Source organism: Aricia agestis, chromosome 5, assembly GCF_905147365.1.
Source record: "Aricia agestis chromosome 5, ilAriAges1.1, whole genome shotgun sequence".
NCBI classification, from domain to species: domain Eukaryota; kingdom Metazoa; phylum Arthropoda; class Insecta; order Lepidoptera; family Lycaenidae; genus Aricia; species Aricia agestis.
This window is the reverse complement of record NC_056410.1, coordinates 12,347,208-12,491,386: the sequence shown is the minus strand read 5'-3', so window position 1 is coordinate 12,491,386 and position 144,179 is coordinate 12,347,208. Positions and strand designations below refer to the sequence as shown.

General features: G+C 36.8%; 5 protein-coding genes and 2 long non-coding RNA genes across 11 annotated transcripts in view; 5 read left to right on the top strand and 2 right to left on the bottom strand.

Moving 5' to 3' along the window:
* Positions 1 to 18,012, top strand: part of LOC121727022 — an 18,153-nt gene extending 141 nt beyond the window's left edge. Inside the window, exons 1-3 of the long non-coding RNA XR_006035612.1 lie at positions 1 to 28; positions 7,686 to 7,689; positions 18,000 to 18,012. The exon at positions 1 to 28 is cut by the window's left edge and continues 141 nt beyond it. This is a non-coding gene — a long non-coding RNA (uncharacterized LOC121727022). The remainder of the gene's footprint in view (positions 29 to 7,685; positions 7,690 to 17,999) is intronic.
* A 20,755-nt stretch (positions 18,013 to 38,767) lies between these two features.
* On the bottom strand, positions 38,768 to 49,520 carry LOC121727001. The gene is made up of 9 exons (XM_042114668.1): positions 49,330 to 49,520; positions 49,101 to 49,250; positions 48,763 to 48,886; positions 48,351 to 48,523; positions 47,948 to 48,150; positions 47,619 to 47,772; positions 46,580 to 46,631; positions 43,658 to 44,013; positions 38,768 to 43,566 (listed from the first exon to the last, which is right to left on the bottom strand). The coding sequence occupies exons 1-9, from the start codon at positions 49,376 to 49,378 to the stop codon at positions 40,535 to 40,537; spliced, it is 4,293 nt and encodes a 1,430-aa protein (XP_041970602.1). The 5' UTR covers positions 49,379 to 49,520; the 3' UTR covers positions 38,768 to 40,534.
* Positions 49,521 to 51,190: 1,670 nt separating this feature from the next.
* On the top strand, positions 51,191 to 63,855 carry LOC121726999 (protein FAM76A). Of its 3 annotated transcripts, none has more exons than XM_042114667.1 (8): positions 51,191 to 51,432; positions 51,558 to 51,622; positions 55,369 to 55,472; positions 56,430 to 56,536; positions 56,695 to 56,804; positions 56,894 to 56,997; positions 61,485 to 61,609; positions 62,986 to 63,855. In XM_042114667.1, exons 1-8 carry the CDS (start codon positions 51,337 to 51,339, stop codon positions 63,220 to 63,222), a joined length of 948 nt encoding a protein of 315 aa, XP_041970601.1. In that variant the 5' UTR covers positions 51,191 to 51,336; the 3' UTR covers positions 63,223 to 63,855. The 3 variants fall into 3 exon arrangements, with proteins under 3 accessions (XP_041970601.1, XP_041970600.1, XP_041970599.1); XM_042114666.1 differs by having other exon boundaries at positions 56,891 to 56,997; XM_042114665.1 differs by having other exon boundaries at positions 51,195 to 51,432; positions 56,882 to 56,997.
* A 2,743-nt stretch (positions 63,856 to 66,598) lies between these two features.
* LOC121727245 (venom allergen 5-like) lies at positions 66,599 to 76,101 on the top strand. Its single transcript, XM_042114964.1, has 6 exons — positions 66,599 to 66,751; positions 67,032 to 67,150; positions 67,524 to 67,605; positions 74,587 to 74,768; positions 75,028 to 75,128; positions 75,826 to 76,101. The coding sequence occupies exons 1-6, from the start codon at positions 66,697 to 66,699 to the stop codon at positions 75,938 to 75,940; spliced, it is 654 nt and encodes a 217-aa protein (XP_041970898.1). The 5' UTR covers positions 66,599 to 66,696; the 3' UTR covers positions 75,941 to 76,101.
* On the top strand, positions 68,579 to 69,640 carry LOC121727246. The gene is made up of 3 exons (XR_006035636.1): positions 68,579 to 68,607; positions 69,282 to 69,374; positions 69,616 to 69,640. It is a non-coding gene; the product is annotated as an uncharacterized LOC121727246 (long non-coding RNA).
* A 186-nt stretch (positions 76,102 to 76,287) lies between the features above and the next one.
* LOC121726791 (putative serine protease K12H4.7) lies at positions 76,288 to 94,972 on the top strand. Its single transcript, XM_042114306.1, has 10 exons — positions 76,288 to 76,353; positions 77,520 to 77,705; positions 80,622 to 80,806; positions 81,653 to 81,885; positions 86,269 to 86,407; positions 88,552 to 88,697; positions 90,386 to 90,505; positions 91,231 to 91,369; positions 92,379 to 92,552; positions 94,793 to 94,972. The coding sequence occupies exons 1-10, from the start codon at positions 76,348 to 76,350 to the stop codon at positions 94,896 to 94,898; spliced, it is 1,434 nt and encodes a 477-aa protein (XP_041970240.1). The 5' UTR covers positions 76,288 to 76,347; the 3' UTR covers positions 94,899 to 94,972.
* Positions 94,973 to 96,224: 1,252 nt separating this feature from the next.
* Positions 96,225 to 121,875, bottom strand: LOC121726792 (S-adenosylmethionine synthase). 3 transcript variants are annotated; one of them, XM_042114309.1, is made up of 11 exons: positions 121,749 to 121,875; positions 116,024 to 116,159; positions 115,638 to 115,715; positions 115,402 to 115,524; positions 114,883 to 114,995; positions 113,064 to 113,207; positions 111,998 to 112,084; positions 107,017 to 107,148; positions 105,050 to 105,232; positions 97,734 to 97,867; positions 96,225 to 97,270 (listed from the first exon to the last, which is right to left on the bottom strand). In XM_042114309.1, the coding sequence occupies exons 2-11, from the start codon at positions 116,136 to 116,138 to the stop codon at positions 97,165 to 97,167; spliced, it is 1,215 nt and encodes a 404-aa protein (XP_041970243.1). In that variant the 5' UTR covers positions 116,139 to 116,159; positions 121,749 to 121,875; the 3' UTR covers positions 96,225 to 97,164. The 3 variants fall into 3 exon arrangements, with proteins under 3 accessions (XP_041970243.1, XP_041970242.1, XP_041970241.1); XM_042114308.1 differs by lacking the exon at positions 114,883 to 114,995 and adding an exon at positions 115,129 to 115,241 and having other exon boundaries at positions 116,024 to 116,349; positions 121,749 to 121,872; XM_042114307.1 differs by having other exon boundaries at positions 116,024 to 116,349; positions 121,749 to 121,870.
* Between the last annotated feature and the right edge of the window lie 22,304 nt (positions 121,876 to 144,179).

Here is a 144,179-nt window from a genome sequence, read left to right as displayed (position 1 = left end):
CACGCCGCATGCAAACGTTTCGAATCGTGTGACTTACCCGCGAAACAGCAGTAAATAAGCGTTACGGAAACTTCCGAAACCATGATCGGCGCAGCCGACTAATCGGCTAGTCGGCTAGTCGGCCAAAGTCATGATCGGCACATCTCTATAATCAAGGTTTTTCTTTAATGTAATTTCAATAATAGAAAAAAAGTAAAAAGCCGATTAGTCGGCGCTTTTTGCCGACTATTCGCCGACTAGTCGCCGACTACAAAACTGGCCGGATAGTTGGTTTTACCGACTAGTCGGCACATCTCTAATTGTTATGAATTTTGGATTAAGATAGCAGATAGAGGTTACAGAATAAGACCGCGTAGCGGCCGGCAGACGGCGAGCGCCGTCGCGTCGGGTGTCTTTTCCGTGTTCATTCAAAAATTTTAACATTTACAAAAAGTGGATAATCAAAGTAACGGTATATAAAAGGTTACACGTTATTACGGTACACGATTTATTATTAAGTATGATAAAATTATTTTTATAATTAAAATATTATTTTAAGTAAATATATCAACACTTAATTTCTTTAAGTCAATTATTTTAAAGTTCCGATGTTGATTAGCTATAATTGGACTACTATTTTTTATTGAAGTATTTTTGTGTTGATATTCAAGCTTATTTAATTAGAAAAGAATAAGACTTTACAGTTTACTTTTTAAAGTGGCGTGTCAAAAAAACATTTAAAATGAACAAATGAAGCTTACACATTACAGATTAGAGTAATCCTATAGGTTATGACTTCCGTGATCTTGATTACCTACAATAAAAATAAAATTTATAAGTAAATAATTTAGTATCTTGTATAATATCTAAGTACTTATTTCCACATGGATAAAAACTTAAAATAAGATCTCATATATACAATTTTATTTTGAAATCTTTACTTATTTTATGTTTTTATTTAATATAAGCTAACAATAAGTAATAATATTGTAGATTTCCTCAAGCCTAGGTAATATTGTAATAGTAATTTAAATACTGGATACGTGCGTCATCGCATAAATTATTCCTTATTTTAGATATGCTAACATTTTTTATAATATTATGTCGAACTAATTTTGGCGCAGACGGCCGAAAAGAATGGTTTCTTCCGTTGAAGAGGTTAAATAATTAAAAGCTAACTCCTAAAGTATAGTGTATATATCGCAGTCGACTTGTTAAAATAGCCGTTCAATCAAACGGCTAGTCCTTTGACTGAACAACGCCATTCAATCTCACGTCGTTTAGCCGACTTGTTGACTGCAACGTTCAACACTACAGCTAGACGACGCTTAGCTAACTGGTTAAACGGCAATTTAACTAAGAAGACCTAATGATCTCCTTAGTTAAATTGTTTAGTGTTATTATTACAGAGGCGTACTAATAATACTAAGCAGAATAAATTATATTCTAACTCATTTTGAACACAATTGCAATAATATAGATACCTTGGCGATGCATTTCATAATCCCGTAATTTCTCCTCGAATATTTGTTCCAATTTGGATTCACTCGTATATGCTATAATCTGTCAATTTACTAACACTTTATATTGTATATTTACATATCTTAATACAACTACAAAACACTGGCTACGTGACGCATATTGTAAACAAAACGCACCTAGCGCCGCAGTGGTGAGCGCTGAACTAATTCAATCAAACAGCTGCTTTTGAATCAGCTGTAGTGTTAAACCTTTTGAGCGACGCAAATATTCAATTAAAAAGCTAAACGTGTGTTTGAGTGGCGTTGTTCAGTAAATGGGCTAGCTGTTTGATTGAACGGCTATTTTAACCAGTTGGCTGCGACATATATACAATGCACACATATAGCAGTTTAGTTTTAATAAACCGACTATCGTTACAGTATTTTTGTAACTTTATCCTACAAAAGAAGAGTTTTTGAATCAGAATCGTTCAAAATAGAGACAGACTAATGCTTTGTTCAAACCTACGCGACCAGGCGACTGCGAAGCGGGAGCGTCAAGTTGCGTCAAGTTGTCAAATGTGTGTTTTGATTCAAAACACATTTGACAACTTGACGCTACCGCTTCGCAGTTGCCTGGTCGCGTAGGTTTGAACTTTGAACAAAGCATTAATATTGCACTATAATGCTCTTTGTGTTGCTTGCTATCTGATGTCTGTTATCTGATGTCACGCTTATGAGTGCGTGCTTTTAATTCGGATGTTTAGTTAAAAGATGATAATTTAAAAATAATAATTATGATCATGTAAAGTTTAAGAAAACTATTACATAATTGCTAGTGATGGGCCGAATGTGGTTTGAAACGAATACGAACTTCGGCTGAACATTCGGTAAAAATGAAAAATTCGGCCGAACTTCGGCTCAATTTCGCCGCGCCTTTTCGAGTTGTGACTTGTTTACGCACTTCCTGCAAATATTGCTAGATGTGCCCCGCCCGCACTCTGCGCTTCCCCGCGGAGCCGTTAGCCAGCTAGTCATTTGTAAAGTAAAAGTAAAGTCAATTTTTTTGTTTTAGATTAAGTAAGAGAGATTTCGTAGACTTGGTGAGAAGAGCATGAAAATTTGTTTTTTGATTAAGAAAGATTTCGACTGGTTTGGTAAGTAAGAAGAGCGGTTTAATTTTGTGTTTAGTTTGTTTTAATTAACCAAAGATTTTTGAGACTGGTCGTTAAAAAGACCAATTTAAGTTGTTTGTTTATCACGTATGATTACTTTTTCTAATTCAAAAAAGTAAATGACTATGAATGAGTATAGTTCTTGTAGTATCTTGTTTTTTTTTTCAATTATATCTATTATGATGGTACAAGTATATTTAGTGCCGAATGTTCGGCATTTTAACCGAAATTCGGCCGAATGACGAAGTTCGGTTCAAGCTGCCAAGTTGGGTTTAACCGAATGTAAAACGAATTTCGGCCCACCCCTAAATTAATTACTTACATAAATGCTGTTTGAAAGAAAACTTATCGGATCCAAACAGAAACGAAAGCTCAATATTGTTGCATTAAAAATTTAAAATGAATGCTTAGATTTTTAAAACTCCGTAACGAGTTTTGATGCAATTTTTAATAGATAGACTGATTCAAGATATATAATAAAAGGTTAATAGGTTTACTATTATTATTGTAAGTAATATTATAATGTATCGTTCAAATCGTATCATAATATAATGACGTATCGTTCGATCGGTCGATCGTTTGCCTCGTTAGCTAATATTATTTATCTGTATAAAAGAGGTCCATGACTTATTAGAGTGTATTTCGCTAACCAAACCGATGGGCTATATATCAGACCAAAGGGGTCATTATGGGATGATCACCATACACTCTCGTGCTCGGCCCACGCGATTTTCACATGTTCTATTGTCTTCTTGCAATTAAACTGTGTAATTTATTTACACCATCTCAATTATTTGTGTTATATTATGTCTTTGTGTTTTATTGGTATTATAAAATACGATACCGGAATAAGGACTTAAGCTATTTTAATAGACAATAATAATATTAGTATTGCAAAAGGTAGAGTTCGTCTTACTTAAAAATGAGGCGTCTCTCTCTTGCATTTATCTATCTATAAATATAAAACTCAAAGGTGACTGACTGATTGACATAGTGATCTATCAACGCACAGCCCAAACCACTGGACGGATCGGGCTAAAATTTGGCATGCAGGTAGATGTTATGACGTAGGCACCCGCTAAGAAAGGATTTTGATAAATTCCAACCCCAAGGGGTTTAAATAGGGGATGAAAGTTTGTATATAATAATACTTCTTAACGCGAGCGAAGCCGCGGGCAAAAGCTCGTATTATATAAAATTTCTTATTTATGTCAACTAGTGAAGTAGTTGGCTGTAGATTCGCCCGAAGGTCATGTAGCAGTGACGTGAGCTTCCTATAACCCCAAGTAGAAAGATTCTGCTTTTACTTAACTTGTTCCTATATTTTGAATATCGTCGTCCAAATCCTTCGACGACCTTTGTGGCTCAGTGGTTGGGCGTGTTGTCAGCGCTCATGCCGGGGGTCGTGGGTTCGAATCGACGGAACAAAAAGTTTTCGATATTCCTGGTAGTGCAGCACGAGTCGGCGCATGAGTACCGGAAACTATTCCACCTCAATTTTTTTATGGGATCCTCTTCAAATTGTCCTGATGATATAAAATCATGTTGCCAGGGCGCAACCCGGTGCCATATTGTTTAAACAAACATTGTTTAAACAATTGCAAGGAATTGTTATTTTTCAAACGGACAATTTTTTTTAATATTCTTTATTGAAATACCAAAAAAAAAGGTCCTATGACTTTTCACGATAAAGTTAATATTTTTAAAGATATGAATTTTTAAAGGTTCGAAAATCTCAAATTTGGGTACCCATGAAAAATATAATATTTAAAAAAATAATAATATCTAAGTAATATATTTTTTAAAATTATCTATACAATATTAATTAATAATATTGATAATAGAGATTTAAGAAAAATTCATTGTTTATATCTTGTTTATTTAAGCAAAAGTAGACAAAAAATTGTTTTTTTTTTTTAATTTACTTAAACATTTACTTTATTTAATTTTATTATTAATTATTAAAGTACAAATATAATAAAGGATTTTGTGAAAATTTCAAGTGCTAACTGTTACTATTATTGATTACGAGCAAAAAAGGCCAAAAAAATCACGTTTCTTGTATGGGAGCCCCTTTAGAAGGAAACCCTAGCAGCTAGCCGGCTAGTTGCTAGGGTTTCCTTCTAAAGAAGTACCCACGTTGTACGTGTAGGTACATCAATTTACCTACCCGTACACATGTAGTAATTACACTTAATTAAGTTATCAAAATTACACAAGCCGATAAACATCGCAACATTCAGCTCGACTCAGACCGCAGCGCGGCGCGTAGATGTTTTTCTAAATTTGTATGCATTTGACAGATTTGCAAGACGTCTCGCGGCTCGCGCATTTGAAATCTGTCAATTCAGTACTTTAGAAATGCATCTACGCGTTACGTTGCGGTTTGAATTGACCCGGGTTGATTCAGACCGCAACGTGACGCGTGCATTTCTAAATTTATATGGATTTGACAGATTCCCAAGACGTCTCACGCAGTTGAAATCTGTCAAATCCATACAAATTTATGCCGCACCGCGCCTCGCCTCGCCCCGCCTCGTCGCGTTACGGTCTGAATTGACCCAAACGACAAACCTGCCCATTAGGACGTATAATTCGTATACTCTCTGCTTCGGCCATTTTGTGCCAATTAACCGTGTCCGCCATTAACTACCACTTGAAGTCCGTACCACATATGAATCCAGTTAGCTTAAAGTTCCAAACGTTCAGAGTATTTTATTTCTATACCTCAAAGTGATCCTTATGTCCTGGGTATTAAAGTTTTGTCAGAGATAATATTAATGTGAACAGGTATTAGGTAGAAACTAGACATGAGGAGGATGATCATGTGTGTAATTGTATTACCAATAATTAGCAATCTATTATTATTTATTATATTTTATGTATGCCCTTAGATTTTGCCTGAAATAAATGTTATTATTTGCTTGTTAAATTAAGAAAACATTTAAATGTATCATACTTATAAATTATGACGAGGAATCTATAGAATATCCATATCCATAATAGTACTTATAAAATATAAATGGCAAAGTGTGTTTATCTATATGTTACTTCTTTACGCCCAAACCTCTAAACCGATTTTGCTGAAATTCGGTAAGGAGATACTGTGAGTCCCGGGAAAGGACATTTGATACTTTTTATGCCGAAACGTACGGTTTCCGCGCGACAAACGAATTTTGGCGCAACGTAGTTGCGGGTGTCAGTGAGTCATCTAATTATAATATTATATGGTTTCGATCACCAGCTGCTGACAAAGCGACCACATATAAAATCTTATTGTGATATTCATAAAATTGAAAAACTTTTGGCAGCTATACTGTGCTGCAGACAGTTTACTATACTTACTTCAGTGCGTAACACGCAGCTGAAATAAGGAAAATAACATTAGAAAATTATTCTCATCGAACGGAACATTCCTTGTTTTTACAAAGCTGCAGACATTATAGTAAGTCTCAATCAAAGTGGATCTTAAGTTTTTGCTGCAGACTTTTTGTAAGTAGATAATAGTTTCGTCGTATTTTTATTCAGTAATGTTACATTGTAAAAAAAAGTAATATAAGTACTAAAGATAACATTGAAATCGCATCCAACTAACAAAACTACTCCCTTTACAGATTAATATCTGTAAAGATATCAATTTTATAATTTAATGTAATAAGTAGCAGATTTTTTTTAAATTATCACAATATTTAAACGCGAACTTGAAATTATCATAAGTAATAATAATATAATAATAGCTCCCACACCGGTTTCGGTGACGGTGGCCGGTTTCATTGAAACCAGGCCAGCTACGCAGGAGTAATTTTTATAGTGCCCAAGTGTGTGCGCAGTACACAAGAGCACTCTCTATTCCTTTACTCTCATAACCCAGTGGGACGGCAGACCGACACGACCGGCGAGAGATCAGGCGCAGGGCCGACTTTTTACATGCCCATCCGACGCATGGATCATCTTACTTGTCAGACAATCAGGTGATCAGCCTGCATTGTCCTAACCAAACTTGGAAATAACATGTTTCCAACGCGGGAATCGAACCCACGACCTCCGAGTCAAGAGCCGCGCTCTGTACCACTAGACCACGGAGGCGTTCAAAATCATAATTAATCAAGTTATTAATAGACAAAGTGTTATTACAAATTTGAAAAAAATATATATATCTTGATAAAAAATACGCCTTTAATTTAAACGTTTTATCGTGTGAATCTCCTGGCCGGTTATAACAGGGTGCATGTGCTCGAATAATCATAAATTAACCGTTAAAAGTTATTATATAAAAATGAAAAATAATTCAAATAGCATAGAGCGGTAGCTATTATAAAAATTATATTAATAATATTTTATGCTACACACTACCCACTACAGAAGCTAGAACTTATTAGTTGTTTTCTTTATTATGGTACAGAACTTTAGACGCAGAAACCAATAATAGGCTTCACATGATCATTTTTAACTAATACTTTGAAAAATGCTATCTTTTATACTCCTTGCCTTCCAAAGAAAAAACTAGAACTTTGTCCTTTACATTGTGATCTTCATTTTACATTCAAAACCTTATATCTATCAAAAAGGTTTTACGGTAATCCATCATAGGATAATGATCGGCGAACTTGTAGAATGCTTCCATAACGCGATAATTAAGAACGTCACAAAAAGTAACGAAATAAAAACTACCACATAGAGTAGTTACAAATAGATAGGTCATATTTTTTATTTATTTATTATTGTTTTTTTTTTCCATCCCCCTCAGAGTCAGGTCTGTATTATTATGTTGTCAAATTGCAACGAAATCAGCCAAACACTCAAAGTATTTTGATATAGAGTGAAGATAAGTAACCACTTAATACTTGACATTTACCAAAGTTATGGATGACAGTTATCCAAACATGCAATAAAATTTATAAGGACGTCCTCAACACGTTACTTATATTATAAGTTATTACATTTTATTCTATAGACTAGTGCATAACTTAAATGTACTTATAATTTTAATTTATTCAATTTAATTCTTACATTTAAATTATATCACTTCCGTGACTCAAAGTTCATCTCGGCCGAATTTTATCAAAATTAGGTTAGTCCCGATTTTGGCGGGACGTCCCGATTTTTATATCAAAATGAAATGTCCCGCGCGGGACTGGCTCGGTCCTGCTTTTCGGGGATAACCCGAACGTACGTGCAGGGTGCTGAGAAAGAAAGGTACGTAATTAAGATATATTTTGCTATATTATGTTGATACTTGTCACGTAAACGTAATTTTAAAGAAAGATAAAATTTCCAAAACAAAACGTTTGATTGTACTACTTTACTATGTCCTGCTTTTGACTGAAAAATCCCGCCATCTTCACTCAAAAAGTATTAAAGTCCCGAATTTGCACCAAAAAAATCTGGCAACGCTGGATAAGAGAAAACAAGCAGACAGACCTTTGCATTTATAACATCAAGGTGGCCCACAATTTGTATATACTTGTAACGTATATTATTACGAAAAATATTTTAATACAACCACAAAAGACCGGTTAGTTGACGCCATATTGTAAACAAAACGCACCTAGCGCTGCAGTGGTAAGCGTTGAACTAATTCAATCAAACGGCGGCTTTTGAATCAGCTGTAGTGTTGAACGTTTTGAGCGACTTAAAGATTCAATTAAAAAGCTAAACGTGTGATCGAATGGCGTTGTTCAATCAAAGGGCTAGCTGTTTGATTGAACGGCTATTTCAACCAGTTGGCTGCAACATATACATCTTTAATAATCAACGAAAATGCTAGAAGCAAATTATATTAATTTTTAAAATTATTATATACTAGCTGACCCGGCGAACTTCGTATCGCCCAACAGTCGATTCTTTAACTTTTGTATGGGAGTATAGAAAAGTGTTGTTTTTAGACTTTTTCAGGATTTTTTTTTTAGAATTTTTCTCTCTGTAAGAACCATCCTCGTACTTCAAGGAATATTTAAAAAAAAGAATTAGCGAAATCGGTCCAACCGTTCTCGAGTTTTGCGCTTAGCAACACATTCAGCGACTCATTTTTATATTATAGATAAAGGCTAAAGTCCCTCTATGGATCACATGATCACACACTCGATATAAAGTAACCAATGTTAAGATTGCGATCGGCGGTACGCGTAGAGGGTAATTGTTTAACTAATTAAAATGTCACAATAACGTATGCTCCATATTTTAATCCGTACGTCGAGTTACTAATAAAGCCGCAGGTGAAGTTCACCTGCTTAGTGCATATAGTGCTAGCTCAAACATTCCGCTAGCTAGTCACTCGATGTATGCGGAGATAAGAATATGTTATTATTAACGAATTAATGACTAATTTATTTACGGCTTAAACTGATAATATGCCAGCACTAATTCTAGTTAGTTGTTTTAAAATATTCTAGAGTATAATGAATGTTAAATTACATGTTGTTTAGTGTAAAAGTGTTCTAGACCTGTGATGCCAGTCCATCGAGTGCCAAGGTGTGACTTCCCATTATTGACGGTTAGCATCGATGATGTCTGAGACAAGTGTCCAGTTTTCAACCTAGTTTTATCGTAAACCTGCTAGAATGGATAATCCGTATGGTTTTCATACTACTAAAGCTACACATTAACTAACGCGATTGAAACAACAGAAAAAATCTAAAACATAATCTTAACAGCATTAAAGATAGCTTTAATAGTATGTGTTTTTGTGCACAAATGAAATTAAATCAGTTAGTGGCGGAGTAGAATCGCCTCTTAGCACGAATCGCTAACACCGGGTACCATTAAAAGGAATGATGATAAAGAACATATAATTTGTCCGTAATAAAGAGTGTGACGGGCGCGAGGAAAGCTCTCATTCGCATGCGGGGGCTGTATTTACAGATACAGCTTTAAACAGATGGAGACGATAACGGGTAATTATCGTGCGCCTTTTAATCGCCATTAAAACACTTTATTCGGAAATTCGAATATGACATGTGCAGCTCGAATAAGGGCGAAGCCACATTGCATTGCGAACCACAATATCCTTGGATTATACAAAACAACGACAGCGTAGTGAGTTCATAATTTTGCATGCGGCCAAAATCAGACATATTAGAGGTGTGTGGACCTTTAGTTCTATGATTTCTCGATATATATATTCAAAAAATGGTTCATGTATCTGATCCATAGGACTTTTATACGGCCGGCTCTCCCACTTGTGTCGTTTCGACAGTCGTCACACACATCACCCGACGACACAACACGTCAATTTGGCATAAAATACGTAAAACATCGTATCCGCACCGCAGCGGCACACCGCACATCGCAACGCGACGTAGCGAAGCAATATGTGACCTCGTTGTGAGTAACGAGGAAATCGAAAAAAGGTCCGAGAAAGTCCATTTGGAGTGCGGTCACAGGTTGACATGTAAATTGAATTGCATTGTCAGTTGTCGTGCTTTTGGATGTCCTGTGTCGTGTGGTAGAAGATTTTTTGTACAGGGATAATATTATGTCGGATTGCTCCTGGCAGTTTTGCACGTACAGCCTAAAGTATTTGGTAGCGTCCGACCGAAACTGGTTTTTCAGCCGAAACCGAAACCGAACTTTCAGCCTTACTCTCAGTTTCGGCCGAAACCGAAACCGAAACCGAAACTTGGTAAGACATTTAAGATTACGATTATTGACTGAAATTTATTGATTTTTGACATAAATTTACAACTTTTTAAAGTAAAGAAAAAGTACCGCATTGAATTTTTTACTTTTTGCGACATTTCTTAAATATTATTATCTACTTAATCTTAGACTCTAATATTATGTTCCCAATCTTAGACTCTAATATGTTCCCTAGAAATTTTTTTGTACTATATTCCGTTTTTATACGATTCCAAGTAGGTGCGATTTCATCAAAGAAATGGAACGCGCTTAGCGCACACAGTCACCAACCACGTTCACAGCAAACCGAGTTTTATCTTCAGAATGTCCAATGTTGTACAGTTAAACTTCATAAAGCCGTTGAAGTGCTATTAAGGTGTAGTGTCATGGCAAATCGAAAATCATAGACGAAAAAATGTCAAGATGACAGGTTTGATAGATGCGTTTGGGTAGCTTATGTATCGTTTCTTGCTTTTTTGTTCATAAAATAACTTAACTAGACTCCAAAATGATAAAACCATGTAAAATCATCGCGTGACGTCACATAACCTTTGATTTATTAATCGTGATTAAGATTATGAAATCCATTTGAAACAAAACGAGATTTACATCCCCGTAGGTACGCGTTTAATGAGAACTAAGTTTTATAAAACAAAGTTGTGTGATTAGTGAAACTCCCTTAGACATTAACGACATTACTTACAAAAAAATCAATTGCAGTATATTATTTTTGTGGGAAACATGGGCACGACCGCGGTTGAAGTTCAAAATGAAATTACTAAGCAAACTTGGAGTAGGCGTCACTAAATCTCGCAAGATATATCCTAATATATCATACCGTCTCACAGTCAAACAAAATTCTTAAGTAAATAAAGTTCATACACAATATTATAATCAATTTATCATAGCATTTACTAAATTGTTTGTTTGGGAAACATTGTTAAAATAGCACGTAATTTGCCAACAGTTATGTGTATTAAAAAAACCTGCGTTTGTCGTAGATATAAAATTCAATAATATAATTTCGATAACAATAAGTTTAGACAATTTAATAAAAATAAAACGAAGTGCTAATTTTTGATTTAGGACTAATCTCGAAAACAATATAATCTCAAATCACGATTAAATAGATGTGGCGAACTGAGCCAGGGCCTTGCTGGCAAGCAAGCAGTGCGAAGTGCGAAGCAGTGCGAGTTAACTGCGAAGTTTACCAAACGACGCATGAGTTTCGGCGGGGCCGAAAGTTTCGGCTATATTTTGGCCGAAACCGAAACTATGGCCCAAACTAGATTTTTTGGCCGAAACTGGCCGAAACCGAAACCGAAACCGAAAGTTCGGTCGGTCACTAGTATTTGGGTTTGATGTATTCGTAATTTACTAACTCATTGCTATATCTTGTTATGTACTCTATTAACTGTCCTTCCAATCAACTGTAAGCCTTCTCATACGTGGGAGAGCCATGCTTCGGCACGAATAGGCTGGCTCGACCGGAGAAATACCACGTTCTCACAGAAAACCGGCGTGAAACATGCTTGCGCTGTGTTTCGCCAAGTGAGTGAGTTCACCGGAGGCCCAATTCCCTTCCCTATCCTCCCCTATTCCCTATCCTCCCCTATTCCCTTCCCTTCCCATCCCTACCCTCCCCTATTACCCTATTCCCTCTTAAGAGGCCGGCAACGCACCTCTTCTGATGCTGCGAGCGTCCATGGGCGACGGAAGTTGCTTTCCATCAGGTGACCCGTTTGCTCGTTTGCCCCTTATTTCATTAAAAAAACGTATAACGATTTTTATTATTACAATATTTTCAAAACCCATGTTAATATTATTGAAAATGCGTAAATATTTAAATATTTATATTATGTTTTCTCTTCGCAACTAAACCGCAACTAAGCCGCTGTACAAATTTTCATGATACTTCTGGGTGGCAAAGTTGCGAGCAACATCTAGTTTCTAGTGTCACATGATTCTATACATTAACCCCCTTACTAATAAACGCTGTATGAGCTTTGAATAGTTATACAGTGTTTTGTCTTCTTCAATCCAATTAAAAATGTCACTTGTGTGACAGGAACAAAACACTGTATAACTATTCAAAGCTTATACAACGTTTATTAGTAAGGTGGTATGTGAATATTACGGGCGAATGAGATAAACTTTGGACATCATTACGCACAATCCTCACATGTCATTAGTTAGCCACAGCCTCGAATGACGTTCCAATACCGTTTGAGGGCGCCGCTGATGTTGTCTCGCTATCTCCCATCGCCTATGAATGGACGGTAGTTATTGAAAAAACCTTCACACACCAATGATATCTGATGATTGTGAGAGGTCTCTCCCGTGAATCCAATCCAGTTTAATGATATTTGAGATTTATTCGGACAACATTTTATTGCGAAAGCATTGGTGGTGGACCTACGTTATTTGGTCGGGTTGTGTTAAGTCAATCAATCTTGTCGATTTGATCGCGTTATGTCAAGTACAGCCTTAACATAACCCGATCAAATTGCGTAGGCTGGTAGGATCGTCAACTGCTTGCGAATCATTTTTTTGATAGTACTAACTTGTTATTACTTTTGTACCAGTAAGTATTTATTTTCGGTATTTACGCAAACAAATACTTTAATGACGTAAGTTGATATTAAATAGTACTATACTATTACTATAAGTTACGTCATATTAAAGTATTTGATGTGTCAGCAATATAACACGCAGAGCATCGTAGTGTGAAACTCTACATTTTACGTTTATTTCAGAGGTATAGAGTTCAATGACATTTAGCATTATTATTATCAAATAACTGAATTTGTATGTTATGCGGCCGTACATTGTAGTAGGATAATCATATTCTTTCTCGGCACTCAAAATGTCTTCATAATATCAGTTGTTTATGCGTGTAGAATATAACGTAACAAACAGAGAGACATACTTCGGCATATAATATTATTATATATGCAAAACATAACAAACAATCCCGTAAAACAGAAATCAGTGACAAGCTTCAAGCTTTTCATAATGTTATGTGATATGTTTCGTAACAAAAACACGGCTCAAATGTTGAATAAGTTTGCATACAATCACGAGAAGACTTCGCACGTACAGAGTACGATTCAGAATTATTTTACACCTAGCATGGCCTTTATATCAACGATGTAAACATCACTTTACAGAAGCTGGAAGTTGAAATAACTGAGAAGTGAGCACAGCTCGGGCAGCGTCCTGATTTAATAAAATGGAAGCGCATAGATATTAGGACGCAGTTGCCGCGGCCGCCTGCCGGCCAATTCCTTCGCCATCCCCAGTTTGCTTTACATCGCTGAATTGTTTTTGAACTACCTTTTTTTCAAGTGAGAACTTCTTAAAAGGCTTTATACACTATTTGTGAGGGGTCAAAAATTTTGAACTAATATACCACTTTTTTCGACCATGCGGCGAAAATGTATGTACGCCCCTGTTGTTTCGTTTTTCACTTACACCAGCTCTCCCGTTGTTTTATTCTGAATTAAGACGACGTGACAAATAAACTTCTGTTAAATCCTAGTAGCAAGGGCTGGATCGCCGGACCATCCCTCCATACATCCGAAACTATTAATATTCATTTGATGTCATATCCATTCTAATATTATAAATGCGAAAGTGTGTCTGTCCGTCTGTCTGTCTGTCTGTTACCTCTTCACGCCCAAACCGCTGAACCAATTTTGCTGAAAGGCATGAAGATACTTTGAGTCCCGGGAAAGGACATAGGATACTTTTTGTCCCGGAAAAATGTACGGTTACCGCGCGATAAACGAGTTTTGGCGCAACGGAGTTGCGGGCGTCATCTAGTTAAGTATATGGGTGTTCGGCACCGTATCGCCTCGAGCCGTTCATTATTGTTTGTATGAAACTCCCTACCGCAACGCACACTAAGCGGAAACGTAACGTAATCGCCTCGCCTCGGAACAGGCTTCGAACTGGGATGCGAAGCTTGGTCAACTAGCTTACGGCTCGTCGTCCCCGTGCTTACGTCTCTCCGTCACCCTTACTTCAAACTGATCTGGGGCCAGCGGTCGGCGAGCCGTAAGCGCGGCGTCACCTAGCCGTAGCCGAGTTGACGTACAGGAGCTACTGATACGCCTTGGTTACGTGCATACGAAATAGGTTGACGCCTGGTTGACGGCGAGGCGAAAGGCGATACGGTGACGATCCCTTTCCGAGTTGATATATGTGCTGTGACCCTAACACTACCGTTTCCCGTTTGTCAGAATATAATTCTGATCAAAATAAGCAATGTACGGCGTATTGGGTTGCATCTTCTTATACATACCTTCGCTATTCTCTAGCGGGCCCACGTGTGCGGGGCGGTGCGCGGTCGTGCGGTGCTGTGGTCGTTTTGCGTCGTCGTGACTGGGGACCGTGCGCGCGCGCGTCACGGCGCGCTCCGACCGCACTATTTTATCGCATTAATTATTTGGAAAACGATTCCCCTAGACCTAGCATTCCTGGGACTCGTTTGTTGAGAAAAATGTTGCCCGGAGATTCATTGGTAATTAAGTCAGGAGCGCTATTTTGAGCATCACAGAGACTCTACCTACTTAATTGGAGTTTATTAGTTAGGAATATGCTTACTTTCTAACTTTTTCTCGCTCTTCAATTATGTACTTATTAATGATACAGTAACAGCATTACAAGCCGAGCACCCTCAAACTCAATCCTCATATCAAATAAAGAAGATTCTGCATGCTTACTTTCTTTTTGACGACAGAACGGAAAGATATCGAATGTTGAATACAAAATCTTATATATACAGTAACAAAGATAAATGATAATAATACTTTAGAGTGAGTCCGTGTAGAGAGTTCACTGTGAAAGTGGCAGCGCTGAAAGACGATTTTTTTTTTACTTTTGTATGGGCAAGGGCCCGAACGTCACGAGTTTCCCCATACAAAAGTGAAAAAAATGTTGGTATTTCAGCACTGCTACTTTCACAGTGAACTCTCTACAAGGAACACGTACACACCCTAAAGTATTATCACTTATTTTTGTTACACCCTGTATACCTTATAAAAGATTATGTAACAGCATTCGATATTCAAATAAAACAAATTATAATGGCAATAAGCATTACTTATTATTAAAGTAAACGCCGCCCGTTAGTACCTACAAGGTGTAGTACCGCGGGTCTACCGCCGCGTGCAGATGTTATCAACTCCCACGTTAAGTAAGAGATGCCTTTTACTATCGCTACCACATCATTAATTAATTTTACAAAAAAATTATTAGTTCTGAGGCGAAAAGTTATGTCATGTACACATGTCTGTTTTGAATATAACTATCGCTGTATTTTAAACTTTTTACTTGTAAAATACTGGATAATTAGGGTTCCGTAGCCAAATGGCAAAAACGGAACCCTTATAAATTCGTCATGTCTGTCTGTCTGTCTGTCTGTCTGTCTGTCTGTCTGTCTGTCTGTCTGTCCGTCTGTCTGTCAGTCTGTCTGTCCGTCCGTATGTCACAGCCATTTTTCTCCTAAACTATAAGGAATATACTATTTTTTTAAACGGGCAAAAGGCCCACCACACATTCCCACCACTGTCACTCCTGTGTCGCCAGGATCAACGGTGGTAACCAACCACGAAAACCCTTTGATATGATCTCAGGGATGCCCGAGGGACAAGCTAAATCTGTCTTGGGACCCGCAACGAAATTAATCAGAAGAAATAAGGGCTATACTATTGAAACTTGGTACGTAGATGTAGTCTATGAACCGCATTCAGATTTTGATACAAAAATGGAAAAAATATTAAAAATTTTATTGGTCCCCACAGGTACAACTGAAACAAAAAAAAAATTTTCATCTAACCTATGCGTGTGGGGTATTTACGGATAGGTCTTCAAAAATTATATTGAGGTTTCTAATATAATTTTTTTCTAACCTGCGACAGAGACTCTTCCAAAGTGGAAAAACTTTAGAAGTTAGAGGGGGGGGGACCCTCTAACTTCTAAAGTAGGGGCATGATAATTCTTAAAAAAATATATGATGTACATAACTATAAAAACTACCAACGAAAATTGGTTTGAACGAGTCTATTTATATATAGTCTATTATAATATTATTATCTGAAACATTTTGCGTAATTTATTTTTAAATTGCGACACTGTAGCCTTGGGTGGTCTGTTTTGCGCCTGACAGTTTGGATCCACAGAATATCAGGTGGTTATCCATAGTCGTTTTACCTGAGTGGACTCCATTTCAATGGCTTGAGCATTACACCTCCTGCCTTCCCATAACACTCTTGCTTGCTAAGTTATAATTGAAATATTTGTTACTTGCTACTTTTCTTTTTTTTATTTTTTGTTCATTCTTAGTTAGGCTAGTTACAGTTCATATTAGACTACTGTTTTGTATTGCCATGTCAACATCATTTTAACTGATCTGTGTTTTTTTTTTGTTTTTTTTTTTCTGGTAATGTAGTGTGGTGTAATGTCCATAGTTCATGAATAAATGTTTTATTATTATTATTATCTAGCAAATACTTTTTTTTGTACTTCATAAATGGTAAACCTTAATTTAACTTTCATTAAATCAACTGAAATAATATAAAAATAAATCAAAAACCTTTGAATTTCATAGAAATAAACCTTATTGCTGCTGCGGAACCCTTCATGGGCGAGTCCAACTCGCACTTGGCCGGTTTTTTTTAATTAGATAAAATCGGTTCAGCGATTGAACATAAGAAACACATGCTATGATGGAATTACGGAAAGGGATAGAATGGATTTGTACATAACTATAATATAATATGTATATTCTATAGGTAATAACTAATAACTAAAAAAAAGTCCAACAATGTGTTTATATTTTTCTGATACGTTGGAGAAGTCACAAGTCGAACAAAGACTGTACTTTGTGTAGTCGTCTGTTGTATAGTCATTCGAGGGACATAATAAATAATAATATTTTACCCAACGTACTTATAAACTGGCTTCATTATCAACGAAAGCTTAACTTTGTAAACAAGTAAAATCGTACTAATATTATAAAGGCCAAAGTTTGTTTGGATGTATAGATGTATGGATGTGTGGATGTATGGATGTTTGTTACTCTTTCACGCAAAAACTACTGAACGGATTTTAATGAAACTTTACAATAATATAGCTTATACATCAGAATAACACATAGGCTACAATTTTAACCGACTTTCAAAATTGGGGAGGTGTTATGCTCGTTTTCTTATGTTCAACGATTACTCCGCCGATTGTTAACCGATTTTCAAAAATTTTCTTTTGGTATGGGATTGGATGGGATTCATATTACCAAATTGGGATGATACCCTATATCATCCCAATTTGCTATTATATTCACAAAAGTGGTGATCTGATGAAGGATCCATAAGTAATCGAGGGAACTCCTCAAAATTTATAGGGAAACATGTGGTGACTTCGGTTTCGTGAGAAGTATTCTAAGCAAATGCTACAAACAAGTAAGACTTTGCACTGAGGTATATGGTATACCGGAGGTGACATACCTGGTATACCGTGGTTCGGAAGGTGCTGAGAGAACTCCTGATTCTTTATAGATACAAGTTTGGGAGTTTCGGGGTTTTTTTAAGAACGGAAAGCATATGCTACTATGCAAATTACATGCATCATCATCATCATCACTACCATAATATTATACCATGCATCGTCCCATGATTATGAGCCTTTTCATTGTCTTTTAGATCGAGGCTCGAGTTTGTCAAGCGATGATTTAAAAAAATCTATACTTAATATTATAAACCTGAAGAGTATGTTTGCTTGAATGCGCTAATCTCAGGAACTACAGGTCCGATTTAAAAACTTATTTCAGTGTTAGATATCTCATTTATCGAGTAAGGCTATAGGCTATATTATATTATATTATCACGCTAAGACTAATATGACCGAAGAAACTTAGGAAAATGTGGTAAAAACGGGGAAAATATTAGAAGGGAAATCTCACGAACTACTGGAGCAATTTTTATAGCAATAAAATAGAGCAATAGCAATATTTGGTACTTATATAGAGTAGACCACGTGAAAGGAGTATTTATAGCTATTTTTATTCGAAAATGTACGGTTTCTGTAAAATTCCTAATTTACGCGGGCGAAGCCGCGCGGGACATCTAGTTTATCATAATAAAGAAACTTATTTGAATGCAAGCAAAGTGGTGGAAAAGTGCTATAAGTAGTATCGGGAATATATAATGACAAATTATTATAATTAGGTAACACAGTATAGTCTCATTTTCATAATTTTCAAATACCTATAATATTATCTACTTTGTCAAAAGTACTACTACTATCATTATTTTCATTTATTTCATTGCATTTGGAATGTAAAAATAACTTATCAACATTACTTTGTATAAATATTCTTTGCATAAACGTGGATAATAATAAATTATAATTTTATATTTCCACAAATTGACGGCAACATGTCTGTGGTCATCAAAAATTTAACATGATGTAAATAATCATAAATTCCCGGTACTAAATAGTACAGCTAAACATTAAAAACAAATAACTGTTGAGCGTGCGTGCTATACCTTTGTTGCTCATTGCAAGAAAACTAAAGGCGACTGCATAGTGAATTGTTGATAAACAGCCAGCTTGTTCACATAGTCGCAATAATTCGCTGCACTTTTGTTAATAAAAAAAAATATTTATAGGATTAACATCCAATCATACTATAATATACTATTAATAGGTATATTATTTTTCAATATCTAGTATTAGCGTGAAAGAGAAAGAAACACTAGCTACTAGCTTCACAAACATTAAATATTGTAGGATTTTCAATTAACAAAATATGATCTGGAACAGCAAACATAATATCACTAGAAGACTAGTTCATATAAGGCCAAAGTAACAAAAATAATTATTGTTGAATGTGTTGAATCGGAGAAACCGATTCATAGGCAGTTGAGTGTTGACGGACCTACGTAATTTGGTTGGTTTATGTCATTTCAATAAATTAGTTGCGATCTGTTGGCTGGGTTTAACACGCGACCAAATTACGCAAGTCCGCAATCTATCTATGATCAACTTCTCTGATAGTACAAAATTTACGAACAATAATATCATAATATCTTTTTTAACGTGCTCAATACAATAATTATTATTAATTACATAACTGTTAAAAACTTGTAAATGGCTAGTTGTTTTTACTTTGTCATTATTGAGTTTTATTTAGCTGTAAGTTTTTCTGTACAAATAAAATAAATTAAAAAATATCATCGCCTCTTTATGTCGCTGCCAAACTTACTAAAACACGGCCAACAAAACGCGTATTCTCTCTTGTGAACACAGCGTTACGTATGATTACTCGAGGCGCATGCAAAAACGAGGAACTTTGTACACTCGCGCTATAACCCAAGAGCCAGCGACAGCCAGACTTTCATCATTTTATAGAAGCTAAAAGTCTTATACTTTAAGGTAGTGTTAGTGTATCTGGCAGTGAGAAGCAACTGTCAAAATGTTCAGCAGTGGAAGACGAGATTCCTACAGTTATCCAGAAGCAAATAAGAAAAAAAAGCTAACTCTTTCTCAAAGATCTGGTAGGCCTTCAGATTCAGAACCGGATACCTCCTAAAGCAACCGCGACCGAAACTCCATAGTCGCTGATTGTTCTCACCTCTATAGGGGTCTTATACCGGAAAACTTCAGCTTTTATAAAATGACGAGTCTGGGTGTCGCTGGCTCTTGGGCTAGTAGTAAAATGGCCACAAAGTGGAAGCTCACACAAAATACAAATAGCTCAGAGCTGTTCTGCACTAGCACTGTATTTATATGGAATATCTTGAGCCTTCCCATGACGATCGACCGAAGTTACGAGCAGTGCCGCTAACCTGTCGTGATTCTAAACCCGCCATAAATGCTTTAGCTTATAGACGAGACGCGTTAAGACAGTAAAATATGTGCAAATATTACGCGTACATAACTCAGTCGAAACTATCAAGGGGCCATCCACATATTACGTCACAGTTACGGGGAAAGGACTAGGTGCGCAAATGCGACAATACGTCATGATTGTTAAAGGGATTTCAACTTAGAGTGAGGGTTCAACAAGTTAAAATTTTGTGTGAATTGTGATGTGAAATGTGGAATGCCCCCTGAAGAGGAAATAATATAGCAAAATCATAAGGGTAGTTTTAGTTACTACGGGCCCCTAAAAAGTATCTATGGAATTATATTTTTAATGACTTATGAGATACGAGCATCCACAGTTGACTAAAAATCGGCCAAGTGCGAGTCGGACTCGCGCACGAAGGGTTCCGTACCGTCATAGATATAGATAGTAGGGAAAAAGGACCACCACAACACCTCGCTCGGTCGGAAGATCTTCCTTTAGGGTCACCACGCATATTCCACATTGGTGAGTGGGTACCCACGACAGAACACGCCTCCTTCATCATCATCACTCCCCGCCCCTCCCATATTCCCACTTTAGTATTTGTTGTTATAGCGGCAACAGACATACACAATCTGTGAAAATTTCAGAAATCTAGCTATAGCGGTTCTTGAGGTACAGCCTGGAGACAGACAGACAGACATAGTTTTTGACCTTTGGGTACAGAACCCTAAAAATTAAACCCGCATTAAAGTAAGACTGTTCCCATTGCTCACAGAGCTATCCCGTTACTGAGGAGACTGGATATTGGATAAGCCACCCCCTCCCTGTCCCCCCCCCCCCCCGTCAGTCCCCAGTCCGGTCACAAAATTAAACCTGCTAAAGAAGATAATGTGTGCAATTAAATCGCAATTAAAAAGTTCTAGAGAACAGAAGCGCTGTGCATATCTATTTAATTTGATATATAGACATGCGATGAAGTAGTACTAGCTAGACATGTATATTATAAGTAGTTTAAATGTAACATTAAAGTAAAAATTTTAGGTGTAAACCGTTTGTTTTCGGCAATTCTTAACACAATCTGTATCTATTAATATTCGACTGTAAAAACAATTTATATTGATTATGTAAGCTAAAACGAGGTAAGTTTTTGGTAGACTTCTACCAAATTTTCAAAACACGTCTTATCAGTCACATCTACTAGAAACAACCAGAAACAAAAGATTTATAAATAGGTAAAGATAAGCATAGTAAAAGTGTATATTGCAGAGGCTAACAGCGTGAAGCCCGAAGCAATATGAGATAGACGCGGGTTCGCCGTTATCTAACCTGGCAAGAGAGGTTGGCACTTCTTTTATCTGCCCTACCCAATTGGATGTTAAATTGAGGAATTTATGTTGCCGCAAACTGGGAATGCTGACTAACAATATTTATTATAGACTCCACTAGTAACATTTTAATTAAAACGTATAAAAATACATTATAAACGTACAAAAATACAAGATAGCCTCATTGTGCAATGTAAAACGTATTACTCAAACTAACCTTGCATGTTAAATGAATTCAACTATTTTCATAAGATTATTCAACATTAATCTTATGTACAATTTTCACGAAATTATTCGAGAAATTTATTGCGATAAAATAAAATAACTTCAGCACTGAAAATCACGATTACAAAATAATCAAGATGGCTCCGTTTTCATGAATAACTGCCAGCGTATCTCACGAACGTCGCCAACTTATAATATAAATGTCGATGCACTTTATTTATTAAATTATTCGTATTCATAAAAGTTTCTAGACTTGTAAATATACATTATTTATGTCTGCGTAATACAAATTCTCGTTATATTATGTCAGGATAATAGAAGTTCGTTGAACTCTTTTATATATAAAAACAAAAACACGGACAATAGGCATGATGACTAATTTTTTTTCTTATTGGTAATTGAAAGACCCTTAAAAATAGAAACATTGGTGAAAGAATTACTCTGATAGCTTAAAAGTTCACCAAGATATGACAATTCAAACATCTCATAAAATAGACTCGCCCGAAACGCTCCAAACAAAGTGCTACGAAATTATGACGTCACTCTTTCGTAGTTTGTACGCATCGGGAGAGAACTTTGTTAGATAGGTATATTAAATATTGCGTTTATGAAAGTGGTTTCATAACAAAAGTTGCTTTTAATTGCATAAGTTATCGAATGGTATACAAATATTAAGCAATTTAATTGAAAAAAAAATTGACTTGAATATCCAACTTTGAAGGCGCATAACAAAAAAAATACAAATGCTATCAAGCTGAAATTTTGGAAACACTTATTTTTTACCGTGATTTATTTATTTTATTAACAAAATTTGCTAATCTTTGACCTTGTCATCATCCCTATTCAACCTGTAATAATAAAGAAAGCATAATACAATGACGTATGATTTTGTGTATGCATATTAGCAATCAAAATATATTCAATAATATGCATTCTATTATTGAATATGGAGTACTAGTCTAGTGCACTTCCAAAGTGAACGACATGACAGGAGACGTTGCCCTACGGCGTAGCTGCGTAGCGCGTGCTACGGCCGGCTGTTGAACCCGGCCGCGCCGAATTTGCACCCCCCGCACACCCGTACCGCACACCCCCGCACACCGCCGCCAGTCTGTAAACCCTGACAGTTCGGAACCCAGACCTAATGCGTGTAAACAACGTTAATTAAAACCAAACTTCCAACACTCGTCGTTTAAGTACACATTAAACGTGCATTCCTTGTTTTTTTTAGCAGTTCATGATATATTTTAATTATTTACGAGGTGTACTACCTATGTTTCGGTTTCTAGAGCCGGACAGGATAAGAGTACAGTACATACAAAAAGTATAATAAGCCTTTTAACTTTTAAGCTACTTGATATCAGTAATAAATAAACAATACATGCTTATAGCAGCAGTATTTTTCAACTATAAAACTAAATTGAATGTGGTACGACCTTTTGCTGAATAAGTGGCTTGAACAATCTATTCTCATAATCCAGTAATCAATTAGTCGCTATCCAAATGAGACGCCTTTGTTCGGAATTAAGCGTTACGTAACAGGTAAATTGTGAGACTGCACTAAGTGACTAATTTAAGTGTTTGAATTACGAACCTGCTTCGCTTCCTTTGAAAGCCTGGGTCCCAATTTTCGTGCCTCGAATCTCGTTTCTCACAACATTTAGGTACAATATTTCTATGTGTCGAATGTCGATGTTTCCTCCCATAAGGTTCGTAATATAACGTTATGCTAAGGACACAACAAGGACACTACACTACAATATTTCATGACATTAGAAACACACTGAAAAACTAAATCGTCATCTATCACTCAATGTGCCAATCTTAAACAACATTATATAACGTTTTGAAACAGCTTTATACCTCCTAAAATATTATGAAAAAAATCTAGCTACAATATCCGTTATATAAATCCGTTCTGGCTTTCAGCTAGAGATTTAGCTTAGTATAAGTCGAATCATCGTGTGATAGATTATCGCATTTCTTCCCCAGGCTGGGATCGTCGACCGGCGGGGGCGGCGTCATTGCCCTGTCAACTGAACAATACTCAGACGTTGCACCGATACGAAATGGCTCTGAATTAGAGAGTTCGCCGAACCTACCGAGTACCAAGTCCAAATTCCTGTTAGACTACGTTTACACGGTCAATCTGGCATCCATCACTCCATCAGCCTGATCCTGACTGACGAAAGAATGATCGTGTAACGGACTGATCATTATTTTATGATGTATACATACTTTCCAACCATCATTCTGGCGTCAGTCTGAAACTGACGCCACAATGATGGTTTATGGACTTTTTTATATTAGTTATTAATTATTATTATATTAAACGAGCTTATGCCCGCGGCTTCGCTCGCGTTAAGAAGTGTTATTATATACAAACTTTCATCCTCTATTTTAACCCCTTGGGCTTGAAATTTATCAAAATGCCTACCTGCATGCCAAATTTCAGCCCATTCCGTCCAGTGGTTTAGGCTGTGCGTTGATAGATCACCATGTCAATCAGTCAGTCAGTCACCTTTGAGTTATATATATAAAGATTAGTAACAGTGACAAAGACTTTTCGAAGCAAAAGATCTCCTTTAGAGGGAAGACCTAGCCAGTATTAGCGATTTGGACTTTAGTCTTTCTTTAGTCTTCAATACAATTAAAACAAATTTTATGTAAAGCAAACAAAATTTAAGTCCAGCGCGATCTCCTATGAAATCAAAAGGGGAAAAAAGCAACTTTGTTTTAAGTATAATATGTAAGTATAGCAAACAAAATTTAAGTCCAGTGCGATCTCCTATGAAATCAAAAGGGGAAAAAAAGCGACTTTGTTTTATAATATGTAAGTATAGATATTGTTTTCTAAGTAGACCTTTTCTTATTTTTCGAATAAAAACTTCATTAAAAAAAATTAACGAGACCCAAAACGAGACTCTCGGGTTACCCTGTATGTGGTCTCAGTATTGCCGATAATATTTTCCAAAACGTCTCGTTCTCTCGTTAACGTTCCACGAGACGAGACGAGAAAAATCTCGCTCTCGCGTGAAGCCCTAAACGATACGTTTTCAAAGTTATCAAGATGAATGAAGTTAAGTCTTATGATATAAATAAAAGTCTACAATAACACTTTTAATGTTGAAAATTAAAACCATAAACCACTTTACTCGTATATCGTTAATCCATCGAAGTGTAACTAAACTATAATAGTTTTTCAGCTCAACCAGCCCACTCTAAAGATATAATTACTAGTTATTAGCGCATTACAATTAAACTTCATTAATATTTAATTCTGGATTATAAATGATTATTATTTTATTTCATTTCAACTAAATGCACATGAATATGGAACCTGTGATAAGATTCAATATATCAATTTAAACTTATTTAGGAAAAAAGTAGAAACTTTTAATATTAAGTATCTAAATTTACAGCTAGCAATTAGAACGCAATCTTCAAATATCTTACCAGTTCAGTGTTCACCCGTATAACTTGCACAAAGGAGCAATCATTGTCCTGTACCTATCTTGCAGCAATATTATCATGCACCCTGTAGATACATAGCTTGATAACTTAAAGTATAGTATAATATTATTATTACTTACTGATAAATTTTGTCGACGCAAACTGCTAAAATTCCTACAGAAAACACTCTGATAGGCAAGATAATTACTACTATTTACTGTACAGCATTGAATATAAATTGTACAGTCGACAAAAGATACATAGATAAAACATTTTAGTTAGCCGTTCATCCATTATCTAAGGATAAAAATAGGTGGTTAAAAAGGCAAAAACTGTACAACACTTGTATCTGTTGTAATGGCCTTTCGAACTCATAAAACATGTCCTCGTAAACTCGAACGAGGCGGGTGAAAAAAACGGCAACCTTTACTTGTAATACGAAAATAATCAGTGGAAGATCACTAATTCAAACCGACAAACAATTACGGAGCGCAATTAATGAAGGCTTTATGTTAATGTGGTTACTGAGTAACAGCTGCGGCGAACGGCGGCACCCTCACGCAATCCTCACCGCTAGACGTCTCTACAGACAAACGTGCGAAGTGCTACCACCCGGTTAAATGCTTTTTACTCGTAATGTTCCTAACTCCGAAATAGTCTTAAATTACCGCGTAATATGGATTTCCTCCTTTATGATATAGAATCTTATTGGTAAGCTTAAAAGTAGTACGTAAATATGTGGTAAGGTACCTACCTAATATTTGTGCAGTGGTGTCATGTGAGAAGTGAAGTGACCAGTTGATTCCCAAAAAATTGCGTTCGATCATTTATTTATGTATAAACATCTGAAAGTAATTTACGGTAACTTGTTTTGTATGAAATTGTCGGTTACCATCTTTCCCTCTATCAATTTGATCGTAGAGAAGCAATATCCTAATTGCAATTACCTTTTACAATCAGATATTTTATGGTTTGTAATTGTCACGTAATCGTGGCGATATGTGCGGCCATCGACGGGCTCCATTATAGTCGGCATTTACTAATTACTGGCCGTCTGACATTTCCAGCCAAGTGCGCGCCGCGCCCCGTGCTGCGAGTTCCGTAGTAAATTCCCCGGAAACGCTAATGAGACACTTATACTTTAAATTCCTTTAATATTTTTTAAGCTTGGGTATTTTACATGCGTTAGCACATATACCTTACAAAAATGTATGTTGTACTCGTTGTGTAGCATATTATCGGAAAGAATTTCATGCGTTTGGAACCCTAAAAATGTTTGCGTTAAGTAATTAATGGTACCGTAAAGCAAATAAATAGCGCAGGTTCGCCGATGACACTAGGTTTATAATGTCGCTTGAATTACACTTATTAAATTTATATTAATACTCTGTGGGGCATGTGTTGTTTGGATAGAAAAAACATCCACCATAGCAATTACTATATCCGTGCCATCAGCTTTGCAAGAAACTAGGTACTATTAGATACAATTATTATGTTTGAACCAAGAGTATTTACTAATTGACTAAGTTTTAATGCTAAAAATCTAAAAATTAAATCGTCGTTATTACGGTATCCCATAGCTACAATGTACATTTTAAAGAAATCTTTTAACACTGCAGGCAACTCTCCCCTTTAACCAAAGTCTACTAAAAATACATTATACAACCAATGCATTAACCATACCAAAGACTGTTCAGCCGTTCTTGCATTAAGAAATAATAATAATAATAATAAAACACTTTATTGCTCACAAATACCAATACCAAAAATAATTATACTAAACACACGCTTTTAGATGATATTAATATATCATCTAAAAGCGTGTGTTTTATTAAAACTAGGTATGTGGGCGATATATATATGTAGTTACAGTCTATGCCTTTTCTAAAAGATGTTTGTGCAATTTTGATTTAAAAATTCCAATCGAGTCGGAGTGTCGTATTTCAGATGGTAGTGAGTTCCAGAGAGTTGTGCGTAAAGGAATTGTAGTAGTAACCAGATCGAGCAAGAGGTGTTTCCAAAATATTATCCCTATCAGAGCGTAGGCAAAAGTTATGACTAGCACCTAGAAATTTAAATCGTTCCTTAAGATAAATTGGTGCACGAGGGTCATACAGAACTTTGTAAAGGAGAGTGAGTATATGCTCCTCGCGCCGTGATTTGATGGGTAACCACTTCAGTTTTCGTCTGTATTCGGTAACATGATCAAACGTAATCGCAAGCCGTAAATGAATCTTATGCAGAAATTTTGGATCCGTTCAGCAGAAATAAGAAACTAATATGTATAATATAAGTATGACATATTAAAATTTACAATAAGTATAATAATATTATAGTCTACTTAACCCTACCGATGCAGGCAAAGGGTGCGTTCGCAGGTTTCACCGTCGCTGATTGTAGGGTTTTTCTTCAGAAGCTTTGAATATGAATATGTAAAGCGCATTTTGATGAGCTTCTGTTGACAACACGACGATCGCATACTAATCCAGCTTTTAATTTAAGCTAAAAACTAACATTATATAAGTACTAAGGAATTCTATAATTAATAAAAACACAGAGAAAAAAAGACACCTCAAAAACGAAAGCAAAACTCGAGCTTGGACCAAATCGCACCAATGCTTTTAAAAACTTAGTTTTGTAATAATCCTTTTGGTCCTTATGAATGTGAATTTACTTTTCTATCTTTATTGAAATATTTTACTTTACAGAACAAAGAAAAAATTAAAACATAAAATATTATTACCTAGTTTAACTAAACAATTTCAGAGTATTGCATTTTACAGAAACATTTTCTTATATTTAGCAAATGACAGCTTAAGAGTGGCCATTGTGTTTGCACGAAACTGCAGACAAAACCCAGTGCGTCATAACAAATTTCTGAAGCCCGAGCCACCCTAGGGGGCGCCCACGGCCCACCACCCCCTGTTCCCACGCAACGACCTTTGTGCCTTGGCGATGCACTCTGACAGACTTTACTAATTCAATAGATGGACGCTGCGCTTAGCCTCGCCTTTGTTTAATATGTTTTAATTAAAACACGCTCCTCGAGTAACTAATTATAAGCCAGGAGACGTTGCACAAAGATACGTAATTAATTATTTATAATTTTAAATTAACTGCAGTTACTTCTTGCAATTTTTATTCCTGAAATTTACTCGTAAGAGAGTTTTTACTTCGTCATAAGAATACTGTTCGGTGACTTTTACAATAGCTATAGGTACTGATGTCGTCAACGATAAACTTTAAAACTGCTTAGTCTCAAGAAAGTCTAAACATCATTAAATATTTCAGCATTAAAACGTTCGGTCCAGGTACATTAAACGAACTTCTATTCAGAACCTAGAATGCCGCTGCAAACCTGAAAAGGAAATACAAAAATCGCCCATTTGTATCACGTAGGTAGACGCAAGTAAAATAGGAATTTCGTCACCGCAGTGCAAAATTTGAAAGCATCGGGGCACTAAACCATAAATGAAGGCTTGAACGACAGGCGCGGGCGGTCGGGGCGGAGGGGTGCGGGGGTTAGGCGGGGTGGCGGCTTGTTTTGGTCTGTTTGGCCCTACGACGGCTTCACAAAGACGTCGACCGATCCGCACACTAATTCAACGGAGATCGATAGTGCACCCGACCAGCGCGCCCTTTCACGCCCACCTTATAATCGGGACATAATTAAATTGCTTTGTTATGTTTTGCTAATAATATAAAGTCTTGAAGTCTGAGTGCTACGTCGTAGAGCTTTTCAAACTATACGTGGGTTGGTCGAGGTATAATAATCGAGTAAGTAGAATTATGCTATTTTCAACGCTGAGTCATGATTTTGCTCATTTAGAGCAGTCTGTCACATCGACAATAGTGTTTTACAACTTCTTTTTTAAAACAATACACTCCATTAAGGCGACGCCTTGATAATTTGGGTGTAGCGATATCGATCTTTCTCAGCAATGACTAAAGCTAAGAAATTTAAGTTCATTGTCAGTATTCATCATGTCTTTGTCTTTGAATTACCCGTAGCATAACACGATTGGTCAACTTTTATAACACAGAATAATCAATCAAAAAGACCTCTGTAAAAAAAGGGATTCCTATTTTGCCAACAGAGGAGAGTGATTTAAGCTTCCAAAATTTGTACATAAATTGTTTCAAGCATACACGTTAATTTGCCCATAGCTTATATGAAATGTATTTATGGTTTTTAAATTACGTGACCAAAACCATTTTGTCGCTTACGCCATTTCCGTTTTTTGTTGTTCTACTGCTTGTTTTCTATGAGAGGCCGGTTATCTAAAACATATCCAACACGGTTTTTAGGGTTCCGTAGCCAAATGGCACAAAACGGAACCCTTATAGATTCGTCATGTCTGTCTGTCTGTCTGTCTGTCTGTCCGTCCGTATGTCACAGCCGCTTTTCTCCGAAACTATAAGAGCTATACTATTGAAACTTGGTAAGTAGATGTAGTCTGAAAAAATTTTAGGGGTCCCCATAGATACAACTGAAACAATAAAAAAATTTTTTTCATCTAACCTATGCGTGTGGGGTATCTATGGATAGGTCTTAAAAATAATATTGAGGTTTCTAATATCATTTTTTTCTAACCTGAATAGTTTGCGAGAGAAACTCTTCCAAAGTGGTAAAATGTGTGTCCCCCCCCCCTCTAAAGTAGGGGCATGATAAGTCTAAAAAATATATGATGTACATTACTACAAAAACTACCAACGAAAATTGGTTTGAACGAGATCTAGCCAGTAGTTTTTTTATACGTCATAAATGGTAAACCTTACTTCAACTTTCATTAAATCAACTGAAATATGAAAATAAATCAAAAACCTCTTAATTTCATAAAATTTAACCTTATTGCTGCTGCGGAACCCTTCATGGGCGAGTCAAACTCGCACTTGGCCGGTTTTTTTTATTTACTTTAACGCGGCGTCACCTTAAATGCAATAAAAGATTACAAAGATATTTATGCAGTTTAGCGCATTGTGAATAGCATCAAGTTGGAGAGTGCAACAAACATAAAATGCTAATGAAAGTGTTTTAACTACAGGATTCACTTCAGCGAGAAACTTTAACGCGACCTTCGACAGTTATAAGTTTCAATTACCCACTCCTCGCTCGCGCTCAACAAATAACTTGTAACAATTATTATACCCCATCGAGCAGTTGCTATTTACTAATAACTATTTGTCGATTTCTACCATTTATCGCTTTGTATGGATCACCGGTCATGTAATAAGGTAATTAGAGGCTCTTCAAGACACCTATGTGGTAATTATATAGTCTGTAATAAGAGTGTCATTACAACTCATAATTTTTCTGACTCAGAATAATTTAGTCCAATTTAAAATGATCTTGCTAAAATTATTATCTTCCACCCGTTTCCAGAATTGCGAAATAGTTTGAGACAACGTTGATTAGCCCCTATCATGCTGCAGCAGTGGAGCTGATAGGATAGCGCAAACTTCCGAAATTGGAGCCCACAACAAAGGAACGTCAAAGAAACTAGCAAGTGCACGCGTGAAGCCCGGCATAAAGAGCGACGGTGCACAGCGCCGCCGTATCGTGCGTCCATTACACCCCCGCACCCACAGACCCCCCCAACCTCCCCAGGGGGAAGGGGGGCTGCCGAAAGCGAGGAGGTCGACTCACACCCGAAAAGATGCATCGGGTTTCTGGACGAAACCGCACCGCCTCCTGTAATGAGTTTGCACCTTTATGTATTTTGCCATTTAAGTGCATATCCGTTTAACGTTGTTAAATGTACGCAATTAGTTAGCCCCATTTTTGCTCTGAACTTTCTGTAGACTACGATTTCTTGCTGCTCAAAATTTTCAGGCATTATTCTCGGGCATTTGTCTCCTAAATTGCTAATTTTGCTAAAAGCTGCAAGTGAACGGCGACTATTTCTCTTCTTTATCTAATCAGTACTAAAATAATTTGCAGCAGTTTAAGAAATGTTAATATTAAACAAAGCAAAATGTATCCAACTTACATAACTTACCAATCGACTCTACTATAATGTACCATCGAGGAAATTGATTCCTAGGCAGATGACAGACCAACGTCATTTGGTCGGATCATGTCAATTCAATGATATCACTGTGATCTGTCGGCTGGGTTTGACGTAACGCGACCAAACTACATAGGTCCCCCATCTGACTAGGAATCAACTTCTCTGATAGTACCTACCTACCTTATTGCTGAGAAATTTTACTTATTACTTAATTAATTACTAATGTTATAATTAATGTGACTGTGACCTCTTCACGCTCAAGCCGCTGCACCGATTTGGAAGAAAGTTATTGAAACCGATATACGCAAATTATAATCTCAAATTCAATACTATCTAAATCCGATTGCCCATAAAACCCGTGATGTATCCCATCAATTCAAAGTATGAAATCCTTTTTAACTCTGTTGGCTACCACTTTCAAGATTTTTCGCAAATAAAAATGTGGTTCGTCTTATCAAAATGAAGCTACTCACAAAAAATTTGCTTGATAGTAAAAAAAAAATAATTCTAGGGCTCCCGTACTATAAGTTCTAGCCTCTAGCTTATATATCGAGTAGCGAGTAGAGACATGCGGGAGTCGGGAACTGCTCGTGCAATGTACAGCACATACAATACAGGGCACACCCGTGCACCGATAAATCGCATTAGGGCCCACGTGCGGGGAATACGTTTTTAATCTTGTTTCCTTTATTTTGCCCCGCTCAGTAAAATACAAAGAACAGTTAATATAATTTAATATTTATGCCCTATAATTAGGAACAACCCCATACGTTGCAGTCCGGTAGTAGAGCTAATTGATCGCTCAAAAATAATGTCTTCGCGTCATCAACATAAGTTACGAGTAGATACCTGATGGCTGATGAATCTTTTCTGTATAAAGTTTAAATTGCAGATACATTTCGTGGAGCGCATTTACCTTGAAAATTAAATATATAAATTTCAATTGCACACTTAAATATGTATAATAATAACTGTACAATGTAGGTACATACACATCATTTTAAATCCGTAAAATTTAAGCAATTGCGAATGCTTCAAATAAAATACAATGGTATTGAAACACATTTCATTGAGTTGCCTTCACGAACAATAATAATTATTTTATACTACCCGGCGAACTTCGTATCGCCTAACAGTCGATTCTTTAACTTTTGTATGGGAGTATAGAAAAGTGTTGTTCTTAGACTTTTTCAGGAAATTTATTTATATTTTTTTTTAGAATTTTTCTCTCCGTAAGAACCATCCTAGTACTTCAAGAAATATTAAAAAAAAAGAATTAGCGAAATCGGTCCAACCGTTTTCGAGTTTTGCGCTTAGCAACACATTCAGCGACTCATTTTTATATTATAGATTGAAAGGTATAATATGTTAGGACGTAGATACTGAATAAAAATAGCGCTCACAAATTCGGAATACATTAAACATGCGCAAATTTAGAACATAATTGGTTGGCTTCTATTTAAAATACGGAACCCTCGGGCTCGACTGACAATAACGGTAGAGAAAAACGAAGACGCAGCGTTATTAACAGCGACGTAGGTAGATCAGTCCTTTCAGGCGGCGCGGGCCGTGCATGGTGTGTCAAAGCACGTAATTAGTATTTAGGAAGGTGGTAAGAAAGGCGAGGTCGTGGGCCAGACGTCGGGTATCGATCGCCGACCTGCCCCACGCCGCGCCGGCCGGGGGGAAGGGGGGCGGCAGCAGGGGGGGAGGGGGCACGCACATCGACCCACCAATTGACACACTTAAGGTAATACTTGGCACTTACGACGTTGCCTTCGAGAGGCGAGATGGCTAGTTGCAGCGGCTCCGCTCCGCCGTCCCCGAGCTGCACGTTTTACGTAACCCGCGAAAATAAAGCTCTCGGCCTTTGCGAGTAAATAAGCGCTTATGTGCATCCGTAGGGCAGGTACGCTGGCAGAGGCGGCACAAAGTTACGGAGAGTTCGACCCAGTTGGCCGGGAGCCCGCCTTGAGGTCGCATATGCGATGTATAAATAAATGTATTGCTTAACCTTGGCTCCGAGCTGCATCTTTCCCTCGTAATTTAATTGCCAGACTGTTATGGAATATTTTCAGTCTTCCTAATTTGAGCCAATAAAAAGAGTAGCAGGAGATCGGTCATCTTGGCGTTCATTGACAGAAGCCTATGTCCAGCAGTGGACGACTATAGGCTGATATGATGATGATGATGAAAAAGAACCTGCAAAAAGTGCAGACTCTTATTATTCTACCTAGTTATTAGTTAATACTTTCTGTGCCAAACAATAGGGTTTTATTAACTTTACAGAGATTACACTACTTACCTAGGTAGAGACGACGAGAAATTCGTGACAAGCTTTAAATTTTAAAATTACGACGACAAGTGAAAGAATGCTATTCTTCTCTTAACTCTTACTAACCAAGGTAACTAGTACATAATATTCCTAGAATGAAAACTATGAACAACTGCCACAACAATTAATTTTAACACTGCTCAAATTGAGTTTAACGAGAGTTAATAAAAGTTAATTTAAAATTATTAAATACATAAAGGTGTATTTCCTAAGTGGGTTTAGTTTTCGTGTGTTATAAAGACAATTTCCGGCGAAGGAGGAGGGGGTGAAAATAAGCAGAACACGCAGATGGTCCGAGGCGCCGGAACGATGCACCGGGGGGAGGGGATGGGGGGGGCGGAATTATCAGGCGGTGGGTGGTGTAAAATCACCCGCAATCATTTATAGCCAAACTGCCTGCGGAATAACTAGCTGTCACTAAATACGCGATAAGCCCCAACCGATGCGACGCATTGCCGCTTTTACGACCGACTCGGAAAATCTCGCCTAAGCTAAGCCGCAATGATGGCGCTCGCCTCCAAAAGACATCTATAAAACTTATCTCGGTAGAAGTGTGTACTTTGCCGGTTTTGTTGTCTACAAAATGTTAGGGCCTCGTGAGGTCTTTCGAACTTAATGGCGAAAATAAAAGAGTTTTCTCCGTCCGTCCTCTAAATTGTGAGCTACTCTCATATTGTCAAACGACCGTGTCTGTTAATGCACCCTTGATAGTTGGAGCATACCTACGAGGGTTTACAAGACCATCATATTTAAGTAAAAATAAATTGCTCGGATACGTATTTCGTTTAGGTTCTTGTTTTAATTACAATACTAGCTATGTGACCGAGCTTTGCTCGGTATTCGATAAAACACGAATAAAATGACATTTTCTAAAAATGATTCCTAGCTAGATCGATTTATCGCCCCCGAAACCCCCTATATACTAAATTTCATGAAAATCCTTGGAACCGATTCCGAGATTCCAACTACATATTTATATATACCTATACAAGAATTGCTCGTTTAAAGATATAAGATTATGTACAATTTTTGAAATACTTCCAAAAAGGAGAAGGTAATACGTTCGGCTGTATGTATCTTTTTTTTTTTGTATGTTCAACGATTACTCAGCCGTTTGTGGTCCGATTTTCATTTTGTCTTGTATAGGGTTTAACTCGAATTTGGTACCATATTCACAAAAGTGGTGATCTGATGATAGGATCCTTGATGAATCGAGGGGACTATTTGAAATTTGTATGGAAACATATAGTGATTTCAATTTTTTCTGAAGTATTCAAGGCACATACCAAAAAGTAAGACTTCACACCAGGTTCTACCCTGGATCCGAAGGTACCCAACAGAACTTTTGAATCCCTATACATAACATGTTCGGGGATTTTCGCGTTGCTTAAACCACTAAAAGCATAAGCCAATATATCAATTTGAATAATAATTATCATCACAATTATAATTATACCATGGGTCATCACATTATGACCCAATTAGTGGTACTTTTCGTGATATTTTGCATTGAAGCTGATGTTTTTGATTATTGTTTCGCTGTTTGTGGACCGATTTACGAAGGTGTCCCTGGACCCAGAGACACTGAACAGAACTCCTGAACCTTTAAAGATAAAAGTTTGGAAATCGCAGCGTCTCTTAGATAACTGCAAGCATTTACCACAATTTCGCTTACAGTATCATAATCTGAATAGTTAACATTCGTAGTGGTTATTTACGCATAAAGCCTTATCTTGTAGGTAACTAAAAAAAGTGATTTTTTTTTTACTTCAATAAAAAAAAATCAAAAAAAAAATTATATTAAATTAAAAATAATAATAATAATTTAACAAAAAATTAAAACCGACTTCCAAGGTAAAAAACAATAATAATATGAACTAAAAAGTATTAAATAACTCTTACTCTTTAATATTGCCTTTTTCAGAATTCGTCTAAATCTCAACTATTTCTGTACATACCTACTACAGTCTTCATTATTTTGAAGTCGGTACCAGCTAATTTAATCGTGAGTTCAGTCAATGTCAGAATATCTGAAACTTTTGGGACTGGTACCGACTTCAAAGTAATGAAGACTGGTAGTATGTACAGAAATAGTTGAGATTTAGACGAATTCTGAAAAAGGCAATAGAGTAAGAGTTATTTAATACTTTTTAGTTCATATTATTATTGTTTTTACCTTGGAAGTCGGTTTTAATTTTTTGTTAAAAATAATAAAAGTGAGTATTTACGGTAATTTTTTAAGATTTTATGCGGGGCTATTAATAATTATAATATTTTCTCTTAAAACTATTTACTTATAATATATTTATAATTAATAACTAATTACATAGAATTATTCACACTTATAAAGAGTAATTGGGATCTTCATTACTAATAAAAACTGATTGCATATTCGTTCTAAAATTTTAGGCAAACGTAGCAACGTCGTAGACCCTCGTAGCACCAACGTAAAACAACTAATGGCGTAGATTGTTTAATATTGCTTAGCTAATCAGGCACTATGGTACCTACTTGCTTATTTTAAGTAGAATTTTTTTTTAGTATTTTTGCTAAGCATTAGATTGGCCGTTTCGATGCAGGCTACACCTCTAGACATTACTATAGAACAATTGTTGGCTTGTAGGGTACTTGCTATTTTCTATTTTTTCGTCATTCTGCCTAATTGGTTTACGATAGAAATGTGCCTTACCTGTGCAAGTAGTAGATGTAACTTGTAGCTATAAGTACATAATAATATAGTAGTTGTCAAAGTGAACTTTTTGGACCAGTTATCGCTCAACTACAAAGTTATGTGTTTACTCGTGTTAGCTTCATGCTCTGTGAGTTGTTTTGTTGCCAAAGCATTACAGAAATGAAAAGCGCAGTGCATTCGAGGCAAACGCTTCTAAAACAGGTCACATAGAAGTTTCGGAAAAGAAAATTCACAATCAACGAAATTACTAAGATGGAATCGCTTTAACTAACTGGATTATTGGGTACAACAGGTTTATGTAACTTTAAAATCTCAAGCCTTTTCGCTAGAGATAGACTGAAGACTTGAAAGTTTTTTGAAGTTTGTAAAATGCACTCCGATTTGGGATATCATGAAGAAACCACTAATGTAATTTTCTTACGTCTTCTCCAATTTTAAAATTCAAAAAAAGAATTTCGAAAAAACTCGTAAATTTTCGTTGCACAAAAAATAACGGGGTATCTCAAGTAGTATGCAAGTACCCCCCTGCGTGGGTGAGCGCGGGGGCGGTGCAGGGCGGCGCGGAGGGCGGGCCACGTGGCGAGATGCGACGCTATTTGTGTCAGGAGCCCGCAGCCGTGAGTCGTGACCCAGTTCGCGACACCCCAACCCGGGGTACTGCCGTATATTTTGGTCTAGGTTATGGTCCCGAATGGAATTGGATTTCTTATAAATATTCGCCTAATGGACGTCCTGAATCTAAGGTTAATGTAAAAGCTTCTCGATAAACTTTTTGAAAATATTTCTATTGAAAAACGGTCGATGAGTAAGAAAATGACATTAACTTTTTAAAAACCATTGGTGTAGTAGTCGCACCAAATATACCCAAATTGATTTATGTAAGTACATCTTATTTACCTGCTGGGTACTTACTATTTACCAACCAATTGTATAACCTGACCTATGCCATGGAAGGAAATATTGGTATAGGTCAACATCATCGATCCTTTATACCAGTGGTACTCAACCTTTTTTTATACGGCCGGCAAACACGCTTTAGTCAGTGTCGTGGGGCGCAAGCAAAGTCATTAAAGGGCAACATTTTTTACGACTTTTCAAAGCTACACTGTTTTTGTTAGTTAACTACTTACTTATAACAAAATATTCAATTTCCCACTCATCTTGAAACAATCAATGTTTAATTTTAACTTTCCGCGGGCCACTGAAAATGTCCAGGCGGGCCATATGCGGCCCGCGGACCGCAGGTTGAGTATAGCTGCTTTATACCGTAGGGATGGAATATTGATGTGCAACATATATTTAGACAGCGTAAAAGAAGACAGATAACAAAAGAAACTTGTAATCTTGCAATCATTAGCTTATCGGTTCCATTAAATCGTGTAGGAATAACGTTAATTCTGGGTATCTGCCTAATAGCTTCTGCTCACGTACTATACGTAGAGTGTTCTGAAATCGCATTAATCGAGATATTTTTATCAGATTAGAGACTCGAATTAACATGAGTAATGAATGGTTCGCGCCGCCGGTGTCGCGATAACCCCTAATTGAGTCTAATTAAACGGAATACCATAACAATCGCATGTGCGCCCCGCCCTCCGCCGTCGAATTAGTTTCGCTCGTTTTCTAAATAATTTAATGAGAAAAGCTGCCGCACGGTGACTCCCACACTTTCAGCGCCCTCTCACGGCGCCGCGTGCGTTTATAGACCACAACTAAAAGTGGAGCGACGCGACGCGACAAACAATAACCGCAGTATATAGTATTTTGGATTAAGAAATAGTCTATAGTCTATACATATTACAAAACAAAGTCATTTTTTTCCTCATGTTCCCTTTAATCTTTAAAACTACGCAGCGGATTTTGATGATTCTTTGAATGTTAGATACCATTTATCGAGGAAGGCTATATTTTATCACGCTAAGACTAGTAGGAGAATATGGAAAAAACGGGGGAAATTATTTGAAAGGGCTTATCTCGCGAACTTCTGGAGCAATTTTTATGTTATTTGGCACAGATAAGAAGTAGACCACGTGAAGGATCATAGGCTATCGATTTTAATAATTTTTTCAGTGGCTATATATTTTATAACCGTGCGACGCCGGGGCGGGTTGCTAGTAATATTATAATATAGTTATTCAATTTTAGGCAACAATATACATACGAGTGTCGAGTAGTATAGTTAAGGGTATCAATAAGGGCTCACAAGCGACGTTCTGAAATTTTACATAGGTAATCAATTAGGCGCCTTGTAGACAAGCACACTTTATGTACCATCGAGGAAGTTGATTCCTATGCAATTGACAGACCAACGTTATTTGGTCGAATATGTCAATTCAATGTTAATTGTGATCTGTCAGCTGGGTTTGACGTAACGCAACCAAACTACTTAGGTCCCCGATTTGCATAGGAATCAACTTCTCTGATAGTACATTCGATATTACGATAGGTACTCTATATGATTGAATTTAGTATATATTAAAGAAAAGAGAATTTTGCTTAGCATAGCTAAGGCCTAAGATGCTTCATGATTCTTTAAAATATTTTGTAAGGTGTTTACACGTTATAAGAAACTTGCTTATAAGTTTGATAAAATTATATTGAAATAAAAAACAATATCATTCTTTCAAGTTATTATTAGGTATAATATTTATAAAAACTTTGGAACATTGTTAGGTAGGTACAACATTTTATTCAACTTTCATAAAGATAATGTACCTAGTTATTTAGGAGTTTACACTCTCAACATAATTTCACAAGGCGTCAACAATATCTTTTCAAGAATATCAGACCTTGAAACAATTAAGTATCTTAAACTTAAGATTACTCTTTTAATTTAAACAATAAGTACATACATACTGAAAACATTTCCTACTCATAACATTTACAAGTTACAGATCATATTAAGTATGTCAGTTATTGTCCAGCAAAGAGAATATTTTCAAACTTTAAAGGACTAGGCAGCTGGTAGGTATTAATTTTAAAAGTTAGAATTGAACTACGAATAATAAAAACTATCATTTTTATCGTTGTAGCCAGAAATATACTAGTATAGACAAAATTACATCACTTACACAATAAATTAATGTGTCGCACCGCGCACGCATTATAAAATACAATGAAAAGTAGTTGAATGTATGTACACTGTACATGGCACCATCAGTAGAATGATGAATAATTATTATAATGATGAGACAAGTAGAATGCGAGTCCCAATATAACATGATTTTTACAAATCAAATAAGGGGAAGCTAAGAAAACGTGGATTAAATACCTACCCAGCTAAATTTAGAAAAAAAGGGATAATTGATGAAATCCAAAAACTGAAAGAAGTTGCGAGCTCGATTTTGATTAGAACTAAATCTGCTTCTAATCTTAAAAATAAGTTCTTCGAAAAATCAAGCCGGCCGAAAATATTTTCTTATAAATTGGTTCATAATATTTTGAGAGAACATTCTATATGGCTGGCCGCAGACACACGTTTTTCGTATTCGATTTCCGAATTCGTTTTCCGTATTCGGTAATCGGTAATCTGAATGCCTGGAATCAGTATAAAATACACACGTTCGCTTTTTTCCGAACGGGACGAATTCCGCACGTACGTTTCAAGTGCAAGACGGTGCGTTTGCGCGTGAAAAAAACGAACGTTTGCGCTAGTCTCACGGAATCTCAAATCGTAATTAGATATTCCACATTAGGAAATCGCATACGAAAAACGAGTGTATGCGGCCAGCCCAAATCTAACTGCCAATGAAATGAGGGTATCTCCTAAAAGACGTTTAGGTCAAAGTGACTTCGATTAAACTTTTTAAGGACGTGTTCACTACACGAATTGCAGGCCGCAAGTAGGACTCTTACTTGCGGCCTGCAATTCGTGAACCAAATAGTGGGAGTTTACTCCTACTGTAGGAGTAATCTCACACTATTTGGTTACTGCCATATAGTGGGTTAGCGCGTAGCACACTGCACAACTTAAACGAAACTTGATTGTGAACGAAAGCTTACAATAGTAGTTTTACTTTTTTATTAAAATTAAGGGAATTGATTCTTTCAGCAGTTTTCGCTATGTTATATGGTTTCCGTTTCGCCTACTATACCATGTATTTTCGATAATCCACGTATATTTGCTTTTTTACACTGACGCGACGATCACTGCGTTGCTGGTACGTGCTGGTGACGTACGCCGAGTTTTATAACGTGAACTTTTTAATTTACTTATTCAAAGATCTTCATTTTCAAACAGGTCAACTGGTTTCAAATGAAAACAATCATTTCATACATGTTTAACACACAAACAAGAATATATTATTTACAACGCTATCAACAGAAGCGAGTTATATTTTACATATAAACAGTAGTCTTATAAATATTGTTATAATATACACGAAATTACTTCAATAGCTTATACCCTAAGGTCCATGTAACTTACTTAGCACGGATTCAATATCAATATTCTGAATATTTGCAGACTTAAGCAATTCCTGAGTTTCAGACTTAAGTTTTTTTGCATTTTCAGTTTCGGTGGCAGTATTGAGACTCCTCTTCCTCTTTTTAGAGTCCGTTTTATCTTTGCATTGTACGCTTTCAATCTCCAGAACGATTTCAGTCACTTGATTGTCGGGCTCTTTTTCGAGTTCTTTGGCATCATCTTTTTTGAGAGGGGTATCTAAACTAGTCAAAGTGGAGTCGAAAATGTCGATGTAGTGGTTCCGTGCGCTTTTCATCGGAGTGTACAATTTTTCAATATTTGATATTGAATTTATAGCCGTGGCCGTCTCCCTAACGTACGAATCGTCGACCACAAAATCTCCGGGATGTTGTTCGAACACAGTATGTAAGGCGGTCGCATTTAATCTTATCGAGATGTCATCTTCTATACATAATTCCATACAGAACTTATCTTTTAATTTACACAAGTTATTATTTTGTACAAAGCTGGTTTCGTTGTAAACGTAGGAAAAATGATTTTCGCTTTCTTCATCATAATTGCTCACCGATAGCTCTACCTCTTCTACATCTTCATCTTCATCTAAATCCACACACAATTCCTTATTGCCACTGTCATCATTACTATGATTACTTTGCGGTATGACTGTAATTTCTGGCTTACTAGACTCATTATGGGTAATATCTATAGGTTGCAACTGTGCAACTCGCGGTGGAGTGTCGAGCAAATCTCTTTCTATGATTTTTGCCGTCTCGATGTCGAAATTTCTTTTCGTTTCCACCTTACATTTATTTTGATGATCTGTACCACTTTTTGATTTAGTACAACTTTCTATATATTTTTTAATGTTATCTATGTCGTCGTCCTCATTTGGACAGCAATTGGATTTTAAGACGTCTTTTGATTTAGCATCCTGAGACCCATCATCCGACCATCTTAAAGGCGGCTGTTCGCTATCAGAATCTTGCACACCTGAAACTTTTGTATTTTTCATAATCTTATCTTTATTTTTGGATAACTCTGATAAATTAAGTTCGCTGCTATCGGAATTAAATGATTTTGTACAGTGAAGTTTTCTCGGTGTCGCAGATTTTCGTCGTGATTTTGTTGGAACTGCGACTGCAATGACGTTAGCGTTTACTTTATCTTTACCTATTTTCTTTTTTGTTTTATTTTCAGTAGCACAAATATTTTTAGAATCGACAAGTTTCTGAGATTTTTTCGAAGCCAAATCTTTCACTGGTGATTTCTTAGATATATTTTTTAACTTATTTTGAGTTTCTAGTTTTACCGGTGATTCTAGTTTATCTTTCAAATGTACAGATGGAGCCTCCGATTTTAATTTCCTTGAAGGTGTGGCTTTTGACGATGCTTTTCTACCTTTTCTTTTCGCTGGTTCAGTGTTTACATCTTTTGATAATGGAGCATCTTCTTTAGTTTTAATACTACTACTTTTACGATACGACACATTCTTTGTGCACTTTCTTACGGGCCTTCGAGTTTTCTCGGAAGCTAAATCTGGATCATTTTCTTTATTCGCCGGTGTCTCTTGAGCATCTTCTCTACAAACAGTTATGGCACACTCTAAAACTTCAGATATGGGAATATAATCTTGATCGTCTGGCTTATAATACGACCCACCACTGGAATAGTCTGTTTGTCGCGAGGAGTACGACGAAGGTGTGGCCTGCGTGATCTTCGGGGTATCGAAGAAACGCGGAGTGGGAATGTTCATTATTTTTATATCTGACATAGGTTCGTCGGGAAGATCGGGCCCTAAGAACCGAGGTGTTTCCATTTGTATGTCATACAGTGCTTGTTTGTAAGGAGTTTCTAGTAACTCGGATATATTCAATTTTGCCCCAATCACATTTTGCAATGCTAGCCTTTCTGCTTCGGGTGTATCCGATTGTTCGATTTGATGATTAACGTGATTATTGGGATCATCCTGCGTAGGCTTTTCGGTAGTAGCGCATTGCAGATTAACGTTTGCGGAAACTTTGGCCGAGTTTTGTAATGAATTAGACTCCAAAGATTTTTCTTTTACCTTTTTCTTACTTTTTTTTGTAGACAAGATATCTTTATCTTTTTTCTTAGAATTTGTAAGCTTTGTATTTTTTGATTGTGGTTTTACAGAAGTTACATTTTCTTCGACTTTATTTTCTTTGCACACACTTTTTTCTTTACTTTTACCAAACTTTTCCATTAAATTAACATCACTTTGGCCTATAAGTGCACGAAGGTCTGCGTCCCAGTTTGATTTCTTTACTGGTTTAACTTTTTTGTCTGCAGGAATCTTAGTTTGAATATTTTCATCCACATTTTTTTTACTTCTTTCTTGATCATGTACATATTTAGAAGATATATTGCAATGTGGAGTCACAACGGAGTTTTGTTGAGAACAGATGACAGGTTCATTTGTATTTATTTCAGTGCTATTCTCGTTTAGAATTCGCCTTGGTGTTGTGAAGTCTAGAACTCTAATGTGAGAGGTGCGACGAGGAGTGGATGACGCTTTTTTCATAGGTGGCGCAGAATTTGGTGTGCTGGTCTTTTGTAGAACAGTACCTAACGATTCTTTAGGTAATGATGCAGAAACAGTATCTACAGTCTTCACTAAACCAATGTTATTTGTATCGTCAATGGGGTCAAGGTTTAATGCTTTAGTAACTTTATTTGCCACCTCACTTTGTATGTTAACATCTATGCTCAAAGGTTTTGCACTTACATTTGGAATCGCTTTTGCAACTGTTTCAGAACTTTGTACGCTGGATGATTTTATTCTTGATGTAGTAACTGTTGCGGAGTCCAAATTATGCATATTTCTGGAACCCGGAGTCTTTGCATAATTTGTTTTTACTGATTCTATATTTTGGATACTAACAGGTGGTACTTGTGATATATGAGAAGATCTAATACGTTTTTCTGTTTCAGAATGAAGTGTATTTACTTCTGTACACTTTGGCGTTACTATTTGCGGGTTACCAGAGGGACCTGAAAAAGTAAGTTAAAAGTTAAAACATACTTAAATGTTTGTGACAAACAATAATAATACATAACTGTATTAAATTTTAGTATTCATTACCTGATGCAGGAACTAATATGATTGTAGGCATAGCCATGATTTCATCTTTTGTATAGTTGAAATTTTGTCCACTTTGTAAGTTATTCTTGTATGCACATGTTCCATTTATGTATAGAGTTTGCATCTGTACTAACGGCGTGCTAGTAGTAGATTTAATAATTGGTGGCATTTTAGTGTAAGTATTATTGTTAACTTTGATATCTGATATTATTTTAATTTTTTGCTCACAGCTCTTATCATCGGTAACACTCAACACAGGACTCTCTTTACTTAAAGGAGGATCAGAAGAGGATACCAGAATATTTTCTTGGGATGGCTGAGTTGTTTGATCTAATTTCTTATTTAAACGACATCTCCTGGAAGTGTTTTAGATGATTAATAAAATGAATTCCATGTCAATAAAAAAATATATTTAAATATATAAAATTCTCGTGTCACAATGTTGGTTACCATACTCCTTCGAAACGGCTTAGTAAAGCCGTTTCGGAGACGTTAAATCAGTAGATTTTTAACAAATTTTATATGCATATTCAGTAGGTCTGAGAATTTGCTACTGGCTACTTTTTATATTAATAAGGGACGCCCCCCACAAATAACGTGAGGTGTTTTTTGAAATTCTCTGATTTGAGATTTCGTGAGATTTTATTCAACCCCCTCCCCACCCCCTAATCTCACGTGAGATTTTTCAAAACGTTACTCACATTTTCTTACGCAAACGCGTTAGATTGTTTGACAGTCAGTAGATGTATTAACGTCAAAGTATGAATGAAATCATTCACTAATGAGATCATTCATCATTATAAATGAGATGAAAAGAAATTATTTTCTTTTGAAGGAATAAGTGAATGATCTTAACCGTATTACGATTACGCTTACGATTTAATATTAAGCATGTACGTACAATCTGGATGAAATGGACCAAAATAGTATAAAATATTTTTTGTAACAATGAGAAAAAAATTACGTGAGATTCGCCGAGACCCCCCCTCTCCCCAACGTAAGATTAGATGAAATATGACTCGACCCCCTCCCCCCCTTAAACACCTCACGTAATTTGTGGACGCCCCCTAAGTGCATTTGTTGAATAAATAAATAACTGAAAAAAACACGCTTTTTTTAATTACAAATTATTGCTCTCTCTCTCTTAATGTAATGTCATTGGCTCTTAACACATATGCAAAGTTTCGAATTAATCAGACTACTGGAGATATTTAAAAATCGTGCTCAAAGATTCCGTTACATACATACAGCCCAAACTAATAAAAGCGTGCTAAAAATGTATAAGACTTTATATCATACCTAGGGATTGCAATTCGGCATCATTTTCAATCCGGACCTGATTTGACCGGATTTCCATCGATCCGGCCGGGTCCGGTCGGATCAGAATTAATGAAACTGAACTAAAAAGCAAAAATCATCTTATTTTTGCTTTTTAGTTCAAAAACAAGGACTTAGCATCCATTGCAGCTAATTTATACAGTACTAGATGATGCCCGCAACTTTGTTGCGCCAAAATTCGTTTATCGCGCGGGAACCGTACATTTTTACGGGATAAAAAGTATCCTATGTCCTTTCCCGGGTCTCAAAGTATCTCCATGCCAAATTTCAGCAAAATCGGTTCAGCGGTTTGAGCGTGAACAGACAGACAGACAGACACACTTTCGCATTTATAATATTAGTATGGATTTTTAAAGCGTAGTATCAACTCTTCAAATACTGTAGTGCCTGGGACAAGATTTTTAATGTTCGTATGGTTTCCCAAGCACATACGGCATTTTTGCAATGCTTATAGTTGGCATAGTCCACAGGAATGAGCAGGTCACTACATCTAGGACTAACCATGTGCGGATTTCCTCACAATATTTCCTTTACCGTACAAGCATCTGTCATTTAAAAGTAACTTATATGCCAAAGTGTCACCTCACACCTGGTTTCTAATAGCTTATAAATATGGCTTATAGTTGGAGAGGGGAAGAGGGGATTTCGGGACAAGCTCGAGCGTGTCAGAGTAAGCTTGTATAAGCTTCAGACATGCGTCTAGTTATCATGGTATAGAAATCAGATTTCTCACGTGAAATTATTTTAGTTAATTATTTTTTTTAAATATTGAAATGTCATCGGATCTGTCAGATTAAGATAGGGGATGTTTAGTATACCCCAAAGAAGCATCCATAATATCAAGCACTGACGATTCAAAGGTTAGGTAACCTGTAGAGACAATTTAAAATTTTAAAAATAAAGCTTCATATTTTCCTAATTAAGTTTCACAGATATTTTATTTTGCACTAAACTAAATGATTTAGTCCTTGTTGTCTAAAATATATCTTATATATATATATATATATATATATATATATATATATATATATATATATATATATATATATATATATATATATAGCCCACCGCTAAAATAAAAAACGCTCTTATTATTTTTTTATCAATTTTACCTATAATGTATGTAAAAAACCTACTAGATCTCCATGACGCTCGAGTGACTACACAAATAGAACCCTCCCCTCCTCTACTATTATAAAAGCCACCCTATGGCTGAAAGTCTAAGTATACTAATCGGCCTTAGTGTCAGCAAAATATAATAAAAAAGCTAGAAAAGCTTAAACACTACTTATAAGTTGTAACGCATTTAAAGTACCTTATTCATGCAACAACCATATCAGTTTGACACAAATTACTAGCACTGGAGTCCGGACCCCTTCTCCGGATCCAGTATATTGGGACCGGATCCGGTATCCAGAAAGTGATGTCGGATCCGCCAGTTAACCGGATCCTGTTTTCCGGATTGCAATCCCTAGCATACCCTTACTAAGTAACTGCAGAAGAAATCATTAAATCTCTCTGAGTTACAAAACTAGTTTCTCCTAGCGAGTGCTACAAAAAATGTTTCATTATTTAAATGCTTACTTTAAATCTGGTGCATTTTCTTCATTGTGATAAGTTCTTTCCTTTGTGGTGCCTGAAATTACATATTTTAAGTTCTTTGTTCTTTTCGTAATAAATCTTATTAAAATTTTGGGTTGGCCTGGAGAAAACAGGGCACTATGGGAAAAAGACAAAATTTTTGACGAAAAAATGCAACCCCCTTTTTTTAATATACCAATCGATAGGGGGCGCCAAGGGGAGCAAAAAAGCTCAGATAAACTTTTCTCAAAAATCAACCCTGTCTTTCGAGACAGGCCGAAATGTGGTCGTCGTTATTATGGAGAAAATACTAAGAATTGACGAAAAAGTTCAACCCCTTATGACGACCCCTTTTTAATATATCAATCGATAGAAGACGTCAATGCAAGGGAGTTAAAAAAGGTCAAGCAAACTTTTCTCAAAAATCAACGCCTGTCGAAATACAACGCGAAATGTGGGTCACATTATCGTTCGTGTGGAAAAAACAGTTCAACCCCTTATCTTGGTAAAGGTTTACAAACCTACCCCAATTTTTTTGGTTCAATAATTATAAGTCGACGGAGGCCCGCTACGCGGGGCTGCTATTCCTGGGTGGTTCACAAAAAAATAACCATGATGGCCTAACCTAACCTAAGCCAATCAAGTCGTATTGGGCCAACATTGCTATTAATTACCTACACTCACATTTCGGGTTGTATTTCGACAGGCGTTAATTTTTGAGAAAAGTTTGTCCGAGCTTTTTCGCTTGCCTTGGTGCCTTCTTTCGATTGGTGTATTAACAAAAAGGGGTGGTCGTCGGGGGTTGAATATTTCCATCAAAATTTAGTATGGGGAAACGGGTCACATTTCGGTCTATCTTTCGACAGGAGTTGATTTTTGAGAAAAGTTTATCTGAGCTTTTTTGCTCCCCTTGGCGCCCCCTATCGATTGGTATATTCAAAAGGGCTGGTTATAAGAGGTTAAAATTTTGTCGCAAAATTTTTGTCTTTATCCCATAGTGCCCCGTTTCCTCCAGTCCAACTAAATTTTGTGCACAGCTTACCTTCTTTAATACTTTTGGTAGATTTCTTACAGGTGACTGTATCAAGTAATGTTAAACTTGGTATAGTCATTGTCATATTACCTTCACTACTTACTTTGCTCAATATTGTATCAAATTCCTCTATATTTTGTATAGGTGTTTCTGTACTTGTCTCCTAAAAAAATATTGTTAACTTTTAATAGTCATGGCAGTAACACAAAAAATATAAATAAATATACTTGCACTTAGCAAAATCACTAATTTGTATTATACAATATAAAGTATACTTATATATATTTTTCACGTTCAAGAAAACATACATATAAAAACACTATTTATGATAAAATTACCGTTAACGGAGCTGACTGTGGTGGGCACAAATTGGCATTACTTTCTGGTGTACTACTCGTAACACTATTTAAGTGTAAATCAAAATTGCTTCCTGATTCTGCCTTCTGATCAACACTGGACTCATTATTTATAGATTCACTTTTCTTTAAACTGTTTTCATCTGTAGAAATTTCCTTTTCAACATCTTTGACTACTGCATTTCCTGTAATTTTATTAATTTGCTATTAAGGTTCTTATTTTATTGAAAATTTATAAAATTCCAAAAATCTTGGTAACATTGAATCTGAAAATTTACCTTTCCTACCTTTTAATATTTTTAATTAGTATATGTGGAAAAAAAAACTCCACAGCCGAACATATAGCCTCCTCCTTTTTGGAAGTCAGTTAACAAACAGAACTTACCTGGCAAGTCAGCCAAAGATGTAGCCTCTACTGAACTCTGTAAAGTGTCTACATCACAAGCAACATGGCTTTGTGTATTTGCATTTACAGAATTACATATACAGCTAAATGAGTCTGTTGAACCACATCCATCACAACTTGTAGGCACCTTTGATACATTTTGTTTATACACCCTATAAACAATTATTATTCATAATATTAATTTATTGGTTATGTTTACATTGATGTAACACAATATTTAAAGTATTACTATGTACATTACATCTTTAACTAACTTTAATCTACATCTATAAAAAAACTATAATAATATCATACTTTTTATAATGTAAAAAAATACAACTAATAATTTTATGATGATAAACCTAAAGATCAAATTGTATGTGTACTGATAATAATCATAAAATGACCATACCTGGGTTTTTCTTGAAAATTTGTCTTCTGTACATCCACGAAAGCAACTAAAAGTTTTACAACCTCTAGCAGGTTGGAACATTGCATCAATTTCCTTCTTAAGGCAATTGGCTTACATGACTCAACTGGAAACAAACGGAAAAGGTTGATAATATACATAGACAATAACAATAAGATATTCATCAACAAATAGACTGCTTTAATAAGAGTAAACCTTTGTAAGAAGCTTCAAAGAACTTAGCCACATCAAAATAAAATATAAGCAGACACTTGCAATATGTACTTGCAAAATGTAGTTATTCCAATGTTTATTTTTACACAAAAGATATGTCCACTTACCATATATTTTGATAGCCATGTATTCTGCAAGGATATTCTTCAACGATGTCATAAACACTCTCCCATATTCATTACTGAAGGCGTCTAAATAGGGGCTAGCTTGAAGAAATTCGTCATAGGCAGTCATCAAATCCTCTTCTGCCAAGTATCCTACAATCCAAATAATATAATGAACACCACGATTACGACTGTTATAGCAACGTTTTATGACTCCCGCCAAACGCCTTACCAAGAACAAGTTTCGCCACTTCTTGGGAAGGAAATGGTGGTATAGCCATATTTATAAACAAATGACCGAAACGTTTATTGAATGATTTCACTAAGTATTAACTATTATTAAGGCCATTACAAGTTTTATTTTCATAATATTTATTTAAAAACGTAGTTGAGAAAGATCAAAAACAAAGATTGAAAATTGAAACAAGAGCCAAGACGCAAAACTGAAGTTTATACTTTTTTATGTTTGTATATAATGTCAATGTCAAATATTGTATTTACGGTACTCAACCAGGGCTTCATAACGTTATCGAATACCCGCAAAAATATCGTTACGTAGGTACCGGTATTTTCATAATGGTAACGGTATTTTTTTTTATCGATATCTAGTAACATAACCAAAAAAATATCGTTATGAAAATATCGGTAAATATTATATGCGTATGCGTATGCGTCGTGCACCAAATCTACCTCGCAGCCCAACTTCCGACTTCCAAGCACCAGTTTTTATATACGTGGGAGAGATATGCTTCGGCACGAATGGGCCGGCTCAACCGGAGAAATACCACGTTCTCATAGAAAACCGGCGTGAAACAGCGCTTGCGCTGTGTTTCGCCGAGTGAGTGAGTTTACCGGAGGCATAATCCCCTCCCCTATTCCCTTCCCTTCTCTTCCCTACCCTCCCCTATTACCCTATTCCCTCTTAAAAGGCCGGCAACGCACCTGCAGCTCTTCTGATGCTGCGAGTGTCCATGGGTGACGGAAGTTGCTTTCCATCAAGTGACCCGTTTGCTCGTTCGCCCTCTTATTTGCATTTTTTGGGGGGCTCCCATACAATAAATACAAATTTTGGCCTAATTTTGATCTATAATGGTACGAAACCCTTCGTGCACGAGTCCGACTCGCACTTGGCCGATTATTTCTGGTATTCGATAACGGAAGCCGATCATTATTCATTACAAGTTTCCTGCAAATTTCCTCCACTCAACGCAACTTGAAACTTTAAAAAATATTTGAAAATTATTGACGGTTTGCTGAACAAATCACCATTTTTTTATTGAGAACGGACGGACGGACTACGGTTGAGTCCAAAGGTTTGAGTCTGGAGAAAATCTTGAGGATGAATTTTTATTTTTTATTGATTACATTGGCAACACCCATTCGTCGCTCCACCAGTGTTGCCAACTTAGTGGAATTTCCACTAGATCTGGTGGTTTAGACGTACCTTTCGGCGCGGCGGGAAAAATTTGGTTTTAGTGGCTAGTGGATTTCTTAGTGGATTAGATTATTTAAGTTAGTGGTAGCTTCGACGTTAAACCACTAGTTTTTTTTTATTATGTTTCTAACCCTTGAAGACGCACACTGGAAACTGAATTATACTATTATTATCTTTATTCGTTTTGCCGCATTCTAACGCTGATATAGAGCGATTATTTAGCATGATGAATGTTGTCAAGACTTAACAGAGAAGGCAAATGCTGTAATAACAACATAATACCAAATACCGTATTATAAAAATTAGAACTAAAGAACTTTATTCTTCATAAACTGAACAAGTAAATGACAATGATTCCTCTAAAGACATTCATTTTTAATCTTTAGTTAAGTACCTACTTATAAGTTATACATAGGTACATAGGTAACTAAAGTTTTCCTGTAGTAACAAAATTAATTATTTCATAATAATAATAACGTTGTTGTTGTATTATTTTTAAATTATATTCAGGTAGGTTGTTGTTGTCTTTACGTTATTTAGTGGAATTCTGGTGGTTTGAGAGGCCATTTAGGTTTTAGGGGTTTCTGGTGGTTTACGCTGCTGAATTTGGTGGGTTAGTAAAAAAAAAGTTGGCAACACTGCGCTCCACACTCGTCAATCGTCATCTCATTTCTATAATTTCTAAAATTAAAATTTCTTATTTTTTACATTTTGTTTCAGTATTGTTTTTCTAAATTTGCATTATTATTGTCTCTTTTCGAATTCCAGTCAATTTGGTGGATTTCATTGCTTATAATTTATAAAATGAGTTCCACTGCATCTGTAGCACTATTTGCTTGTTCTCGTTGTTTTTCGAGACATCCTTTTGAAGAACTCTCACCTGGAGAACAGCTTTGTAAGGTAAAACAATAACTTGATCAAGTGTTCCTACTATTTATGTACAATTATTGTTATGTTTGTAACATTTACTGTTATTACATGACGTCAATTATTGTGACACTGCTTATAATTCATGGGTGTTTCAGGAATGCCGTGGCTCTTTTCCTGTTGTGAAATGCACGTATTGTCGTTCCGAGTTTCAACAGACAAGGTCAGTATAGTTACAAGCTGCCAAATCATGTGACCAGCTTTCTTCTTGGTACTAGTTGTTATGAACTTACAATGTTTTCCTTGTTCATGCAAGGAAAACTGCTAGTACCCATTAAGGGCATTAACAATAGGCTATTTCTAATATTTGCTTTTAAAGGTATGTCCGGTTGTGAAAGGTGATGGGCGATGACTTTATTGTATGATGTACTGATGGATTCTAAGTTTATATAGATTGTTAGGGGCAGAAATACTTACATGTCCAAGTCCTTTTTTGTCTGATTTCATAGAACCTGAAACAATTGCCAAGATTGGGCCTTGGGTAATTTTGTATTCTAGTAACTAGGATATTGTATTGTAAGGGTCCCCGCAGACTTACAATTTAATGTTGGCCGACTATTGTACAAACCACAGAAATAGATCAAGATAGAAGCGCCATAAGCAAGTTTTTACGATAGTCAGCCAACTTTAAATTGTAAGTCTGCGGTGACACTAAATGATATAACTGTTATATCATTTACAATACAATATCAATCATAATTCATAATATTACTTTTTATATACTTACTTAACTATTTTTTCATGTCTGCCATTACTAATGCCATTTGTGTGCACAATACATTCTAAACAGTATTTTTTATAAATTTTTCTAGTATATTTAATTTGCACAATATTTTTCCTTCACTTTGTAATGTAAAAATATATGACATGTCCTACATAGATTAAATTCTTTGAATATACCAAAGTTGGTTGTATTTGTTAACTATTTAGTGAAAATGAAAAATAATTGATTTGCATGTAATCATGTGTCACCATAGAAAATTATGTTTATTATTCCAACATTAGTTACTGCACCCAATTGTGTGTTTTGTGAAACAAGAAGTCAACATCTTGAATTCAGAAACATCTTTCACATGCTTTCATTCAGTGCAGTCGAGAATAGATTTGTTAGTCTTTTGGCTGTCCACGGTATGCAAAGCATTTTTCTCCAACACCACATTTCAAATGCGCTTTTTTTTTTTGCAGTCTTTTTTTTTTTATTAAATAAGGGGGCAAACGAGCAAATGGGTCACCTGATGGTAAGCAACTACCGTCGCCCATGGACACTCGTAACATCAGAAGAGCTGCAGGTGCGTTGCCGGCCTTTTAAGGGGGAATACGCTCTTTTCTTGAAGGTATGCAGGTCGTATAGGTCCGGAAATACTGCTGGTAACAGTTCGTTCCAGAGTTTTACAGTGCGCGGCAGAAAGTTACGCGAAAAACGCACTGTGGAAGACTGCCACTCATCAAGGTGATGAGGATGGTATGTTTTTCGCGTGGGACGATAGCGAAAAGTAAATGGTATGATTCCGAACAATTCCTCAGAGCACTCCCCGTGATACAACCGATAGAGGATGCAGAGTAAAGTAGGGTTGCTGAGGATTCCTCTTCCTCTTCCTCATAATGAGGAAGTTCCGCAATATTTTGGGTTCCTCAACCGTTACCGCATCCTCATAAATAAAAAAACAAAAATCCTCTTCCATAGCGGCAGAGGATTTTTGTATTCCTCAAAATTTAAGAGGAATTTATGAGGAATTTCACTGCGCATGCGGGTCGCGTATCCGATCGGCAACGCACACGCCAGAGCGCGATGCCGGACCGAACGGGCGAGCGAGACCTCCCCACTGGCCACCCGCGCTGTTCCTTGCTTGTTTGTTTTAATTTGACATACCTATTAGCAAGCGTTGTTTTGTTTACGCGTGTACGCAGCTACGCACGCATTGCGAATAATCTAATAATTTGATTTATTTTATCGAAAATCGAAATTAGACCGAAGTGTAGTGCTATATCAGGTGTTCCCAGCCTTTTTTCTCCACTGCCCACTTTGAGAACAAAATATGTTTTAGCGCCCCCATTGTTTCACGGTTCACCTACTTTCTTTTCCTAATTTAAAGTAAAGGGCATTTGCCACAAATTTGTTGGTAATATTAGCCCCCCCAGGCCTCTACAAAACGCCGCCATTTTTTCTGAGTCCCACACTACCCCCCTTTAGATTCAGCGCCCACAAGTGGGCGTTATTGCCCACATTGAGACGCTGTACTATATGGACGTACTTCCTCTTCCGCTTCCTCATCCGCATCCTCTTCCTCAAAAAAATATCCTCATCCGCATCCTCTAAATTTGCGCGTGACAATTCCTCTTCCTCCTCCTCTTCCTCATAATCACTTCCTCAACAACCCTAGAGTAAAGCTACATCTCGGCGTAATTCCAAGGGGTCCAAGCTGTTTGAAACACAATGGCAGTCAACAATTCGAGCGGCCCTTCGTAGGAAACGATCCAGAGGGAGCAGTTGGTATTTTGGCGCCCCTGCCCAGAGATGAGAACAATATTCCATATGAGGCCGAACCTCTGGACCTTGTTCCGGACTGAAGTACTGTCTCGCTCTGTTAAGAACACCAAGCTTCTTCGAGGCTAATTTGGCCTTACCCTCTAGATGATATCGGAACTGGACTTCGCTCGATATGTTGACGCCAAGTATCTCAATGCTAGGGGAGATGGTTAAAGATGTGCCCTCGAAACGAGGATATACGACCATTGGTGACTTTTTAGTGGTGAACGCGTAGACTTGTTTCTTGGCGGGGTTGCCCGGATGGTCCATGACTCAGAAGCGTAGAGAAATATAGAGAAAACCAATGTTTGGACGAGTCTTTTCTTCGTATTTGTTGATATTTTACGGTTTTGCCATATACGTGTTAGTCGGCTCATAGCTTATTTGGCCATTTGCGTCCTTCTTTTGATTTCTCCATTGCTACCGTCCTGGCTCGAGAGCAATGATCCTAGGCAAATGAACTCATTAACAAACTCTAAACCTGCAAGTTCTCCGGTTCTAGAGTATTGACCAATTCTGTCAATGAGCATTACCATGGTTTTGTTTTGGTTGATGGTAAGTCCAACTAGTCCACTCTCATATTCTACTCTTCTAAAGAGCTCAGCAAGTTCCGCTTCTGTTGACGCAAAGAGCGTTGTGTCGTCTAATCTCAGGTATTTTAACGCCTCCGATAGAGATTCCGCCACCGCATTCTGATAAGGCCTTTCTCATAATATATTCGCCATAGATGTTGAATAGAATAGGACATAGGTGATAGAATGCACCCTTGCCTCACTCCTTTTTCGGGCTTAAAAGAACCAGAGATTGTGTCATTGATTTTCACAATAGAGTTGCCATCCTGATATAGATTCGCGATTAAGGTCACAAGATGTTGATGTACTCCCATTTCGCGTAGTATATCCCACAGATGTTCCCATTTTACGCAGTCAAAGGCTTTTGAGTAGTCAATAAAGCACATTAGGAGTGGGGAGTTAAATTCTCGACATTTCTCAATTATGTCTAATTTTTTTAATGTCTTAATATTATATTTTATAGTACAGTTATAGAATCTTGACAATCCGGCCCTACGGATTCGCGATTATCTGGACTGCCAATAGAAAATGTATCTCATAATAATTTCATTATAAACATTGATTTTCTGTGTTATTTTAAACAAAGACATAACATAATGTGCTGAACATAATTATGCACTGAACCCGCTTTTCTTTTAAATATATCTGAATAGATATTCGAAAATTAAGATAATCAATTGTATGAGACAACAATTAGAAATAACCAGAGTTCCTACTGTAGCATGAACTTAAAGTATCAATAATTGGGTGTTTCACTATTAATATTGAGTAAGCATTTAGATTATCTAACTTTTGCACTTTTCTTTACAGTAAATCTAATACTTCTTCAATCTGCAAAAAATGTGAAGCAAATGTGAAAGCTTATGGCAAGCCCACAGCTTGTGAATATTGCAACATTATAGCAGCTTTTATTGGTAAAATTCTTTGTTTTGTAGTCCTTTAATTAGAATAAAAAAATATAAAATAATAAATTATTATTCTCTTTCGTGATGATAAATCATTTTAAAAAATTGGAGTAATTATGCAATTAAAATTAAATAAATAATAATTAAACTAAATGCAAATTGTATTAAAACAATAGCTACTTTATGCTATTAGGCCTGGAGATACTGACACAAAATTCCTGGTCATTTATACCAGTATGGCGGTTTTACAGGGGTATAATTACGTAAAGGCAAAAAGGAAAATGATGGTCATAGCGCTCGCACTGGCAGCCCAAACGCGTAGGTATATTGTTCATATTCGCTGCCTCCCACAGGTATGGCATTATTAGGGTCCTATTTATGATCAAACAGGGAACTGTTAAAAAAGTTTCAGGGTGGTACAAATCGTTTGGCGAAAAGAAAAAAAATTACACCTTTGCAGTGGTATGGCGGCCATTGGGCGCTGTCGGAAAAGTATGGCAAGATGATTTTCGTGAATGTTTACTCGCCGATGATTAGCTATGCAAAAATTAGCCTGGTACAAATGGTTCATTTTTTTTATTAAAATTAACGTATTCGCGTCGGTATGGCGGGGCTGTAAGCCGCACCCGACAAGTATGGCATTACGCTTTCGCCTACTTATTTTTTTCGACTATCTGAAAATACAAGCATTTTTGTGGAACAAATCGTTCGACACTCCTTATTTATCCGACACGTTCGATTAACGCCCACGCGTTTGAGCTGCCAGTGCGAGCGCTATGACTACCATTTTCCTTTTTGCCTTTATGTAATTATACCTCTGTAAAACCGCCATACTGGTACAAATGACCCAAGAATTTTGTGTCAGTATCTCCAGGCCTATATATTGTTTGTGTTGATTATCCTGACCATTTATTACTTTGAAAACTTATTTTTAGCTTTTATTTAGAAAAAAATATATATTTCTAGGTAATAAATGTCAGCGCTGCACTAACTCTGAGCGCAAGTTTGGCCCTGCTGTTACATGTGAGCAATGCAAGCAGAGGTGTGCGTTTGATCGACATGACGAAAAGAAGGTAAAATATTATACTTATATTTTTATTTTATTACCCAAATTAGTTCAAATGTTACATCTGTATAATATAAGTAAAGCTTGTTGACATAAATAAGACTTGTTGTAAATATATTCTGCTATAGATATTAGAACACAATACTTACCACTATATTTTCCCAGGTGGATGGAAAGCTGCTTTGCTGGCTTTGTACTCAATCGCTTAAAAGAGCCCTGGCCAGAACCAAGCAGCACCTATCTTCCGTGGATAAGCACAAGCATAGAAGCCACAAGTCAGTTGACAAAATTTTCAAGCTGTTATGTTACATTTTTCATTATATTTTTGTATAATTAAAAACAATGTATACAGGTCCAAAAGCAGCCACAAAGACAAGCGTAAATCTGATATGATGAAGTCTATGAACTCCAACGATCACAACGATTCACAACCCCTAGAAAAGAAGTCCAAACTGAATCCTCTACAAGGTGAGTTTAAACGGATTCAATCTGTAATTAATAATTATAGTCTTTACTACTCGACCAAGCCAACTAGACGAATGTCAAAGCTTGCTCTCTCGCACTTACGCACGTCGCTAGCAATGCATAAGTGCCGTCGTCGTTGTCGACCAAGCCGTCGAGTAGTACGCAAGAGCGCTCGGCAATGCTGGAATGGGTAATCGGTAATTACTTGTACCAAGTTGGCAGCAGGCGACATGAAGCGGCGGCAGACGACGTGTCGTGACTAATGGTTTCTATGTATTTTATTTTTATTTTTTATTTTTTTATTTTATTTTATTCGGAAAACTTACAGCATACTAACAATAACATTAATTATTTAAATATGAATTTTGAATGCCAATTACAAGTTTCCACTTATGAATAGTAATTTAAAGAAGCTAGATGTGAAACAGCAATTACAATAATACAATATACCTACCTATTTCTATAATTATTATAACATCACCAAAGATTAGATGTTGAAAATTTTAATTTAGTCATAAAGTAGAAAGTAATGTTAAATAATATGCCACCGCAAATACAAACCCACTCTGTAATATGAAACTGAATTAAAAATTAAATACGAATTAAAGATTTAATAACAGATGATAGAATTACCTATGATCCGATCCATGATTTGTATTATTAATATTCTATAACATTTTCTATTTAGAGGTGAAATATGCTTTAGTTAGAATATTTCGTATTTTCTTAGGCTTTAATGAAAATACATCCTCATGTTGATTTTCACTTAAAAATGTATTAAATTGAATGCTTGATCTACATATAAACGAGTTACGACGATAGTATGTATTGTAGGGTTGCACATGAAATGGTACATGGTTACGGAGGAATCTAGAAGGAACGTTAAAGTCATATTTACTCAGTAGCTGAGGGACATCTACAGTACTATTAATTACCTTACAAGAGAATGCAATGTCAGAGATTCTTCTACGATAGTATAATGGGAGGAAATGAAACTTTTTGCACCTTGATTCATAGTCTGGAAGGATAATATTGCATTTAAATTGTAGAAATTTCAAGAAACGTTTTTGCACAGATTCGATCCTAGTATTGTAAATATCATAGGTGGGATTCCAAACCTCAGAACAGTATTCCAGAAGACTGCGCACATATGAGCAGTATAGAATTTTTAGGGTTTTAATAGATTTAAAATTCTTGCTTGATCTAATGATAAATCCCAAAGCCTTAGATGCCTTGCTCACGATGTGATCTATGTGCTGGTCAAAAATTAATTTATTATCAATGATTACTCCAAGGTCCTTAATTTCATTTTTTAAGACTAAAACCTCATTATTGAGTTGATATGGAAAATGAAGCAATTTTGTTTTCCGACTAAAGTTCAGGGTATAGCATTTCGAGACATTAAGATTCAATTTATTAACCGCACAGTAATTAGTAAATCTATTAAGATCCTCCTGTAAAAGATAACAATCATCAATCGAGGATATGTGTTTAAGGATTTTGGTATCATCGGCGTACAAAAGTAGCTGCGAATGATGGAAACAATTGGAAATATCATTCAGGAAAATTGCAAAGAGTAGAGGTCCCAATAGTGAACCTTGAGGGACACCAGAGGGTACTGCCATCCATCTAGATATAAACCCATTGAGTGCTACCGCTTGTAACCTATTACTGACATACGATGAAAACCAGCGATAAAGATTTCCATGTATGCCTGCAGTCAGGAGTTTTTGTAGTAAAATGCAGTGGTCAATACGGTCAAAAGCTTTACTAAAATCTGTAAATATGGCATCAACTTGCAAACCCTTGTCCATATATGCTGTAACGTAATCATATGCGAGTAGAAGATTCGATGTAGTAGACCGACCTTTCAGGAAGCCATGCTGCTCTGGGATAAACCAATTCTTAATCGATGCGTAAACTTGTTTATAAACCAATCTTTCAAATATTTTAGCGAAGGTACATAGTTTGGATATAGGTCTGTAGTTCTTTACATTAACTTTATCACCTCCCTTATATACTGGGGTTATAAAAGCTGACTTCCATAAATTTGGGACGTATCCTTCTTTTAACGACCTGGAGTATAACAGACATAGTGGAGTGACTAAGGACTTAGCACATTTGCTTATAAATATCGGGGGGATGTCGTCAGGACCGGGACCTTTATTAACATCAATAGAGTTTAAGAGTTTTAATACTTCATCAGAGTTGACTTGAATGTCTCCAATAGTATTGTGATTAATATTTTTAGGTTCAAAATCAATATTAATAGGGGTAGTATTAGAATTGAGAAAAGAATTTTGAAAATAGGTAGCAAACAGGTCACAAATTTCATCGCCTGTGGTGGCGGTTTCCTTTTCGTAACACATAGAAGACGGAAATGTGGATATGGCTCCTTTATTGTTTTTAACAAAGGACCAAAATACTTTAGGATTATCCATTAATGTACTTTCTGTTCTTTGAATATATGATTCGTAGCATGATTGTTCCAATGCCTTGGCCCTCTTTCTTAGAACGGAAAATGAAAGATAATCACCGTAGTTCCCATACAGTTTGTATTTCCGATGAAATTTATGCTTTTCCTTTAAAACTTTTTTGAGAGCGGAGTCATACCATGGGGGATAATAGTTGAAAGAAAAGTCTTTGTAGGGTATGTGAGTATTACGAAGGTCGTAGATAATGTCATAAAAATATTTAAGAGCCTCATCTATGGATTTATTGTTTAAATGCTCCTCCCAGGTAATTGTGTTTAAAGAAGCACTAATCGAAAGATAATCACCTCGATCATAAAAATATTTTAATCTATTTTTTGTCTTTAATGAACTAGAGTAACAGTCCAGTAAATCGATACGCAGTGAACTATGGTGGGGTATATCCTCAGGGACTAAGGGGTCATCACATGCGTCGACGTTAATTTCACAATTGGAAAAAACTAAGTCTAACAGCCGATTATTACTGTTGCGAACTTGACTACGTTGGTATAAGTTACACTGAGCAAGTGTATCTATGAAATCAATTTGTGTCCTGGAGAGTGTCACTTCACTTGATGTGAGACGGTTCCCTTGAGTATTCCAGTCAATGAAAGGTAGGTTAAAATCGCCCATGATTATAAATTTATCATTAGGATGTTGATTTACTATGTTAAATAGATTATTACTAAAGTTTTCGAGTTGCGTATTAAAGCTATTTCCGTAATTTTGGCTGCAAAGGTAGAGTGTGCAGAAGTTAATTTTATATGAAGAGTTATCTTTTCTTGGTGAAACCGTTATCCACAGATCTTCCGCGGAGGTGTGCCATTCGGGGCGCCCAATTGCTGCTAAATCGCGTCGAACTGCTAGAAGCACTCCCCCTCCGAGTGATTGCTTAGTAAATTTGTAATCTCTGTCACGCCGCCAAACAATATATCTGCCATCAAAAAGTTCGTAATCATTTATACCGTCTAGAAGCCAGGTTTCCGTTATAGATATAATGTCATACGTGTTGAGGTACACATTCCTTTTTAATAAGTCAGTTTTGGTACGTAGACCACGAGCATTCTGATAGTAAATACTCAATTTGGAGTCCATCTGTAATAATCAATATGGATTAAAAAGCCCAATAAAATCAAACTATTATAAAAGCTATTAAGGGTAGAAAAATGGTGAGTAATAATCATGGAAGCATTAGAGAATGAAGCAATCATACAGTAAGCAAGCAAAATCATAGCAGGCAGAGTCACAATATTTATTAATAAATAAGAAATAATTAAAACGAAAAGCATAAGCGTGATAGTATTTAAAGCATAGATCGAATCAAACGTATGAGTAGACAGGTATGAGTGGATCGAGTAGCATGAAAATATGTAAAAATGGAAGATAATAGCAGAAGTTGGCATTGTTTTGCGGTGGTTAACAAAAAATAAAAATAGTTAAAAAATAGTAAATTTCTATGAAAAGTGTCGCCAGCTTCGTGTCGCTAGTTGCGCAGTGTTTTTCATAGAAATACATAGAAACCAGTAGTGTCGCGACGACACGTCAAGTGTCACTGTCTGTGACGACCATAAAGTTAATATACCTAGCGGAATAGAGCAACAATCTCGAGCTTTCAAACGAAACCGAAATTGGTTTTCATCTGTGTGAAAAATATGTGTACGTATACACTTACACAAGCATGATTGATCATGAATTCTATGAGATTAAATTGTCAACGTGCGGCACGTGCCGACTGGACTTTAAAAAAAAGAGTGCTGCTGTCATGTATCACACGTCTCTTTTTACCACGCAGTGTTACTGATAGTGACATCTCTCTTGCTCAGGCCTTTATTTCTCTATTCCGCTAGGTATATTAACTTTATGGTGACGACAAACTAACGTTGTGTCCCCCTGCACTCTCTCTGCCTTCGCCTCGCTAAAGGAATTTTAAAATTTCATGTCTACTAAGTAATTGTTTTCTTTGAATAAAAGTTATCTACATATATTTGAATCTAAATTTATATTGTGCAATATTTTCAGGTGAGCTGATAGATCCAAACAGTTCCGATCATGTGGTGGCCATGACTCAGCTGAAAGAGACTATTGCAAGTCTGCAGAAGAAAGTCCAGCAGAAAGATATGGAATTACTGTCCAAAGACAAATTGGTATGTTCATAATTTCAATTAGGTTTAACAAGAAAACTGGCAATATACTATATGATAAGAACATAATATTATTGTAAACAATAAACATCATTCTAAATATATGTATACTAGCTGTTGCCCGCGACTTCGTCCGCGTGGACTTCTGTTTATAGTAGTTCCCGTACTTCGATTGAGTCGTTTACGCGCAAATCAGAAAAGTATATTGTGTGGGAACCGCACATTTATCTGGGACAAAAAACATTCCTTGTCCCAGATTCAAATTAGTATCTCCAATGGTTATGCCAAATTTCATCAAAATAGATTAAATATTTTAGGCGAGAAGCATAAAAGTTTATTGTGTGGGAACCATATATTTTCCGGGATAAAAAGTATCCCCTGTCCTTTCCCGAGGCTGAAAGTATTGCCATACCAAATTTCACAGTTTAGGCGATAATCATAAAAGTTTATTGTTCGGGAACCGTACATTTTCCGGGACAAAATTAGTATTCCTTGTCCTTTCCCGAGACTCAAAGTATCTCCATACCAAATTCCATCTAATAGATTGAATAGTTTACGCGCAAATCATAAAAGTAAATTGTGCAGTAACCGTATATTTTTCCGGCACAAAATGTATCCTATGTTCTTTTTCGGGACTCAAAGTATCTTTATATCAAATTTCAGCAAAATGGGTCCAGCCGTTTACGCGCGATGTCGCGCGTGACGCGAAATATAACGTTCCGCGCAGCTTCGCCCGCGTTAATTAGATGTTTCACAGACAAATTAGTCCACAAAAAATAGCCTATTATCCTTCACGTGGTCATCTGTGCCAAATAACAGAAAGATTGTTCCAGTAGTTCGTGAGATAAGCTCTTTCAAATAATTTCCCCTGTTTTTTTTCCACATTTTCCTCTATTTCTTCGCTCCTATTAGTCTCATCGTGATAAAATATAGCCTATAGCCTTCCCCTATAAATAGGCTATCTAACACTGAAAGAATTTTTCAAATCGGACCAGTAGTTCCTGAGATTAGCGCGTTCAAATAAGCCCTTTCAAATAATTTCCCCCATTTTTCCACATTTTCCTCTATTTCTTCGTTGCCATTTGTCTTAACTTGATATAATATATTATATAGCCTATAGCCTTCCTCGATAAATGGGCTATCTAACACTGAAAGAATTTTTCAATTCGGACCAGTAGTTCCTGAGATTAGCGCGTTCAAACAAACAAACAAACTCTTCCCAATTATAATATTAAGTAAAGATAAGCATCATAATAAAATGTCATAAGCTAAGCAGTTTGCAATGTATTCTAACTGTAGATCAAAGAAATTACATTAATCTTTACTATTTAAAAAATTAAATTATTAATGTTATTTTTAAATTATTCATGTCATTCCAGATTACTGAATTGAAAGCCCAGCACCACAATGATACAACTGATCTACGAAATGAAATGAAGAATAAGGAGCGTCTCAATGAAACTAAGTTTAACCTTATGAATACAAAGATACAGAATTTGCTGAAGGAGGTGGCTACTCTTAGCAAGTCCGCTAAGAAGAACAACAAAATCACCAAAAACGCTCTCGCCAATGCGGAGAACAGTGGTAGCGGCACGGACAGCCCTAGCACTAATTAGGAAAATTTTAAGAAAATTACTTAAGTTGTAAGTGATGCTGTGGAATATATTTCCCTATTATTTTTTTATCCTACAAATGATTTCATTTGTGGCTTTTTATAATCGTAAGTAGTGTTCAATTTAGTTATTATTGTAGGTAAGGGCTCATTCACATCACGTCACGGCATAAATGAGACAGGTCAAACATCCAATGACTAAACATGGAAAACTTTAAAAGATCCCCCATCTTTAGGTGCGAAAAAAAATACATCCCCATTATGTCTGGGGAAGTACCCCTAAAAATATCTGATCAGTGAAACTTTCGCGTGACGTAATACGTGGATAGCCCCTATGTGTTGATTAATTGATTTAACCAGTATTCGTAGTTACGGGTTGGGACCACGCCCCAACAGAGACATCTGTAATGATGAATTTTCGGTATTCCATTTTACACCATCTATTAGAATCTTGTGTGCCTGGTTTCTGGTGATTTCGATAGTTTCTCAATTCAATAGCGCTTTAATTGATTGGCCAACATCAAAAAGTGAATCACCAATGCTAGTGAAAAGATGAACTCCTGTCAAAAACTCCAGAAACCTGGCATTTATCTGTGAATATGTGATCTTTATTTATTTTAATTGTATCTGACGTTGTGTAACTGTGACTGCTCGCGTGTGTGCGTTAGAGATTATTAATTTATTCGAATCAATGAGACTTCATAAAATTTAAAGATCATATCAAATTTAGTTTTAGTAGTTATAGTTTCTCATTGCGAGAATTGGGTATTGTGATTGTGAAGACATTCTTTTTGATCATAAGGGCCGCGCCACACCGGAATGCTAGTGGCGAGGCGAGCACTTTCAGTGTCATATTATGATTTTAAACCTTATCTTCATTATTGTTATCATGAAGATAAGTAATACATAGTATCGCTTGAAAAATCGCGGGCGCCGGCGGCCGCCAGCGGCCACGAGGGGCCACCAGCGGCCACGGGCGGCCGTAGACTTCTCAAGCGATACTATGTATTACAATAGATAATGAAGATAAAGTTTGTCTTTGATAAAAAAAAATCATATAACACTGAAAGTGCTCGCCTCGTCGCTGCCATTCCGGTGTAGCGCGGCCCTGAGAATCTTTTTTTTCGTTTTAGCAAACGTTTATATTACCGTTATTTTTATACTCTTTATTATACTTATGTTCTGTGTTATAATACGTGTACCAAACAAATAATTTCATGAATAAACATTATGTAATTTGTTTGACGGCGTAGAGATTTGTCGACTACAGAAAAATCATGAGGCGCCCTAGGAATTTTTTAAAGAATGAACAAAGACCTAAATAAAGAAATTAATAAAATATTCGTGTATTTATTGCGTAATTCCTGTGGAGGTATCGACGTATCACTATAATATTGAGTTGCAAATGACGATAAATTTCTGGAAGCGATGATGTATGTGACAACTTGAAGTAAATCGATGGAGAAAAAAATTGCGAAAACCTTTTGCTATAATTTTACCTAAAACCCTTATAGGTTTAGGTTATTAGGTGCTTTTGTGCAAATTACGAAATTAATTTAATGCAAATTATCAATATAAGTACTTACTTAATATCACTTATGAAGTATATACCAATATATAGGTAAAATATATTGCAGCAGTTTTTTTCAGTAGCGTAAATAAGGCCGTAAAAATGTAATTATTGTAAACATGTTACGTGTTTAACCACGTTTAACGCACGTTGCAGTAAATCGATTAAGCACGCTGTCTATATTATCTTTGTTTTGTATTATTTTCGCTCATCACAATAATCTCAATAGCTAACGATGTTTTGACACTGAGCCCACAAAACAAAATTAGCATGTATTGGTCATCATTCGAAACACCTTTCTAGTCTATTTCCCATTGTAAGTATATTCGAAAACTAGAATGCCACTAACTACGTAAAGTAGTTAGTGGCATTCTAGTTTTCGAATGTTAAGGGATAGTTCACAACGAGAGGCGACTCGGCGCTCCATTTTTAAGAAATTTTACCTGTTTAAATGTAGGAACAAAAGAGTGTAATGTTATTCTACCAGTCAAATAAAATCCTGCTTATTGTTGACCTAGAATTTAGGACCTACATTAAATTGTGTTTCTTCTGAACAGGCGGGTCTTGATCGAGCACTAGCGTTAACTTAACCGAAGTAAATCTATCGAAAGGGATTCCTTAATACATATGTGTCTAAACACACTAGGCCGAAGTTACGCGGCGTAAATTCCGCATGATTACGCCCGCAATATCAAACGCATACAATATACGGACAGAACGCGACGGAATAGTGTGTCAACGGTAATTTAAAAATTTAAAATACATTGCAGGCGTAATCATGCGGAATTTACGCCGCGTAACTTCGGCCTAGTGTGTTTAGACACTATAAATTATTGCATTAGCATAATCTGGAATAATGTGGTGGATGAACCCAGAAATAGGTTCATATTATATTAGTTAAGTACTTCTATTACCTTCATACCTATTACCTACTTGGATTTTTAAGTATTTAATAAATTATGATTATGTTGCAAGAAGGTGCAGTAGGTACGTTGACATCTAATCACGAAGGTTTGAACTATGAATTATCTTATAAATCACAATATTGTAAACATTAATTAATAATTATTATTAATATAATGAATGCAAGACAGTGATTGCTCTTTGTGCATTATTTTGTAATTGTTTCTCATTATAAATTAATCATTGTTAACTTTGTTCCTTGTCAGCAGTTTTGTAATCGATTGTTTCTAGTTTTGGAGTACCAACCATTGTACTAAGCAGCTTACTGCTACTGGGAGAGTTATAAACCGAATACACTCTATATTATAGTATTTACATTATACGTACTATAATAATATAATTTGTGTTACATACTTAATATGTATATGAAGTTTTTGCTTATGTCAAAACCTCCTCGTTTTTGGAAGTCGGTTAAAAACATAGGTAACCCAATACATTAAGCTATGGGTAGTGTATGGTAATTGGTAAGTGGTAAGTAACTTATCTCCTTTATCTGCCAGTGCAAATATAAATAAAATGAAGACATGAGTGGATAAAGTAGGTAACTAACAATTTGAAAACTGTCTTTGTATAAATGGAGGCTTTAGGACTGGGAGAATGTATTGAAAACAAAAAAAATATGGATTCTATGTATAGCTAGTTAAACTAGTTAGATGATGAAGTAAGTTACAAGATTTGTAAGTACATATAAGGGAAGAAATGAGTTATTGCTCTTATGTTGTAAAATGTTAGTTATCCACTCCATCCACTCATGTCTTTAAATGAGAATGTCATTGAACAAACAGCGGGTTATCTGTCGTGTTGTCAAATTCGTCACTGATTGAAACAAAAGCATTTCAGGTGATGGCTGCTACTTGACATAAAACGTGCTTAACTATCGCGACCGCGCTGACTATTCCGCAGTTTGCCACCTCACTCCTGATAGCGAACACCATAATTTCCATAATGGATTTTCGTCTTATAATTATTTTTTCTTTATTTGGTTTCATCTATTCGAAAGGTAACAAAAGTCATATATTTTTTTATTTTGTCTACAACTGAACATATTTTACGCCGGCACTCAGAGACATTTAATGATTACTTAACTTTAATTTAATGCAAAGTTTGACAGATTTTTTTGTTTTAATTAAAGTTAAGCAATTATTTAACGGCTACACCGCCGCTAAAGCGCTCTAAAATTTGAAAAGAATTAGTAAGTGCTTGTCGTGACCATTAATTGTTTAATAGTTTTCGCATGAAGATTATTTACTTACATTCAATTTTTTATATAATATTTTCAGTGATAGATCTGTCGTGTGGGCAAATAGAAAAGTTTGTGAAGGGCCACAACGCTAGGCGGCTGCGCCTGGCGCGGGGCCAGGTGCCAAAACAACCCGCTGCGGACGACATGAAATACATCGTGAGTATTCTAACCGACTTCATTAATTTCTTCTTGACTAAACATTTTTTTTTTTTTGATATTTAGGCATTTTATTATTTATGGAGTATGGACCAATTTTATAATATTAATATGTTGAAGCCTGCAAAACAGTTTTTTTAGACAGTAAAACACTGTAACTTGAAGTAGACATAAGACAAGTAAGGAAAGATTGCCTTTACCTCGTCCATAATTTGGATTGGGATTTAGTCAACCCCTACAGCACAAGTATTCTTAGTGTAGGGGCTGCGCAATTCAAATTGTAAACCTTGCTACTATGATATTATTTGTGTTCCTATCCTTTGTGTTGAATAAGAGACAATTAAGTTTTATATATTTATTTATTATTTTTTAGATATGGGATGACGAATTAGCAGGCAAAGCAGCGAAATGGGCATCTAACAATAAATTTCAGCACAACCCAGACAGGACCGTCCGTAAGCGCAATATTCGTTATTATCAAACTTTACTTTCTCCAAAAAAAATATTGGCGCATTGCTTACTCACATTGGCTTTTTTTTAATCTAGTAAATACATATAGATAGGGTATCTTACCGAAATAGAAACGGGTTATGGTTATTAACTAATGTAGATTAAAAAAAATTAGAACATATTTTGGGACTTGGGTTCAAACTTGTATGCAGTGGCGGGGCAAGACCAGATGTGGGCAAGATGTTTTGCGAGGCCCCCTGATCAATGACGCAAGAGGACGGATTTTGTTGAAAGAAATTTTTTTTTTATAAGTACTCAAAAATTTATTTACTTAAGGCGCAGACAGCTGCCAATTTGACATCTTTGTGCAGTTTTCTAGACGTATGTATTTCATTGATTGGCACAAAAAAAATATATGTTATTTTTGATTATATTTGGAAAAGCTTGTCCGATTTAAATAATAAAATAATGTACTCCTACTGGATGAAAAAAAATACCAAAGTCACATCTTTCGGGAACTTTAAACAGTTCTAACTAAAGTAATAATACAATCTATGCTTTAAAAATTTGTTTATTTGATACCTTTTACAAAAATCCAAAGATTGCCCGATTTAATTTTCGGCTCTGACATCTAGATTTCCCACAATATTTATTTTTCCTCTAACAAACGAAAAATATATCCACGCTTCTGAGTGAACATTTCATATCTCTCTCTCTCGCATGAAAACCGACAGTGTTCGCTGAGGCGCGGTGCTATGTGGACGTGTGACGGATTTCGCTCTGCCGATATTGTGATTTAAGTGTAATTGAAGCGTTTAGTTCTTAAAATTTGTATATAGGTATTTCTCATTGTTTTATAGTATATTAAGTTTATTCTGTAAATATTTTTCTGTAAATATTTGAAATTATATTGCGCGTCTGTAAAAATGGGTGACAAGAAAAAGAAAAGACGTCCAGCAAAAAAGCGACAGCTTCGTGAAAGCCACAAATACATGATGGAAGTAAAAGTAAGTTCAATTTTATCTACTTTCTAGTTGCGTACGTCTTTATTAAAAAAAAAAATGAACAATTACGACCCCGAATCAAAATATTTCGTCACTCTCAATGTGTTTTAGGATAGCCAGGATCGTTGTGTCAAATAAAACATAAAAAAACTGTATTACGATTGATTACGATTTACGAAAATCCTCTAAGATTCGAACCATAGACCTTGGAAATTGACATAATAATGTTATCACAATCGTTGTGATAACATTATATCAATTTCCAATCGGCCTATGGTTCGAATCTTAGAGGATTTTCGTAAATCGTAATACAGTTTTTTATGTTTTATTTTATCACTGATAATAATTTTGCTTTGTATCTGAACATTTATGTTGGAGTTTTGCACTTCAAAATAAATGCTCAAAAAGTTAAAAAATCACCACTCATAAAGTTGATTATTTCGTTAGCCTAAATAAGTTTTAGCGTCGCGCGTCGGGGATCGTTCTGATAAATCAATATTCAATCGGTCTATGGATCGAGTTTCAGAGAATTTTCGTAATACTTTTTATGGTTTTTTTTTATCACTATTAGCACAGAATAAATAATAGTACAAGTACTATAATTAGGTACTATAAGTTCATTTTGCTTTGAATCTGAAGTTTTATTTAGGCCTTTATTATTTAAATTTTTATTTCAGGCGGCGGAAAACCATGGATAGTGCAATTATTGATAACCCAAACGAATCACCAAATGCCAAATCAGATCCAGCGGCAGGTAGTATGTTGGAAAGGTAATATAAGTTTATTTATCTACTTATTATAAGTTGTAACCAAACGTCCTTCACGACTACGAAACACAGCGCAAGGGCTGTTTCACGCCGGTTTTCCTGTGAGTCCGTGGTATTTCTCTGGTCGAGTCGGCCCATTCGTGCCAAAGCATGGCTCATTCATTGTATTTTTTATGATCCAGTTTATCTATTACAAGCTATTTTAGCCTTTTTATGATATTATTATGATTTAATTTTTTTCCAGTCGACCGAAAACGATGGAATTAGATAATAACACAGTGGAAAATGTAGCAAATGCCGATCGCAATATAGCGACGGGTAGTATTTTAAAAAGGCAAGTATATTTTGACAATTACGATAGGCTAGGTAAATATAGATATAATAAGTTTATTACTATTTGAGCGCGATGCGATTGCGCGATTCTTTCAGCTCTATTCAAGGACATGCTCCGTAAGGGCCGGGACACAAAATTACGGCACGACGACGCGACGTCGTACGGCGCCGGACCGTGTTTTTGTGTCCCGGTCCTAATAGGGTGCGGCTTCACTGCGGAGTAGGGGTGAGCGTTATTTCACGTCACTATAGTTACAATAACTAGCTACATACAGTAACCGAATAACTAGTTTCGAGTCGTATTTATATAGTAGAGTAGTGATTTTTGTAACGTTTTTATTGCATTGGGTGGTATGAAGTACCGTCGAGCGATCGTCGCGTTGTTTCGTTTGGAGTCGCAGCTAGCGCCCGCCGCCCACTGCACCGGTCGACCTAGCGAGCGACAGCGAGTTTGCTACGATTTTAAATGGGATAAAATATTGTCATTAAAAAAAAAATAACACCCATTTTTTTGGTTAAATGGGCTCTCCTAATGATACCTAAGCCCTGCGGGGCTAAAATGGTAATATTTAGCAATTCCAATTCAGCAAATGAATTGTCAAAACTGACAAATGTCAAATCAGTGCAAAAATACAAAAATGAATTGCAAGCAGAATTGCATTTTGCGAGATTAGAGAAATGAATCATATTTTGATTCGTCTCATGATTCAACAAAGCGACCATTTTAGCCCCGCTGGAATAATTGGGCAGGAAGGTTTAATTGAGAATGTTACTAGGTATGCCAAATTGCTTGAAATTTTGTCACAGTAAAGCCTGTATGTATTCAAATACACTAGTTTTTGTTGCAGTCAAAAATACCTTGTAGTTTTGATTTTATAGGCATTCAAAGTTTCGAAAAATATCGATTCCCGCTAACAGTCCCGCGACCGCTTGTGACGTCATATCACAATTTTCCGCGCGGGTCACGTTTATTGTATAGAATAAACGTGATTTTTTGCTCTATCTCAATAACGGCAACAGGTAGGCACTTGAAATTTTCACCGAGGCCTTAATTATATGTGTACTTTAATAATTAATAATAATATTATATTATGTTACTAATCGGACTCACTTATGAATACACATACCGTTATAGTGCAAAATAGGCCAAAATTTGTGATTTTTGTATAGGAGCCCCCCTTAATTTTTTATTTTATTATAATATTATTATTGATTATTAAAGTACATATATAATTAAGGCCTTGATGAAAATTTCAAGTGCCTACCTGTTGCAGTTATTGAGATAGAGAAAAAAATCACGTTTATTGTATGGGGCCCGCGCGGCGAAATTGTGATATGACGTCACACCGTTACCGGGCGCCCGCGTCGTACAGTTACAACTTGTTTCGTCGGTTAAAAATCACATAACGACCCACCCCTACTGCGGAGTGCAGCGTATTAACCTAATAAATTTTTTAGTATACCTTTTTAATGAAATTAGAAGGCAAACGAGCAAAAGGCTTTTTTAAATATTGAGTTCTGTATAATTTTATCCTAATTCCTATTTCCCAATAATCGAAAAGTTAATCATTTTAATTTATGAAATTTTGTGGTGATCCAGTTTTTAAACTGTTGTTAAATGTCGATGTCTCAAAGTATAAACTTACTTACAGGCTGGAAGAAAAAAGTACCCATGACACTGGACTATGTAGTTTGGAGGCTGAATGTGATGCTGAAAAGCTTATTCTTGAAACTGCACTTCCTCAGAAGAAACCTGATGTCGGAAGAAGAATTATAAGTGTTTCATATTTTTATAAGAGGTTGCAAGAAATTTCCCATCATGGTCCTCTTGGATGTGCTTTAACTGACATAGAACTAGTAGGTGAAAAGCAAGATGGCCTCAATTCAAAATTCACATTTCTATGCATACTTTGCAATCTAATATTGATAATTGATAGTGACTCAAATGAAGACCATTACATGCCTATCAATAATAATAAGGCAATATTCGTAACCTGGAATATGGAGCTGCCCTTGCACCTTATAAAACCAGGAGTGATTTTTGTCTATATTTAATCTGCCCTGTTTATCTATTTTCCAAAATGTAACTTTTTGTTGTGTTATAGCAGCGTCTACTCCAATGTTATATGCTGTGATGGGACATTTAATTTCTAAAATAGTTTTTTCATCGCAAATTCCATCGGGCGTTGCTCCTAAAAATGGCAAGTCTGTATCTATAAATAGCCCGCAAGGCTTTACTTTAATTCCTTCTTGTAATTCTAAATCTCTTATTGCTTGTTTTTAATTTTCTTGGCCATGTTTGATAGAAGAAACGAAGCTTATTTTTTTTTATATAAAATGTCTTTTACTAGGTTAGCACTTGCAGTGTTGGGTCTTCTTTTTATCACCCGGCCAAAGTTTTCTAATAATTTTCTAATAACTTCATCATGATTACGCTTTGGGTCAAATTTGTGTCTTTGATGGGATATTTCGTATCAGTTTGTAAATTTTTAGCCTATTACAGAAGTTCCGAAGTAGGTGATTTCGGCATTCAATTTTCTCGACACAGGGTTTGTACGTGTTCCTTGTTGAGAGTTCACTGTAAAAGTAGCAGCGCTGAAAGACCTAATTTTTTTTTCTTTTGTATGGGGAAACTCGTGACACTTGCCCTTGCTCATACAAAAGAAAAAAAAAATCGTCTTTCAGAGCTGCTACTTTCACAGTGAACTCTCTACAAGGAACACGTACACACCCTAAAGTATTATCACTTGTTTTTGTTACACACTGTGTATATATATATATATATATATATATATATATATATATATATATATATATATATATAACTTTTAAGTTAACTTTTAAAAATATTAACGGACTGGTTAACTTCCGTTAATATGCAGAAGTCCGTTAATCGTTAATCCAATGCCTACTATTTACCGCACGGCACCGCGGCGCCGCGCGAAAACAGGTTCAGACGAAACAAAAATAATACTAGATATACATTTTCAGGCGCATGCGAGTGAGAAGATATTTGTTTCGTTTTATCATTTCATTATGTTGATAAAGAAGAGTGCAGTATAATTTAGTTACCTAACTAAATTCTCAACTCTTCTTTATCAACATGCAAATGATTTATTATAACAATAAACTATATCTATAATAATTATTGTATTGTTATTTCTACCTAGAATACAATAATTATAGAAGTATTTTGTTTTGTCCCTAACCTGTTAACTTCCAAAACCTTAAACCAACAGGTTTTGTATGTACACTAACGCAATGATATAAGTTACAACAAGGCCATAATTATTACACATATTAACGGATTAACGATTAACGTTAACTTGCGCTAATTCGTCCGCAGTGTAACGCTTTAACGTTTAACGAAGCTAACATTTTTTTTAACGGATTAACGATTAACGAAGTTAACTATTTGAATAGCTGGGCACCGTTAATCAATTATATTATGCATATTCAGTAGGTTTGAGAATCGGCTACTGGGTACTTTATATGTATATTGATAAGTGCATTTGTTGAATAAATAATAGTAAATTATTATAACCTGAGACTGACGGCGACCGTTAAGTTTGTGCGACGGGATAGCGATCAACGTTGCCATGGTGACATACTTACCTATTTACGGCCGTTCCCAATATTTGATCTATCTCTGGTTTTGCCCTACTAGAGATAGGAATAGCTCACAATTGACAAAATATATTATGTCTCTAATGTCTAATGTGAGCTATTCATATCTCTAGTAAGGCAAAACCAGAGATAGATCATATAGGTATTGGGAACGGCCGTTAGTCACTTAATTAAAATAATAATATTATCGTAAATATAATATTATGGCTAAGCAACGTTTGCGGGGACAGTAAAAAACGATTCCTGAATTTTGTTTTATTTCTTGCTGTACTTATGTAATTGTAATTTTAATGTAAATTGTAATGTAACAGAAAAAATGTTTATGAAAAAAATTGAATGTTTTTACGCAGTTGGGTTTTGTCATTATTTTATAATATAATAGGTATAATATAAAAGAATAACTGTGTTTTATTTACCATAAGTAAGCCTTACACGCTACGGTCTACCGGGGACGGGAGAGATCCACCTGTACAGCACGCAGGTATGCCTGCGCAGGTATACCGGTATGTGTGTGGAACCTGGTCGCCTGCGCAGGTCCAAAAAACTGCACAGGTATATTCCCTCACACATTCCGGTCTACCTGCGTAACGTGTATGGCTTACATTACTACCACAATAGACATAACGAATCAGTATAATATCGACTTCAAACTTTTAAAGATTCCCGCGTATCCTCGAGGACAAACGTGCATTTTTTGTAAGGTTCAAGCATTTATGCACTTTAGTTTAATGATTATAAAATTTTTTTTTTCAAGTGCGTTAATATTACCTCTCCGCTGTGCTCCGTTCTATCTGCATTCTGCACTAATCTTCCGCACTCTTATAGTTCGCTCACGGAAGTATAGTACATAGTATTTATTTATTACGCGCCATCTATTGAAATCTCTATGCGACAGCTCAATATTAATCAAACCTATCTTTTAGAAGTTCCCGGTTTAGCCGCTAGCAAAGGTGGCGCTGTCTTATCGGACAATTAGGGGGCGTGGCTTAGAAATGCGAATCCTCAAGGTCATTGGCAGTTGTCAGCGTCTTAAAGAAATATGAGTATTAAAACTCGTAAATCATGAAAAACCTCGTAGTCCAAGGGGTGCGAGGCCCCTAGGACCACGAAGCCGTAGGCGGTCGCCTACGTCGCCTACGCCTTACGCCGCGCCGCCACTGCTTGTATGGAGCATAAAAATATAATATCATCTCCTTCCGCATCTGACCAAAGAGAAAACCGACTTCTCAATCTTGTTTCCCCTTTTTGATTCCAGCATCCGGTAGATTCGGTACGGGGGAGAACATATTCTGGAGCGCGTCCAACAACCCGGCTTACGAGGTTGACCTCGACTCGGTCATGGACAGCTGGTTTAACGAGTACAAGGACTACACATACGGCCCACTCCAAATTACCGACTTTACGAATAGGGAGAAGCAAATTGGGCATTACACACAGGTGACATCTCAAATACCGTACCATAATTTCGCCTCTCCATGTAATCTGCCGCCATCCTAGGACCGAGGACGCTGCCGCCGCCTCCAATATGCCATAAAGACTAAAGTTTTGTTCTTGTCTGACAATTAAGCCTCTTGACAGAATAATATGGATTAAATTTCTGATTTATTTTTTGTGTATAGTTGTTACTATTCGTAGATTGAGTAATAAGTATTTTTGAAAAGAGGTTTTGATTTAAAAAATAAATATAAAATTTCAGATGGCCTGGGCCAACACTATATACGTGGGCTGCGGTATTTCCGTCTACAACACTGACAACGGCTTCAAAAACTACTTAGTCGTGTGTAACTACGGCCCAACGTGAGTTCATTTACTTAAAATATATGCTAGACTAAGCCTCAATTTCACCAACGACTGTAAAAGCCGAATTAGTATCACGTTACCTCCTTAGTTTTTTTATGAATGAAAGAGAAGACAGGACATTTTAAAAAGCTGTTAACACTAATAGATGTTGGTGCATAGGCCGAGGCCTGTCTCGCGACTCTTCTTGGTAGGTGTAATCAGTCCTTTAGGTAGAAATCCTTCCCCCTGCAGACAACATAATATTATTGCGTCGTTATGCTAAAAATGCTGAACCGATTTTAATGACACTTGATGACTATATGGAGTTTCTTAAGTTCCGGTGAAGGATGTATGGAATAATTTTGTTCGCGAAAAATGTACGGTTCTTGCGCGATATAAACGATCGCAATGTAGTTGCGGGAAACGTGTACCTAATACACAATATTATTAACGAAGTTGTAGGTGTAGGTACAGTCTGTACACACTACATATATTATGTATAATGGACATTATGTATTATTGCATTATGTTACGGTTGCGATCCTTGAGCCAGTCGAGACTCGCGCTCCTATCCGATTGTGTGTGTTAAATGTGTCAATAAAGTACTTTACGGATTTCGGTGTTATTAATGGAGAGTCCCCTAAAAAGTCATATAATGTGTCATTAAAGTAATGCGTCGTCTTTGTTTTATTTTAATTTCAATCAAACTTTTCAGGGGCAACTACCTAGGCCAGACTCCATATAAACGCAGCGACAAAGGAAAGAAGAAACTGAAATGTGGTGTTGAGAACTGTTTGTCCAAAATGTACGGGAGTTGCCGAGCCACGTAAAATCATCCAACCATCAGATATGCTGCTTATCAATTACTTCTGAAGAGGCTTAATAACTTAAAAGTATTATTAAAGATCAAGATTTTCGTTAGATCAAAATTTTAGACAATAGATTTTAGGTTTATAGTTCCTAATAACAACATTAAAAAGTAGTATTGAAAGAGTTTATTTTATTTGCGCCTATCTTAATGCTGTAAAGTCTAAAGATCTTTGAAAATAAAATATGTTAAATTGTTTTCGAATGTTGAGATATAGAACTGAAATTAACACGACCAGATTAAAATTATATGTACGTTTGTTATCAAATAATATTTCTATTATCTAATTGTGTTATCAATAATCTTAACGATAGTAAAGTATTCGGGCTCGTAATTATTGAGTAGTTCATAAAAGGAAGATTGGCCGTCATGATGGTAAGTATTTGAAAAATTATTATCAATTAGTATTTCTTATTTGTCAATTGTTTTTCTGAACACATCACAACACAACCTAGTCCACCCAGTTTATCGTAAACCCAGTCGTTTTACGATAAAGTCCTTTAATTAGAAGGAATGATGTGCATAATATTATATCTGGGACTAAGATTTTTTATTGTGTTTTCGTTTCTTAGTAAAAGCAGTAGTTAGCTACTATCCGTTAAAGCATTAAGTATAAATTATAACTGCACAGAACGATCACACTTGATTGAAGACCGACTTACGTAAATAAATTGGGCGACCTTATGCCCAAATCCCAATAGCTTTGTCCACACTGTGCCTTTTTCTGTTCGTCAAGGGCATGCGTTATAGCGCAGTCAACAGAGATCGTGAGGCATGCCCGCGACGCATGCCCTCTGACCGTATCCAAAACTTCGAAAATGACAATATTGGCGTTGCGTTCCTCGACGCATTCAATTATTGAATGCGCCAATATGAAAGTTGATGATGAACATTGAAGATGAAAGTGCACAGTGTGGACATAGCTAATCGATAGATATTATTCATTAGACAAATATCATTGACATGACAATAAACCGACCACATAAAATAGAATATAGATCGTCGGCCTATGAATCTACAAGGTGTAACAAAAGTGATAATACTTAGGGCAGGAGGTTCCCAAACTTATTTTGTCTACCGCCCATTTTAAGAACAAATTATGTTTTAGTGCCCCCATATTTACAATTCAAAATGCATCCAGATGAAATAAATCACCCCCCAAGCCTCTACACAACGCCCCCATTTTTTTTCTCGGTCCCACACCGCCCCTCTTCAGACCTTCGGCGTCCACAAGGGGGCGTTATCGCCAACTTTGGGAAAGGCCGCTTTAGGGTGTGTATGTGATTATTATATACCTAGAGTTCACTATGTAGCTGCGCTTAAAGAGCAAATTTTTTTCTGATTTGTATGGGCAAGCACCCGTGCGTCATGAATTTTTCCGTACAAAGATGAAAAAAAGTTACTCTTAGCGCTGCTACTTTCACAGTGAAATCCATACAGGGGACTCATACACACCCTAAAGTATTATCACAATTTTTGTTACACTGTATATCTCCAAGGTAGGTGAATGAATTTCTCTGTTTGTACCTTCTTATGTCTAGATCGCGTTATTCCTGCTGCTCGGGGTAGCGTCGAGCTACGCGGAGCCGCGTATCATAGAGTCTAGCATACGGCTGGAGTTGCCCCCGCCGCCCGCGCCCCGCTCGCCCGCGCGGACCGTGTACGAGAGCTACGTTACGATGCCGGTCGACCACTTCGACCCGCAGAACACTGATACATATCAGATGGTGAGTAGATTGGCTGCGATAAAAATGTTGAGCGCATGTGTAATATAATAATAGCTCCCACACTGGTTTCGGTGACGGTGGCCGGTTTCATTGAAACCAGGCCAGCTACGCAGGAGTAATTTTATAGTGCCCAAGTATGTGCGCAGTACACAAGAGCACTCTCTATTCCTTTACTCTCATAACCCAGTGGGACGGACGACTGACACGACTGGCGAGAGATCAGGCGCAGGACCGACTTTTTACATGCCCATCCGACGCATGGATCATCTTACTTGTCAGACAATCAGGTGATCAGCCTGCATTGTCCTAACCAAACTTGGAAATAACATGTTTCCAACGCGGGAATCGAACCCACGACCTCCGAGTCAAGAGCCGCGCTCTATACCACTAGACCACGGAGGCGTCGCATGTGTATACCTACAGGGTGCAAGGAAACAAAATTATTTACATATTTTATTACGGTAAACACATACCTAAGTTGTCAGTTGCAGACAGACATAGCTGGGCACCGATAATCAAATAGTTAACTTTGTTAATCGTTAATCCGTTAAAAAAAGTTAGCTTCGTTAAACGTTAAAGCGTTGCATATCGAACGAATTAACACAAGTTAATGTTAATCGGTAATCCTTTAATATGTGTGTAATATAGCCATATGTTATTATTTTGTTTTTTTTTATGAAATAAGGGGGCAAACGAGCAAACGGGTCACCTGATGGAAAGCAACTTCCGTCGCCCATGGACACTCGCAGCATCAGAAGAGCTGCAGGTGCGTTGCCGGCCTTTTCAGAGGGAATAGGGTAATAGGGGAGGGTAGGGATGGGAAGGGAAGGGAATAGGGGAGGATAGGGGAATTGGGCCTCCGGTAAACTCACTCACTCGGCGAAACACAGCGCAAGCGCAATGTGGTATTTCTCCGGTCGAGCCGGCCCATTCGTGCAGAAGCATGACTCTCCCACGTTTTATATAACAATATGACTTAAATCATTGATTTAGTGTACGTACAAAACCTGTTGGTATAGGTTCTAGAAGTTAACAGGTTAGGGACAAAACAAAATACTTCTATAAAATTATTGTATTCTACCTAACTAAATTAAACTGCACTCTTCTTTATCAACATGCAAATGATCACTGATAGTAATTTACAGGGGCGTCTTTCCCTTAGGTGCAATGTGTGCGGTGCACACGGGCGCCGCGGTTCTAGGGGCGCCGAGCGCCGCTCGTACTCGGCGCGCGCCCGCGCTGGCCGGCCGCCACGGCCTACGCTTTATTGACCAACGTAAAAAGAACTCCAGTTTGCAAACATTTTTGTGTAATATCCGAAGCTCTTCTTATATTTATAGAATTACAGCAAAACAAGGCGCGCCATGAACGGCTCGGCTTTTGCAATATAAATATTATAATCTTTATTTTTCAACGTGAAATGAACCTTAGAACACATAAATGAAGATTGTTATATTATTTGGTGTAATAGTGAGTGTTCTATCGCTCGTTTTTTTCAAAATAGGTAGTGGGAGGATTTGGATTTAGATACAAAAAAGCACAGTGTTCTAATTTAGAAAACAAACTGTACCATGCTGGCTCTTCGGATATAGAGAAGTTAGAGCTCTTCAATGAAATCGAATTAATACCGATGTTGTGATGATGTGATGTTTAATAAGTATAGAACATGAAATTTAAAGTAAAATTGAAGTACTTAAGCGATATAAAATTTACGTTTTGGGGTTAGGCTTGTTAGGGTCAGTCAAGACACAAGAGCACATCATGGTCAACACCGAAAAAACTTCAATCTACAAACAAATAACCATAGAGTTTGTTACCTATTTTATATTGGAGAAATTTGACAGTACCTATGTGGTAACTTGATGTGCTGTTATAGTTCGTCTGGTGGAACGAAAGAAGCCACCGCTTAGAGTCCTCACCCTTAAGCGGCCGGACAAACTGTACTTTTACTTTGTACCCACTTCATTTTTACCGCGCGCGCGCTTGTTACAGGGCGCTAGGGTAATGTTTGCACACGGGCGTCACATGGGCTAGAGACGGCCCTGGTAATTTATAATAACAATAAATAACACAAATCACTCTAAAGTCTAAACTCTTCACTCTATAGGTAAGCACCGGCGCTGAGTAATGAAGTAATAAAACGAAAGAAATCTCTTCTCACTCGCATGCGCCTGAAAATGTATCTAGTATTGTTTTTGTTTCACTCGCTGCTGCCGTGCCGCGGCGCTGCGCTGTCCGCCCGCCCGGCACTTGTCGTTTCATGCTCTGTCTGAACCTGTTTTTCGCGCCGCGCCGCGGTGCTGTGCGGTAAATAGTAGGCATTGGATTAACGATTAACGGACTCCTGAATATTAACGGAAGTTAACGAGACCGTTAAAATTTTAAAAAGTTAACTTAAAAGTTAATCCGTTAATCAAAATGTTAACTTCGTTAATTAACGATTAACGGATTAACGAGTTAATGCCCAGCTATGCAGACAGATAGGATTTAGGTATGGAACTAACACATCTATTAACTATACCTAACTTGAATTACGTTGAATAGAATTTACATAGTAGCATATGCTTTCACTTATTAAAACAACGATGGAATCCGCAAACTTGTATCTATAAGGAGTCAGGAGTTCTCTAAGCACTTTCGGAACCATGGTATACCCGTGGCAAAATGTTACTTTTTGGTAGCGTATGCTTGAATACTTCTAAAATCTAATTAAATCAAAATCACTATAATATGTACCACATATATACCACATGGATACCATTATAAAATTGCCAACTTGGTAACCGTAGTACCAAGTTGGTATCATAATATACTTTAAAACAAAAAAATACGTGTATTTTTATTTTTAACAAGGATCAATATATCAAAATTTGGCCGGAAGGTTTAATTGCATCCTGTATATTTTTCCAATTACAGCGGTACATGTTCAACCCGGAGTTCTGGGGCGGTCCCGGCTCTCCCATCTTCATAATGGTGGGCGGCGAGTGGAACATCGCGCCGGGCTGGCTGCAGGCGGGCAACATGTACCTGATGGCGGAGGAGAATAGCGGCTACCAGGTGTACACCGAGCACAGATATTATGGCAGGAGTCTGCCGTATGAGTGAGTTGAATTAAGTTTAAACATCTAACTACTAATAGTCGCGAAGCTTGTATTTTCCATGGATTAAAAATGTTTAAAGCGATAGAAATATTTTCGTAAGCGAGCGGAAGGGACAATTAGTAGCAATAAGTTATTCAAGCATTTCTACATGGTACGCGTACGCGATCATGAATTTTTATCCGCGATAAACATTGTATTGCTACCGCACTCGTTTTGCAAATCTGTGTAAACGAGACAAGAATATTGCGCAAGTGTAAAAAACATCAACGATTTTGCCTATATCTACGTATGCAGTATAAATCATGCTCTAAAATTCTGTGTACTCCATTTCAATTATGTACTATCAGACAAGTTGATTCCTAGGCAGATGGGGGACCTATGTAGTTTGGACGCGTTATGTCAAACCCAGCCGACAGATCACAATAATTAACATTGAATTGACATGATCCGCCCAAATGACGTAGGTCGTCAACTGCCTAGGAACTTCTCGATAGTACTTTGCTCCAGATGTCAACGAAAGATTAATTGCTATTGCATTATTTTATGTATGGTAGCATTATAGCCGCAAACTGAGCTTTGTTAACCTTAATCATGACCTAATTGATTTTACATTTTACAATCCATACTAATATTATAAATGCGAAAGTGTGTCTGTCTGTCTGTCTGTTACCTCTTCACGCGCGAATCGCTGAACCGATTGGGCTGAAATTTGGCATGGAGGTACTTTGAGTCCCGGGAAAGGACATAGGATACTTTTCGTCCTAGAAAAATGCACGGTTCCCGCGCAATAAACGAGTTTCGGCGCAACGGAGTTGCGGGCGTCATCTAGTCTGTAATATATTTCAGAGAATTCACAACTGAGAATCTCCGGTTCCTCAACATGGACCAGGCGTTGGCGGACTTGGCTCACTTCATCCGTGATATGAAATCGTCGCCGATGTTCGCTGACAGTGACGTCATATTGTACGGTGGGTCGTACGCAGCCAACATGGTGCTGTGGTTCAAGCAGCGGTACCCGCATTTAGTGCTGGGAACGGTCGCCTCGAGCGGACCTATACTGGGGAAAGTTGATTTTACGGGTGAGATTTTATACATACAAAATTAGACTGAAATAAAATTTTATTTATTTACTTAGTAATTATAGGTCTACCAGAATCTGATAGCAAAAAGTGAGAAAATAAATAGACTCTAGCAATACCGGGGTAATTGGAATAAACCATTTTGACCCTTTTTTTTTTCTTCTAGCGGCTGATTCTGTATGTGAAATATGCAAATATAAAAATTTATCCAATGATCAAATATATTTTTTGAGAATCTCTCAAATCTGATGGCAAATTTTGACAACAGGTCAAAATCTGATGGCAAATTTGGACAACTTATATGAACAAATTGTTAATGTGTTAAGTACGGCAGCTATTGAAACAAAACGTTGTTAATACTAAGCCTCGCAAACAAAAGGTTTGTGGGTGGAATAAGCACGTAAAAGATGCTCATCGGGTGGCCAGGCTTAACTTTAAAAAGTGGGTGTCACATAACAGGCCTACAGTTGGTAATATTTATGAACAGATGTGTGAATCACGTAAGATCTTTAACCGATTCAATGCGGCGCACCTTTTTGAAGACTTTCAGTCGTGGCGGCATACAATTTTCCCGTCACACGTGAGCCGTGTCATACGCCATAGAAGTAGATGATACGGCTACCGTATCATCCGCCACGTTCAAAAAGCTTTATGGTTTTTTTTTTGTTTTTACGCTTGTATTAACTTAATTTATTTAATTGAACCCAAACTATTGTTGTTGACGGAATGCTACGTTGTTTTAAGTTGATTTCGAGTAGTTTTACTAAGTGTAAACCTGAAAATGGCAGGTAAGCGATTTTTTTATTCAGATGTTGCAAACCTTTTGTAGATTTCAAAGTTAGAAAAATGAGTACCTATCTATATTAAATAGATCTGGGTTTCCAAAGTAAATTATACGTTCGTAGATAAATTTAAAGAAGTTCGTAGTTAATATTTTTTATCCGACTTCCAAAAAAGAGGAGGTTATACGTTTGGCTGTGGATATTTTTTATGTGTGTTCAACGATTACTCCGCTGTTTGTGAACGGATTTTCAAAATTTATCTTTTGTTGTATAGGGTATTTGTTCCGATTGATCCGGTTCCGAGTTGATACCATGTTTACAAAAGTGGTGATCTGATGATGGGAACTATGAAGACTCCCAATATTACTTCATTATTTTCTTAAAAATTTACTTTAAAAAGCCCGGCCGCACATTATCCGAATTTACTATCAGAAAAAGTCGGACGCTCATACATTTTGACACGTCAGAATTCTGATAGTATGCGGGGTCCACAACAAAATGTATGAACAGAGTACGTTCCGGCGGGCGTCCGAATTTTAGTGATCAGAAATTTTGGATAATGTACGGTGGGCTAAAAAAGGAGACAGCACCTACTTTTTTCAATTCACAGAATATTCAGAGAGGAAGCCTATAAGCTTGTTTTACGTAGAAAATTTAGATGGTTTTGTCCGGAGCAGAATCTTCTAAAGTGTAATTTGAGGGAGATACAATCGCTTTTTAAATAACACGGCTCACGTTTGATACGCCACACGTTAAAAACCCATAAGACGCGGCTGCCGTATAATCCGCAATGAATGCACCTTTTGAAAAAGGTTGACGGCCCCTACTTTATTTCAATTCACAGAATATTCATAGGCGAAGCCTATAGGCTTGTTCTACGTGGAAAATGTTGTTTTTGTTCAGAGTAGAACCTTCTAAAGTGTAATTTGAGGGAGATAGAATCGTTTTTCAAATGACACGGCTCCCGTGTCATCCGCACTGAATTGGTTAAAAGTCGATTAAAATGGTGTTTAAACAACCAAGTGCAAATCAAAATGAATATGTTAGCTAAGTTACGAGCTGACAAAAATTTTGTTAAATTTTGGAAATGCACTAATAAGTTCGATGTTAAGCCTGGCCTCCCGACCAGTGTCAATGGCATTAGCGATAAAGAGGGAATTGCGAATATGTTCATGGAACATGTTAAAGTGCAGTCCCCGCTCAGTTCTACTACTGGGTCCGGCGTGCGGGGGGAGGTGCCCGTGCTCATGTTTACTGCTAAAGAGGTGAGAGATGTAATTAAGCGCATGAGCAGGGGCAAGTGTCCCGGTCATGACGGACTTAGGTACACATCTACCGAGAGCTTTAGCTCTGCTCTTTAATATCTGCATACAACACGCATATCTGCCAACGGATATGATGAAAACTATTGTAGTTCCCATTGTCAAGAACCGAGTAGGTGATATCTCGGACAAGGGAAATTACCGCCCTATATCGCTTGCTACTGTAGTGGCTAAAGTGTTGGACAGTGTGCTTGACAAATATCTGGAAGTGCATGATGGGCAGTTTGGATTCAGACCTAGACTGTCCACTATCTTGAGTCTCAAGCATACTGTCCAATACTATACAAGCCGTAGGACACCGGTTTACGCACGCTTTCTGGATCTTTCAAAGGCATTTTGGCATTTGACCTCATTTCATATGATGTACTTTGGAAGAAAATGGAGAGCATGGGTATACCGGGTAGATATTATAAATATTTTTCGTTACTGGTATCGGAATCAGACGAATCACGTGAAATGGGCCAATAGACTCTCTAGGGCGTACAGGTTGAATTGCGGAGTGAGACAGGGGGGTTTATCGTCTCCTAAGCTATTCAATCTGTACGTGAATGATCTCAAAGTGGAGCTCAGCAATATGCGTGTCGGATGCAAGGTTGGTGGTGTTAGCGTTAACAACATTAGCTACGCGGACGACATGGTATTGCTGAGTCCCACTGCGAGAGGAATTCGGGAGATGCTGAAGGTGTGCAAAAGATACGCTGATTCGCATGGCCTGACATATAATGTCAACAAAAGTGAAATTATGATCTTTAAGGCCGCCGGTAAGTATCCCGAATCCATACCTCCAATATACCTCGGCGGAAAGGAGCTGAACAGAGTATTCAATTTTAAATATCTCGGCCATATACTTACCGACGACCTTAAAGATGATCTAGATATTGAACGGGAGCGGAGGGCTTTGGCGGTGCGAGGTAATATGCTGGCCTGCAGGTTCGCACGTTGTACGGATGAAGTGAAGATCACACTCTTTAAAGCGTTCTGTCAGAATCTGTACACAGGTGGCCTGTAGATCAGGCATCAGCTATACCAAAGCATCTCTAAACACCCTTCGCATCTAATATAACAATATCTTCAGGATGATGCTGAAACTTCCCCGATTTTGTAGTACGTCCGAGATGTTTGCACAAGCAAGGACGGATGGCTTCCGGGCACTCATGCGCAAGAAAGCTGCATCTCTAATAAATCGCGTAAGGGGAAGTGACAACAGCATCCTGAAGATTGTGGCAGATGATCCGCATGCACCTATATTGAGGAACTATGTGCGGATAATGAACGTATTCGAGAGCAGACCTCAAGGATACATTCGCTCATAGTTCTAACTGAGGTGCATGATTTAGTTTAGTTTTAATTATTTACTTTAAGTTATGTTTTGTTCTTTTTAAATAACCCTAATAATTTTTAATTTATGTAATACTAACCAATTGACCACACTGTAGTCTGAAATAAAGATATTTGAATTTGAAAAAAAAAATCAGATTCTGGTAGACCTATAGTGATGAAGTTATTACAACGAACTTGCATAAAACTTAAAAGAAAATAGGATTCCGTAGTGTATTCTTCAAGAGTCGGTTTTTAGTCGGCCAAAATAATTAAAAAGTAATTTGTTGTTTTAAAGACTGATATAAGATAAAGCGAGCACAGTAATAATTTACCAGTAGTTAACGGTTCATTTATATTATTAATTTGAAAACTCTTGCCTCAAGGTGTACTAGCAGTTAGCACCAATGATAGAAATATTGACAGATTTAAGAAACAAAATAATATAATGTGTTCAAGTGTGGTGTGAAAATTCTTCTCTAAAGACCTTTAAACCTATATGTCAATGGAAAATTCAGTGCTAATGTGGTGGCATAAAGTTAATATACCTAGCGGAATAAAGCAACAATCTCGAGCTGTCAAACGAAACCGAATTTGATTTACGTCTGTGTGTAAAAATTTGTTTACGTATACACTTACACAAGTATCTTTCTAAGAGATTAAATTGTCAACGTGCCGATAAATGCCGACTGGACGTCACATAGATGACAAAAAATTGGTTCATTTAAGTACATGACAGCATATCACACGACTCTTTTTACATCGCAGTGTTACTGATAGTGACATCTCACTTGCTCGCCTTTGTATCTCTATTGCGCTAGGTATATTAATTTTGTGTGGTGGCCATGTTGCGTAATCCGTACTGGGATTAAAACATCATGCCTTTTCTTTAACATACACGATGAACGAGAGAGATAGCAATAACTAACCAAGAATTAACTTTTTATCTCGAATCGTTACAGATTACTTGGAAGTTGTACACGAAGCCTTTCACTCCGAGGGTGGAGACCAGTGTATATCCGTCATACGACAGGGCATAGAGGACACTGTGGCTGCCATACAAACTGAAGCAGGCCGACAAACTGTGCAGGAAACGTACAGGTATGTTTGGCAATTTAAAATTAGTCAGACAATTAAAAAGATATAAGACGTCATGGTTTACAGTCTACACAATCGTCTATAAATGGCTGTATCACACTGTGACGTCCCAATCGTTTGCGAGAAAGAGACGGATAATAATTTCGATTTACTACTATGTTTGTATATTTTTCTTTACGTTCGAGATGTACTCTCGGAAGCAGGGGCTGTGGACTTCTGTGTCGGTGAAAGCTCACCCACACATAGATATTTTTACACTAGTTGCGCTGGTTCAAATGTTTGCCACTATTAAAAACAATCCATTATGGTAGTTTTATTTTTTAATTTCATCATGTTTTCTTAGAAAATATTTGTATTGATTGATATTTCTGCAAATTGTTTTAGAAAATTTAATTAGCAAAACATCAAAGCTGTTTAAATTATCACGAACTAAAAGCTATTTCATTATTTGAACAAAATTAGGAATAAAATATTTGTATTTTCATAGACATCTGTACTGGCAACATAAATAGTTAATTCGTTAGCTGTGGTTAGTTTATTTTCAAGTGAAATTCTGAAATATTTTCTCATATTTTGTTGATTAAACAGCAAATTTACGTTAAGTTTCTTAAAATCCTGTGTATGTTTTTATGCCAGTTATAAGTTGAGACGCTTTATATATTGAAAAATAGACTCCTGCCTGTTTGCCTGTTTATGTTGTTGTGTGTTTATGTGTTTTGTTTATATTGAAAAATCGACTTCGAAACTGTTTTTCTTGTGCGTTAAACAATTAAATTGAAAAATTGATCATAATCTTAATGTGTTATAGTGTTATTGAATTTCACGCAGTTATGATTCATTATGGCTTACCGGAAATCAATGAAAGTAAGGAACTGGAACAAATAAAAATTTTGAAAAAATTTGTAAATCTATTTTATTTCTATTTGTTTTTATGTGATAACTGAAAGAATGGATCTGTTAGTTCCATTCTTTCGGATTAATGAATAAGGAGTATCGCCACCCTACCCAGCTAAAAATTTAAATTTCCCGCTATAGATAATGGTACTATTTTAAATTTCCCGCCAGTGACGTCATCGCCACTTCAGCGCCCTCTGTCCCTACTTCGCAGGTACTAAAGAATTTGAGGGGTACACTTTTTTCTATGAAGTTCCGCTTCTTCTCCTTGTGAGTAGGTATAGTATTCGTTGCTCGGAAGTGACTTTCTCTCTTCCTTTTCTCCTGGTTGTAAGCAGGGCCTGATCTAAGGGGGGGGGGGCGAGCCGGGCATTTGCCCAGAGCGGCAAAATTGAGGGGCGGCAAAATGACTTATTCCTATCTTCCAACCTAGCCATTACCCATCCACCACCCAAATTTGAAAATTATACCTTCCAATCTACTTTAGGTTGGATAGTGGAAATATATTTTAAGTATTTTACAGTAATTAAATACTAAAGAACTTAAATATTCTTTATCCCCATTATCCCCCAACAAAACTAACTTATGATTTGTATGGTTTTCTGTATGTCAAGGGCGGCAAAAATTATCTTTGCCCGGAGCGGATAATTAGCTAGATCAGGCCCTAGTTGTAAGTAGGTATAGGTCTACCAGGATCTGATGGCAAAAAGTGAGAAAATTGACTAGCAATACTAGGGTAATTGGAATAAAACATTTTGATCCTTTTTTTCCTTACAGCGGCTGATTAATTATGTGTGTGAAACATGCAAATATAAAAACTTCTCCAATGATCAGGGATATTTTTTGAAAATCTATTTTTTTTATGAAATAAGGGGGCAAATGAGCAAACGGGTCACCTGATGGAAAGCAACTTCCGTCGCCCATGGACACTCGCAGGATCAGAAGAGCTGCAGGTGCGTTGCCGGCCTTTTAAGAGGGAATAGGGTAATAGAGGAGGGTAGGGATGGGAGGGGAAGGGAATAGGGGAGGGTAGGGAAGGGAATAGGGTAGGGGATTGGGCCTCCGGTAAACTCACTCACTCGGCGAAACACAGCGCAAGCGCTGTTTCACGCCGGTTTTCTGTGAGAACGTGGGATTTCTCCGGTTGAGCCGGCCCATTCGTGTCGAAGCATGGCTCTCCCACGTATAAATCTATCTGCCAAATTTGCCATCAGATCCTGGTGTTATGTTATATTATGTTTTTTGACTCTCAGACTATGCGAGCCGCTGAAGTACGACAGCGTGTACGACATGGGCTACTTTTCGGGGCTGATCAGCGTGTCATTCTCCGGGTCGGTGCAGTACGCGCTCCCCGGCAGCTTGCGGCAGATCTGTGCCAACTTCGCTACTAATGTCTACGGTAAGATGGGTGCCATTACTAGGCCTAGTGTAGGGGCACAGTATAGCAATATGACATATCCCTACGGATAATAAGATGCGGGCGGCGCGGCCCGCGTACACTAACTCGCGGAGTTTGTGTACCTGCGCCCACAGGGGTGACGTTGGCGCGTTATCTACGAATTTTGCGATCTTTTAAACAATGGGATATTATAATAAATGTTCAGTGTACGGATGTAAATTTGATTCAAAAAACAAAAAGGATTTAAATTTTCATAAATATCGGCTCACAGCTTACACTAATATTGTGTTGGCCTTATCGGCATGTATTTGCATCTCTGTTTTATTGTTTACGTTGTAAGAAGTGTAACAAGGAGAGAAACAATATAGAATAAATTAAAAATCTGTCAAATACCCTGTTACATACTAATTAGTACCTACCTACCCAGGTACACATATCAAGTGTAACATACCGCGCCCTTACCGCGCACGTAATAAGAGTTTTGAAGTGCTTCTGTTACACCTGACGTGTGATTAATTATTGAATATTTTATATATTCGAAATTTCGAATGCGTCTTCATTATTTTAATCCTTCGATCGTGATTCGTGGATCCTTGGAAATCTATTGTTATTCTATTGTGTCTCGCTCACCGGTGAGCTTATGGGGCTTGATGGGTTAATTAATTTTTTAAATAGAGAACTAAAATCATCTAAAAATAAAGTTTCACGTAAATATCTGGCAGTACGACATAATATGTACGATTCATCTACCGGCTCAAAAATTTCCTTTCCACTCCGGTCAAGACCTTGCTGGTCCATTCCCTTATCTTTCCTATAATTAACTATGGTGACCTGTGCTGTTTAGATCTTAATGTCGACAAACTCGATAAACTCGACCGATTGTTTAATAATTGCCTCCGATTCATATTCAACCTTCGAAAATACGACTACGTTTCATCGTATCGCTCCAAGCTACACTGGTTACCATTATTATTTTTTACTGGCACTATACAACTTTGTCCTTGTGTCACCCAAAGGTTGACTGGTAGATAATGCCATACGGCATTAAGTCCACCTTTGTACCTATATGTGCATAAAGTTTTTAAAATAAATAAATATGTAAATATAACACGCTGATTAAACAGATTAAATGATAACATTTGCATTACAAGCACAATATTTTATTTTTATTTTATTTCCCGTTTCGTGGCAACCCTGGCATATCTGCTCGGTACCTCACAGGATGTGGACTCTACGAACAACGTCCGTTAAGTCCGTTGTTCGTAGAGTCCACATCCTGAGGATACTCCGGTGTTGGGGCGAAACGTGCGTCGAGGTTTTCAACCTGCATGGTGGTGAGGGGCCTTGCACGGATTTGCCAACATTATTGCTTGTGTGGTGGTGGTGTTTGCAGGTTCTTGCATGCGAGTGTACGCATAGGCAGTATGGGAGGAGGGAGGTGCTGTACGCATGCCTATGCGTAAACTCACTCATTTACTTAAAGGTGGAAGTTTATTTCGCGGAATATTGCTAAAAATAATAACAATTTAAATTTTAAGCTATGGATTTCCGCAAAGTAACGCCTGATTCCCTTAACTATTCCTATTAATTTTCAAACAAAAATTTTAGGTAATAGGCTAATCAAATATTACGAAGACGGCTAACGAAGGAGTAGTACGCCCTTATAATAAATAACAATTAAATGCCAGGTGTAACACCGATGCAGAAGATCGCCGGATTCATCGTTGATTACCAGGGGCTGGACGACGAAGCCTGCTGGGGTGTCGAGTATGAGTCGCTTGTTTCGTTTTACAGACAGCGGAGTAATTGTGAGTTCTAAAGTCTAATGAGCAGCACTCGAGGACGTTTAGTCATTACTTAATTTAAAGTTAGCAATGATTTAACGTCCTCGAGTCAATGCCTTAATTAAATTACAGTTAAGTATTTATTAAATGTCTGCTGAACCCTCTACAAAAATGATATTCACGCAGTAAAAAACTGTTCAAGATTCGTTTTATTTGTCTGTCATGTGACTTTTTCCAATGTCTAAGCCTCTAACCGCAACGAAAACTATTGTATAATATGTTCTCTCCAGTCTCTCAAAGTTAGAATCAGGGAAGTTGATTCATAGGCAGATGGCAGACCTTCGTCATTTGGTCGAATTGTGGCAAGCGCAGCGGCTAACATTGACTTGACATATTCCAGCCAAACAACGTAAGTCCGCCACCTGCCTATGAATCAATTTATTCGATGGTACTATCAGAGAAGTTGATTCCTAGGCAGATGGCGGACCTAAGTAATTTGGTCGCGTTACGTCAAACCCATTCGACCGATCACAGCTAACATTGAATTGACATAAACCGACCAAACTACGTAGGTCCGTCAACTGGCTAGGAATCAATTTCCTCGATGGTACATATTTTCATACTAAAATATGACATCTACATCGGTTCAGGCAAACGTAAAGACTAAAGAGGTAATAGACAAATAGACAGTAGACACACTTTCACCCTTATAATATCAGTAACTATTAGAATCTGTGGTGACGTTACAGCGCGCGCGTGGTACTACCAGACGTGCACGGAGTACGGGTTCTATCAGACGGCGCCGCGCTCTGGCACCGTGTTCGACCCGCTCACCTGGATCAGCGTTGATTACTTCGTCAATATATGCAAGCAGGCCTTCACTGAAAGGTTAGTGAGTGAGGTCAGACCGCAACGCGACGCGGTGATGCATTTCTAATTTTTTATTGATTTGACAGACTCCTATCGCGTGAGACGTCATGCAAATCCATCTCTCTCACGCAATTGAAATCTAAATTGACAGATTTCAATTGCGTGAGAGCCAGTCCACACGGCGCGATGCGTCGACGCAGCGCTGCCGTTTGACACATAGCCGGCCACGCGGGCGCTGCGTCATTCGTCTCGGGGGCTGCTGTCCGTCATGTGTGCGTTGCAACGACGCAGCACTCCGTGTGAACACCTTGGTTATTTGTATGTAAAACAACGCAACGACAGCGCTGCGTCGTCGCAACGCTGACGCATTAGACGTCTTGGAAATCTGTCAAATCAATACAAAAGAAACGCATCTACGCGTCGCGGTCTGAATTGACCCTCAGACGATAAAGGCGCAACCGCACTAAAGCGTTACGACACGGACGTGATATTTTTTAAAACGTCAGTTCTATGGAACGTGAAGTATCGCGTCATGTCGTGCTGCATACCTAGTGCCGAGTGCGGTCTTATCTAAATGTCAAAGTAGTTTAATTAAACTATATCCCGATTTCGTATATTTTACATATTTGGAATGAGCTAACAAAGCTCTTTCATATTGATACCCCACACAGTGTTTTCGGTGCCCACATCAAGATTTTTTTTTTACTTCTTTTTGTCGTCTAGAGGGCAATGTAGCCATTTTAACGTGACGTCATACATGTAAATCGTAGACGATGAAGAGGCTTCTGACGACACTTCATTGGTCTAATTATGATAACTGATTAAACTGACACGCTATTGGCAATTTTGACTGACACTGATAGAAAGTATTCTATGCCTGGGACTCAAAGTATCTCTATCTACTAAAACCGGGCCGTTTGGGCGTGAATAGGTAACAGACAGACAGAAAAACACACTTTCGCATTTATAATATGTATTATACTTAGGTATGGAAGTAAGGATATGAAAATATTCGCGCACTTTACAGGTTCAACGAAACGTTCGTGTACAACGCAGTGGAGCGTGTGAACGCGATGTTCGGCGGGCTCCAGCCGGTCGTCAACAACACTATCAACATCCACGGTAACATCGACCCCTGGCACGCGCTCGGCGTCCACGACCGCGATCTGACTGACACCTCGCCCACATACAATGTGCCCCGGTGAGCTATTACGCCCAGCAGCCAGGGTCAATTTATAATAGCGCAGAGTCGAACCGAATCGAAGCGTCAAATGCGCAACAAGGCGAACGAATGCGCGCGATTTCGTCAGAATGCCTACATGATGACGCGTAGATACGCTTGTGGGCGCACGGATGCGCGAGAATGCGCGCGCACCAAAAAGTCAAGCGAATTCGCCTTTTTAAATTCTCAGAAGTAATATATGTGCGATAATGCTTTGGAGTTAAGATTTTGTTATGTTCAGTTTTGATAATTCGCTTCGATACGCTTCGACTCTGCACTAGTATAAATTGACCCTTAGCATAACAACATTAGAAACGGGAAAGAACTGACACTGACAGATTTTAGTGATAAAATGGCGGATTTCCTTTGTCGCTCTGTCTTAGATTCTTCCGAAGAAAGAAACCGCTTCTATGTTGACCATGCTAAGCCTACGGGACCGGCCCCACCATAGGTTGAACTGAGCCGCTCAAGACGCCAACTCCCATACACTCGCCTCAGTGGTCAAGAAAGTTTCCTCGCTTGAGGAGCGAGGGTGCCATAACGCTGTTGAAACTTGAAATGCCAATACATACATCCTACCATTTTTAAGAAATCGACTACAAGATCAATTATTATCTCCTCATTGACGGTTTTACAATCATACGCAATATTATTTAAATCGCAATTTATAAAATAATGAGTATTTTTTAGTATTTAGTTGAGTATTTTTGAGTGTCATTAGAAATTATAAGGAAAATTCTGTGACTGGAACCTAATAGTCAGGGAACCCTAGAACAATTTTTTTTCTATTACTAACAAGCTAATTTTTTGTGAGTAGCTTCATTTTGATAAGACCAACAACTTTTTTATCTGCGAAAAATCTTGAAAGTGTTAGCTAACAGAGATAGAAAGGATTTTATACTTTGATTTGATGGTCCTAAGATATGGATTGTTCTATTTGTAGGACAATGTTACTTTTACATTATATAACTATTAACCTACCAATATACAAAAAATCAGCTGTTTAGGGTTTCGTTTTAGGGTACCGTAGTTAACCAAGTTTTGTTGATTGTTCTAGGGCTCCCTCACTAAAATAGTTAGTTAATTGTTTTATCCTTCACCTGTAAAATAAGCACCTACAATTAGGAGGTATTGGCACTTCCACCATAATCCCGATCCCGTTATATCGTAAAACTTGCTTCAGCCGGCACTAATAGGCATGATGACTATTTTTTTTTCTTATCGGTAATTGAAGGACACTTAAAAAATAGAAACATCGTTGAAAGAATGACTCTGATAGCTTAAAAATTCACCAAGATATGACAATTCAAATATCTCATAAAAAAGACCTGCCCGAAACGCTCCATACTAAAGTGCTACGAAAGACTGACGTCAGTCTTTCGTAGTTTGTACGCATCGGGGAACAACTTTGCTCGACAGGTATATTAAATATTGCGTTTATGAAAGTGGTTTCATAACAAAAGTTGCTTTTAATTGCATAAGTTATCGAATTGTATACAAATATTATGAAATTTAATTGAAAAAAAAATCGACTTGAATATCCAACTTTAAAGGTGCATAACAAAAAAAATACAAATGCTATGAAGCTGAAATTTTGGGAACACTTATTTTTTACCGTGATTTCTTTATTTTATTAACAAAATTCGCTAATTTTTGACCTTGTCATCATCCCTATTATGCCATTAGTACACCGAGGCTTTGTAAACCCGAATCAGCGGCGATGATTTACTATCTCACTCGTCTCACGGCAATTTGTTATCTTGCATCTCGCTCTATCCCTATTTTGCAGATTTTTCTCGGCATGCAGGGTCGATGTGCTAAAATCTAAACGCATAATCGAGGCACAAAATTTCATATACAAAATGTAATAATTTACATGAAATTCTTAGCTCGTTATTTTGATTATAGTATTACAATACATTTGGATTTCTACCTATTTCTATTTAAGTAAATTCTTGTCATGGAATTTAAAAATTCCAGTAACGTGCTTTGTATGTTATTCAAAATTTAATATTTATTTACTTTCTAGCTGTCCCGGTGAACTTCGTGTCACTTTAAAACCTTCCCTGGACTTCTACGAACATTTTAAGACTAAAGTCAGCCCAATCCGTTCAGCCGTTTTCGAGTTTTAGCGCGACTAACACATTTGAAAATCCATTTGTATATATAAGATATACCGAACCTTATAATAAATAATAATGTAATGTATGGTTTTTCAGGGCATCGCATTGTTTTGACATGGGCAGTTGGCGCAATACGGACACAATTCAAATGACAAACGTGCAACAAATCGCCAGGAGGCTGGTGAAACAGTGGTTGTCCTAGTTATTTTATTCCGTATTGAAAGAAAGGTGAAAATATACATTTATGTTTTAAAAAAATCTTTAAAAATTTAAAGCTTTTCTTTTTTTTCCTTTTTTGTAACTTGACTGGCACCTACGCAATTTTGATCCTGTATCGCCCAAAGGTTGACTGGTAGATAATGCCATTAGGCATTAAGTCCACCTTTGTACTTTTTATGTGCATATTTTTTTTATAAAATAAAGCTCTCTTTCTCGCTGTAGTAAAATTATATGGTTGTTCAGCAGAGGCGTGCACAGGATTATGAGTATTTTGACACTGCAGAGTAGTCGGTCACTGAACAAAGTCAAACACTTTATGGTACCGCTAACTGCAAGATTTTTCAAATTAATGAAGTCATCAAAGGTAACTTACGGTGTTAAGAGTCCGGGTGCCATCGCAGTTCTCATACAAACGTAATACAAAGATAATTTCCCATACGAGAATATTTACCATATTTGAGTTATTATTCAGCTTAAAAGAAATGGGTGGATCCAGTATCTTCTGAGTTTCTGTCTTTTCTTTATCCGTCTTCGTAACAACAGCAGGAGCAGGACGCGTCTAGTGCGGCCCATTTCTCGAAATTAACTGCGACAATTCACCCTGCATTGTATCGACGGCGTCGTGTCGTGTATCGTAGCACGTTACGTCGCCACGTAGTTTTTTTACGATGCTCGTCGTAGATTGAAAACTTCAAAAAGGCCTTTTTAAGTGATTCGTTTTTAAGCGATACTAGTATACGTAGTAATGGTAGTAGTGATAATATGTAAATAAAGTTAAAATTATTTCACACTGAAAGTGCTCGCCGCGTCGCTATCGGCCGCTGGCCATTCCGGTGTGATTCGGCCCATACGATGTCGCGACGTAGTTTTTTACGATGCTCGTCGTAGATTCCCACGACGTGACGTTGAATCGTGAAACGACGCCGCATCGTGGTACGACACGACGTCACATCGTGTTTATGTGTCCTGGCCCTACGCGCGACGCTCCGTTACCGATTAATAATGGCTGGTTTTATCGCTAAGCTAAGATGTATATGAGTAGTAGCGTTTTATCGCTTAGCGATAAAACCAAACCTAAGTAGTTTGCAAATTGGTGCTATTTTATACATTTTGGCGTTTTAAGTGTATTAATAATTAACGTCATCTAAAACGTACGAAATATCTATGAATTGCCATTCATAGATATTTCGTAATGCACTGCATTTCTGCCTTCAAGGAGTGCACGCCCCTGTTGTTCAGTGGGGGTGGTATTGACTATAACGGCCTATGCCCTATGCTATAGACAGGGGGCTAAATAAAAATTCAATCATTTTGTTCCCGATAATGCGCCGGGAAAACACAATTTAATATTAGTTTAAAACTTCACATTCTGACAAAATTGAAAATTCACTTATTTCAATCTATAACGAATTGAAAAATTTTAGGTACCTATCCATCCTACCGAAGTTACAACTCTAAATGAACTTACTTCGACGAAGCGTCTACGTCTCTAATGTCGTCGATCGTTACAATATTTTTATTTAAATGCACAGCATACTACTGCTTTGGACGTGTCGGTGTGTTTTCAAAATGGCTCTTTTCCACATTATATCCTTTTCGGAAACACAACACAAATTATACTGTTGTGAGACAAAAAATACTAACCCAACAACGAAGAGTCAAAACGGGTCCTCGCAAAGAGAAAATTGTCATATTTGTCTCAACAGTACTATATTTGCAGCTTCACGGGAAAGCGAAGATCGCTCCTCGCTCGCTCGTTCCACTGTGACATGTCCAAAGAAGCAGAAACCCATGTCTATATAAGCGCTTACATTTCACTAAGCTTATTAAAAACATTTGAGATTGTTGGCAGTTCAGTAATAAAATATAAGGAATTACATAATATCATAAATTAAATCCATCGCATTTTATTCCGGGAACTGAATATGAATTATAAATCACAGATGAAAATAAATAAATCGAATAATAAATACATAAAACAGGTTTCGAAATTTCATTAATACACTGGGACATGAACTAACTCAAATTCAGATATGACGGCACCCGTTACACCTAATCTAATGAATACTTAAAACATAGAAGTTTCGCTTCGTGTTAAACACTCCGCCTAGTTGCGAAATGGCATTAATATAAATTAACCTATAGAGAGACAGCGATATCTCTGCGCTCCCGCTACATAGACACACATAGATAAGTGTTCGAAATATACTCGTGACTATTTACAATAAACTAAGTGCTCAAACTTCAAGTCAATCTACGTTGAGGGGCTTCGGGTTCTCCCATGGGAATCCCTCTCGACCGAAGTGACCATAGGTGCTGGTTCTCTGATAGATGGGCGCTCGGAGGTTCAACTCTCTGAAAAAAAAGCGAACTTTAAATATCTACACATGAGTAACGTTACAAGTGTTGTATATCCAAGCTTTAGGCAAACATTACACGGTAGGTTTTGCTGTCAGTTTTACCACAGTCATGACTGTGCCTGATGTTGTGTAATGCAGTGACTGATGGTTGCATGAAATTGATTTACTGTTATTTGGATATTTTGGTTTTTTCTCATGCAACCATCAATCATGAATTCATGACTTTTGACAAAATAGGAAAAAAATTAGAAATGTTTTCCTTTGAACATTTTGGCTTTGACTGACATAAAACTAAAGAGAATTGAGTAACCGTTTTCAGTCAGTCCGTCAGTCGTCAGTCCAGCAGTCACCATCAGTCAAACATAATTCATGATTGACGGAATTGACTGTCGCTTGTATGTGCGTGTAATGGATGCCTTATACGTTTACTTAAAGTAAGGTTACCAATTTGTACTCACTTGACGATTTTTCCCGGCCTAAGGTCAAAGTTTTTCTGAACAATGGCCAAAAGTTGCTGCTGTGTCTTGTGTGAAGTGCCATAGTCGAAGACTGTGATTGAGAGTGGTTCCGCTACACCAATAGCATATGCGACCTGAAAAATCGTAATTATGACATTAGTTTTAAAGCCAATGACCAAACCAACCAGGGACCAAATAATACATACTGAATTTGGGAGAAAAATCGTTGTGACCTTTGACCCCAACAAAGTTTTTAGGGGTTCTTCTGGGTACGTATTCACACTTTTAGAAGGAATATTGTTCCTACTTTTTGATTCGATTTCATATTTGACTATTTGTTTCTAGTTCCAATAAATCTTTTGAAGTGGGCCGTATCTCACTTGTAATGAATTGCACATTAAATTTCACGTGAGTGAACCGTACGAGAGGTTACTTTTGTATTATTATATTTTACAAAATAAAGAGGTTTAGGAGTAATTAGAACGCAACTAAGTTTTGCCGAAGTTACATTACACTACATATTCATTACATACACACACATTACATACACATACAGTACATTTTCCCGCGATCCTATATCCTTTTCGGACTCTTATTAAGTGTCTCCATACCAAATTACGTCCAAATCGCTTCAGCCATGAAGAGGTTACGGACAGACATTATTTCACATTATAATATTACTAAGTTTAAGACTGGCCATAGATGGACCGCACTTTACAGTCGGGACCGACTGCTCTCGAGCGGTCGCGTTGAAAGAACAATGGCCGAAATGGACTAAACAAAAAGGTTCTTGTTACCAAGGTGGAACTATCACTAAAATGTGGTTTAGGTAAAATGTTATAATTAAATAAAAACAGTTTATTTTTAGAAGCTCGAAAAACAAACATAATCGTCTCTAAAAATATGAATATTGAATTTGCGTTTTTGAACGCAGGATAATGTTTTTTTTTACGACCGGCTTAAATACGCTCTCTTCTTGAAGATTTTAAGAGAGCGTATTCCGATTTTGCGAGTGTCCATGGGCGACGGTAGTTGCTTTCTATCAGGTGACCTGTTTGCTCATTTGCCTCTTTTATTTTATTTTTAAAAAATCTGATGTGTGTTTCATATATTAATTTAAACTAATTCCATAACTCAAAATGATAGTTTATTATTAACTACCTTTATAAACTCAAAAACTTAATACACAATTACTTGAAACTCCTAGCTTTTATAAATACATAATATATTGAATGTGCGCTTTTATAATTCCGGACGTCACATTATCGTGGACGCCGACTTCCACAATAAGGGCGTTCGCTGCGTTGAGCGTGTGCCCGGCGTGGCTGCCCGCCGCGGGCGCCCGCGCCGTGCGCTCGCCATAGTAATCGTACGACGGCTGACCCGCTCAACGCAGCGCTGCTCTTGAAATAAGCACGCCTCGCGGGTGGCCACGCCGGGCGCACGCTTAACGCAGCGAACGCCCTTAAACGTTGGGTGCGTTAAATGCCCTTTTGATTTTACGCACCGCGGACGTTTTGTGCGGTTCAGCAGAATGTAGACGTCATGATGTCCTCTAACGTGGACGTTAAAAAGTTATTGTCGACGGAAATTTAAAACCGTCTTCATATATTGACGACCTCTGTGGCTCAGTTGGTGGGTTATTGGTAGCTCAAGCCGGGGGTCGCGGGTTCGAATCCCGCCGACGGAACAAAAAGTTTTCAATGTTCCCGGGTCTGGATGTGTATTAAATATGTGTATAGTATAATAAAAATCTTAAATATATGTATAGTATAAAAGTATTAAATATATTTCCGTTGTCTGGTACCCGTAACACAAGTCCTTCAGGTACTTAGCACGGGGCCAGACTGACGTGGTGTGAAGCGTCCATAGATATTATTATTATTATATTCCCATACATTTTACTTCCCTATATTATCGTTTTACGGCGGACGTCCACGATATTACCGCCACGTTCATAATTATAAAAGCGCACATTGCCGTGCTTTGTGACATTTAAATTGGCAATTGAAATTACATAGTTATTATGTTTCATCAAGTTACGTTTTATAATATTTTGTTAGTTCAAGCATGTTAGGCGGATGGCCTAGTTTGTTCTTTGTACCGACCGCTCAAGAACTGCTTGAGCCTTGAGCGGTCCGTGTTTGGCGGATATAAATTGAGTATGAAAAACTGCAGGTCGCCGTGCGGCAACTGCTGCAGTCGGTTTCGATAGTTTCAGTCTTAACCAAGTTTATTACAGTGCTCCCAAAGTGATAATGCGCATAGAAATTTTCGTATTTTTTTGGCAACAGTCGTATTTCCCGAGCGTCAGAAGACGTCGCTGCAAAGCGCTGTTTTTAAACTTAACCAAGAATAACACCACTTTGCGGCGACGTAGTTGCTAGGACGTTGTTACCATGATAACGTCACTGGCCACGTCGCGATGGCTTCCCGGTGAGTTATATAGCACTTATTGACGGACCAGCGACAGCGGACAGCCACCGGCTATATGATAATTACTTCTACGTGGGCAACACTGAAAATGTTTATTAGAACTGGCCAGTTAGAAACATTGCTAATGAATTCTTTTCTTAAATTTAAATTTTAGAACCTAATGTAATATATTCCATTTATTTGTCATTTGTTTTTGTAAATTGGCGGTGAATATAAAACTCGTGATACACGTGAAAATGAACCTAACGTGAGAAAATTTTCCGTCAATGATTTATTATGACTTTCGTTGTGGGCTTACTCAATAACAAAGCTATGGTAGGCTGCGATTAGCATTTCTTAATAAAGCCCCATCTCGTGCCACTATTTACAATTGGTTTAACGAGTTTAAGCGTGGACGTAGAAATCTCAGTGATGATCCGCGTGAGGGACGTCCTTTAACAGCGACTACTGAAAATAACATCAGTGCTGTGCGACGCATGATAGAGGAAGATAAGAGAGTGACCTACCAGGACATACAAGGCAAGCTTAGGCATTGGTATGAGTCAAGTTCAAAAAATATTACACGAACATTTAGGCGTCAGGAAGCTTTGTACCAGATGGATTCCCCATACTTTAACTGACGACCAGAAACGCCTTCGCATGGACTAGTGTCGCCAAATGTTAGATAAGTTCAACGGTGGTGACTCAAATGCTGTATTTGACATCGTCACAGGTGATGAAAGCTGGATATATTGCTACGAACCCTAAACCAAAAGACAATCAGCTCAGTGGGTGTTTCCTTTCGAGGATCGGCGAACTAAGGTAAAGAAAGGAAGAAGTCAAGGAAAAAAGATGATTGCCTCATTCTTCGGTCAGAAAGATCATTTCGCGACAGTTGTGCTAGAAGATGGATGGACAGTTACTGCAGACTGGTATGTCAATCGTTGTTTGCCTGTTGTCTTAGAAAAAATTCGAGAGCAGCGCCCTCGAATCAGATCATCCTGCACCACGACAATGGTTCAGCGCACTCCGCAAAACGGACTGTTGAATATTTGTCTATGGCAGGTGTCGAGATAATGAGTCATCCGCCATACAGTCCTGACCTGGCACCCTGCGACTTTCATTTATTCCCAAGATAAGATTAGAGGTATTCGCTTTACGAGCCCTGAAGATGCGGTGAAAGCGTACGAAAATGCTATAGAAGAGACTCCTAAGGAAGACTGGGCCCACTGCTTTTCTCAGTGGTTCCATCGTATGCAGCGATGTGTAGAAAGGAACGGAGATTACTTCGAAAAACAATAAAAGTATTGGTAGCTTTCTACATTAAGCCGTTTTTCATTTTCTAAAAATTTTCAGTGTTACCTAGGTATTTCCTATGAACAAGGTGCAAAATGCATGTGCATTGTTTGGGGCTCTTACATTTCATAGATTCAGGTGTTTTCGTGATTACGACAATTAGCAAAGACTAGCTGTTGCCCGCAACTTCGTCCGAGTGAATGTATGTTATTAAAATCGAGATTTACAAAATTGAACACCCATCTACGACTATTTTATTTGGATCTACATTACACACGAAATTTTTAATGCACCACGAAAATAAACTATAATTATAAAAATTGTAACTGTACTAAGTATAGCTAAATTAATATTGGAATTTTTTGTGTTAGACTGTTGCCAATAATAATTATGACAAAAACGCTTGAAGGCACGGATTAATTTCCTGCTGTCCACGATCACCGTAGTATGCGACATCAGATTTACACTGTAGGTTGTCTAGCATTGTAGTTCTTTCGTCTTGGCAGAAAAAACTCTCCCAGAGAACATGATTCAAACATACTGCCTTCGGTCTTACATATTCTACCATTTCTACCTATGTGCTCGACCGATGCTAGTAACTTAGATCCGTAAAGTTTGACTTTAAAATTTCCATGGCTGGTAACGAATTGAGATACGCAGTGGTCAATATCCATCCAGTGTTTGGATAAGCGTTTACGAATATTAGGAAAAGTTTTAAAGATCGACCTTTGCTAGAATTGGTAATCACTTTGGTTGTCGTTGTAAATTCCGAGGAGTTTCTTCAATTCCATTACTTATCAAGTCACCGTTTTTAGGGTTCTGTACCCAAGGGGTAAAAACGGGACCCTATTACTATAAGACTTCGTTGTCTGTCCTTCTGTCTATCTCCAGGCTGTATCTTAAGAACCGTATAGCTAGAGTTCTGAAATTTTTACAGATTGTGTATATCTGTTGCCGCTATAATAACAAATACTGAAAACAAAATAAAATCAATATTTAAGGGTAATTATTACCCATACAACAAACATGATTTTTTTGGCCTTTTTTGCTCGATACCAATAATTACAACAGGCAGGCAGTTGAAATTTTCACAGAATCCTTAAATATATGTGTTATTTGATAATTGATAATAAAATTGGAATATAATTAAAATTTAAGGGGGGCTCCCATACAAAAACACAACTTTTGGCCTATTTTTTCTCTATAACGGTACGGCACCCTTCGTGCGTGAGTCCGACTCGCACTTTGCCGATTTTATTGTAAACATGGTATCAAATTCGGGCAATCTATACAACAAAAAAAGAATTTTGAAAATCTGACCACAAACAGCAAAGTAAACATTAACTCCTCCTTTTTTTTAAGTCGGTTAAAAAAAAGTATCTAAGATGTTGACCAGGGATGTAAGGAATCATCATGCCAAATTTCATTGAAATCAGTCCAGCGGATTCAGAGATTAGCCTGTACAAACAGACAAACAGACAGAGAAACTAAAAATTCAAAAACAGTTTTTTTATTTTTTTATTTATAAAATTGGGGCCGTCTATGGACTGTTCGTCCATATCCTTTTTTTGTTATTTTATTATTTAGGTTTTTCGCACCAAGGATAATTGAAATAATATTATAAATTTTAATTAATTGTGGTCCATCACGCCATGGACACTTTTTTTTTTATTATCATAATTTTTTTTTAATATATATGTGTATATATATATTTAATAGAATAGAGTATAATATGTTATACATATAATAAATAAATATATATATTTATTGTTTTATAAATTGCATAATAATAATATTAATGTTTTGAACGGTGAGGTCCCAGTCGGTGTGGCGGCCAGTAGATCCGACATTTTCCGATTTCCTTAGATTTTATGCTGCTCCACCCTTTGCCTTTAGATGTTGTGACATTGGCTTGGTGGAGAGGGGTCACTCAAGCTGGGTGGAGTTTCTAGGTTGTTAAAAAGATATCGTTCTGTGTCGAATCTACCCGCTATGTGGCTTAGGACTTTATCGTTCCTGTCTTTTATTCAAAAACAGTTAAAATGTATTTTACTACTGTTCTAATATGCCCCTGACTCGTTTTTTCAAGTTTATTTTCAATGTACAAAAATTTTACCTCTACGATTTTATTATAAGTATAGATTTGCATGCGCATTATTAATTTGCGAGTAGGTACTGTCAGGCCTGTCCCACTCGCGCGTTTAGGTATCGAACTGTAAGTACCCCTTTAAGCGGAGTCCATACCGCCGTTTTTCCATACAAACGTTGTCCCCTGTTTCCTCCCTGGATAATGCCGGTAGAGTTATGATTTTGATCCTGAATATCTATGGCCACTATTAGTGTGTCCCTATGTTTTCTTTTTTTTCATAATTGTATTATTAAAAAAGATAAGAACGTCCAAAAACCAAAAAAAATGGCCAGATTTTCCTCTGTGTTCAAACACCCAGAAAACAAAACTGGCTAGAATATACAAAAAATATAAAACATAGGAACACAGTTCAAGCCTTGCTTTAATTCCCAATGAAAAAAGTACTTAAATCGGTTATGTTTTGGAGAAGGAATCAGCGGACAACGATTCGAAGATTTTCTGTTCTTTTATTAGAACTTTTGTCGTATTGTCTCTATCGCGCTCTGCGGTGGGAGACTTGAGATTGGTGAGACAGCAATACATTTTCAAATACCTATTTTCAATTTCTCTCGCCCCTGGTGTATCCTCTTAAAGGGGCAGATCACAAGGGACTCACAAGCGAGCGGTGACGCGCGCGCAAGATTTTTTCGTCGCATTTATCTACATACTGATTTAACCGCTGTGACAGAATCATTATTAATCTGATAAATATGAACAATTGAAAAAAGTCAAAGAAATATTTCAATAAAGTAATTAAGGATTTTAAAATACAAAAAAAGATAAAAAAATACACAAACATAGCAAATAAACCAATTTGTTACAAACAAACCGCATACTACACATAAATAAACACAAGTTACTATGTTTAAGTTGTAAAAAAATTCTGACCAGCTCCTACACTATAATCGAATATAAAACTATTATAAAATATACGTTGGGTTCTACGAATAATAAAAACTAAGGAATCGTAACTCCCATACTATTACCGTTTTAAATTTGGTTCCTTTTGATCTGTCATGTAAAGTCAGCCTAGTACCGCTCAAGGTCACCTAAATATTGCAAATGTATTGAAATGTGTACCTAAGGTACACTTTTTTGACAAGTATTGTGGAGCATGTTTTTTGACGGAGTTACTTTTCCTTAGTTTTTATTATTCGTAGGTTGGGTTACTAAAATTTGATTATTACTATAAAAAAGTTTGCTATTAGTAGCTATAGTAATTAAAAGAATATTATTTTATTTTCTAAAAGGTGACAATCTTGATTTCGTCAGAAAGGGTACCTCTTACGCGATAGAAAGAGAGCGGACATGTAGGTGAATATAATTGTAGGCACCTAGCACTGCGCGGTCGGAATTTGAACTTTATAGTATAGCAGCATGAGTTGTTATTTTTTTAAACGGGTTTCACGAGTGAGAATTCTGTTGGTACTACTAATATATATTCTGTGGTACTGTACGAATGTAGTCGTGTACACACCTGCACCATGCAGCGGCGGCAGAGCCCCGCACGCACCAGCGACTTGGCGACCCAGCGCGCGGCGTACGCGGCCGAGCGGTCCACCTTGGTGAAGTCCTTGCCGGAGAAGGCGCCGCCCCCGTGCGCGCCCCACCCCCCGTACGTGTCCACGATGATCTTGCGGCCCGTCAGACCGGCGTCAGACTAGAAAAAAATAATAAAAACTTAGTTTGTCAAGCACATAATATATTCCAGTATTTATTATTAACCCCAAAAGATATCTCGGTAGTTTGTCATGCAATTTTTCTAATAAATTAGACAAGGATAAAACATTGTCATGCACTTTCACATACAAAGGACAAAGCATTGTACCATCGAGGAAATTGATTCCTAGGCAGTTGACAGACCAACGTCATTTGGTCAGATCATGTCAATTCAATGTTAATTGTGATCTGTTGGCTGCGTTTGACGTAACGCGACTAAACTACGTAGGCCCCCATCTGCCTAGGAATCAACTTCTCTGATACGAGGGCTGCTATTTATGTATCCGGAACTGGCCACTTACAATAACAATATTTAAAAAGTAATTACAACATTTGAAAATAGAACTCTTTGGTTGAAGAATACATTTTGTTTCATGTGACTGTCAATTATTTTTCCATTGTGGCGTCATTTTGAAAATTGCGTGTCTTCATTTGCCATGGATTTAACGCGTGAACACTTTCGTGCAATGATTTACTACGATTTTCGGCGTGGGCTAAATCAACAACAGTGCTTTATTCTACTCACCGCAACTTTTGGAGATGAAGCACCATCAAAAACCACTGTTTATCACTGGTACAGTGAGTTTAATCGTGGGCGGTCTATGCTCACGGATGAAAATAAAGAAGGTCGCCCAAAAACAGCTGTTGTCGCACAAAATATAGATGCTGTGCGGGAACTAATAATGCGTGATCGTCATGTTACATATCGCGAGATAGAGGCGTCCTTAGGCATAAGTATAACGAGCATACATAAGATATTACACGAACATTTGGCTGTAAAAAAAATATGTTCGCGTTGGATTCCGCACAACTTGACAATCGATCAAAAACGGGCTCGTGTCGATTGGCGCAAAAAAATGATAAAAAAATACAACCGTGGTACGTCAAAAGCCGTTTATAATATCTACACAGGTGATGAATCTTGGATCTATGCATATGACCCCGAAACTAAACAACAGTCAACGGTGTGGGTGTTCCAAGATGAGCCGAAACCAACAAAAGTTACTCGTGCAAAAAGTACTTTGAAGCAAATGGTCGCCTGTTTTTTTGGAATTAATGGACATGTGGCTACAGTGCCATTAGGGAATCGTAAAACGGTTAATTCTGAATGGTATACGACCATTTGTTTACCAGAAGTCTTTGAAGAAATAAGAAAGGACAACCGACAACGCAGAATCATATTACATCACGACAATGCTAGCTGTCACACCTCAGCTGAAACAACTCAGTTTTTGGAGGGTCAAAAGATCGAATTGACTGGTCATCCGCCGTACAGCCCTGATTTGGCACCTAACGATTTCTTTTTATTTCCATACGCGAAGAACAAATTACGTGGTCAACGTTTTTCGAGCCGCGAAGAGGCTGTTGATGCGTTCAAAATGCACGTTTTGGAGATACCTCAATCAGAATGGAAAAAGTGCTATGAAAATTGGTTCCAGCGTATGCAAAAGTGTGTCGATCATCGCGGCGAATATTTTGAAAAGCAATAAAACCATATTAAATGATATATGTTTGTTTCTTTTTTTAATTCCGGATACATAAATAGCAGCCCTCGTAGTACATAACAAGACTACCTACAGTGTGAATCTTTTTTTTAAGAGGGAGTAAGGTTTTACTTATTATTAACCCATCAATCCCCAAGCGGCAGGCGGCTGCCGCATAACAATTGAAAATCTATTGTATCTGCGATACCCACGATCGAGGTGTTAAATAAATGCTAATTACCTGAGGTCCTCCGATGATAAAGTTTCCACAGGGGTTGATGTGTATAACAGTTTTTTCGTCGAGGTATTGAGCTGGAATAACTTCCTTTATGACCTTCTCTCTGATTTCGTCCCTCAATGTTTCCAGTGTGATCTAAAATGGTAATTAAATTCTTTAAATCTTCAGACACAGGATTTACATAATATTATATTGTTTCAAAATTAGTTTTATGAAAAATATAGGAATCAGACAGATATTATGAAATCATTTTGGAACGAAGTTCCTTATCGCGCATTCGGCGTAAATCTGAAGGCTAGACAGAACGATATTTGATCTTGATTTGACCTCGACACTTTTTTATTAGTACCTGCATGTTAGGGGCCGAGGGCGTTGATAGTAAGTATACCTGTGCGTCAACTAGATTTTTTTAAATAAACAGCGACGCGTTGATAGTATTCCTGGGCGTCAATAGATATGGCGTTTTTTTTTTTTTTAAATATTTTTTTTGAGTGTATAATAATTAATATGTATACAGGTTTTTTGAACATATTACATAAGAAAGAACTTCGTTCTATTCGGGTGTCCCTTGACACATCTCAATTAAAAAAAAAAATCTTATGAAGCAAGAGGTAAAATTAGAGATTATGAGATATAATTTTATAAAACATATTTTAGTGTTAAGTTATTTTCATTCTATATGTGGAATTATAATAAATTATAATCATAAAATTACACAGTCTCAATGTTAATTAATCTTACTAAAATGTATGTTTATTAAAAGTATGTAAAATTGTTTCAAACTTGAGATTGTTTTAGCATTTAATTACCTAAAAATCTAAATTAGCAAAATACATTACATAAATTAAAATGCAATTGGTAAAGTATTGCCTGTTTATGTTAGTTACTATAAGTAATATAAGTTTGGATTGTTAAAACGTAAGGGTGCGTTTTCTGTTACTAATATAAAGAATAGCCTTATTTAACCGATTCAGTACAGACGTTTTTTTAACGTGGCTTATGACACGAGACATGGGCGTACCGAGGGGGGGGCAGCTGCCCCCCCCCCCCTGGATCATGTTGACGTCCCTACTAAGTATATTATCTAGTACTTTTATCTATAAAAATAAAAAATTAAGAACGAATTTTTGCCATTTGTTTGCAATACAATATTTTTACAACTAAAAATTATTTTTTATTCTTTATAAACACCTAGCTTATGAAAAATCTGATTTGCCCCCCCCCTGGCCCAGAACCTGGGTGATTTGCCCCCCCCTGGCACCAGAACCTGGGTAATTTGCCCCCCCCCTGGCCCAGAACCTGGGTACGCCCATGACACGAGAGCCGTGCCATTTAGGCGCTTTGCAGACGAACGATAGCACAAAGGGAATCCTATATTACCAACGCACGCGGCGGGCATAAAGACTGCGCCGATGGTGCCCGGCGGGCACTGGCGGTAGGGAATGCAATCTCGTTCTCGCGAGATCTCGGCCTTTTTTAGCGAGATTGATCTCGGACGAAAAAAAGGCGAGATCTCGCGAGTTTGACGAGATTACACTTTAGCATAAAAACGTCTTATTTGAAGCGCGGACTGACACGAATGGAGTTGCAATCACGGAGTCAAAACAAAGAGGCAGTGTTGCAGAAATGATATTTATGAAATCGGTGTTGCTACCAACTAAAAATCGTGAGAAATAGGGAGATTGCTACCAACTAAAAATCGGGAGAAATATAGAGAATGCTGCCTAAATAAATCAAATTATAACACGTGTTAAAGTTATTAATCATTAGCCTCCTTCTTGCAGCTTAGACAATAGGCGTAGTTTGCATCTTTAATATTACTGCTTGACTGTAACCACCCAGCAAACTCCGGGCGTGTTTCCCACTCTTTTTTTATATTTTTGTAGTATATCTTTTTCTTTTTGTTTCGAACGTACCACTACTAGTGATTGGAAAATCACTGTCTGGGTCTGAACTAGACATTTGATTTGCGTTAATACAATATGGGAAGTTGCGTATCGGACGAATGATTAGAAAATGAAAAATTGAAAAATGAAAATTGAAAATTTGAAACCTGTCGCATTCATATCCACGTATTTAAAAAATATATTCCCCTACAATAATATTCAACTTTAGTGAGTATTAATTACAGCCTAAATTTGCTTGTTTATTGAAAGGCCAATCTAATGCCTTGCCCCTTGGGGAATAACCCTAACTTGGGGAATAAAATAATAATAATAAAAATGTTAAATTTGGTGTTACAAACTACAAAATGAATATAAATTAAGTTTAATGTTCTAAGATTGAGTAAATAGGGAGATTATACCCTAAAATCGTTTTATCGGTATTTGTTTGCGTTTGGGAGATCTACCGATAAATCGGTAACTTTTACAACACTGCAAAGAGGAGCTGGCCTAGTAAGCAGCTGTGCACTGATTCTCAACTAGGTCCTGAATTTTGACTTTTCGTTGTTTTGTTAGTTATAAAAGAACTATTTTATTACTAAAATATTTGTGTTTGATAGTGCGCTTTTATAATTCTGGACGTCACGTTATCGTGGACGCTGGCTTCCACGATAAAACGTTGGGTGTACGTTAAATGCCCTTTTGATTTTAGGCACCGCGGACGTTTTGTGCGGTTCAGAAGTGTAAACGTTGTGATGTCCTCTAACGTGCACGTTAAAAAGTTATCGTCGACGGAAATTTAAAAGCGTCTTCATATATTTCCATACATTTTACTTTCCCTATGTTATCGTTTTACCGCGGACGTCCATGTTATTACCGCCACGCCAAAAATTAGAGAGAAAGAGAAGACTGGCTGTTTCTTTCATTTGCTATTTGATAGATAGTAGATACTCAAAGTTGACTACTTAAAAATTATAGACAGATACATCAAACAATGTTTGATGCATAAAATTCTATTGAAAAAATCGTGAAAATGAATGTTAATCTTATAATACTTACAATATTTAGTAATTTTTTGCGTAATTTATTCAAATATTGTGATTATTTGCAAAAAAAAAAAAACCACCAAACTGCTAATCTCGCGAGATCTCGAAATTGGTTAGATCTAGCGGTATTGTATTCATAAACTCGCGGGATCTCGCTTGAGCCCTAATCTCGCGAGATTTGCATTCCTTAACTGGCGGCGCATGGCCGCGGCTGCCCGGACTGGACACGGAAACTGGTTTGTGTGATCCACTCACACAAACCAGTTTACATGCAGTAACGCAGACGGCGTGTGCTTTGTGTACGCGGCGCGGGCAGCCGCAGACATCGACGGGCGTACGCGGCGAAATTGACCGGCCCGCCCCGCCCCGTCGTCTGCAAAGCGCCTTAGAAAACGATTGTATCTCCCTCAAATTACACTTTAGAGTTTAGAAGGTTCTACTATAGTTTATGGAGGGGAAGTAGGTTATCTCCGGCCCAATCCGCGATAAAGCTTTTTGACTTTATTTGTTCTAGTCACAATAGAGTATAAACAGAATTCATGTCGGATAACCATGTAGTTGAGCAGACCACGTAGCAGATACGGAAGGTTGCTTTTCATGAGTTTGGAAGATGGTGTAAGTAACCATGGTGTCATGATGTATTCATCAATTTCTTGTGTGTGCAAGAAATTGTCTCTGGCGCTGGTGCTGATAAAATCTCCGGCTTGTATTTCATCTGGATTCACTAAAATCAATCCTTTGGTGACGAAGTAAAGAAAACTGTGGTCAGTCACTGAATGTTGATTGAAATCTTTTATAGTTTTCAATGTTGATTGTAGAATGTTGATTGAAAACTATAAAATAAGTTTAACAAGACTTGGCTTCTATGAGATTTAAAAACTTTTTGCGATGGATCGATTAGGTACTTAAAGAGACTTGGCTTTTTTACATTGGTTTTGGTAGGATTTTTAAAATATTAATAAATATTTTTGTGACAATGCCCTAGCCGTGATGCGCGAATCTCGTGCAATGTTAGCCCCGACTGGCGCACTGAGAAACGGTTTAGATTTTGTTAAGTGTGCGTGCGACGATGCATAGATACTATGGCGCACACATACAAGCCGCGCGCGGTGCGTTTGTATGAAGATAACTTACTTCTCCTCCTTAGGGTTGATTCAGACCGCAACGCGACGCGTAGATGCATTTCTAAATTTGTATGGATTTGACAGATTTCAATTGCGTCAGACGTCTTGCGAATCTGTCAAATCCATACTAATTTAGAAATGCATCTACACGTCGCGTTGCGGTCTGAATCAACCCTTATACTATGGTTCTACTCTGAACAAAACCATCTTAATTTTTCACGTAAAACAAGCAAGGCTTCGTTTCTGAATATTCTGTGAATTGAAAAAAAAGGGGCTGTCATTTTTCTAACTTTGAAACCTACAAAAGGTTTGCAACATCTATAACGAGACATACATATTATACAACTTCTATGGCGTATGACACGGCTAACGTGTGACAAGACAATAGGGATGATGACAAGGTCAAAGATTAGCGAATTTTGTTAATAAAATAAAGAAATCACGGTAAAAAATAAGTGTTCCCAAAATTTCAGCCTGATACCATTTGTATTTTTTTTGTTATGCGCCTTCAAAGTTGGATATTCAAGTCGAATTTTTTTCAATTAAATTTCTTAATATTTGTATACAATTCGATAACTTATGCAATTAAAAGCAACTTTTGTTATGAAACCACTTTCATAAACGCAATATTTAATATACCTGTCGAAAAAAGTTCTCTCCCGATGCGTACAAACTACGAAAGACTGACGTCATACTTTCGTAGCACTTTGTACGGAGCGTTTCGGGCAGGTATTTTTTATGAGATATTTGAATTGTCATATCTTGGTGAATTTTTAAGCTATCAGAGTCATTCTTTCAACGATGTTTCTATTTTTTAAGTGTCTTTCAATTACCGATAAGAAAAAAAAATAGTCATCATGCCTATTGTATGGCGCCACTACTAAAAGTTTTCAAAAATGTGCGCCGCAATGAATCGGTTAATTACACTTACCTTCTCAGAGTGCTGGAGTGAAACAACAACAGTGTGTACTCGCTGAGGGACTGTAGCACCTCCCGCAAACACATACTCGCAGGTCACCTAAAATATATTGTATTATGTCACATACAAAGGGTTTTCCAATAGGGACTTGACAATTTTAAATTTAGTTTGTGGACGCACCCTTTCACTTAACATCGAACTATTACTGTCAGTTTATTCAGCAGACATAACATTTTTATCATGGTGAAGTACATGAACGAACAACTTCTGCAAATCTTAAAAATTTACTTCAGAGATTCCGAGTTGGTGGCTGCTACTTTAAGAGCGTTAACTCCGATTTTCGATCGTAATTCTCGCCCTTGTAGACAGGCAGATTGGCTATGTTTGTTTGTTATTTTTGGCCCGGATTGGAAGATATGGACTTGGGCAGTATGAGGTTTCAATAGAACGGCGCCACAAGCCACACCGCTGCACACGTTACAATCGTTTTATTGAAGAGCAAGTTTTATACGCGTGTTATCTCAAAAAATGGACCTATCGACTGGTCCATTTTCCGCCTCTTACGTGCGATTTAACGCCTCTTGATTTTATTCTTTGAGGTCGCGTCAAGTTGTTGGATAAGCCGACGACGTTGGAAGAGCTCAAAGCCAAAATTTAACGAGAAATAGCCGAAATGTGTAACCGAGCCATAGAAAATTGGATTCAACGAATCACCTCTGCAAAAGTGCCTTCGGTGGCCATATGTGCGAAGACTAGTTCCATTCAAAAATGTTTTAATTGTACTTCAACCCGATACTAAAATTTTTGAAATATCTCAAATAGTTTTAATTTAATTTAAAAAAAAAGTTGTTAAGTCCTTATTGGAAAACCCCTTATAATAAATAAATTTTAATTTATAACTGATAACATAAAGTAACTACCTAATCTGACACAAAAAGGGTAAGCTATTATAAATTTGCCCTTTTATATTTTAATATTGACTTGTTAAGGTAGCAAATAAAAATAATTATACAAGTTCTATTAACTGATTTTTTAAAGGTTTTTCTACATTACGTACTCATGAGAAAATATGACTTACCTGTGTCTTTGAGTCGGGTCTGGCCCACCAAAATTCGCCATTGCGCCTGAGCTCAGCTATTTTCAGGTTAAGTTTGTGGGCAAGCACAACTGTCAATGGCATACATTCTTCAGTTTCATCCGTAGCATATCCAAACATCAAACCCTGAGTGGAAAAAAATATAACATAAGCAATGATGATTGATTATTATATCAGTAAATCCACGCAAATCATGTTCATAGCAATCTTTGAACATGCACTACAATATTTTTGATGCATTACAAATTCCTGGGATCTAAATTTTCGATGGCAAGAACAATAAAAATCATGCTTCCTAGATTGATTAATCTGATGATCATTATTATTAGTCAACAAGCAATATCTTATATATAAAAATCTCGTGTCACAATGTTCGTTGTGACTTGTGTGTTCTCATGAAATTTTGTGAGCATATTGAGTAGGTCTGAGAATCGGCCAACATCTATTTTTCATACCAAAAATTATTTATAACAACGTTTGCCAGGACAGCTAGTAGTATATAAAAATACAAAGTGTAACAAAACTAAGTGATAATACTTTAGGGTGAGTCCACACTCCACTGTAAAAGTAGCAGTGCTGAAAGAGCAAAAATTTTTTTGTGATTTGTATGGGCAAGTGCCCCCGCGTAATGCACATTCCCATAATGAGGTGAAAAAAAAGTTACTCTTTCAGCGCTGCTACTTTCACAGTGAACTCTATATTATTATACCCAAACATACCCTAAAGTATTATCACTTAGTTTTGTTACACACTGTATAGATATTTGAACACACAGTATTAAAATTTAAAATTGAAGTTTATTGTCTATGAAAAGCCATACTAGAAACTTTAATACTAGCTGTTGCCCGCGACTTCGTCCACGTGGACTTCAGTTTATAGCGCGCGATGTCAACAAAATTGGTGTCAAAAGCTTTTATAAAAAAAACTCTGGTACCCCTTTAATTAAAACAGCTGTGCAGTGTGCACATAACATTTCAATTTTTTTAATTAAACTTTACTTACATATATTTTATGGCAAATTTTTAAGCTTATTTAGCCTCCCCATTACACACCTTTACCCATAAACTATTTTAAATCATTGATGGGTTTAAGGTTACTGCATAGATAAAGTACTGCTTTATTAAATAACGTAAAAAAGAAATAACAACCGAAAAAACCGAATATAGGATAATACCACCTCTTATAGAAAGACTTTTGGGCAAGCGTTAGTGCGATGTAGGAGATGCACGGAGCCATCTAGTATGAATTTTTGGAACTAACTTAATTTGAACAAATTTACGCATTTTCACCCCCTTACAATGTTTTTTTCAGTAAAAAAAGTAGCCTATGTCCTTTCTCAGGCTTTAGACTATCTGTATATAAAATTTCATTACAATCGGTTCGGTCGTTTTGGCGTGAAAGCGAGACAGACAGACAGACAGACAGAGATACTTTCGCATTTATAATATTAGTATAGATCAATAAGATGATTAAACACTTTGGTATGTTTCACAATATTTTTAAGAGTCATTAGGTTAACAGTAACATTAGTCATGCAATGATTACAACAAGATAAGAAGATCGAGGAGGTTATTCATACTGAGCAGGAAGTTGCTAACATTAGAATAAGATTTCAATTTTCTTACAGTATTAATATTATTGCAATGCGCAGATGACAGTATGCATATATTATAAAGATTTTACAGTATGACAACAAAGGTTTTTTTAGATATCCAGTTACACTTCATATTCAGTTCCTAATACTTCAAACAACATCGGAGTACAAATTTTTGTATTAAATAGTGCATATTTGCATAAGTACCTGATCTCCTGCACCAACTTCTTCGTCGTTTCTGTTCTCATGCACACCAGCGGCAATGTCAGGTGACTGTTGATCCAACGCGAGCATTACGCTGCACGTCTTGTAATCAAATCCTGTTCCCAACATGCATGATTTATGATAATAAATAAAGTAAATGACCATTTTCATACACACTAAATGAGATGCCTATGTTGCCCATGCATTATTTAACCCAGAGTACTTTCAAGTGCATTTCTGCAGCGGTACCTGGTCTCCGGCCCCTATATCATTTTCCTCTCTGTCGACATAAACCCCGTCAGCTATGTTCGGGCTTTGCTGCTCGATAGCCACCAATAAATTGAGTGTACGCCAATCAAAACCTAGTGTATGTGAAATAACCAGGTACATTTCAGGGTAAGGATTTTATTTGAAGTTCATTGTGACCTGGCTACAGGCCAAACTAGTTTAAAATTACCACCTCGTATGATGGAAATTTACAACTGAGGCCTGAATTAATCTGTATCAATCAAATATTCTCACCTTTGGAAGAGTCATCGTATCCAATATGCTTTACTGTGTCTCTAACAACCTTTTGGTAGTCAACATTGGCCTTGGATGTTATTTCACCACATAATAAAATCATGCCAGTTTTAGTTACAGTTTCTGTAAATATTTCATAATAAATTAATGCACAAATGAGTATTAAGATAGACTTGACTGTGAAAAATATTGTTTTATTTGTTTTTATAATTAAATTTAACTAAAGTAAAACTTACCGCATGCAACCTTTGCATTGGGATCTTGCATTAAATGCGCATCAAGGATAGCATCACTTATTTGGTCACACATTTTGTCTGCAATAAAATATTAGTAAATTACTTATAGGTCTTCACCATAATAATTATGCTCAAAATCAGTCACCACGTGTTTTTATTTTTGTCCATTTATTTACCACATTAGGTTGCAAACAATGATGTAATAAATTAAAACATGAATCGCTCCACAGGCTACACTTATTATTGTAATATATCGGAAACATAAACATTTTAACGACAATGATAAAAATCTAAACCAAAACAAATGTTATTAAAATGTTGATGTAATATTTGCGCACATGTGTGAGGCAGCCATATTACATTTATGCTAAATCTTGAAAACTAACCTGGATGGCCTTCGCCGACAGATTCTGATGTGAATAAAAACACTGATCCATCCTCCATATCGTAGCTGTGACCATTAGTTTTAGCATATCCATTCATTTTTGAGGTTTCCGGCATCCTGAATTTCGAGTTAGCTCACTAAAATAACACGACAAAGTTCCTCTATAATAATACTGTGGAAAAGAGACCCGGCGTGCGCCCGCACTGTTATTTATAAGGTCGGGGTGGCGCTGAATTGACGTTTCAAATAACCAATCACGAAAAGATATTGAATTTACGTGTGGAGGTAGCTACGACGTGATTGGTTATAATTTTTTGTTTTGGTTATCTGAAACAAATTATTGGAATATTTCATAGATAGCAATAGACAAAAAATCAATTAGTTCATTTTTTAATATGACCTACTTATGGCTACTTAACGTGACATATCACAATAATCTAATTAAGTATTTACATAGTCAAAATCAATATGATAATCATCATCATCATCATCATATCAGCCTATAGTCGTCCACTGCTGGACATAGGCCTCTCTTAATGAACGCCAAGATGACCGATCTCCTGCTACTCGCATCCAACATGGGCCTGCAACTAAGCGGAGATCGTCGTCCCACCTAGTTGGAGGTCGACCTACACCCCGATTTCCCAGCCTTGGTCTCCATTTCAGAGTAAGTTTACTCCAGCGATCGTCTGTTCTTCGAGCTACGTGACCAGCCCAGTTCCACTTCAGCGTACTGATTCTCTGCACTATGTCGGTGACTTTAGTTCTTTGACGAATTGTTTCATTTCGAAGCTTATCCGCCAAAGAAACTCCGAGCATAGCGCGTTCCATAGCACGCTGAGCGACGGAAAACTTACGAGCTAGCCCTGCTGTAAAAGGCCAGGTTTCCGCCCCGTAGATCATAACGGGAAGCACGCATTGATCGAAGACTTTCGTCTTCAAGCTCTGCGGAGCGACGTGAGAATGTGGCTTAGCTTCCTGAATGCTGCCCAACCCAACTGTATTCTCCTATCGGTTTCTCTCTCGAAGTTATGTCTACCTACCTGCAGTATGTGCCCCAAATAGACATATTCCGTTACGACTTCGAGAAAGACACCGTTAATTGCAGCCGGTCTCGGGAGAACATGTTCGCTGAACATGACTTTCGTCTTGTCTAAGACGAAAGTCATGTTCAGTCTTGATATTATATTAATATTTTTATGTTCTTACAACTACAATACTTTTACGACCAAACGATGACAATCTTGATGATAAAATTGTTTTTATTATTGGTACAGTTCGACAAGGCTTTATTTGAACGTGGCGAGAAAAGGAACTAAGCGCTTCTATCATAAAATATATTATTAGCTCGTCTGTCAAGCGCCCAAAACGTTATTTTTGACATGTGTTTGACAGTCCTGCCGTGAATGGGCCTCTTTACCAGCAGCGCTCCCGTCAATGTCACCCACGTTCAAATAAAGCCTTGTCGAACTGTATAATAATTATTTGTTTAAAAAAAAAACAGACATTGAAGTCTTAGTAATAGGGTCCCGTTTTTACCCTTTGGGTACGGAACCCTAAAAACGCCATGTATTGACGCCCAGGAATACTAACAACGGGTCGCTGTTTATTGTCAAAAAACGCCATCTAGTTGACGCACAGGAAAACTATCAACGCCCTCTGCCCCTACCATGCAGGTAGTAATAAAAAAGTGTCGTTACAACTTTTTCGGTCTAGCCCCCTTTCGCAACGCGCGATATGGAACTCCGTTCCAATAATGCCCTCTTACGCCATGCCATGCCAGTAAGTACAAGCTTTTGCTAATCGTTTGTCAAAATAGTTAATTTAAGTTCCAAATCTTTGGCAGCTACTTTTTCATCATAAATACAAAGCTATACGTCTAGTTATACTTAGTATAAATACTCGGCGAAATGAGGCGATAGCGGTCATTGACCTTTTTAGTCTAGACTCTAGGCGTTAAATGAAAAATGCTCGCACTGTAGGTATTTAAAATATTTAAGAATGAAATTGACCTCCTGCTTAAAAAATATTCATCGGAAAACCTCTTGGTAACTTAGAATAATAATCTCCAACTTTTTATGAATTCAAAGCTGTTCGAAGTGATGATAATATGCAGTTGACATCGAGTATGCAAAAAACGATTTCGCCTTGGGTTGATTCAGACCGCAACGCGTCGTGTAGTGTAGATGCATAATATTTTCTAAATTTTATGGATTTGACAGATTCGCAGGACGTCTCACCGCTCACGTAATTGAAATCTGTCAAATCCATACAAATTTAGCCGCGCCGCGCCTCGCCTCGCCTCGTCGCGTTGCGGTCTGAATTGACCCTTATCGCTATTAAAATTTCGCAACTCGCACCACATTGCTTCGCATACCGTTGCTTCTGTTAATATTATATTCTTCCGGGATAAAAAGGATCCTATGTCCTTTCTTGGGACTCAAAGTATCTCCATACCAAGTTTCAGCAAAATCCGTTCAGCGGTTTGGGCGTAAAGAGGTAACAGACAGACACACTTTTTTTTAATTTGGTCGACTTTGGGCAAAATTAGTATTAATAATATAATTATAACTATTAGGCAATTCTATACCTATTGACAATTCTGTTCTTATGTATACCTATCAACCTAAAACCTACTAGTAACATGAGATCTTGCCATCTCATAAAGTAAAGTCTTTGCCAAAACACTCTGATACTGGCAACTCACAAAGGAGCCATTAATAAAAAAGAAGAAGAACATGAGATCTATTTAATATTATTATAGCTGTATAATTGTATGTAATAGCTGTTGATGCCTTTAAGTCCGTTGCGCCAAAATTGGTTTATCGCGTGGGAACTGGGAACCGTATATTTTTCCATTTTTCCGGGATAAATGGTATCATATTTCCTTTCCCGGGACTCCAACTATCTCCATACCAAATTTCGGCAAAATCGGTTCAGTAGTTTGGGCGTGAAGAGCTAACAGACACTGAGAGATAGACACACTTTCGCATTTATAATATTAGTAAGTATGAATAATATTCTCCCTGAGACATTTTAATTTTTATTAATTTGTCTTTTAAATTTCAGCAACCAATTTATCCGAGTACGACGAAGCCAAAAAAAGCGTTAAGTACGATTTTTAGCTGCCTAGGATTTTTGGCTAATGATATACCTAATTAATATCCCTTAGCTGGTTTCGCTAAAAAAGGCAACGCATCTGGTATCGGGGGTAAAAAGTGACCCCACTCCAATTAAACGAAAAAAATAAAATAAGTATAATTATCAAAACTTATTTTTTTTTCAAATTAATTAGTTTTGTATACAGTAACAAATCTCTTAAGGGGGCGACTAGCCCAAAATATTCGATTTTATAATTCATTTTTATACTTGAAAATAAGCCCTGAGTTGTTTCATTTTCTAAAATTAGATACTACATTATATTTCCAAGAATTCTATCTGAGCAAAAACACGATTTCTTAAAATTTTTTTGATAGAAAAAAATCGCAAAGATGCATCTAATTTTCACGATTTTTTCATTTATTGCTATAACCGTGCATTGAACTAAGTTAATATTTTAACACATTGTATAAAATTCTGTCATTGATAAACCGACCTAGCGGATTTTTAAAATGTTGTATATTTATCGAGTTATTGAGAAAAAACGAATTTGGCGATGAATCCGCGTCGTCCTTTTTCACCTGGCAATATTGGCATATAAAGACGGGCGTGAGTGTGAAGAGAGAAGGGCGATGTTTGATTTTTTGGGTTAGTCGCCCTCTTAACCTAAATAAATTTCAGCTTATAAGGCCAATAACATTAATGAGTAATATTTTTTCGTGTACCTACTTATATAAAAAAGATCTAAGTTTTCGATCGAATACGTAGACGACTGTTACTTTTAGGAGTCCTTAAATATAGTAAAACAAACATATTTTTTTCTTTTTTATCTAGTTTTCCTACCGCCGTACTCAGAGACATTTAATTAAGCGGGGAATTGACTACCGGGCCGCCCGCTACGGGCCGCCCGTCACGGGCAGGTCTGTCGCATGTCTGCTCGTCAATTCCTAGGTACGGACACAGACATGCCCGCCGGCCCGTGCCCGCAGCCTGCCCGCGAGATCGCATTTTTCCCGCGCGGGCACGGGCAAGTCTGTACATGAATGGTCGCAACGGGCGGCCCGTCGTAATTTGCGCCTTGGAGAGCGACTAGAGTGCACTTAAAATATTATTTTAAAACATATTATTGTAAAAAATACAAACACTAAACTTAAGAAAAACCAACAAAAACTATTTTGACATACGTTTATTTCCATTTACCAGTCGCATCCTTGTTTGTGGAAACTGGAAAGTTAAAAGCAAGGATTACATGAACAACGATCTATGTACAGCGAACTTATTGAAAAATCCAAAGAAATCAATGCCGATGCTGATCTATCATCTGTTAAAAAGAATTTCGAGTCCATGAGTCCACGACTGATCTACAGCCCTCTATCTATTCGACTTCGACGATTCTGTGTGTGTTCAATTGAGGCAAGCGGCAGACTTGTGCCAGACCGGGCGGCCCGCGGGCAGCCCGGTAGTCAATTCCCCGCATAATGATTAACCTTCAATTTAATGAAGAGTTTGACAGATAATGTATGGGGCTTATGTCAAAATTTTGAATTAATTACATTTAAGTAATTAATGTTCCACTCTGAGTGCGGCAGTTATACTTATTATAGATATTAATAAATAATAATAAAACACATGAATTTCTTTCGATATCAACTAAAAATAAAAAAATGACAGAGCAAAACCATAAACCAAAAACTACTCGTACAATTTTACTACTAATTTGTATAATATTATGATTTTGGCAAAATTTTCTTTACATTAAAATAATGAGCACATATAATATTCGATACACCTTCTTTGATACTAGAATTTAAAGAATTCGAAACTGCACTATGATAATTTCGGTAGAACAGCTGACTTCCTTCCTCTGCTTATGATCGTAAACTAATTCACGTTGCAGACTGTTATAATAGTTTTCTGGGTGGTTTCTGAATTAAATTTCGAGTACTTATTTCATAAAAGCTAATTTTGGTTCAAAATTCCCGATCTATCGAAAAAATTAATAAAAACCATTACCAGGTACCGTTGAAAAAAAACATACACTTCTGGTAAGTATCGGGGGTAATTTTTGATCCCACCACTGTATGTACGTACGTATGCCACGTACGTTTGGCATCCGCCGCACTACCCGACGTAAAGATTACACACAAAATCAGAAGAGTGTACATGCGAATGGGATAACTTTTGACCCCCGATACCAGAAAGGGCTATTTTAGAATTATGTAATGCTACGTTCGGGCTACGGCCATCGTAGATACTTTACGTAGCATACGTTCCAGTCGCTACGCGCTGCGTAGCCTACCTGCGCACAATGCGTTTAAACTTTGAAGTTTATAATATCAGTTTATATACCGTACCATAACCGACTAAGCAAAACCGTACTTATTACTTTTTTTATTATAATTTTCTGGTTTTGGCAAAACCGTAGCGGTAGTCAGTAGCTGATAATTTTGCACAAAATGTCTAAATTCGAAAGGATCAAGGATAAATTTTATTTAGATACATGAAATAATTTAGTAATAACTATCACAACAGCTAACAAATCATAATAGTTCTAGTTCCAGGGGGGGCAGCTGCCCCCCCTGCCCTACCTGGGTACGCCCATGGAAATAGTCTTGGTATTTGCTTACCCCAGTATACTTGAGATGTAAATCTCGTACAATAAATTCACTGCACTATCAGATACTTGGAACCAAACCGTACTTGTAATTTTAGAGTGATATGAGCCGCCAGCCGACCCGTGCAAGCTCAAGCCAGTGACTGAGAGTTAGGCCACGAAAACTGTTTACTTATGAATAGAGTTTCTTTATTGAAGTCAGTTTTTATTATTGTTTTCAATCTTAGTCTAAGATCCAGCGTTTCAGAGTTTACTGTATTTAATATTTAATTAAATTATTAATTACATTACCTTGCGTATAAATTACCCATTATTATTAACGAAGTTGGTATCTACCTCTTAAGTTTTATATTTAGTTTCTTTTTGGTGGAGATTTTCAGAGTACTAACACTAAGCCTAATCGCGCCAAAACGGCAAAACAGCTGAGCTTTTGACGTTCCTCTCACTGTTTGATTTCTTTGAAGTTTTTTGTAGAGTTCAATACCAATAGATTGAAAACGGGCCACGGGCCTCCGTCTTACCACTCCTACCCTACCCTAGGGGGGTAGGGCGGAGTTCCGGCTTAGGACAGTCAGTACCAGCGTTGCCAGATTTATTTTGTGCCAAGTTGGGACATTGGAACTTTTTGAGTGAAAAAGCGGGATTCTTCAATCAAAAGCGGGACAAAGTAAAAAAAGGTATAAAATCATCTTTTTTTTTTTTATTTGTGTTAAAATAACGTTTACGGTGGCTAAAGTAGCCAAAGAAAATCCACCCCTCTACCTCCCACACTCTTGTCTTCATTACGCAGTACGCACCTTTCTTTCTCAGCACGCTGCACGTACGTTCGGGCTTTCCCCGAAAAGCGGGACTGAGCCTGTCCCGCGCGGGACATTTAATTTTGATGAAAAAATCGGGACGTCCCGCTAAAATCGGAACGTCTGGCAACACTGGTCAGTACGTACCTATTAGTTATTACTTATTACATACCCATATTAGTTAATACAAAATTTGAAGTGGCAGAACCCTTTTTAGGGTTCCGTATCCAAAGGGTAAAAACGGGACCCTATTACCTTATGTTTGTTGTATGGAGGGGTTCCCATACAACAAACATGATTTTTTGGCCTTTTTGGCTCCATAATGGCAAACAGTAGACACTTGTAATTTTCACAAAGTGCTGAATTATATTATTTGTGCACTTTAATATTTAATAATAAAATTAAAATAAAATAATATTCATACAAAAAACACATTTTTTTCTGTACTATCGCTCTTTAAGAGGATTCCACACCGCCATTTTTTCCATACAAACGCTGTCCCCTGTTTCCTCCCTGGATAATGCTAGTAGAGTTATAATTTTTTTCCTGAATATCTACGGCCACTAATACAATGTCCCTATGTTTTCTTTTTTTTTCAGTATTTAATTATTAAATAAGATATGAACGTTCAAAAACCCAAAAAAATGGCCAGATTTTCCACTGTGTTCAAACGTCCAGAAAACAGATTTGGATAGATTATACAAAAAAAGCAAAACATAGGAACACAGCTCAAGCCTTTTTTTAATCTTTAATGAAAAAAGTACTTAAATCGGTTAAGTTTTGGAGAAGGAATCAGGGGACAACGAATCGTTGATTTTCTGGATTTTCTGCAGTTGTCTCTATCGCGTTCTGCGGTATAGGCTTGAGGTAAGGGAGACAGCTATAGATATTACACGTACTTTTTTTTCATTTCTCTAGCCGCTGTGGTATCCTCTTAATTGCGGTACTTACTTCGTGCCTTCGTGCGCGAGTCCGACTCGCACTTGGCCGATTTTATTTTCATCTGTTTTGACAGTCATTCTGCACTTATCGGCACGTTGACAATTCGAGCTCTAAGGGCGCCCTGTTTCACCACTTCGTGATAATCTATCCACCACTTAACTTGACACATAGTGTATGGAGATTGGAGAATCTGTCAAATAAGTTGTGAATAGCCTATTCGGCACTTTATCAGGAATGGTGAAACAGGCCCCAAGAAAAATGTATGACGTAGGAATATCATTTTTACGCACACGTAAGTCGTAAACAGATTTGCACACACATAGATATAATTCAATTTTGGTTTTCGTTTGACAGCTCGAGAATGTTTCTCTATTCCGCTAGGTAGGTACTTATATTAAGTTTATGGTCACAGTCACGACTCACGTGTTTGCATAAAAAATAAAATCTGATCTCGTATAATAATACTTAAATAAATATTTAAAAGATGTCGTCGTAAATCCTATGATGAATGAGTATATTATGGACGGGAATGGCATAGTATAAGGAGGGGGAATGGACAATTATTATGGTGACGGTTGACCTTCGATTCTCCCATTGAATTTTGAAGACGCCGCGCGTCGCGCCGCTATTCGAGAGTACCTAATACCTATGACTCTATACTCTATAGGCAAACAATACATACCTACCTACCCGTAAAATTGTGGATTAAAGGGTGAAGCTAAACGAGCGTAATTTGTGAGTTGTGAGTCGCACTAGCAGAATTTCGGCTGGCAGAAATTCTCTTTCAATAATTTCATACAAAAGTTATGTTTGATTCACACGAGCGTACAAATCATGACTCACAAAATTACGCTCGTGTGAATCGAACAGGTCTTTTAGGTCAGGTAGATATGTATTTACGCGCATTTTACGCGGCCCGGCAGAAATTCTACGACTCACAGACTGGTGGTAGTGATGATGATGATGATGAATGTAACTTGCATAATAGCAAATGCTTTCAGTTCTTAATGCCAACTCCGAAACCCCTAAACCCCTAAACTTGTATTTATAAGGAATCCGGCGTTCTTTTAGCACCTTCAGAACCATGGTAAGTATATCTAAATCCTGCTATATCAAAATCTTGCTTTTGGTAGCATATGCTTAGGATACTTCTCACAAAATCGAAATCACTATAATATTATGTTTCCATATAAGTTTTGATGAGTTCCCTCGATTACTCATGGATCTCATGATAAAATTGCTAACTTGTAAACCTAAACACCAATGTCGAATCATTTACTTTGAAACAACATTATATTTTTTAAATCGTTCGTAAAATTCGGGTTTCGATCTTAAAGATGATTAAAAGTACCAATAATAGGGTTATGATTAGATAATTCATGGTGTACCTAATGACTGGTGGTGGTGATGATGATGATGATTAATGAAATTTGCAGAGTAGTAACAATTATGCTTTCAGTTCTTAAGGCAACGCCTAAACCCCCAAACATATAATATGATATTGTATCTATAGGGAGTAAGGAATTCTGTTCACCACCTTCGAACCCATGGTTCAAAGGTGGTGAACAGAAAAAAGTAAGAATTTGCACCAGGATACACCATGGTGTATCCTGGTGCAAAATCTTACTTTATGACCGACTTCCAAAAAGGAGCAGGTAATACGTTCGGCTGTATGTATTTTTTTTATGTATGTTCAACGATTACTCAGCCGTTTGTGGTCCGATTTACAAAATTCTTTTTGTGTTGTATAGGGTTTAACTCGAATTTGGTACCATGTTCATAAAAGTGGTGACCTGATAATAGGATCCATGAGTAATCGAGATAACTCCTCAAAATTTATATTGAAACATATAGTGATTTCGATTTTTTCTGAAGTGTTTCAGGCATATACTACCAAAAAGTAAGATTTTGCACCAGGATGTACCCTGGTTCCGAAGGTACCCAACAGAACTTTTGAATCCTTATAGACTTCCAAGGTAAAAACAAAAGTAATATTCTTAAAATTAATCTAAAAAGAATCAAATAATTCTTATTCCTTATTAAAGTGCCGTCTTCAGACTTTGCCTAAACCTCAACTATTTCTGTACTCAATCTTCATGCTTTTGTAGTCGGTACCAGCTTACCTTAGCGTAAGTTCTGAGTGATTACTGATTCTTCAAAAATGATTATCCGCGTCACTTTCGTGGGATTTTTTTATTTTCGAGTTATCTGTAAATAAATGCAAATACCTTTAAGGTGCTCTAAAGATAATAAATACGATCTTTAGGGCATGTAAATCGGTCCATAAACTACTGAGATAATCAAATTTGAAATTTCTGTCGGTTTAATTAATAAAAATTAATTAAATTATTATTTAATTAATTTTTATTAAGATCAACAATACTAAAGAGCATGGAGCTTTAATTTGTTCCTTTATCTGTCAAGTAACCGGTCCTGAAATGCTGTGATTTTTTCGAGGTTCAGGTGATGTTATTTGAAGTTCGTGAAGATTAAGTGATTTAGAAGGTCATATAAGGGGGTTTTCAACTAAAAAAATGGAGATTTAGGACACAAGATCATAATTTTTTCATCGATTCAGCTTGTGTGATATATACGAGGGCTCGCTTCGCACGCCCTCGTCTGAGTATCGTATCGCATTGCATTTGGATTGAGGATGTAATGTCAGTTGTTCATGTAAAATACTGATATTCAGGTAAATCCACTAGATTAGAAGCAGATTCGATATATTTGGGGAAAAGATCAGAAGGTAGATTGATGTATAAAGCCACATATGTTATGTTTTTTTCAAAAAAAGTGAAAAATTAGTTCAGGGTATCAAAACCATAGCTGGAAATACTATACTTTAGCCAATTCACTTAGGAAAACGGTGTACAAAACAGCCTACGTAGCTTTCGTAGGTCACTTGGTGACTTTCATGGGTGAAAATCCACGAAAATAGTGCCACGAAAGTTACGAAAATTTTACATTTTTTAGAATAGCGATTAAAGTAATAGGTAATTAAACAAACAAAGTACTAGAAAATAATCTCGATCATATACCTTATTCCTTAATTTGATATGAGTGTCATAATTATAAATTATTATCATTCAAAACATGCTCGCAAAAGTTACGTGACTACAGCCCCTCATTTTTAAGGAATATCTTATCTTATATTTTCTTTGCTTTGAAGCAACGAGGGTTTGTGTCCCCTGTACTGATGCTGGAAAGGCACTGAACATTGGTACAGCTAAAACGTGTAACCACAAGTCGTAGCGTTTGGAAGATAGGTGCAGTTTTATTAGCCGCTCGTGAAACTAGCAAAATCGTGTGACACAGACTTTATGCCTATTAACTTTTTTTACTTAAGATATAACATTATTTTATTTTAGGAATTAGGTAGCCCAGTTAATCTAGATTAATTTGATGTATCACACTCTATGGTAATGAATAGAATACAAAAGTTATTAAAGCTTTCCGTAAGCGCGAACAGAGTGTGACACGCGGAGAACACCGATTTTGCCCCCGATTTCGACATTAAATTAATTATAAAACAAAAACTAAATAATTATAGATGTTTTTTATTGAAATCAGATACTTAAATAAAAGAAGAATAACGTGTTTTTGGTCCTAAGGCTGTATGTTTAATAGGGATGCAGTAAAGAGCGTGTGACCACATTTTGAGGGGCCTCGGAGAATAGGGATGATGACAAGGTCAAAGATTAGCGAATTTTGTTAATAAAATAAAGAAATCACGGTAAAAAAATAAGTGTTCCCAAAATTTCAGCTTGATAGCATTTGTATTTTTTTTGTTATGCGCCTTCAAAGTTGGATATTCAAGTCGAATTTTTTTTCAATTAAATTTCTTAATATTTGTATACAATTCGATAACTTATGCAATTAAAAGCAACTTTTGTTATGAAACCACTTTCATAAACGCAATATTTAATATACCTGTCGAACAAAGTTGTCTCCCGATGCGTACAAACTACGAAAGACTGACGTCATACTTTCGTATCACTTTGTATGGAGCGTTTCGGGCAGGTCTTTTTTATGAGATATTTGAATTATCATATCTTGGTGAATTTTTAAGCTATCAGAGTCATTCTTTCAACGATGTTTCTATTTTTTAAGTGTCTTTCAATTACCGATAAGAAAAAAAAATAGTCATCATGCCATTACTCTTCTACGTTACGTCAAGGATCTCAGAAATTTTCCGGACTGGTAGCGACTTCAAAAGTACGAAGATTGAGTAAAATAGTTGAGGTTTAGGCGAAGTCTGAAGACGGCACTATAATAAGGAATAAGAATTATTTGATTGTTTTTAGATTATTTTTAAGAATATTACATTTGTTTTTACTTTGGAAGTCGGTTTTAACTTTTCGTTAAAAAATAATTGGTAACATAATATGCCTGGAATACTTCATATGAAACCAAAAAACCATAATATTATGTTTCCATTTGAATTTTAAGGAGTTCCCTCGATTACTCAAGGACCCCATCTGCCCCATCATCAGGTCACCACTTTTCTGAACATGGTACCAAATTGGAGTATACCCTATACTTACAACAAAACATATATTTTGAAAGTCGGTTCACAAACGGCGGAGTAGGTTATCGTAGAACATACATAAAAAAATATATTATCTAGTACTTTCATCTATAAAAATAACGAATTTTTGCCATTTGTTTGCAATACAACTAAAAATTATTATTTTTTTATTCTTTATAAACACCTAGCTTATAAAAAATCTGATTTGCCCCCCCCCTGGCCCAGAATCTGCGTAATTTGCCCCGACCTGGCCCAGAACCTGGGTAATTTGCCCCCCCTGGCCCAGAACCTGGGTACGCCCATGCTTACAAACATCCATATCCATACTAATATTATAAACGCGCAAGTGTCTGTCTGTCTGTTACCTCTTCAGGCTTAAACCGCTAAACCGATTTTGAAGAGATTTGGTGTGGACTATGAAATATGAATATACAGTACACAGGACAAGTACGAGTAGCCTCGCCTCTCGGTAAAGGACATAGCATATTACTTTTCATCTCGAAAAAATATACGGTTCTCAGTTGTTCTTATGGAGAAATAAAATAATAAAAAATATATCATAATAATATTATGTTCTCAGATCTTTACGATTTTAGAGATTTTCATAACAGCTTTGTAATTTTTATTATTCGTAGTTTGTAAATTGTAACTAATCACTTACCACTTTGTTACTTCGAAAAAACATGACTCAAAAGTAGAAAAAAATATTTGACACATAAAAATACTTCAGTATTATTGGAACTAGCCTGATGGATCAGCATAATATCTACCTACCTACGTGTCTCTAGTTCCCTAGTCCCTACACAACGGTTTATTTTCTGCTTGTCGTTGAAATTAAATATCCCCACTAATCGATGCGATTGCAGAAAGTGCCAAAACAATATTTTTCTAGTGGTTCATGTTACGGTGGTGTTACCTGCATAGTCCATACCAATTACGAACTACGGCATCACAAATTTGTGTTTAACACGTTTTTATTGACCGACTTCCAAAAAGGAGGAGGTAATACGTTCGGCTGTATGTATCTTTTTTTTTTGTATGTTCAACGATTACTCAGCCGTTTGTGGTCCGATTTTCAAAATTATTTTTGTTGTATAGGGTTTAACTCGAATTTGATACCATGTTCACAAAAGTGGTGATCTGATAATGGGATCCTTGAGGAATCGAGGGGACTCCTTGAAATTTGTATGGAAACATATAGTGATTTCAATTTTTTCTGAAGTATTCGAGGCATATGCTACCAAAAAGTAAGACTTCACACCAGGTTATACCATGGATCCGAAGGTACCCAACAGAACTTTTGAATCCTTATAGATACAAGTTCGGGGATATCGGCATTGTTTAAACCACTGAAAGCATAAGCCAATATATTAATTTGATTAATCATCATCACAATTATAATTATACCATGGGTCATCACATTATGACCCAATTAGTGGCACTTTTTCTGATATTTTGCATCGAAGCTGATGTTTTTGATGATTGTTTCGCTGTTTGTGGACCGATTTTTTAAATTCTTGTGTTGTTATATAGGATATGATCTAAATTTTATATAACAATTACGAAAGTGGTGATCTGATGATGGGATCTATGAGCAGTCGAGGTAAATCCTTGAAATTTATTAAAACACACATAGTGGTTACGAAGTTGTTTCTAGTAACTTAAACATATGTTACAAATAAGTGAAATTTCATACAAAGGTGTCCCTGGACCCAGAGACACTGAACAGAACTCCTGAACCTTTAAAGATAAAAGTTTGGAAATTGCAGCATCGCTTAGATAACTGCAAGCATTTACCACAATTTCGCTTACAGTAACATACTTAATGTGAATAGTTACTTAACATTGGTAGTGGTTATTTACTGATACAGCCTTATCTTGTAATTAACTAAAAAGAGTGAAATTATTATTTTTAACAAAAAATTAAAACTGACTTCCAAGGTAAAAACAATAATAATATGAACTAAAAGGTATTAAATAACTCTTACTCTTTAATATTGCCTTTTTCAGAATCGTATAAATCTCAACTATGTATGTACATACTACAGTCTTCTATCTTTTTTGTAATAAAATTTTAAAATGTATCGAATTTCTTCATTAGATTCACTCATTTATCAACAAGAAAAACAAATAAAAATCTCACATTTATCTAATTTTGATTTGGAATTATCTTACCATGTACCAAAATCAGCCAGATACAATTGGTATAGCCCAAGAGATTTAATTAAGTATAAGTTCATACATACTATAATGCGAAAATACTTTTTTCCCAACCTATTATTACATCATGATAGGATTTTATTGTCCTTCCCTTTTATGCATAATAATTGTGAACTAGTGTTTTCTCTATATTTATCAAAACTATTGCAAATGTCGCCTCTCACACTATAAAATAATAATATGGTCACTGGTAAGGTCAAAACGCTATCTTCATCGCGTGATGTCATGTTTTTTTAGCAAAAACAGAGATAACTCTATGTTATGCAAATAAAATATTATATTATACTTAATATTATTTTATTTGAAATTGTGGTTTTATCAAAGACTTAGTAGTTAAATAAAGTAAAATTATGAGTCTGATATTAAAAATCGATAAGTATTAAGATATTTTTGTACCAGTTACTTAGAGATGAATTACGAGCGAGTTACGAGACGCTGTCTTTGGAACTTAATATGTATTTTTAGGTAAGTTAAATGATAATTATGGAGCTACCTCTACTACTCATAATTTAAAAAATTACTTAAGATTTTATCTTAAACCTCTCGAATTTTGCCAAAAATTTAACCTTAATTTTAATTGCTTAAAAACTGCTGTGAAATAGCAGATTTTAATGGGAAAAACACTATTAATGTGTTTCTATATTATCTAACATTTTTTCATGTAACACTTTTAGAGTGGGTTGCACCAGAGGCGTGGTTATAGTTATAGACTTATAGTTATGGTCAAAGTTAATATGGTTATATTTAAGCCTAACTTAACTTTAACCTTAACTTTGACCACAGAATTTGACAGATATCTGTTGCGTTAATTTTTTTACTAGCTGTCCCGGTGAACTTCGTGTCACTTTAAAACCTTCCCTGGACTTCTACGAATATTTTAAGACTAAAATTACCACAATCCGTTCAGCCGTTTTCGTGTTTTAGCGTTACTAACACAATTGAAAATCCATTTATATATATATTTTTGTTACACCCTGTATAGTTACAGTTATGGTCAAAGTTATGGAACTTATAGTTAAGGCTAACTTAACTTTTACCTTATTTAACTTTGACCACAGAATTTGACATAAGTACTTTTTTTGTTAAAGCTACCGTTAAGGAGTGAGCACACTGAGACGGGCCGTGCCGGGGCTCATCGCAATAATCCGCCTCCATACAATTTGTATGGAAGCGGAAATCCGCTGCGCCCCGACACAGTGTGAGATACGCGCATCCGCTTCCATACAAATTGTATGGAGACGGATTTTTGCGATGAGCCCCGGCACGCTGAGCCCCGACACGGTCCGTCTCAGTGTGCTCACTCCTTTAGTGGGCTTGAGAGAAAAAAAAATTATACGTAAAATTCGACAGGAAAAATATTTGTTGTAAAACAACACAGTGAGCTATAGTTACGATTATTATTCCGTGGTTACAATTATTTTTACAAAAATTTTCGATATAAGTATGTTTGGGCGGTTATGTTTATCGTTAAATATGGCATCCATTATTGACTTTAACCAAAGATTTGACATTTTGCGTTGTAGTTATAGTTAAGTAAAGTTATTGTGAAAGTTACAGTTATAGACGCCAGTATTATAGTACTCTGTGGTTATAGTTAGTAAGTTGATGCAACTCACCCTATATAGGGTACCAAGTTTCTGAAATTTTCGAGAAGAGTTTATCAGCTATTCAACAGAATTCTGCATTGATGAATGATGACTGACGAATGACGATTATTTAACCATGTCCATGATATTATATAATAATATCATGGACATGGTTAAATAATCACACATTCAACACGCTGTACGTCTACTCTCCTTTTATTAAGTAATCTGTGAATAATAGTAGTAAATGTAGGTTAGGTATTGTGTTTGTATTATGTAATTATTGTGATTTGTGATTGTTTGTGATAACGTGATAAGTAAGTTTTAACATGACGTACCTAACTGTTTTGTGTCCCTAATAATATAAAATATAAAATAAAATTTTATGAAATAATGGGCCAACTGCGAGTCTAACTCGCGTGCGTAGGGTTCCGTACCATTATAGAGCAAAATCAGACCAAAAATTGTGTTTTTTGTATGGGAGCCCCCCTTAAATTTTTATTTTATTTTAATATTATTATTAAATATTAAATTACACATATAACTAAGGACTTTAAAAAAAAACAAGTACCTAACTACCTGATTCCATTATTGATATAGAGCAAGAAAAGCCAAAAAAATCACGTTTGTTGTATGGGAGCCCCTCTTAAATAATATTAATTTTATTTTGTTTTTAGTATTTGTTGTTATAGCGGCAGCAGATATACATAATCTGTGAAAATTTCAACTCTCTAGCTGTTACCGTTCTTGAGTTACAGCCTGGAGACAGACAGACAGACGGACAGACTACGAAGTCTTAGTAATAGAGTCCCGTTTTTACCCTTTGGGTACGGAACCTTAAAAACGAAACTGGGCAATTATACGTGGGAGAGTCATGCTCCGGTCGAGACAGCTCGACCGGAGAAATACCACGTTCTCACAGAAAACCGGCGTGCTTGCGCTGTGTTTCGCCGAGTGAGTGAGTTTACCGGAGGCCCAATCCCCTACCCTAATCCCTTCCCTACCCTCCCTTATTCCCTTCCCTTCCCATCCCTACCCTCCCCTATTACACTATGCCCTCTCAAAAGGCCGGCAACGCACCTGCAGCTCTTATGATGCTGCGAGTGTCCATGGGCGACGGAAGTTGCTTTCCATCAGGTGACCCGTTTGCTCGTTTGCCCCCTTATTTCATAAAAAAAAGCAGTATTTTTTGCAGAACAACATTTATTACGTGCAATGTAATCGACACATAAGGTTTTGAGTTTTGCAGTAGGAAGATGTGATATTCTTTTTGTGAATAACACGATGAGTGTTAAGCTGATAAGTATCCTACGTTATATATGAGGTTTGATAAACTTTAAACTTTTGTATGTCACCGAATCATGGCTACTAATTAAGACGGCTTTTTAATAATAAATAATAATAATAATCTGACGCAATTTATACTTTAACTAGCTGTTGCCCGCGACTTCGTCCGCGGCAATAATGATAAATTATAATAGTATGTCTGCAGGCTGATATGATCTCAAGCATCGCGCTAGCTAGAAAGTTGAAATTACAAAATATGTATGTATGGACAAATATAAAAATTTAAAATATATCCTCCTCCTTTATTGAAAGTCGGTGAAAAGGTAGCCTAAGTTACTCCTTATTATATCCGCTATCTGCCAAAAAAAGTCCCGTTAAAATTGCCAAAGCCGTTTCAGAGATTAGCCGAAACAAACAGACAGACATACAGACTGACAAAAATTGTAAAAAGTGCTATTTTGGTATATGTACCGTATGTACATTCATATGCATGTAGTAAAAAACGGTTCTTTCAATATTACAAACAGACACTCCAATTTTATTTATATGTATAGATGTATAGATAATGAGATTACCGATTTATATATTTTAATTATGTATGCACGACTTGTGCTAAATTAAACAAAACGATAAGTACATAAAGTTTTATACAGTTCGAAATAGACCACTAAACCGGAATTGGTTTAATTTTGATAATATTTGTATACTCAATAAACAATTTACTCAGTAGAAAAGTGCAGATGATTAAGATGAAAAGTACATGGAAATAGTACATACTACATACTACGTAGGCTATGGGCCATATTACATAGAGCCCATCAGAGGCGGCGTAAGGCATAAGCTCGCTAGAGTAAAAATTTTCTTTTGGCGTAGGCGACCGACGTGGGCGACCGCCCACGGCCTCGCGGTTCTAGGGGCCTCGCGCCCCTTGGATTTTTCTTTTGATTTACGAGTTATGATTCTCTATAATATTATGAGTATTAAAACCTTTTCTACTCAATTTTTTTTTAATAAGTAAGTAAAAAAATATTTCTTTCAACAAAATCCGTCGTCTTGCCGCTTGTGTCATCAATCAGGGGGCCTCGCAAAATATATCTTGCCCCTATCAAATTTTGGTCAATTAGAATATAAACTACGTAAGTAACAATTTTGCCCCCTGCCCCGCCACTGTAGCCTATGGCTTATAATCCGCATTAATCACAATCTTAGTACTTACGTTGGTGTTTTTCAAGTTTTTTAAACCTGTTGTTTGTAAATTTGGATAAAAATGTTTTTTTTTTTAAATTTATTATGGCAACAAACAGTCATGTTTACATAAAAACTTACATTACGTTTACAATAATTAAGGTTAAAGACCTACAGTGCCCAAGAATTATACAAATACATTAGAGAAGAAGTTATTGGTACTCAAAGAAAACAAAATTACATAATAAGTGAAGTGTATACAGTGAGATATTATGAGATCAAATAAAGGTGAGGGCTACTTATACATAGAAATTAGGAAGTTAACATAACTTTAAGCTTATTCTTTAGTGTGTTAAGGGATACATTAAATAAATCTAGATCTAAAAATTCTTTGTTATAAGTGTTGGTGGAACGATAAAAGAATGAATTTCTAGTATAATTTTTATTGCGACGAGGTGGAACAAACAAAGGTATATTAAAGGTAGAAAATTCTAAACAGCCAAGAAGCGCTGAAGAATCAATAAGGGAATTTATAATTTTAAAGAGATAAGTAATATCAAATGATTTACGCCGGTCGGATAGAGTAAGTAAATTGTATTTACGCAAGGCTTCATTATATGTAGTGGCTACTGCGTTATTCCGGTAACTAAGTGATTTGATAATTTTTTTCTGGATTTTTTCAAGTCTCTTAATATGAATGTCGTAACAAGGATTCCAGACAGTTGTGCAAAAATCAAGGATGGATCGAACGTAAGAAAAATAAAGAGTTTTTAATGTATTAAAATCTTTGAAGGGTTTACTTATTCTAAGTATAAATCCGAGTCTTCGGAAGGCAGAGCTTGTGATATGATCTATGTGGTGATTAAATGAGAGCTGAGAGTCCATCACAACTCCTAAATCTCTTATGTGATTTACTCTTTTGAGAGTTGTGTTGTCTATGTGATAATTAAAGCAGAGAGAATTCTTTTTCCGAGTTTTTTTTGAGCAGTAATCACGCAACGCATTTAAATCAAGTTGAAGTTTATTAAGATCACCTTGAGATTTCACAATTTTGTAGAATTTTGTGTCATCCGCGTAAACTAGATGATGACTTTGTTTGAAGACTTGACCAATATCGTTAATGTAAAATAGAAATAAAAGAGGACCCAAATGTGAGCCCTGTGGAACACCGGACGGCACAGGAAGAAACTGTGAGGAGAATCCTTTTACGCACACAGCTTGACTTCTGTTGAGAATGTAGGACTGAATCCATCTTAGTAGGCTGCCGTGTACACCGGCTGCAGAAACTTTATCCATGAGTATGCTATGGTTGATTTTATCGAATGCTTTGGAAAAGTCGGTGTACACGACATCAACCTGAGCATTTTTTTCCATTGCTTCTGCTAGAAACTCGGTAAAGGTAATCAAGTTACTTTCAACACTTCTATGTTTGTAGAATCCATGTTGCTTGGGGGAAATAAAACTACCAGCCGCCTGTGCAATGTCAGATGTAACAATTTTTTCGAGAATTTTACCTAGTACACATAATTTTGAAATGGGTCGATATTCGGTGATAAGATGCTTTAGGTTATTTTTTGGGATTGGGGTAACCAAGGCTGCCTTCCAAACTGCAGGGAATACTCCGGTTTCTAAGGATTTTTGGTAAATTATCGTTATAGGTTTCGCTAGTTCTTCCACGCAATTACGTATGAGAATAGGATGAATGTTGTTTGTACCTGCACCTTTGTAGATATTCACTTTTTTAAGTTCATTTAGAACCCGAGATGGAGTTATGAAGATGTTGCCGATATCCAGTGTTGAATGGGAGACTGTATTAGGTGACTGTTGAGAATCGATATCATTTGAAACAAATACGGAATGGAAATGGTCATTAAAAGCATCACAGATCTCAGGGCCTGTTGACAAAGTTTTATTTTTATACATCATTTTAGCTGGAAAATCGCCTGTCGCGTTCTTTGATTTAACAAATGACCAAAATAGTTTTGGATTCGTTTTTATGTTGTCCTGGGTGAGCGTGATGAATTTCTTATAGCAGATATTTGACATTCTTTTAAATCTTGATCTTAACATGGAGAACGTTTGATAATCTCCGTGGCTACCGTATTGTTTCCATTTTTTGTGAAATTTCTCTTTTTCCTTATATAGTTTTATGAGAGGTACAGTATACCAAGGCGGAAATTTTTGTTTGAAGTTGACGTTACATTTGGGTACATGTTTGTTTATGATTTCATTTAAGAATTTGTAAAAAAAACTTACCATACTCTCGACGTCAGTGAGGCTAGAAGCTTGTCTTCCCAATCAACAGACAAAATGTCTGTCCTTATAGAATCAAAATCAGCCTTGTGAAACTGATACTTAATGCTTTTAGACGATTTTAGTGATGTTGGAACATTTACTTCGGTGGTTACTATTAATGATTTATGGTGTGGGTCTTTTTCTACCAGTGGGTGTTCGCAGGGAGAGACTATGCAATGTTTGTTGCTGAAGATTAAATCCAGCAATCTCATATTCTGATTAAATTCAGTATTATATTGTGACATCGAAGACATAATCATAAAGTCAGCAGTAAGGCAGGCCAAGTTATTGGAATTAGTTTCTAAAATCATGGATTTGTTGTTGACGAACCAGTGTGCATGGGTGACATTGAAGTCACCGAGGACCAGAATTATATCATCGGGATTACTCATAACAAAATCACTTACTCTATCATAGAAAGAAGAAAGTAGTGATTCATGGTTACAACCGTGCGCTATGTATGTGCAAATGATATGATGTAATAATAAACGAATAGCCGTATTAACAAAAACGTTCCAGTTATCTAGAAGTTATTATTGAAGTGAAATGAAACTAATGATAACCGCGTGTTTATTATACAAGATTTATTGAGGCAAAGCAGAATAGTGTTGCATCAGACCGAAATCCATCAATAATCTACTTTAATTCCTTGCCCTTTAGCCCAGACGTTTTTTTATCGCTTCTTTACAGATTGTTGTTGTTGTGTGTCGAAAACGCAGTCAATTTCATACATTTTGATCGGCGACTCTATACAGGTTGTTTGGGTGAACGCCGTCCTTAAAACCATCAAATGAGCCCGTCAAACTGAACTTTTTCTATGATAACAATGCTGGGAACTTAAAAAAATCCGTCGTCATACCCATGGCCATACAGGCAATTTGTATGGGTATGAAGAAGGCATTTTTTTTGAGTCCCCAGCATTTTTCTCATAGAAATAAGTAAATTATAATCAAAAAACTTTTTGAAAAAAAAAGCTTTTATTTAAATACTTACTCTAAAAAGAAAAAATAAATTTCTCCTTAAAAATTTAAACAATTACCTAAGCTTTGAGTTTTTCATATACTTAATATCATTGCTATTAAGTTATAACCTCAATAAAATACAATTTGCATGATGAGAAGAGCTTGTCGCGTGATTTCAAAGCTAACTGGTGCCAATTTAATTGAGTAAATTGATATCAATATAATATCATATAATATATTTTTTTATTTTAATAAATTTATTAAATACTGACAGATACATTGTTAAGTCTCGCGACACGATTTTATTATCATGCAAATTGTATTTAAATTTATTGAGGTTATAACTTAATTTCTCCTTATTTTTGCTTTTTAGAGTATTTAAATAAAAGCTTTTTTTAAGTTTTTTGATTATAATTTATTTTTTGTTTTTTAGTATTTTTTGTAGTATTTTAGTTATTCTCTGGCAAGGTTTCTTAGTCTGTTTGATTGTAGTTTATTTTGTTTTAAGAATTTGTACGTAGTTACGTACTTAATTTTGATCAGCGAAAAACCGTGTCTATATATATTATTATTTTAGCGAGTTATATTCCGAATTATTTCCGCATGAGCATGACTAAAAAGTTAAATTGCATTTAAAACAGAACTGACCGGATTCAACCGGGTTTTAACCCAGCAAAATTTGCCATCAGATTCTGGTAGACCTAGGTACCTAGGTAAAACTTTTGATTGCATGGAAGCCAAGTAATTTCCAAAGTTGGATGGAGGCAATTATGATAGTAAGTTATTTTTTCTCAGTAGGATATTAATATACTTATTGCACAACTACGTCAGCAGTTAGAGTTATGACGTATGACGTTGATTAGGTACTTAATATGCATGTTATTAATTAATTTATTATTTCGTATTTTTACTTTTTTTATGAAAACCATGTAACTAATTCTGCGAATATAGTCTACAGACTACATGGTATATTTGCATTTTGTTTTATGAAATAAGGGGGCAAACGAACAAACGGGTCACCTGATGGAAAGCAACTTCCATCGCCCATGGACACTCGCAGCATCAGAAGAGCTGCAAATGCGTTGCCGACCTTTTAAGAGGGAATAGGGTAATAGGGGAGGGTCGGGAAGGGAAGGGAAGGGAATAGTTGAGGGTAGGGAAGGGAATAGGGTAGGGGTTAGGGGGATTGGGCCTCCGGTAAACTCACTCACTCGGCGAAACACAGCGCAAGCGCTGTTTCACGCCGGTTTTCTGTGAGAACGTGGTATTTATCCGGTCGAGCCAGCCCATTCGTGCCGAAGCATGGCTCTCCCACGTATAAACTGCACTGTGTACGCCTAACGTCATTTGTACCCTATACCTACGATACCTACCTATAACAATTACGTATCTACCTATCTACTTAACTATATATTGTATATTTTTAATAGTTTTTAGGTTTTTCTGCAAAAGGCATTTGATGATGCTTATATCTATGTATTTTATTTAGATTTTATAACGTTCTTTCAAGTTGGGTGATGGGTCTTTTAAAAATTAACCTAATATTACATAATATACATACGTCTAAAGATATAATAACTAAGTAATACATATTATGTAGATGAAGATATATTAAACAGGAAAAACATTACAAAAATAACAAAAAAAAAAAAAATATTCTAAAAACCGACCAAGTGTGTGTCGGGCCACGCGCAATATATATTTAGGTAGGTACCTAGGGTTCCGTAGTAACGCTAGTTTTTGATATTTTTGTATGGTCAATGAATCTTTTATTGTCTGTTTTACACTACTAACAACATCATTTCAGTTACGTTCAAAGGAATTTGAACAAAAAGTTCCTTTATAGGCACTTCGCCAAATATTCTTTTATAGTTGATCGACTATTACTGAATAACTTGTGAAGTCTTCTTATCCGTGATAATTTTCCTTTTCAATTAAGCATATTTTCTACTCCCGTGAATTTTTTCACATTTCCAGAAGCAACCGTTTAGCTGGTAGAAGTGGGGGACACAGGACTAACGATTTTTTCCGCTTTGAAACTTCATATTTCACAAATGGATCCCTAAATCGGAAAAAATCTATGAATACTCGTAATATTTTAAAAAAGATATCCAACGACGGTGTGGTACACGCGAAAAAAAATAATCATCCTCGCTTGACACATCAAGCGAGGATGATTTTTTTTTATGGTACCCTACACAGTAGGGTACCATAAAATATATTTTTTTTATGATTTTATATACCATTTTGTCGGCATCTATATCTATATCTATACATATTACTAGCTTTTGCCCGCGACTTCGTCCGCGTGGACTTTAGTTTATAGTTATTAGAATCAGGTGTTACTTTGCGGAAATCCATAGCTTAAAATTTCACGGGAAACTAAACTTTAGTTTATAGTTGTTCCCGTACATCAATTGAGTCGTTTACGCGCAAATCAGAAAAGTATATTTTGTGGGAACCGCACATTTTTCCGGGACAAAAAAAATCCTTGCCCAGGTTCAACTTAGTACCTTCCTCAACAAATGGGCTATCTAAAACTGAAAGATTTTTTTAAATCGAACCAGTAGTTCCTGAGATTAGCGCGTTCAAATAAGCCCTTTCATATAATTTCCCCCGTTTTTTTCACATTTTCCACTATTTCTTCGCTCCTATTAGTTTTAGCGTGATCAAATATAGCTTGTAGCCTTCCTCGATCAATGGGCTATCTAACACTGAAAGAATTTTTCAAATCGGACCAGTAGTTCCTGAGATTAGCGCGTTTAAATAAGCCCTTTCAAATAATTTTCCCCCGTTTTTTCCACATTTTCCTCTATTTCTTCGTTTCTATTAGTCTGAGCGTGATAAAATATAGCCTATAGCCTTCCTCAATAAATGGTCTATCTAACACTGAAAGAATTTTTCAAATCGGACCAGTAGTTCCTGAGATTAGCGCGTTCAAACAAACAAACAAACAAACTAACTAACAAACTCTGCAAAATTATAATATTAGTATAGATAGTAGTCCCCGACACACCTTGACAACAATTATGGACTAAAATATTACTTTACACAAGTTAGGAATTATTTGAACTTAAAGATAGTAAATATTATTTCATTACTTTTTAAAGTTGTTTTGGCGGAGGTTTTTTTAAATTTCTTAATTTAATTTTATTTCATACTTTTTAAACTTATGTTGGTTATAGTGCAGAATAATTCCTATCAACTTAATCATATTCTCATGATTACCATTTATCAATGTCCTTTTCGATGAGGCCGTTAATATGAGCCCAAACATGAAACCTCCACTTTGGGTTCATAAGAAGCTTGGTTCCTATAGAATCCAGGTGATGCTGCAGCAGCAGCATGTAAATATTTACTGTTTATACTTTATCTACTTCTTACTGGTTGTCGCAATTAAAATGAGCCCAAACACGAAACCTTCGCTCTAAGTTGGCGAGGAATTGGATATCCTATTGATTACCAGGTGATGCTGCAGCACCAGGTCAACTTTGCATTGTTATGTGTATACGTATATAGTATTTTCACAACTGTCATGAACTAGAATGAAATATAAAACCCATCAAACGACTACAAGTTGCTAACGGCCTTTCATGAACCAGATAAACCCTGATTGTCCAGCACTGAGCAGGCTGATGATGATGAATTATAGCTAAGAACACTCTCGATCACGGCAGCTTTCAAACAAAAAAACTAGATCAAAATCGGTCCACCCGTTTGGATGCTACGATGCCACGGACAGATACACACACAGACAAACAGACAGACACGTCAAACTTATAACACCCCTCTTTTTTGTCGGGGGTTAAAAACAAAGTAGCTTTTTTTCCTCATCTCCCTTTGTTCCCTTTAATCTTTAAAACTACGCAACGGATTTTGATGATTCTTACAGTGTTAGATAGCCCATTTATCGAGGAAGGCTATAGGTTATATTTTATCACGCTAAGACTAATAGGAGCGAAGAAATAGAGAAAAATGTGGAAGAAACGGGGAAAAATATTTGAAAGGGCTAACTTGAACGAGCTAATCTCAGGAACTACTGGTCCGATTTGAAAAATTCATTCAGTGTTTGATAGCCCATTTATGGAGATAGGCTATAGGCTATATTTTATCACGCTAAGACTAACAAAAGAATGTGGAAAAAACGGGGGAAATTATTTGAAAGGGCTTATGATCTCGCGACCTACTGGAGCAATTTTTATCTTATTTGGCACAGATAAGAAGTAGACTACGTGAAGGATCATAGGCTATCGATTTTAATCATTTTTTCAGTGGGCGGGTCGCTAGTCGTTAATATGTGCATTCATGCCAAATTGCAGCTTTGTAGGTCCTATAGTCTCTGAGTAAAACCGCGGACAGACAGACAGACAGACGGACAGATAGACCGAAACTATAAGTGTTCCGTGTTGACTACGGAACCCTAAAAATGGAACACGCTTTATCAGGAAAACATTTCTCTATTGAGTTTACCGACTTGATAAAAGGTCAAGCGAATATATTCACTGTACTTCGTCTGTGACACGTGTTACTTTATCACTTCTAATACTTAATCACTAGTTAAGAGTATGCACTCTCGTCCGTGATAGCGTGGCACTGCCCGGTCAAAGTTCGATTTTTAAAGAAAGCATGCTTCCTCATTTTTGAGGGTTCCGTGTCCAAGAATTGAAAATGGAACTTCATCTACTTTTTTCTGTCGGTTTGTCAAATGACTGTATCTTACTAATCTGCACAGATAGACAATTCAAATTTAAAAAGAAACTGTACCATAATCCTAAATAGTCACGTACTGACCAAGCGAGCAGCCTCGCGAGGCTCGAGCCACGGGCCGCGGCACGCTCGGCCGAGGCAGCGCCTGTGTTTGCCTCGGGCGAGTCACGACTTGAGTATTGAACGGCCGTTGATTTGCATCATGAGGCAGCCTCGCGAGGCTGCTTGCTCAACCAGTACGCGGTTAATGACCAAAGGCGTAGCATTAAAGCAGTTTTTCCCAAAGTGGGCGATAACGCCCCCTTGTGGGTGCTGAAGATCTTAAGAGGCCCCTCTTAAGATGGGCTGGTGTGGGACCCAGAAAAAAGCAAAGGGGGCGCTAAGACATAATTTGTTCTGAAAGTGGGCAGTTGACAAAATAGGTTCGGGAACCCCTGTATTAAAATACATAGTTACAAGTTATTAGGATTAGTAGTAGATATAGTTAGAATAAATGTATGGGATTTGAGTTTTGACACAAAGTATCGCAAGCGCCATATCGCGTAGCGTTGCATCAAATCCTAATACTTCTAACTTCGTTGACCGTTGTCCAATTTATATAAGCACACATAATCGTGTTCGGGAATCGGGACATATCTCGGTTATAAATAAATATTATCTCGAGTCTTCACGTCTGTCCTGTTTTGCACTGTAAAGCTGCTGCGTAAATCATTACGCAAGTGGTAACAAATTTATGTATCTCTATCCACATCTACTTGTTTGTTCAACGCTTCCTTCCTATTTCTATGGGCTATTGTAGGAGTATCTAGTACCTTTATCGAAATACAAAGTTGATTGGAAATGTGTGCCTCAATAGAAACGTAAAATGTAAACTTGGCAATAACTTTACCAATTAAGGTAGAGTACAGGAAGTGCCTATTGCACTCTACCCTGTATTCAGTCCATAAAGTTAATATACCTAGCGGAATAGAGAAACAAAGGTCTGAGCAAGAGAGATGTCACTATCAGTAACACTGCGTGGTAAAAAGAGACGTGTGATACATGACAGCAGCACTCTTTTTTTGACGTCCAGTCGGCACGTGCCGCACGTTGACAATTTAATCTCATAGAATTCATGTTCAATCATGCTTGTGTAAGTGTATACGTACACATATTTTTCACACAGATGAAAAAATTTAATTTGTTATTATTTTTAGCAATATTCCGCGAAATAAACTTCCACCTTTAAGTAAATGAGTGAGTGTACGCATAGGCATGCGTACAGTACCTATTTTGTTTATTGCGCACACACTTGGGCACTATAAAATGACTCCTGCTTAACTGGCCTGGTTTCATTGAAACCAGCCAGAGTGCTCTTGTATATTGCGCACACACTTGGGCACTATAACATAACTCCTGCGTAACAACCAGATTGCTCTTGTGTATTGCGCACACACTTGGGCACTATAAAATAACTCACGCGTACCTGGCCTAGTTTCATTGAAACCAGAGTGCTCTTGTGTATTGTACACACACTTGGGCACTATGAAATGACTTCTGCTCAACTGGCCTGGTTTCATTAAAACCAGAGTGCTCTTGTGTATTGCGCACACACTTGGACACTATAAAATTACTCCTGCGTAACTGGCCTAATTTCATTGAAACCAGAGTGCTCTTGTGTATTGCGCACACACTTGGGCGCTATAAAATTACTCCTGAGTAACTAACCTGGTTTCAGAACGCGTCGTGGCCGTTTTCATTAGGGCCACAACACGGATTCGCGTCGTGGCTGTTTTTAAATGCTCAGAACGCGTCATGGCTTTTCTCGATTACCACAACGCGTTGTGGTCGAATAGCACGTCAGCCACGACACGAATTTCGCGTCGTGGCCGGTTCACTATTACCACAACGCGTTGTGAGCCATTTTTTCGCTCACTGAGCGTTTTCGGTCTTTGA

Bases quoted from the DNA above. Each gene is read 5' to 3' on its own strand.
- LOC121727001 (XM_042114668.1), bottom strand. From the start codon at position 49,378: ATGGCTATACCACCATTTCCTTCCCAAGAAGTGGCGAAACTTGTTCTT. The intron at 49,251-49,329 runs GTAAGGCGTTTG...TTTGGATTGTAG, and splicing joins AGTGGCGAAACTTGTTCTTG to GATACTTGGCAGAAGAGGAT. The intron at 48,887-49,100 runs GTAAGTGGACAT...GTTTGTTTCCAG, and splicing joins CATGGCTATCAAAATATATG to TTGAGTCATGTAAGCCAATT.
- LOC121726999 (XM_042114665.1), top strand. From the start codon at position 51,337: ATGAGTTCCACTGCATCTGTAGCACTATTTGCTTGTTCTCGTTGTTTT. The intron at 56,805-56,881 runs GTCAGTTGACAA...CAATGTATACAG, and splicing joins CACAAGCATAGAAGCCACAA to GTCCAAAAGCAGCCACAAAG. The intron at 61,610-62,985 runs GTATGTTCATAA...ATGTCATTCCAG, and splicing joins TACTGTCCAAAGACAAATTG to ATTACTGAATTGAAAGCCCA.
- LOC121727245 (XM_042114964.1), top strand. From the start codon at position 66,697: ATGGATTTTCGTCTTATAATTATTTTTTCTTTATTTGGTTTCATCTAT. The intron at 67,151-67,523 runs GTGAGTATTCTA...ATTATTTTTTAG, and splicing joins CGGACGACATGAAATACATC to ATATGGGATGACGAATTAGC. The intron at 75,129-75,825 runs GTGAGTTCATTT...CAAACTTTTCAG, and splicing joins GTGTGTAACTACGGCCCAAC to GGGCAACTACCTAGGCCAGA.
- LOC121726791 (XM_042114306.1), top strand. The intron at 81,886-86,268 runs GTGAGATTTTAT...GAATCGTTACAG, and splicing joins GGGGAAAGTTGATTTTACGG to ATTACTTGGAAGTTGTACAC. The intron at 92,553-94,792 runs GTGAGCTATTAC...ATGGTTTTTCAG, and splicing joins CCCACATACAATGTGCCCCG to GGCATCGCATTGTTTTGACA.
- LOC121726792 (XM_042114309.1), bottom strand. From the start codon at position 116,138: ATGCCGGAAACCTCAAAAATGAATGGATATGCTAAAACTAATGGTCAC. The intron at 115,716-116,023 runs GTTAGTTTTCAA...ATTTTATTGCAG, and splicing joins TGTCGGCGAAGGCCATCCAG to ACAAAATGTGTGACCAAATA. The intron at 97,868-105,049 runs GTGTGTACACGA...ACGATTTTTCAG, and splicing joins GCCGCCGCTGCATGGTGCAG to GTCGCATATGCTATTGGTGT.